Genomic DNA, 123,395 nt, shown 5'->3' with positions numbered 1-123,395 from the left:
AACCACCATTGAACCAGAGGTCAGAAATGATATTTGGGAACTTTATATGCGGATAAGCAGAGCGTGTAAATGTCAGCGTCAAATGTTGTGTTCGCGGCCTGTTGCATCAAATTGTAAGACTGCTGAGGACAAAAATATTACAATAAAATGTAAATGTTCAAGCTAGAGAACTCAGCATGTCCAAACATGCCCAGTGCTGACTTTGTGCGTCACCTTGCCTTATCTCACTCACTCTGACCTCGCAGTGGCAGGGAAGTCCCTGGCGCCTTGCATTTTGAAAATTATCAGCTTTGGTCGATTAATGCAAGTGACAAAGCCATAAATGCATTCCTAAGATAAGAGCCATACACTAGAGAGAGGAATGTCAATATTTAGGTATTGAATTAATCTGCTGGTCAACAGAGAAGTAGCAAGAAAAAACCCAACCTGGAGGGGGCATGGGAACTTGAATCAGACACTAGTCCCTTCTGAGTCTTTGTCCTTGACTTACAGCTGGCTGTGTGTTCTTGCCTCTGTTGAGCTAATAGGATGCCTAGAAATAGTCCTGGCTTTGTGTGGCGACTGTAAACTGAGAAAGTCTTCCACTATTTTCCATCTCCATCCCTCCATTCCCTCAGTGTTTCACAGCGTGTTTTTTCTCTCTCTTACATCCACGATGGAAAAAGAGGAGCAGAGACACACTGTTTAGCTGCTGACTATACTGTTTGGATTTATGCAAATCCACGTCTGAGTGCGTCCGAACTGACTGCTGGAGAAGTTTGGTTTACGCCCCTGTCGTCGCCTGTAATGTGATTATCCTCGCTCTGCGGGGGTTGAATGTGTGGAAGTTTGTGTCTTGTCATTAGGACTGTAAATGACAGGGATGCATGGAGAGACAGAGAAAGAGCAGGGGGGGTAGTGGTGAGGGGTAGGGTGGAGGGGGTTAGCTGGAGATTTGAGCCATACCAGGGCTTTACTGCAGGCCACAATAGCATGTGTGGTGATTGTGTTGAAGGCTTGGCGTCCAGGGCCTGAGCCTCCCCCCGTGGACTGTTGTGTGTGGGGGCCGCGGCTTTCGCTTTCAGAGCTTTTCTCCTCCTTGTGGCTTTTTAGATGTCTTTGTTCTCAGGGTGAAGGTCAATTTGAAAAGAAGTAAGGAAGAAGGAAAACATTACCATGGCACTGTTCATGTATGACCTCTCCCTATACCGCTGCCCCTTCCATTTTTACTTTATTTATTTTTTAGTTTTATGTTCTCCTGGCAGCTCTCAGTGTCATGCACAGATTCGAAAACCGGCAATGCTGAGGAATTTACATCCTCACTAATTTTAGCAATGGGTTCCTGACCAGAAAACACATCCTCCAATTTCTGTCTATATTGGTCTTCCTGCGTCTTTCCGCTGCCGTTTCTCTCACCAGCACTACAGGGCTTTTTGCAGATTATTCTGCTTTCTAAAGTCTCCTCCAAGCACCTCAATTTTCCTATTTTCACTGCATTCTCAACTGAACATTTTATATGTCCTGATCCAAGATTACACTCTGAAAGCTCCTCTCCAGGTTTAATCCGAGTATGAAAACAAACAAAGCTGCTGAAACTAAGTGCTTTAATGTACTTATTTAATGAGACAGCGAGGAGCAAATAATTATTACCAGCATCTAGCATTTTCCCAAACTATGCTGCTGAGATCTGTTTGATGTCAGCCAGGCGACATGAGGGGGAGTGGAGAGCAGAAACACAAGCCGCTGTTGACATAAGCCTTGTCTTTCTGCAGACTCTGTATATTTTGAAACGCCGGGCCTAATTCACTCCATATTCCAGCTAATGGCACTCGCTGATGTCACTCAACACATAAAAATTCTCACAGATCCGTCTTTACAAGGGCCTATAAACATTTCGGTGCTGTTGTTCTAAAGGTGAGGTAGCAGGGTTGAAGGTGCTACATAATGAAAATGGTCCCATATGTATTGAGGGGAAAAATATGCAGAGATTTTTGCCCTTTAGAAGAAATACACATAGTCTTATTTAAAGCTATAGTGCATAGTTTCTGTCTCCCCCTTGAGTAATTCTAAGTAATGACAACAAAACTGTCGGCGCGTCCACATGATACAAGCCTTACGTGATCGCACACCACCCCCACCCCTCCTCCACACAGTTGCTAGTAGCCAAGGAGGACACGGAGGATTAAAAAAAAACATGATGGACTTTCAGAAGAGGTAATTATCTTGTTTTTCTGCGAGCGAAAGTCGCCGGATGACACCAGTTTCTGAACATAGCCATACTGAGAAATACAGAGAGAGTTTTGTGGAGCTGATAGGCTTGATTAGCTTTGTATCAACTCATTTGGCAATGGCTTGAATGTAACGGACGTTCAATAATGTCAAAAAGTTACGCACTTAAGCTTTAAAAGAAATGTATTTTGTGTAACTTTTTTTTAGACATGGTAGTGGTTAATAAGAGCATTTCACAGTGAATTAAAGGAAAAAACCCATTTCTAAACAGCTAATTTGACAGAATCAATACAAATGTATAGTGCAGAATTGTCTGTAAAAAAGATGAGGAACAAATATCCATAAAATAAGAGAAGCTATAAGGTCTAGAATTACTGTAGGTCCATGATGTACATACATGTTACAAAACTTGTGTAGTTTCTGTGATGTTTGTGAATGTTTTTTAGCCTGGATTTCAGTTCACTATCATTGTTTTAAGCTTCTGGAGCCGCATTTGATGGAAGGGGAAACAGCCTGGGTAGACTAGAGTAGGTTGAGTGGCAACCAATCTGATAGGCTGAGACACCTGTCCTTTAAGAAAACATATCCGTAAAACACCAGAGTCAGCTACGGGTCAAGTATTTTTACACGCACAAGGAATTTGACTTGACTTGTTGTCAGTAGTCCTTAATACACCACACACACACACACACACACACACACAGAGCTGAAAACCAATGTACAGGGAGATACAAATATAGACAGCTTAACACAGATAAGCAACCATAAACATATACAGTAGCTATTAAGTTCAGGTACCTAGGTATGAAAATAATGTTATACGACAAGCATACAGTTGCTACAGTATATACAGGCCAGATTGGTACTGTATCGGTACAGGATTGTGGTCTGGTACTGTGCTGTACAAACAGTGCAGAGTGTATGGCAGTGAGAAGAATGTTGAAATAAACAAGTAGGTGTTTGTGTTTGTACCAGCTTCTCAATTGTTAGGATTTGATGCATTTCTTTGTCTTATGTGATAGTAAACTCAATATCTTTGGGTTCTGGGCTGTTCTGGCTGAAGATGTGACCTTGTGCTTTAGGAAACCATGACGGACATGTTTTATTTGACATTTTATAGACCAAATGATAATTTGATCAATTAAAAAAATAATTAGTTTCAGCCCTAGAGTGAAATTTACCATTGTGGCCCTAACTTGTGTGGAAGAAAAAAAACAATTACTGCATTTCAACTGAAAAGATTAAGTTTTTAAAATGGGATTCAATGCAGTCAGAGATCATTTGTCAGTCAGAGTCAGCATCTAGAGGACATCAGTGTTACTGCAACTTACGTCATTTAGCTTTCAACCACTGTGGTGGTTCCTGTACTACATATGGATGTTTTGGTATATGTTTCCTAGAGCGTCATGAAGTTCATGTTTACTTTTTAACTGCATGGGTGATATGCCCTGACCTGTATTATAGGTCCATATATCGGAATTAATGTTGTTTTTTTAAACTTTAGAAGTTAATATGACATTTTAACAGCAACAAAATTCCCATTAAGGAAAAAGAAAAAAGCGCTTTGTCATTATTCTGTTTCTCTTACCCAGCAGGATGCGTATCTCTCTGCGACTTTATGGCTCTCTTTTTGCAGAGCTATTCTTTGTCTCAGCGCCCCCCTCTCTTAATTTCCGCCTGTCTGCATATGTTTTGGAGGCCATTAATCGTCCCCTGCACAACATGCACTCCAGCAGATAATTACGGTCATTAAACCAATTAGGGAGCACATGGTGGGGAGGTTTCAGCCATACCCAGAGGCCTCCCACCCCTGTTCTTCTCTTACCAGGACGGCCAAGGTGGTCCGCTGAAACCCTGGCAAAGCCTTGAATAAAGAAGGGAGTGAAGTACTTCAGCCCAGCTCCGGATTAATGCAATTTCCTGTTGGTGTAGCCTTGAGAGACCTTGCCAACTTCGCTGCAGGCCAAGTAACCAGAACCATTAGCCAGCAAAAGTCCTTCCCATTTTCACATACCCTTTTTTTGCAGGACAAAGCAGCCATTCAGCTTTGTGTCATCAAAATATGTTTTCCTCAAAGCTAAGAGGGCTATTTTGGTGCTTCTGTGGCGAAACACAGAAAATGGGAAAAAGAGATCAGAAGTGGCAGGAAAGGGAGGGAAGAGTGGTCAATCTGCAGACAGTGGTTTTCAACATGCTCAGTCTATCATGTGATTCTAGAGCTAATATTATGGTTTCATTGTGCCTGACACAGAGGGAGTTCTGGCAGAGCAAGGCCCTAACACACAATACACACAACTGGGATTACTTAGTTATTGAGACAAATGGAATTGGGACTTCCAGTCACCGTCCACATGTGCAGGCAAGCCACAGAAAGTCCCTCACACTAACTCAGAAAGTCTCATATGGTTAGTCATGTTGGACAGCAAACTGTCCTCCGTTGTTTGGGGGAGGTGTTTCCCAGCATTCTTCATGTTGTGCTTGGCCTGTCTGTCTCTGAACTCCGCAAAGAAAAGCAAAAGTGAAACCCAGCAAGGAACAAGGAGCTCCATACAGGTTTTCTCTGCTTACTCGTGAATGACATGTAGAAGTGAAATGTAGATCTTGTAATGAATCCAGAATACATCAACAAAGAAAAAACATATCAAATCCTGCTGGTAGAAGATAAGATCGTGACAAGCACATTATGGTCCAAACAGGGCTCCAGCTAACCCTTTTAACCACATGTTAATGATGTGAGCTTTATTTACCGGCACTGGGACATCAGAAGTTAGAAAATGTGGATCAAAGAAAGTGAACAAGGAATGAACACATGAGGAAATGAGGAATTGAGGAACTGATGTAAAAAGGACTTGAATTTGAAAGACGGAATTTGAGGTTTTAGCCGCAGACGCTGCACAGAGGTACTGAGTACATGGATAAACTGTTTTCCATCCATTTGCTGCCATTTTTTTATGCTAAGCTAGGCTAATTGCCCCTCTACTCCCTACTCTACTGCTGCTTTGTACTTAATGCACAGACATGAGAGTGGTATTGATGTTCTCATCTGACTCTTGGAAAGAAAGCCAATAAGTGCATTTCCCAAAAAGTTTAACAATTTCTGTGAAAAAGCTTTGCATTTGTGTGCTTTTTCTTGTGTTTAAGCATTGATACTTTCCATTTGGGTAGCACATTTAAATTTACCTAGAAAATATCAAGATAAATGTACTAGGTTGTTCTGTTGTTGTAACAGAAATGGACCGTATAAGGAACACAATTTAAATAGCTCCAACAGCTTAAATAGCATAAACTGGAAACTAAAATAACTGCTACATACCATTTATCCTCATAAAGTAGTAGTAACAAGTAACTAATCTAAACGTTTCATCAATGAATCAACAGCCAATTGATTCATTGTGCAACATCTCTTTTTACAAAATGACTTTATTCTCAGTATTATATAGAATAGAAAACAATATATTTCCTATATCAGTCAAACAGCACATGAACATGAACAAATCTGCTTTTCTTTATAGACTGACCGTCTTTTTAGATCAATATATACAACATATCTCTCAGTGCCAAATTTATATTTTATTATCCCAAATGTATACACAGTTTTGGTTTTAGTCCATATATCATCAGCCCATTGCTCTTTATTCTGAGCAAACACAACCATAAATGTTGAGCTTTACTCCATACCCATAGTTAAAGAACAATGTGCACACATCTCTCTTGACCAAGAGCCAATCATGTGTTTATCCCATATAAATATTTTTCTTGTCAGCCTGATTTCTTCCATATCAAGTAACAAATTCCATAATATATCTTCCAGCAATCCTCAAATATATGAGAAGCTTGATTTTCTTTAGACCTGACTTGAATTTTAAGATCAGAATTTGACAATTTGAATTTGAGCAACTTGAATATAAGAACATTAGATACATTCTGCTTTCAGTTAACATTAAATGTATTGTAAGATTTAAACTATTGTTTTTTGTCATACCGAGGTGGCCATTTTGGATATAAACAACAGTAGCAGCAATACAAAAGCTCGAAACTCTCTGATCTCAGCTTCCCATTTTATGTCCAAGACTTATGCCATTTGCCAAACAAGCCTTCATCTTAGCCTCATCAGGACTGATTTAGTTGTTGCATGTGATCCTACAACCTCAAGTATAGCTATTGCAGCCTAACCATATTGAGTTGTCATATAAAACTTTTTATACAGCTCCAAATGTGAAATGTGGAGCTGTGTGAATGTGAAGCAGGGCGGGTCTATAAAAAGCATGGTGGTCTGTCAGCTCGGCCTTGTGAACGGCTTAAAATACACCTACAAGGTTTTTTTTTGCCATCATATTTGACTTATATCAGAGTGGGAAATTCCCACATTGACACGTACGACAAAATGAAATTTCCACAGAAACTGGATCATTCGCAATTAGAGAATCAAAGTAATCAAAATTATATTTCATCATAACTTGACAGTATAAACTGAAAACTGTTTCATGTATGATATGCGCATAAATGGCAGAATTTGAGAAACATCCAGTATTGAAAGGCATCCAACTCCCTCTTTGCCTCAAGGGACCACAGAAATGAGTGTTGCTGAATGTCTGTGGCTTCCCAGTGAAGAGCATTGCTGTATCTGTGTGTAAGTGGGCAGTAAACATTCCTTCTGCTCCCTTTGCTCTCTTCAACTACTGGGCAAAAACCCACATTCGCATCTAATGATTCAAGATCCATTTTGTCTGATGGAAGATCTAAACAAACTAGAGCTTCAGCCACACATAAGGGTAATAAGAAAGCCAGTTTTATAGGCAGTAGATCTTAAGAGCTGCACGCCGGGACGCACATCAGCACAACAGCTGTGCTTTCTGCAACACGCATGCAATTATGCAAGGTGAGAGGCGGAAACTTACCATGAGGGAAGACTTTCTACTGCTGGATTGAATTATTGATGGCACACTTTTCTTCTGCACCCTCCTGCTTTGTGCCTTGTTTGGTTTAACAATACCTTTACAAGGATCATTGCTCAGGGCATTGCTTCCCAAGATATACTGCATAAGATGTAATAATACAACTGCTGCACTTTTGCCTTTTCACCACAAGAGGTCAGACTGCTCCTAACCAGCCCTCCACTCTGCCGTGATGAGGCGTACATCTCTATATTTGGGGTTCAGGGAGCTACAGTAAAAGAGTCTTTGACAAGCTAAGCTTTTCTATACGTTTCTTAACCCTCGTGTTGTCTTCCCGTCCACCATTAACTTGTTATCCTTCCGGGTCAAAATTGAAGATTACATTTTCCTTTTCTATGTCATTTTTTTCAAAGCTTTTTCATTCATGGTCAATAAACCCAATTTATGACATTATACCTCATTTTTGACTTAAAAAAAAGAAATGATGAATAATTTTTGACTAAAAGTTAAGATCACATGATATCTCAAAGTTTAGTCAGGATACAGTTTTGAAAACATTTAAAACGTTTTTTTTTCAAATGCTATAAAATTGAATAAAACACCTAAAATTGAATAAAAGTAATCATTAATTTAACCTGTGAAGAACTTGTATGTACATCCATGCATCCATGTTAATTTTAGGCAATTTGGTTGACAGAAACCCATATTTGTGATGTAAAAAAACACAACACAAGGACAACACAAGGGTCAAGGGTTTTTAGGGTCTTCCAGCAGTCACAGGGTGTTCCAGTGGTCCTTAAAGAGGGTCACTTGAGGGTTTTCCAGGTTCAAAAAGTCCCAAGGTCCTTGAAGTTTTAGATTTTTGTCTGTTTTCCAAGGTTCCCTCAGTGGGGATCAAGGGATCTAGGGGACCCCTGTTTGTTTTACATTATATTATATGTCACTTAGCTGATGCTTTTATCCAAAGCGACTTACAATTATATAATTATATATCAGAGGTTGCACACTTCTGGAGCAACTATGGGTTAAGTGTCTTGCTCAGGGACACATTGGTTGTTGTATAGCAGTGTGAATCGAACCCGGATCTCCCAAAGGAATGTGTCACATTCACTGCACCACCACCACCCACATGGAGGGTCCCTTGGGTTTCATCAGTGTGTTTTAGGGTTCCTTGGGGAGATTTCAGGAATTCACGAGTTTAAATAGTACTTGATGAACTTTGGGTTTTTTTAAGGGTTTTCAGTTGTTTTTTTTATAAGGGGTCTCAGGGGTCCATGGGTTTCTTGAGGGAGTTCCATGATTTCCTAATGGTATTTTAAGGTTCATTGAGGCCTTTTTTAGGAGTTCTTGAACAATTGCTTCCATTTCAAAATGTTATCAGCATGCCCTCCAGGGAAACCTTAAAAAACAACCTCCAGAAACCCATGGACCCCTGGAATTCCCTGAAATCCCATGGAAATACATTTCAGCGGTCCTTATTCTAGGCTAATACAATTTGAAGCTCAGGCATATCAGTGAACAAAATCCCCCCATGCAGGTTTCCTTGTGACAAAACTTAAAAAATTAAAGGAATATGTATGATCTGTATTGTCATAGAAATAATATTTATATGATTGTTGTTCTTCTGTTTTTCTTCTGATCAGTTTGAAAATAGTTGCGAGTACCTCATTTAAGGCTTGCTGCACATTTATCGCTAAAGTTTTGTTATTTAATTTTCAAACCTCTGATTGTTGACTCCCCTAACTCCCATCCATTTTGTGGATATAGTGAGAAGTTCTGACATTACTGTAAGAGTAAGCCTATATTCATATATCCCAAGGGCAAAGAAAAGGAAAAGAGGTTATTTTAAAGGGAAAATAAACTTGTATCAACACACAGCTCTTTCTTATTGAGATCTCTATCTTATTGAGATTTCTTTGAATGCTGATGTCGTTTTGCTAACGTTATCAGCACCATCCTTCCCTGCCCATCAAATAATGTTTCTTTGCCTCCTTTTTTCTGGCTAATTCATTTTAGAATAGCTTCTAAAACATGGAATGGCTTGGTTGACATGGCAACAGGTTTTTCCCCATGAAGGAGGCAGGGGCACTGTTGCGGCGGGTGATGTCAGCAAAGCCCTGGTTAGAGTATATCAGCAGTCACACAGGACTGTGTGTGATTGTTTCATGGTGTGTGTGTGTGTGTGTGTGTGTGTGTGTGTGTGTGTGTGTGTGTGTGTGTGTGTGTGTGTGTGTGTGTGTGGTACCCGACGGGCCGGGCCGGGTTCGGACAGATATTTAGAAATTATGGTCGGGTTCGGGCCAGGCTCGGTCACATCAGTGTGATTTGTTGAAAAATGGTGCTGTGGCTCCTTTAAGAGAGCTCATGTGTCTGTGTGTGTATGTGTCTATGTGGAAGCTGGTCAGAAGAGAGATATAGAAAGAGGAGCAGACGTGTAAATGCGACCGGAGCAGAGTTATTCATGTTATAATGGCGGCCTTGGAGGTACCGAGTCTCCCCTGGTTTTCTGATCACGGTCGGAAACGAAGCAAGCAGTGAAGGTTAACACATTGAACATTTTAACAGCTTATTAACGTGCGCTTGTGCGCTGATGCGCTCATCTGTTGACATTTCTGAATGCCTTCCTACAGTTGTTTAATAAAAGCTTTCCACACAAACAAACGTACATGTGTCATTAGTATGAGAAAAAAAATGAGATTACAACGGTGTCGGGCTCGGGTCGGGCTCGGACATAAATCTCTTGATGCCTGTCGGGCTCGGCCGGGCTCGGTCACGGTTCCGTCGGACGCGGGCCAGGTTCGGACAGAAAAATTCGGCCCGATCCAGACTCTAGTATGTGTGTGCATGTGTGTGTGTGTGTGTGTGTGTGTGTGTGTGTGTGTGTGTGTGTGTGTGTGTGTGTGTGTGTGTGTGTGTCTTACTAGATCTTAGTGCTGCATTCAACATTATTGACCATACCATCCTCTTACAGAGGCTGGAATACTTAGTTGGCATTAAAGGAATCGCACTAAGCTGGTTTAAGTCCTATTTATCTGATCAATCTCAATTTGTTAATATTAACGGAGATTCCTCCAGGCACGCCAAAGTTAGCCATGGCGTTCCACAAGGCTTAGTGCTTGGACCAATTCTATTCACCTTATATATGCTTCCTCTAGGCAATATTATTAGGAAACACTCAGTTAACTTTCATTGTTACGCGGATGACACCCAATTATACCTATCAATTAAGCCAGATGAAATGAAACAGTTAGCCAAACTTCAAGCATGCATCAAAGATATAAAATGATGGATGTGCTACAATTTTCTGATGTTAAACTCAGACAAAACTGAAGCTATTGAAGCTATTGTGCTGGGCCCTAAACACCTCTGAACCTCATTATCCAAAGATATAGGTTCCTCTCCTGTGGAACCAGCTCCCAGTCTGGGTTCGGGAAGCAGACACCGTCACCACCTTTAAGAGTAAACTTAAAACTCTCCTCTTCGATAAAGCTTGTAGTTAGGGAGTAAGGAAATGCAGCGTCCGCCTAACCCGGCCCACCTGCTCTTCTCATAGTCATCTGATTCATTCACCATATAATCAATAATATAATAAAAAAGCTTCTCTCTCCTCTCTCTTTCCATTTGTGTGCATCCATATCCCAGAAATGCTTGATACTAACCTAGCTCTGGGGAGCCTTTTCCCCGGAGTCCTTATGTTTTTTTCTTGCCCAGCATGTTTCCTTGGATTAGGGTGGCACCAAGATCATGGTTGCAGCTGTCGTTGTGGTCCTGCTGCACTCCCTGCTATGCTCTGCGGTGCCCTGCAGTGTCCTGCTGCATCCTGCTGCACCCTGCTGCATCCTGCTACGTCCAGCTATGCTCTGCCATGCTATATCCTGCAGTGCCCTGCTATGCCATGAACTACTCGACTACTATTTCTGGTCATTGTTCCATTATCTTTATTGTGACTGTTATTGCCACTGTTCATCACACCCCCAACCAGCATCGTCAGACACCACCTACCAAGAGCCTGGGTCTGGCCGAGGTTTCTTTCTAAAAGGGAGTTTTTCCTCGCCACTGTCACACTGAATGCTTGCTCTTGGGGGAATTACTGGAATTGTTGGGTCTTTGTAAATTAGAGAGTGTGGTCTAGACCTACTCTATCTGTAAAGTGTCTTGAGATAACTCTTGTTATGATTTGTTACTATAAATAGAATTGAATTGAATTGTGTTTGCGTGTGTATAAAGGTGTGGGGTGTTATCGAGTCTATTTGTTGACTTTTATTCAGTGAATACTAGAAATTCAAGATTCAGCTCACAGTTTATGGAGCAGAAACATAATAATAAATTATAATATTCAATCAACATTTATTTATATAGCACTTGATTAATTGATTGATATTATAATCTCGACTAAAATCTATTTGATAAGCAAAATACATTTAAAAAACAAATCACATAATGATCAGATTTTGCTTGTTCATATAATTCATACAGGAAAGCCCATTCTGACATATGAAAACATCTTCTAAAACCTGAAATATATATAAATATTAGGGCTGTCAAACGATTAAAAAATTTTAATCGCGATTAATCGCTGAATGTCTATAGTTAATCGCATATTTTATCACATGATTAAAATTCTATTATTTTGCATTTCAGAACAGTTTTTAAGTACATATTAACAATGGAAAGCAATTGTTACCAGTGTATCTTGATTGGGAATCAAATGAATGCAAAGAAAGTGACTTTATGAACTTGATTTTCAGATTTATAATTATTTATTTACTGTAAACAAAAGAAAAATGTGTGAATCTGTCATTATTGCACAATTCCTCCAAGTACCTAACTAAAAAACTAAAAATCCCTATCCTTACTAGAGTCAATATAGTGTTTAGTAACTCCTAAATAATGTTGATTACTCACTGACGTCCAATGATCACCGGTTAATGAGACAGCGTTTGCAGCACCTTGCAGCAGTTCCAGTGTGGCTGCTTTCTCCCTGTTCTATGTGTATGGTGAAACTGCTGTCTCCCTCGACGCCAATGAGACAGGTCAACCATAGTACGTCTTTAAGACCCGAGTCCTCTACGATGCTGACAGGTCTGCAGTTAGTTGCCACCCGTTTAGCCCGCTAGCAGGTAGCATCACGTTAACTGTACTACTATGCTTAGCTCCGTAGGTGGTAGCTCAAGCTTGACGTGCTTCGGTGATATTTTAATTCGGCTTTACACAACGTGCATATGGCTTTCGACTTGTCTACGAGCCGTCCGGGAGTTTTGGAAAATAAAAAGCTCCATTCAGAGTTATTGCTGCTGTGTTTCTCCATCATGCCTGCAGCCTGCAGTAGAAGGATGTGTTACGAGGAAGTGACAGCTTGATGATAAGTAACGGTGCTGCAAAGGGTCAAAATAGTAGCCTGTTAGGCACAACGCTAAGCCCAGTGAAGTGTAAAATAAATCAATAAATGCCGGCATGAGATTAATGCGATTAGATTTTTTTTATTGCATCGACCCTTAATCGCATCGTGATTAACGCGTTAACGCTGACAGCCCTAATATATATATATACATTTTTTTAAAAGTTAGTTTTTTCATTATTCATTCATTCATTTTTAATTAATCATTGATTTTGAGAAAAACATTTCAATATTTTTTCATGTCAGGTTTCAAAAGACTGTATTGTTTTGCCAACAGTATTAGAACATTTTAAACTGAGTTATTATAACTGAGAAACAAGACCACACTCCTCTCTCCCTCTAATTCAAATCATCTGCGCCTCTCTAATTGACCGACCTGTGAGTCAAATATACAATCACCTGTCAGGACCTATGTATGTGTGTGTCTAACCCTCTCTCACTCCCAAACCCTTTTTGTCTCCTGTCTAGTAGGGCACCACAACAGCTCAGCAGTTAACACCATCCCCTTATAACAAGAAGATACTGGACTTAAACCCTTTTCATCCCTCCCCTCAACCCTAATCATCCCACCGTACATCCTTCCAAATTAAACTACTTTTATACTGAACAATGGTGTGGTTTTGTTAGTGAAACCCTACAAAGCCCTATAAAGATAGGTGATACTGCCCAGTAATACACTGTACATTGGTAGCAACAAGTAGACATTATTGTCTACTGTAAAGCAAGGTTAGAATAGAATACAATTAAAATATCCAAGATATAGCTCCGTCATCAAGCCCTACATTCAAATTGAGATACAGTAGGATGGAGAGGAATAATAAAGTGGGAGGAGAATAGAAGAAAAAATAGAGGGGAGGAGATTCGAAATCGTCAGCAAACAGGCATTCATGCTTTCTCCCCAATTTTCTCTCTCTCTCTCTCTCTCTCTCTCTCTCTCTCTCTCTGTCCCCCCTCCCCACACTTTGTCTGTGGCGCTCTCTCACCTCTCTCCTCGTATACAGAGAAGTCAGACATCAGCCTGCATTTCATCTGGCATCCTCTTTTACTTTCCCCCTGCCTCAGCTCCTCACTTATCTCTGCTCCTCTGCTGACTGATACCTCTTTTTTCCCTTCCTCTTTCCTTTTCTTCCTCCCTTTCACCCACACCTCAACCTCAAGCCACCATGGTGAATAGATAACCGCCACCAAGCCATCCTGACACCATGGGTGCCTGCCTCTGCAAAGGTCACAAAGGTCAGTCCACCTGTTTGTGTCCAGGTCTGTGTGTGTGTGTGTGTGTGTGTGTGTGTGTGTGTGTGTGTGTGTGTGTGTGTGTGTGTGTGTCAGGAAGTGTTGACAGCAGCCAACAAACACTTGAGGGCTGTTGTAGAAAGTTACATCAAGCTTTTGAGGGATAGCTCTGCATGTGAGAATCTAGAAAATAACAGTAAATGAAAGTAACGGGATCGTTGAGGTGTCGACAACCACCTTTTTAGCCTAGCAGAAGTCTCTGCATGTGAATCCATCATAGGAAGGATGAAACTGATGCAGAGGACACATTCTGCATTCTGAAAGCATTCATTTGAAAAACTAGTTTTCATCTGCTATTTCCAAGCTTCACTGGATCTTGAGTGACTCCATGGAGATTGCTTTAGAAATGAGACTTGGGGTGCAGGAGGTTGATGATAGGGATTGTGAGGATCAGCAAACAGTAACTGTGGCTTTAGGACATAACAGCTCCATCCGAAGCTCGTCATCTGTGACTTGAGTTGCAATTTTCTCTCTCATATTTTCTCCCTGTCCCTGTCCCTGCTTGGATTATTTCCAAGCAGGGACAGAGAGAAAGTATGTGGTGTTTGTTGTCTGGATAAAATAATGATGCCTCATCTGGCAGAAGGACCTTTTTTAGGACGAACAAAAGCACTTATTTGTTGTAGCAATAGATCTAATAAAAAAAAGGTGATTTCGGTGTACCAGCTTTCTGTGATACCTCCAGAACAATCTACATGTTATTTTGTTAGTATATGACATTTAACACCATGTCACACACTCACACATTTGCAGCCTGAATCTGTGATGCAGTGTGACAATATTTTGTGAGACAGTCTGCTTTTGTTCAGGAAGGGTCCCTTTTAACAACGTGGAGGGTGATGAGAGCAGCGCTTTCAATCTGGGAAGAAAGAGGGAAGGCAGCTGTGAGGCTACAGACAGACGGCTAAGACAACAACAGGAGTGTGTATCCGTGTTCAAGTCTGTGTGTGTGTGTGTGTGCGTGCGTGCGTGCGTGCGTGCGTGCGTGCGTGCGTATGTGTGCGTGCGTGCGTGCGTGCGTGCATGTGTGCGTGTGTGTGTGATGTAAGTCAGGGTGGGATTTAACCCCACAAAGACAGTGGATTGGTTCTGGGGTCTTGATGGGTTTCTTGACCTGCTAATAGCACTTCATGAGGCCAGAGACCAGATACAGCCCTGTGCACCAGTGTGTGTGTGTGTGTGTGTGTGTGTGTGTGTGTGTGTGTGTGTGTGTGTGTGTGTGTGTGTGTGTGTGTGTGTGTGTGTGTTCTGGCGATCGTGACTTAAGTAAATGGAAGGGGATCACTCCCCTCCTGTTGCTGTCGTGTTTCCATAGTGACAGCCAATTGTCTTGATAACACCTCCCAGGGGAAACCCCAGGCATGTGTTTGTATTCCTGCTGCAAATATGTGTGTGTGTGTGTGTGTGTGTGTGTGTGTGTGTGTGTGTGTGTGTGTGTGTGTGTGTGTGTGTGTGTGTGTGTCCACTGACATTTTAATGATGTTAATTCTCCATCGCTATGTACTCTGCTTAATTTCCTCTCATCATTCATATGATCCTCATCACCAGCAATTTTAAACAGTGTGTGTCGGTGACAAGATAAGTATGCAGAGGGGCTCCAGTTAAATGACTGGATGAGAATTCAACACTCGCTCTCTCTCTCTCTCTCTCTCTCTCTGTCTCTCATCCATTTAGAGCCTCACTTGACCCCTGGCCGATGCGCATCAATGAATACAAACACACACACAAACACACACACATAGAGCATGAATCCAACACCAGTATTTGTGTGTGTGATTCCCGACAGAGCCCCACCATCCCATGACAGTAGCGCAGGACCAGATTGAGGAGGGTCAGCCATCCTCTGTCAAGGTGAGTAAAAGCAGTGTTGGCCTTATAATCAGCCTTTTCTTGTGTCTACCTCTCATATGTAAGCAACAAGTATTGGCTTTTACGTTGTGGGTTCAATAAACAGTTTGCACAGAAACTATTTTCTAGCAAGAAAAAAAGTCCCTATAAAAACTGTTGATGCTGTGTTCTGTGAATTATCCAGAGGCTATTGAGGTAAGAGAATAAATCTCAGAGACAGATATCTTAAACTCTGGGCAAATTATCAGCATTTCTATTACCATTAGCGATAGGCAATAAAAGACATGTTTTTCTATGATTCGGGTGAGCCGACCCTTTAAATGTTTACCAGCACAGTTGTGCTGATTGAATAAGAGTGAAATAAGCAGAATCTTTAATGTTTACACCTGCTTGCTTCAAAATTATCTGTAATTCTTTTAATACATAGAGCCCGGTTCAGATTTATCTTGTAATTTAGCTAATTATTTGCCTATATGTTTATTGCACAGTAAGATAGCTGTTTGGCTGCATTTTATGATTAATATCTCTTTCATTCATAACATGTTAAGTCTGTTTGTCAGCCAGGCTCCATGCAGGCTTCTGGAGTGAAATTACATGATTCATCAGCTAGCTTTCTCTACATTTGTGTTTTAAATATGAACATGCTATTTAAATGTTCACCAGCATTTTACAAATTCTTAAACATTAAAAAAGCATTAAGTCTTGGTATTTTAGGTATAATCTGTGTATTCACAAAAAAGAGTTATTGTTTTGTATTTAACAGGTTGATTTAGCTAACTGTAGCTAGTGTTGCTAGCTAGCTGGACAGATATAGAGGTCAGACGTCACGTTCTGGGTGGTAACCTGGATGCGCGGCCATATTGGAGGCACTCGGTGTAAACAACTGAATGGAGTAATGGAGTATTGTGCACTTTGGATACTTTAATACTTTATGTCTAAACAACAGAAAAGCTCATCAAAACGCGTCCAAGATGCAAAGGCATGGAAGGACTTGGACCACAAAAAAAGGCACGATATTTTGAGAAATTACAGTTTACTGGCGGTGCAGATCCCTACAAGTTGGCTCCTTCTTCTTGGATCCATGGCGACCCGGTGATTCTTCCTTCAGTTGCGTATCCCGATATAGTCAACTACCTGGTTTTCTCGCGGAGCCCATACACAGCGGAAGACCTTAAATCCTACAAAAGTTTGGAGGCTTATAACCAGATGGTGTGTGGATGGGTGAGGGAGACGCAGTACCAAGTCATTAACGACTGTTGTGTTGTGAAGGCCAAAGTAAGTAATGCAATAACGTCTTTAATCAACCTAACCTTAACTGTATGATATCATTGTGATACTCAAGATGTAGCCAAGTGACTCTCAATAGTTGTTTTTTTCAATTCAAAGACCGAACAAGACAGAGTTTTCCCTCGTAGATCCTGGTTGAGCTTTGCCAACAACAAGCGCCTCCTTTCCTCTGATAACTTCTGACATTCCTCTCCCTGGTTTTTAATAACTTTTGGAAGACGATAATATTCTAAATGTTTTTTTTAATTAGTTAATTAACCATTTTCCTTAACGCCGTTCGGGATCTACTTCAGTGCCTGTGCTTTGTTGTGATGCGGAGTACCTCCAACATCGGGTCTGATAACGCGCCGTGAAAACCCTCTATTGGCAGAAGACACTTAAAGGTGTAGTAGGTAAGCCTTATAAAACTAACTTTCTGTCGTATTTGCATAGACTGTATAATATTAAAGGACAAAGCATCCGGTTCGGCAAAGTGCTGCAAATGCGGCAGTGCCTTAAACCTGCATTCTATCTGAATTCCAGCAGGGGGCAACACATGCAGTTGCAAAAGGTGGTCGGTTTCTGTAGAAGTCTATGAGAAAGTGACCCACTTCTCACTTGATTTATTACCTCAGTAAACATTTTCATAATGAGTTTATGGTCTCAATTGCTAGTTTTAAGTCTTCTGCAACACAGAATGATGTTCATTTTTTGAATTATGGTCTTGTTGATTTTAAAATTGGCGATAAAGCAGGGGGTGTTTTAGGGCGTGGCTATGATGTGATTGCCAGTGAAAGTGTGTAACGTAACATAGAGTGTAAGCAGCTCCTCCCTCACTCCTCCCTCGTCTAAAATCTTCACATCTGCAACAAGGATGGCTGCGCCTGTAACGGCAAACTCGATGACTCATAGCAGATTTCCACAAACCAATGGGTGACGTCACACATGCTCTGTCCATTAATATTATACAGTCTATGCATATTTGCTGAAACTGTTTGAGTATAACTTCATGAAGCAGGTAATTAGGTAGTGTGATTTGCAAAAATCCACACCTCCCTGTTCAGATGCACCAATCAGGGCCCCCCCTGGGGTGTCTAACTGCGTGTCAATCACTGCTCATGCACACACATTCATTCTCCCTTGTGGAGGGAGGGGCTTAGGAGACCGTTTTGGGCTTTAGCGGAAAGGGGGCAATTTTTTGGCTAAGTCCTGGATCTTCGCAATCCTACCTACAGCACCTTTAAAGGATAGTGTAGAATGTAGGGGGATCTATTGGCAAAAATGGTATGCAATTTTCATAACTGTTTTCATTAGTGTATAATAACCCGAAACTAAGAATCGTTGGGTTTTTGTTAGCTTACAATTAGTCTCCATTGCCAGACCTTCCTCCATAGCGCTGCGGAGGAGGGTCTGGCTAGTCCACACAGCATTCCGGGATGGGAGAAAAACGTGCTCTGGTATATTGGCATTTCTTTAAACCAATCACAATCATCTTGGCGGCACTAAACGGTGGACGGAGCCACAGAGCCACTGCAAAATAGCCTCAGAAAGGAACTTGTTTTGGTGGAACATGTACGTTCAAAAGTTGTTTGAGTCGTGCAACAGTCAGATTGGACAGAGTTAGCTAGCTGTCTGGATTTACCCTGCAGAGATATGAGGAGTAGTTAACCACAGTCCTAATAAATCGACAGGAGTTTAAAACGTTGTGGATATAGCTTGGAATGAGCCCTTCAAATCTACATAGGGAGCGGGGTCCTCTTCCACGGAGTTTGCCATGTTTCTACAGGAGTCCAGAACGGACAAACAAAACACTGGCTGGAGAGGACCTTTCAACCTTTAGCATTTTTAGGTTACCTGAAGGCCAGCGTAGGTTTTACTACACGCTTGGAAAGGGAGGGGTGAGCAGAGGGGTATTCAGTTGGTTGCAATCTGCAACCTCTCTGCTAGATGCCACTAAATCTGCTGCTCATTTAAATGTATTACTGCCCCTGAAGAATTAAAAAATGTCAGTTTAGAGTTATTACAGACTTTTACTAAAGTAGGAAATGTTTGTGAATGTAGGATTCTCTTTTGCACCCCTAGTTCAGTTGGGTGAATTACATTTACACTCAGGTCCAATATGTAATATATGTACTGTAATAAATCCAAAAATGACCCTAATGCATCATCAGATATTAAGGAAACATGCTAAGTTGAAATACTATCTTTTCTGACAACAATGTGTGTTTAGCGATTGTTGCCTTAATTCTGAGCCAATAAAGTGTGTTCAGTTAGGTGGAGAGGACGACAAGGTAGTGTTATGTTTAGCGGTTTCTACAGTCTGTGAGTTGTGTACAGAGCTCCGCGTTATTACGGGATTTATGACAATATCAATATAGCCAGCATCTAACGTTAGCTACTCCGCTGTGCTGTGAAGTAATGTCTGGCTATGTGAGACAAGCGTCTAGCAACATTGTTGTGGATGCTGCGGTCTCAACCTGGCAACCTCCGTGAACTTCGAGTCAGGGGAGGAGGGGGCGGGGGAGACGACGCTCTCCAGTATTTTGAATTTGCACTGCAGTAACTATTTTAAACACTAGCTGTCAGTAATACATATTGCACCTTTAAATAAGAATTGTAAAACAATTATGAAAAAATAATAAGTTGTTTTGGTTTCTCAGAATGAAGGACCAAGAAATTCAAAAGAATCCTAGGGTTTGCAGTGACCGCACATCTGGCAACAAAGCAGAATGCTTTTGATGTGAAAAACAGAAACAGCTTTTATTTGCCCAAGAGAATGCTTGGTTTTCCCACTTTACACATTTTACAGTCAAGTGACTTTTATGCAGAATTGTATCATCTAGTCTGAGGTGGAACCATGCACTAATGTGTAAGCATGTCACTGTAAACCCAGATTTAGTTGGAATTAAACTTCCTAGTGGTCACTACTTATTCTTTCATGTTTTGTTAAAAACCATATTCATTACTAAATCACATTAGTTGTTTGTAATAATCAGCCTAAGTATGCAGTGCACAGATCATATTAAAGCTGCTCTAAGCGATGTTGGGTGACGTAACTTCTTGTCGTTGTCTAGGACAGCTCTCCTCTAGCTAACTTCCTTCTTTACGCTTCTCTCTCCTCCACTCCCCACACCTCCCTTCATGTGCACGTGCACTCCACTCCCCACACCTCCCTTCATGTGCACATGCACTAACCCCCCAACCCCCACCCACAAATCCTTCTTGTCGGCTGGAACACGTTTGTTATGTTTCGTGGTGCAGGTTGGCGCAGTTTGTTTTTGTTGCCGTTTGTGGAGCCTGGGCTGTCTACAGAGACCACTTTTTTTTTACAGTGTGTTCAGGGGACAGGCAGCTAGCGGATAGTGAGGAGATGTTTGCTGTAAAAAAATGTTTTAGCCTAAAAAACGTGTGACATTGCTTAGAGCACCTTTAAGCAGAGGTAACTGAGGATGTTAAGTTTCTGTACGGGAGGGGTGGGGTCATTTGAACTGTTCTGAGCTGAACCGATGCAAAGGCTCATGGGGGGGAAAAAATATGTTCTGAATGGTTTCTGTCCTAGTTAAAGTGTGTTTTAATAATGCTCTGTAATGTTTTGGTTGTGCATTTATGTTATCTGAGTTTTAGTTGTGTATGGTTGATTTAGTGTTCATGTTTATTTACATTTATTATTGCACCATAACCGAGACCTAGGTGGGGACTGATAGGGTCTGTACAGTGAGAAACTGTTCAGTGACATGTACATAGTTGGAAATCAGCAACCCTGACTCCTGAGTGAGACTTGTTGAGCAAGACAATACTTTTCTGTTTATTGGCAACAAATGTTTTGTTAAAGCTACATTGTGTAAGAATTTCTCCCATCTAGCAGTGAAATTGTATATGACAACAAACTGAATATTACTTTCTAGCCCGTCCCATTCCGTTTCAACTGCTATGGTGGCCGAACCCAAAATTAGCTCTTAGTATCTCCATCGTTTACACGCAGCTGTTCTAACTCCAATATTAACTTTGATCTTGTTGCTTTGCCTGTCGTGTTGTCGTTTTAATTCTCTTTTTCCCTCCCGGCTGGCATTCATCACGGTGCCACTGAGTCTAAAAGTGCGAAAGGCGGAGCTATGTCCCTCTTTGGCTAAGGTATTTTAAAGATGGAGGCACTACATGGCGGCCGTCATTCAAGCGACTCGCCTGTATGTATTCTGTATGATTCTAAATGGCTTACGAGAATACTTTGATTAGATGGTGGAAGTAATTACATATGAATGAGCGCATATTTGTGAAAGAACAAAGGGTTTTTTGCTAAGAATCAACAAAAACAATGACACAATGTAGGTTTAACTTTAGTCTTAAAATCATACTGACATGAAGGAAAATAAAACAGGATTTATATGAACAAATTATTTGTGTAGTAGTGAAGAACCTAATGTTATATATTTGTTATGTTTCTTTACATGTTGAAAGCTATAGTGCGTAGTTTTTGTCTCCCCCATGAGGAATTGTAAGTAATGACAACAAAACAAAGCATGAACATGATACAAGCCTTCCGTGATCGCGCACGGAGGATTAAAAAAACATGATGGACTCTTCAGAAGAGGTCATTATCTTCATTGGATTTTCTGCGCGCAAAAGTCGCCGGACGACACCAGTTTCTGAACATAGCCGTACTGAGAAATACTGAGAGAGTTGTGTGGCGCCGATAGTCTTAATTAGCTTTGTATCAACTCATTTGGCAATGGCTTGAATATAATGGAGGTTGATTAATATAAAAAAGTTACGCACTAAAGCTTTAACTTAACACGCTTATTTTAGACAACATGACTGCAGAAAAAAATTATTTATGTTTACTAATGATTTTTAGTAATGACTTGATTTAGTAATAGACAAAACTTGATTTGTCTACTGCATCAACTTACTGCTCTGTGTGAATACAACTTGAGCTGTTAAGTTTCACCTTGTGTAAAAACAAATTTTGCAAAAAAATTGCAAATTTCTAGTAAAGCCAACTAATTCGGGATAACAGTGTACTTACTCATAATCCAATTTTGCTTGAAACATAGGCATTCAACATTAATTTTAGATCAAGAATACTAAACCAAGCGAGATGTAAGTGCAGTTTCTCTTTCCATATTAATTACAGCTTTTTTTCAGAGATTTTTTGCATCTTTCCATCACATCTTTTATTGATTATGTGTATATTAATCTGTAGTGTAAAGCAATAAACTAAACTAAACAGCTACTTGAGTTTAAAACACCTTCTTTCGATTGAGTGTGAATACTGCAGGATTTTCACAAACGCCGGCTGTTTTTGTCATAATCACCATTTTTATTGTGTATGTGGGTTGAGTTGTCACACACAGGACATGATTGCCAGAGGAGGATGTATGCAAAGAGCTTATGTGTGCATTTGTGTGTATAGTGTATGTTTTTGTGTATGTAAAAGTCATAACTACTCGGTTGAAAACATCATACAAGATGCTTTAAAGGTTTTTATATTACTATACAAATATCCCTCTTCTTGTGCATCATGTTGTGCAGGATGGCCAGAATCCAACCAACGGCAGTGTGGCAGATAAAACCAGTGGCTATGATATAGGCGAGCTTGCCACTTCCTCTTTGATGGGTGAGACAGACACACACACACACACACACACACACACACACACACACACACACACACACAGACAAGATTGGCAAAAACAGCAAGCTACAGTATTAACCATGGGAGGTTAGTAATGTAATTTCCCTCCTCCTTCGTGCCCTTTCTCTCACACATAAGCATGCTGTAATGCCAATATACCCAGACAGACATGAGTAAACAGTCAGGTACAAGCGCACGCACGAACGCATGCATGCACGCACACACACACTTTCCCCAGTGAAAGCTCTTTTATTAGCCCGACAGTATAATTATGAAGGCTGTGAAAACCTCATAAATACATTAGACAGATGCAGACATTTGACAGTTGAGAGGCTGACACCTGCTTTGGGTGACAGAACCGGTCGAGTAAAAAAAAAAAAAAAGCTTTTTGACATTTGCTCAGACTTAATCACTTGTTAGTCATCATTTGTGCCCAAAGACCATATTTAGTATGCTAGCGTGCAAAGCAGCCTAGGGTGAAATTACTCCGAACCATCACTTTAAGACTTGAGACTTGCTTGTTAAACAAGACATGACATGGGAGAAACAAACTACCAAATTAAACAGGAAACTGAAGCAAAAAACAAAATATCAAAGATCAAAATAAACAGGCAAAGCAAACTATACCTTTTGGAATTATCAGCCCGTTTTTTCACGACCGCAGTCTGCAGATTTGATTTGCTTTATTGTTTTTCCACCACAGTTTTGAAATCAACACTTGTGGCTTGCAAACAAGCAAATTACAGTACTTACCATTAGTACCATTAGTAGCTAATGGATCCACGTTTGTATCTCGTAAATTACCCCACTAATAATGCCCAGAATGATCCCAAACTTCTACAGTAGTACAAATAGTTTCTTTACTTATAAAACGAGGCATTAGAAAGTTTGTAACTACACCAGAAGTATTCAACATCTATTCCCGGAAGAGACTACTGGTAAAGAAGAATCAAGAAGCGAGTGAACAGCAGAAGCAGCTACTGCAGTGTGAGGCAATAGGACAAGATGCCACACAGTTGTATATATCCCGGCTGCGGTTTAAAAGTAATAGATGTTGTGCTCTGTGCGTGATCTTGCGGGATCTCGCGCGATAGCGCGGTAGCAGCCGAAAGGAGTTTCCATCAGGCAAGTGTTATTTAAATATACTTCTGGTGTAGTTACAAACTTTCTAATGCCTCGTTTTATAAGTAAAGAAACTATTTGTACTACTGTAGAAGTTTGGTATCATTCGGGCATTATTAGTGGGGTAATTTACGAGATACAAACGTGGATCCATTAGACGTCGTGATAACGCTGACTCGACCAACGTTATAACAATGGAAAAAAGCTTATGGGGGGTTGTTTGGCACGAGGTCAAGGTGCAAAGCAGCCTAGGGTGAAATTACTCCGAACCATCACTTTAAGACTTGAGACTTGCTTGTGACTTGTCCATGTGTGACTTACTTCCATCTCTGGCAGGAAGTAAAACAAGACATGATCATGGGAGAAACAAACTACCAAATTAAACAGGAAACTGAAGCAAAAAACATACACAAGGATGAAAACAGGGTAAAACGCATAACAGAGAACACAAGAGACAGTAAACAACAAGGAAACGGGAATACATTAACACAATAGAACAGGAAAAACTATAACAGAAAAACCACAACCATGACACAATATACTGGTTAAACCGTGCTTCATGTTTTCAACATAGCTCTTATTATGAAGACAGATCACTTCTAAACAAAGTGTTTATGGTGTTGTCATATATAATGAATCAGATGTCTTGACACATTGATAAAAATAAACAGGCAAAGCAAACTATACCTTTTGGAATTATCAGCCCGTTTTTTCACGACCGCAGTCTGCAGATTTGATTTGCTTTATTGTTTTTCCACCACAGTTTTGAAATCAACACTTGTGGCTTGCAAACAAGCAAATTACAGTACTTACCATTAGTACCTCCATTTTACCCTCTTTAGGATTTGATTAACTGTTGTTTTCTAGAATTAGTCCTGTGTTGTGCATATCTTTGATATTCAACAATAATGTATTGGCAGAAAATTCATGATCCCCAGTGGATGAAGCCTAATGACCTTGGTGATCCCCTGACTTTAACTTTAGTGCCACTAGGTAAAATGTTTCAACAGCTGTTGGATAATTGCCATGAAATGTGATCCCGACATTCATGTCCCCATCAGAATGAATTCTAACCACTTTGGTGATACTTTAACTTTTCATCTAGCACCATCATCAGGTCAAAAAATTTAATTTGTTCACTATTTTGGTTTATGTCCAAATGCCTGCAAAACTATTTCCATCAGCCAGAACACGGTAAACAATACTGTCAGGATTCAGAGAAATGGCGGACCCAAAAATTGCAGAGACGACAGGGCAGTGTTCAGTTCGAGAATTTAATAAATAAAAAGGGATACAACAAATAGAGTCCTGAAGTAAGCAGGCAAAAATAGTTCCAAAAAAAGTTGAGGAAATAAAAGACCAGGCATTAAAATGAACTGTCCCCATATTCAGCTGAACCCCTATTTGGACGTTTGTGATGGACAGAACTCCCTTCAGTTTTGGGCCATGAATAAGCACACCCTCCCCTCTTTGTTCAAGGTGGCTGTAAGAGCGAATAAAACTAGGCAGACACATACATACATACACACACAACACAAACTACACTCTCTCTCTCTCTCTCTCTCTCTCTCTCTCTCTCTCTCTCTCTCTCTCTCTCTCTCTCTCACACACACATGCAGACGTAATTATGTGAATAAAGCTAGGCACACATACACACACCACACACTCTGCACTCTCACACACACGCACATGCACATACACACATTCACTCACCAATATTAATAACTTTTCACTCACTCTGTCTCTCAAACATGCACACATTCACAAGTAATAGATGTTGTGCTCTGTGCGTGATCTTGCGGGATCTCGCGCGATAAGCGCGTAGCAGCCGAAAGAAGTTTCCATCCGGCAAGTGTTATTTAAATATACTTCTGGTGTAGTTACAAACTTTCTAATGCCTCGTTTTATAAGTAAAGAAACTATTTGTACTACTGTAGAAGTTTGGTATCATTCCGGGCATTATTAGTGGGGTAATTTACGAGATACAAACGTGGATCCATTAGCGCTGATAGCGCTGACTCGACCAACGTTATAACAATGGAAAAAAGCTTATGGGGGGTTGTTTGGCACGAGGTCAAGGTGCAAAGCAGCCTAGGGTGAAATTACTCCGAACCATCACTTTAAGACTTGAGACTTGCTTGTGACTTGTCCATGTGTGACTTACTTCCATCTCTGGCAGGAAGTAAAACAAGACATGACATGGGAGAAACAAACTACCAAATTAAACAGGAAACTGAAGCAAAAAACATACATAAGGATGAAAACAGGGTAAAACGCAACAGAGAACACAAGAGACAGTAAACAACAAGGAAACGGGGAATACATTAACACAATAGAACAGGAAAAACTATAACAGAAAACCACAACCATGACACAATATACTGGTTAAACCGTGCTTCATGTTTTCAACATAGCTCTTATTATGAAGACAGATCACTTCTAAACAAAGTGTTTATGGTGTTGTCTATATAATGAATCAGATGTCTTGACACATTGATAAAAATAAACAGGCAAAGCAAACTATACCTTTTGGAATTATCAGCCCGTTTTTTCACGACCGCAGTCTGCAGATTTGATTTGCTTTGTTGTTTTTCCACCACAGTTTGAACTCAACACTTGTGGCTTGCAAACAAGCAAATTACAGTACTTATCCATTTTACCCTCTTTAGGATTTGATTAACTGTTGTTTTCTAGAATTAGTCCTGTGTTGTGCATATCTTTGATATTCAACAATAATGTATTGGCAGAAAATTCATGATCCCCAGTGGATGAAGCCTAATGACCTTGGTGATCCCCTGACTTTAACTTTAGTGCCACTAGGTAAAATGTTTCAACAGCTGTTGGATAATTGCCATGAAATGTGATCCCGACATTCATGTCCCCATCAGAATGAATTCTAACCACTTTGGTGATACTTTAACTTTTCATCTAGCACCATCATCAGGTCAAAAAAATTTAATTTGTTCACTATTTTTGGTTTATGTCCAAATGCCTGCAAAACTATTTCCATCAGCCAGAACACGGTAAACAATACTGTCAGGATTCAGAGAAATGGCGGACCCAAAAATTGCAGAGACGACAGGGCAGTGTTCAGTTCGAGAATTTAATAAATAAAAAGGGATACAACAAATAGAGTCCTGAAGTAAGCAGGCAAAAATAGTTCCAAAAAAAGTTGAGGAAATAAAAGACCAGGCATTAAAATGAACTGTCCCCATATTCAGCTGAACCCCTATTTGGACACTTGTGATGGACAGAACTCCCTTCAGTTTTGGGCCATGAATAAGCACACCCTCCCCTCTTTGTTCAAGGTGGCTGTAAGAGCGAATAAAACTAGGCAGACACATACATACATACACACACAACACAAACTACACTCTCTTTCTTTCTCTCTCTCTCTCTCTCTCTCTCTCTCTCTCTCTCTCTCTCTCTCTCACACACACATGCAGACGTAATTATGTGAATAAAGCTAGGCACACATACACACACCACACACTCTGCACTCTCACACACACGCACATGCACATACACACATTCACTCACCAATATTAATAACTTTTCACTCACTCTGTCTCTCAAACATGCACACATTCACTCACAAATACACTGAGAAATATTAAAATATACTATTCATTCCATGTGATAAATACACTCAGTCAATCTCTCCAAATTACGCAAAGGTGGTGGGAATCAGCTACTCTTAAAGAATATGGTTTTGTTTCTTTAACCGAAGGAAAGGTTAAAGGATGTGTTTCTGTCCCATAAAAGTGAGGCATGTTTGAAGAATATTTGACTTAGAAACCATTATACTTGAATTGTTTGAATTAATTTCATGATTTGATGTCATGTTTGAGGCATATTGAACAAATATGTATGTTGATTTATTGTTGGCCTAATATCAGTTTTAGGTTGTGCTTTTATCTGTATAAATTTAAACTGTTCAGATGTATGTGGCTTGGACACAATGTCTTTTGAATATTGAGTAGGAAAAAATGCAAAAAACTCCAGAAGTTCATAACCACTGTCTTTAGCTTGTTTAAAAATGGAAACTTTTGTATGACTTGACTTGTGACTTGCTTGACCTAAGCTATGACTTGACTTGCTTGATTGTCACAAAAAACGACTTGGACTTGCTTGAGACTTGAAGGTTAAAGTGATGGTTCGGAGTAATTTCACCCTAGGCTGCTTTGCACCTTGACCTCGAGCCAAACAACCCCCAATAAGCTTTTTTCCCTTGTTATAACGTTGGTCGAGTTAGCGTTATCAGCTGGTTAGCTTAGTGCAGGCGCTAATGGATCCACGTTTGTATCTCGTAAATTACCCCACTAATAATGCCCAGAATGATCCCAAACTTCTACAGTAGTACAAATAGTTTCTTTACTTATAAAACGAGGCATTAGAAAGTTTGTAACTACACCAGAAGTATACAACATCTATTCCCGGAAGAGACTACTGGTAAAGAAGAATCAAGAAGCGAGTGAACAGCAGAAGCAGCTACTGCAGTGTGAGGCAATAGGACAAGATGCCACACAGTTGTATATATCCCGGCTGCGGTTTAAAAGTAATAGATGTTGTGCTCTGTGCGTGATCTTGCGGGATCTCGCGCGATAGCGCGGTAGCAGCCGAAAGGAGTTTCCATCAGGCAAGTGTTATTTAAATATACTTCTGGTGTAGTTACAAACTTTCTAATGCCTCGTTTTATAAGTAAAGAAACTATTTGTACTACTGTAGAAGTTTGGTATCATTCCGGGCATTATTAGTGGGGTAATTTACGAGATACAAACGTGGATCCATTAGCGCTGATAGCGCTGACTCGACCAACGTTATAACAATGGAAAAAAGCTTATGGGGGGTTGTTTGGCACGAGGTCAAGGTGCAAAGCAGCCTAGGGTGAAATTACTCCGAACCATCACTTTAAGACTTGAGACTTGCTTGTGACTTGTCCATGTGTGACTTACTTCCATCTCTGGCAGGAAGTAAAACAAGACATGACATGGGAGAAACAAACTACCAAATTAAACAGGAAACTGAAGCAAAAAACATACATAAGGATGAAAACAGGGTAAAACGCAACAGAGAACACAAGAGACAGTAAACAACAAGGAAACGGGGAATACATTAACACAATAGAACAGGAAAAACTATAACAGAAAACCACAACCATGACACAATATACTGGTTAAACCGTGCTTCATGTTTTCAACATAGCTCTTATTATGAAGACAGATCACTTCTAAACAAAGTGTTTATGGTGTTGTCTATATAATGAATCAGATGTCTTGACACATTGATAAAAATAAACAGGCAAAGCAAACTATACCTTTTGGAATTATCAGCCCGTTTTTTCACGACCGCAGTCTGCAGATTTGATTTGCTTTGTTGTTTTTCCACCACAGTTTGAACTCAACACTTGTGGCTTGCAAACAAGCAAATTACAGTACTTATCCATTTTACCCTCTTTAGGATTTGATTAACTGTTGTTTTCTAGAATTAGTCCTGTGTTCGCTGGTAAATATCAAAGCTCTGAATGAAGCACCTATAGGTTTTATAACATTCAATGTTTGTTCATCCGCTCTGTTTCCTCACAACATACATGCCTCTTATAATGCAATATATGTCTACTTTTGTAACGGGATTTATTCCTGAGTGACTTCGGTTACTTTGTTAAACATGTAAGCTTGTGTTACTGTAGCAAGACGATAAACAAGACTGAGAAATCCAATCATTTCTTACAGTAACCAAGGAAACTCAGTACTCAATAGCCTTGGGAAGGAACTTGTTTTGGTGGAATATGCTCTTATACTGGTGGTCCCACGCACTCATTTGAAAACTAAAGGTGACCGTTCCTTTGAAGTGGTAGCTCCGACTCTGTGGAACGTCCTTCCTATTACCTTACATTCTGCAGTCTCAGTTGACGCTTTTAGAAAGCAGCTGAAGACACAGTTGTTTAAACTCGCTTTTGTCTCATGTTTGTAATTTTGGGTTTTTAGTCTTTTAATCTTCATTGGTATTGTATTTGTTTTTGCTTGTTTATTTTCTGTTTTGGATCCTACTGTATTTTAACAAATGTTTTTTGTGTGAAGCACTTTGTGACTCTGTCTGTAAATACAATTACATTATTACATTACATAATACAATTATTATTATTATTATTATTATTATTATTATTATTGTTCAAAAGTTGTTTTACTTGTGCAACAGAAAACTCAGATTGAACAGATAGTCTAGCTAGCTGTCTGGATTTACCCTGCAGAGATCTGAGGAGCAGTTAACCATAGTCCTCATAAATCGACCGGAGTTAAGAATGCCAAAACAAAGAAAGTGGAAGGTAACGGACACCCGGCCGAAAACTAGGGACATCCGGAAACGTCGACAACAAGACTTTAACAGTTGTTGATCCATCATGAAAATGTTTTAGTTTTGTTTACACAGACAATCACACATTTTGGCATACAAATCAAATATTCTTTCTCACATGAGAACAGAAAAAAGGCATCCACATTTGACACTTTCATATATAGTTTGTGTTGCATTTTTTAATTCAACAGAAGAACCCTACCAGGTCAGTAGCCCGTAACAGCATAGTGTTTTTAATACTCTTCATTGGCTGCAGCCTGCACTATAGCTACAATTCAACAGAGAAATCTGGCTTGCTGCTGCCCACTGCATTCAGAGGGACACATGATTATTCTCTGGGGTGCGTATGTCAACCTAATATGATTTGGTCCTTTTCCTACTGCAGTGTGGACAGTAAGGCCAAAATATCCCATTTGAAAAACAATAGGATTTTCCTGTGGTGTGCACATAACTTAAATAGATGCAAGCATAGCTTCCTCACCATCGAGCGTCAGCAGAACAGCATCATAACAGAGTCGTCACAGTGTGAACGCAGTGTGAGAGTCTCTATGTGTTGGGATCAAATGAAAATAACACGTTGTGATATTTTTCTCGGGTTTAATTAGCCCAGGATGAATGCCAACTCTCTTAGCTTCCTTCTTTCATTTAACTGTATCCATTTCTCTCTACGCTTGTTACCCTGTCCCTCTCTCTCTCTCTCTCTCTCTCTCTCTCTCTCTCTCTCTCTCTCTCTCTCTCTCTCTCTCTCGGCATTCTTCTGCCTTTTTTCTTAACCTTCTTACCTTAACCTATCCTCCTCGTCTTTTTCCACCTTTGCCTTTTCAAGCTTTCTCTTTTGTCCTTTTACATCTATTAAGTATATATGTTCTGCAATATGACCAAGGTATGCTGTCACTTTCACTTCAACTCTTTATTTCCCTAGAGCTTTATACCCTTGCCTCTTGTGATTAAAATAATTTTTTTTTTTTTTTTTTTTTGGTTTTGCCCAGTGATTCTACAGGCTATGAATAACATAGTGTAGAGATACAGGACAGCACCTCCTACTGCTTGAAAGGAGTCAATTTGGTGCAAGCAACAGAGCTGTAGATTTAATGCTTGGATTTAAGTTAGTCATCATAATGAGGACTTGGGACTTTGACTTCCATTGACTGCTATGACTGGCCTTACTTAAGACTTGACTTGAAACTTGAAAACAATAAGATTTATGTCTTACGTTTTGATCTGGTAAAATCCCAGAATTAAAACAAATGCCCTGATATACTCCAAAAAAGAGACGTACAGTTGGTAAATTGGCTTTTTGGAGTGAATCAACACTGACCGCACAAACAGAGCAGTCAAAATCATGTAGACAACGCAAGGCAAAAATTTGCTTCGCTTTCTGTCTGTACACATCTTTATAATTATATGCACTAAAATGACTTGTTTTCAGTTATGTGTGAAGAAGTGCGAACACAGCGTAGGAATGGAAATGCTACAGTAAACACTGTCGTTTCAAAAGTCAGCATTCAGAGAGCTGATGGACAACTGACTTGCAATTTCCTTAACATAACTTTCCCCCCTAAAGACTTGCTCTGGCATGCAACACATTGTCTTAAAGTTGTTTTGTTTTGTGTTGTGTCGTTGTTAATAAATAGCCATTTTAATTTATGTAAATTGTAAAACAAAAACAAAAAAAGTGTAAATGTATTTTTCATTAAGTTATAATATATATAGATACAAAAAAAGTGCTGTCCGTAAAAAACAAGAAAACATCCAATGCTCTCCAAAATCACCTTGGGTGATGGTACACTGTCATTTTCAGTTTTCTCCAATTCCTTTTCTATGGAGCTGTTCATCAGTAAAGAGTTCCTCTTTCATGCTTCAGGCTATGCAAATCAGGAGTAAATGCTCACCATCAAAGTCTGAAATATGCTAAAAGTGTAGACTTTCTTCTCAAGTATAACCATTTCATGATTCTTCTCACTCTGTCTCTTTTTTACATTTCCACATCCCTTACTGTGGCATTTTTTTTGTCCTGCTCTATCACCCATACACCATTTCATAGCCTATCACTTGTCTCCTTTCCTCTGTTACCACAATTACTGTCTAATTCACTTTATCAAGATGTATCCCTCCTCCTCCTCCCCTTATTTAGGTCTGGTGGCCACAGTAAAGGAGCATATCACCAAGCCGACGGCGATGGCCCAGGGGCGAGTTGCTCACCTGATTGAGTGGAAGGGTTGGGGTGGAGGCAGCCAGGCCAGGGGAAGTGGGGACGGTTGGAGCGGGGCCTGGGGGGGGATGGGGGCCGAGCTTCAGGAGGATGAACAATTCTACTCCCAAATGACGGATGAGATCAAGGAAGCTCGCTTCGCTGCAGGTGAGACAGACGAATGAAATGAATTCAAGAAAAACAAGATGTGCAAGATGCGGTCAGTGGGGATGAAGTGAAGCTCAGATCCCTATGGGCATTGTTTCTGTTTGATTGGCTTTTACAGAGGTAGCGTCTACAAAAATCAATGGCCCTTAAGACGTCCTATGACAGTGACTTAAATCTAGTGCACTTATTCGATTTCCCTTTGTTCCTGACGGACTTGATGAAAACAACTGAGGGTCGACTTCTGAGAAAAGGAACATAAAATGTGTATGTTTCACAGGAGTAGCAGAACAGTTTGCCCTGGCTGAGGCATCAATGCATGTGTGGTCCATGAACGACAGCTCAGAGCAGCCCTCCACCAGTTTACAAGGTACGCCATGTAAAAGGATTACGTGTGTGTCACCGGAGCTTTTGGTCTAAGATTTCTCTTTTATCTTAATGAAATTTGCCCTGCAACATGTGCAGATCTGTTGTGTCTGAATACAAGTAAACCAATGGATTAAAACTACAAGGTAATAAGGCATTTCTGCTGTAATAGCTTCCGTCTGGATTTGGCTGATTATAATCTCAATGTCCTTATTTAAATGATGATGATGGATTTTTGAGAGAAATGAGTCACAACAGAGGACACAATTAATTAGCCTGGTCCTACCAGACTCTCATACATTTCATGTGTCTCTCCATTGACAAGTGTTAACTTCCTTGAAGGCGGGTACTCTGTTGAAGTTTAAAACTATTGGATTTGCCCAGAGCCACTCTGGATCTGCCATAACCAATCGCTAATGTTTGGTCGTGACGTATATCATGCGCAAGTGCAACAAGAGGGGAGACCGACAACAACTATCGGCTTATATTTAGCATTAGCATCCACGGCCGATAATCGGCTCTGTGTGTCAGCGCCCTTAAAGCCCGGACACACAGAGCCGATTGGACAGTCTGACGAGGTCAGTGACTCGAGTTTGTTCGGTGTGTTCCGTGCCGTTCATTTTGGCCGATTTGACATGTCAAAATCTGACAAAAATCTTTAAAACTGACCTTTGCTGATCTGAAATGAAGACAGATTCAGCAACTGCATGGCCTATTTCTTGCTTAAAATGTTTTCAGAAACACGTTTCGGTGAACTATTTTAGTACAATATGAGATCGTATTCTGAACAAGCCACCATGACAGTCTGTCTTTGAATTTCCAGAGAAACAAGATCCACGTGACGCGTTCATCCAATCAGCTGCCGGTTTTCATTTTTGGGTGACAATACAGATTAGCGCCACCTGCTGTTATGGAGACGTATTACGTCTTGTCGCTTTGGTGTGTTCCGAGGCACTTTTTTGACCAATTTGGGGAGACTGATCAGCCCAACTGCCTTTTTTTGCCGACGTTTGGCCGTCGGCTCTGTGTATCTGGGCCTTAACAGAAACATAGTTTTGGCCAATCGGAGGTGGTTGTGACAGACTCATGCCTTCAGTTGAGTCTCTATCTAATCTGTCAGAGGAAGAGCAGTAGTGTGGTTATGAAGTTTGACGTTGTTAGTCCCCAGAGAAGAAGTAGGTAATTTCATGGCGCAGATTAGAACCCAACTTGAAACGTAAGCAACAAAAATTGCTGAATGTTAGAACATTGTGTCATATTGGTTGTAATAACTGTGACTTACAGTGGGGAGAACAAGTATTTGATACACTGCAGATTTGCAGGTTTTCCCACTTACAAAGCATGTAGAAGTCTGTAATTTTTATCATAGGTACACTTCAACTGTGAGAGACGGAATCCAAAACAAAAATCTAGAAAATCACATTGTATGATTTTTAAATAATTAATTTGCATTTTATTGCATGACATAAGTATTTGATCACCTATCAACCAGTAAGAATTCCGGCTCTCACAGACCTGTTTTTCTTTAAGAAGCCCTCCTGTTCTCCTTACCTAATACAGGTAATGAGTACCTGTATTAACTGCACCTGTTTGAACTTGTTACCTGTATAAAAGACACCTGTCCACACGCTCAATCAAACAGACTCCAACCTCTCCACAATGGCCAAGACCAGAGAGCTGTGTAAGGACATCAGGGATACAATTGTAGACCTGCACAATGCTGGGATGGGCTACAGGACAATAGGCAAGCAGCTTGGTGAGAAGGCAACAACTCTTGGCGCAAATATAGAAAATGGAAGAAGTTCAAGATGACGGTCAATCTCCCTCAGTCTGGGGCTCCATGCAAGAGCTCACCTCGTGGGGCATCAATGATCATGAGGAAGGTGAGTGATCAGCCCAGAACTACATGGCAGGACCTGGTCAATGATCTGAAGAGAGCTGGGACCACAGTCTCAAAGAAAACCATTTGTAACATACTACGCATGGACACACTACATGGATTAAAATCCTGCAGCGCACGCAAGGTCCCCCTGCTCAAGCCACCGCATGTCCAGGCCCGTCTGAAGTTTGCCAATGACCATCTGGATGATCCAGAGGAGGAATGGTAGAAGGTCATGTGGTCTGATGAGACAAAAATAGAGCGTTTTGGTCTAAACTCCACTCGCCGTGTTTGGAGGAAGAAGAAGGATGAGTACAACCCCAAGAACACCATCCCAACCGTGAAGCATGGAGGTGGACACATCATTCTTTGGGGATGCTTTTCAGCAAAGGGGACAGGACGACTGCACCGTATTGAGGGGAGGATGGATGGGGCCATGTATCGCGAGATCTTCGCCAACAACCTCCTTCCCTCAGTAAGAGCATGGAAGATGGGTCGTGGCTGGGTCTTCCAAAACACACAGCCAGGGCAACTAAGGAGTGACTCCGTAAGAAGCATCTCAAGGTCCTGGAGTGGCCTAGCCAGTCTCCAGACCTGAACCCAATAGAAAATCTTTGGAGGGAGCTGACAGTCCGTATTGCTCAGCAACAGCCCCGAAACCTGAAGGATCTGGAGAAGGTCTGTATGGAGGAGTGGGCCAAAATCCCTGCTGCAGTGTGTGCAAACCTGGTCAAGAACTACAGGAAACGTATGATCTCTGTAATTGCAAACAAATTTTCTGTACCAAATATTAAGTTCTGCTTTTCTGATGTATCAAATACTTATGTCATGCAATAAAATGCAAATTAATTACTTAAAAATCATACAATGTGATTTTCTGGATTTTTGTTTTAGATTCCATCACTCACAGTTGAAGAGTACCTATGATAAAAATTACAGACTTCTACATGCTTTGTAAGTGGGAAAACCTGCAAAATCAGCAGTGTATCAAATACTTGTTCTCCCCACTGTATAAAGTGTCAGGTTTAGTTCCATCATAGTATTAATAGTGTCAAAAAACATTAGCTGACGTTGTTGTTCAGTAGCTAGCTCAGAGATTATTGGCTAATGAAATTACTGATTTAGCAGGGGGGTTAACACTTTTGCAAGGCACTGTATCCGTGTCACATTCTCATTAGGGGCTGAGGCCCCTAAAGATCCTAGAATCACCACTGGTTCAAATCATGTTTTTAGCAAGTAGCAACCATTTGACTGATACTGTTATTATCCCTCCTCAGCAGCACAAAGCCATTTCTTGTCCCAGTTCCTGCTGGACGGTGGAAGCGTCAGTGTTCCTCAGCACCTGTACAGCATCCACGCCCAGACGTATGGCAACAACAGGGCGGCCAACCTGGTCCTTCCGCCAATGGTCGACTGCATTTCCTCGACGTCCAACACCCAGCAGGACAGAGATCGTCCCATCGAGGACAGAAGCACTGCGACTGCAGAGGCTGCTGTCCGACACGTAGACAGCAGCTCACTATCCGAGGATGACGTTTTTTATAACTAGGTTCAACAGGAAAACAAGCAGACAATGTTGATGGCAATCTCTAAAATGAGCCTCACTGAGGGGACTTGACTCTCAGCCACCAGCAGTGACTGATACAAAAAAATTGCAAGAGGCAATTCCTCAAATGGCTGGGAGGGTTTCAGCGCCTGAATGGTCTTCAGATACAAAGACTCTAAATTGTATTTTCTCCCCTGTAGAGGAGTATACTTTTGTGAATGTACATAGTTTCACTGTTACATTTTTATTTTGTAATCAGTGTACAATAAACACTTTCATATTATAGGTAGAACTGAACTGTGAAGAGTCAAACAACAACTGGTGTAAATACCTTGTTATTAAACATGAAGTTTAATATATGTGCTGTACAAGACTGTACAATTCAGTTGTTGATCCCTTTTCCCTTCACATTGATGATTGAACAACTAAATTAATTAAGTTAAGGGTCAATGAATTGAAGTCCAGCCTACAGCAGTCTGAGTAGAGCAAATATGAGAGAAATATCAAATGTGTTTTTTCACCTGAATCTAAACCTAAATCTATTCTGTTGTTAAGAAAGCAGACACACAATTATACGTCTGAGTCCCAGCTATGGTTAGCTATTATTCACACTTGTTAGTCTGAGAGCGACGGGTGAAGAGAAAAGACGAGTGAAGAAAAACAGAAAGGGAGAAGAACACAGAACCTGTCAGCGTGCTTGTGGTGGGTGTGTGTTTGCACATGTATGTCAGCATGCCTGTGTGTTTGAGAGTGTGAGATGGTTGGAGAATGGAGGTGTTAGTTTTACTTGCCATGGTGTTTCTTTTAGCACAGTTTAAACTAAATGAAGCTACGCTGTGTGGTGCGTCGTGGCTGCTTTCCCTTTTGTTATCTCAGTCACAAAAACGGAACAAAAGGCTATGCACGGCTAGGTGATCACATCCATCATGAAAGAACAATTCTGAAGCAGAACAGGCGACTGATTTGAGGCCTAGTTAGTTCCACAATGCAAAAACAACGGCTTGCTCTGCGAAAGAAATGTGACAGTATCGAGTTGGACAGTTTCACTCTGACAATCTGCAAGTTATTGCAGTGTTGAATCTTGTTGTACAGACAGAATGATTATTTTATTAAAATCAATATAATGTCTGAATCACCAGGAAACAGGGACTGGAGCTGCTTTTCAGATACTATTAGATTAGAGTCCTGTTGCATGTGGAATCTTAAGCAATATGTTTCTTATTTAGTTGACTTTAAATGTCCTTAGAAAATGAGTTGCGCAAATTTAGCATAAGTCCTCTTGCATAATAATTGCATTGCATATGCAATCTTGCATAAAAATCTCCCTGAATCCTTAAGTGTGATGTATTACTTTTAATAATTGCAGTTTATTAAAACTTTTCAGAAGTGTGACGTAGTGATGTCACCGTGGTCCATCATCTTAATAATGACTTTGGTGAGTGTAATCTTATCATAACGGATCGAAATGATGACCAAAACAATGAAAACAAGACCCTTTAAAATCTGCCTCATACTGCAGAATCATATGATGGCAGACATTAACTTTTCATTGATAGACTTTAAGACAAAGAAAAAACCTATATGGATACTTAACATCTGTCATATCTTATTTATTTGTTGCTCTGGACTTTTTACCTTCATATATTTTCTTTTGGCAGGTTCATGTAGCAACACAAGTTATTGATTTTGTAAAACATTTTATTTTGATTTGATTTGCTGATGTTTGTATGCTAGTATTCAAAAATGTCCTGAGTTTTAATTATCACACCAGAAAAGCACTAACAACAACACTAATTTGGAGTGTGTTCAAGATTTGATGAAGCTTAGCAGGAACCTCGTTACCAAGGCAACTCTTGATGAAAATGAGAAATCACTCAATATTTTTACATCAAAGCCTCTGTGAGAAGATTTGTTATTGATATTATTATTATTATACATTTTCTTTCTTTTTCAGGGTGAATGTTGGTGCACGCTATGTGTTGCTATCAGGGAGGCGCAGAGGCATGCATTGCTGTATGCCACAGTGAACTTTATGATTCTACCACGGGGGGGGGAGGTGCTAAAGTAAGACATTTTAAAATGCAAAATAGCCGCTTTAACTTGGGACTCCACACTTTTAGGGAGAAATCATAGAAAAAATAAAGTTGAGTGAGCCACCTGCATCATTACAAGATGTTGATAATTACATGTTGTCAAACCAGGCAATATCACCCATATTGGTGGCTATGTGATGGTTTACTTATCCCAAGGACGTTTCAAACCGAAGGCTGCATGAAAGTTAACAAAGTCAATCTCAAACTTTTAAAAAGACATCAGCAGGGTTACATTGTGTTAATTGGTGTACAAACAGTTTTACAGGCTTTTGTTTTCATCCCCACATATTATTCTGGGTAGACACACAATTAATATTGCCATATCACAAAGTGTGGATCCGTGAATGAGATAGTGTGCGATCTCCTCAGTGGACGAGATCCTGTTAAATACAATACAAGGCAAAACAATAAGCTCTGATAAATGTTATTATAGGAGCCTCACGCTGATGACAGTTTTGTATGTGTGCAAAAACTGTTAAGCTCGGGTAATGAAGAAGTGGTATCATTATCAGAGCCTGGCTTGCGTTGCAGCTAATCAGACAGAGATGGATTTGTGTTTGCTTAAAAAAAAGGTCAAGGGATGAGCTTATTTCCTGTGTGTCACTGCTCAGATTTCTTTGGCCAAGTCTTCCAATATTCTCTTCATCTGGAGGAGAAAATAGAGGAAGAAAAAGGGAGGGAGGGAAGAGACAGCTTTGAATCCATAAGTAGTCATTTGCCTCCAACACCCTGCATATTGTTATCAAATCCATACAGGGACATGGTCTTGTTTGCTAAGTGCATACACACGAGACATAGGCCCACAGAGGAACATAACAGAATCAAGCTGTGTGTGTCATTAAGAAAATGTTGAGTATTATATTTTATATTATTTTGAGTGGTGGTGAATGTGAATACACATATTTCAAGCAAACACTCATTACCTGTGGCCATGTGATGACCCCGACCAGTCTTCCCCTGTCTGCGACAAGCAAGGTCTGAGCTCCAATCAGACTCAGGAAACTGTAGGCCTGTGAGGAAGCAAAGGAAACTGGATTTGAAATAACTGATTCATAAAAATAATGGCCACCATTTTGAGAAATATGCTTATTCACTTTCTCTCTTGGACAAGAAGATTGATACCAATGTCCTGGCAAATGTAAGGCCAATATTCACCCTCATTTAGATCTGCTTTTGGTCTCTACCAACTCCTGAGGGAAATATCTGACTCAAACTGCTAAATTTTCCACTATGTTCACCATAGTCACTATCTCTGAGTAGATAGTGCACAGTTGGTTTTTAGAGCTTTTTTAAAAAGAAAATAATGCTATAAGAGCATTGTCAGTGAACCAAAACAGTAAAGTTATAAGCCGGCAGCTAAACGATGAACTAAAACTCATTAAAAAGCAGAGGGGAGCTGCAGAGTTTGTTGATTAGTCTCTGTAGGTTCCTCATTATGAATGACCCCTTTCATATTGTTATATTATATATTCCTATTCCCAGGGTGTGATTTCTGAAAAAAAGCAGAGGGGGGGGCGGGGTGATCTTGCACAACAAAACAAAACATGCAAGAATTAAATCCCCCTTCCAATACCATGGATATAGTGCCACTTGCGACCAGCCATGCCACTTATTTATGAACTTCAATATCGAATGGAAAAAAATCTCAAAATGAAATAGCACAATGTGGTGTCAACATAAAACACAGCGTGTTCAAGCCGGAGAGTGGCATTCACTTTGCGACGAAAACAAAATACTTTCACCCAGGAAACTCTTGTTCGTTCCTCTGCAGTGTTTTAACCACGATCTTTTTCCGTAACTTAACTTTTGGTGCCTAAACGTAACTGTCATCGCCACATGACGCTCCCCTTTTCTGGCTAAACTCCACTACTATTGCCCCTGAAAGGCCCGTCATCTGGCGGTGCCTGTACCTGGCTCACAGTCACTTTTTGTCGGCTAAACAACTCCCGCTGGTAGCCGGCCTCCCGGAGCTCTGTAGCGGCTAAATGCAACCAGCAACTTGCGCCCGGATTTTATCGTTCTATGGCACTATGTATTCACGTTACAGCGCATTACTTAATTTAAAATACTTCTATTTTAGATATATAATAGCCCACGGTCTATTGGTGAAGTAGCATTGATCACTTTGAGGAGGGGATACATTTTGTCCCCACCGGGGATAAAAATAATTCAGCAGAGGCAGGGATATGTAGAACAAAAAGGGGGAAATCCCACACATCACCCCCGACAAATCACACCCTGCCTATTCCCATGAAATTATGCCACCTTATGGAGTGAGGATGTGGTTAGCCTAGCTTAGCATAGAACTGGAAACATGGAAAAACATATAGCTTGGCTCCGTAAAAATTAAAGCTCACTAATTAATAGGCCTACATTGTACAGAAACTAACAAACAACAATTTGCTGTTTTATTACGAGTTATAAAACCATTTTGTGACCAACAACAATTTATCCTATTTTCTTACATTTCTGTATGTGTCCGGATAAATACACTTGACACAAAGTGTTAATTTCTCAGCTTTAGAGGTGCTGCTAAGTGTAGTTTTGAACTTTGGAGAGAACCAAGCTAGCTCCCCTGCCAAGGAAACGCAGATGCATTAGCTGTAAGCTATAATCTGATGCAGTGCCTCAAATGGTGACATTTATGTTTAAGCTGTACATGGTCCCTTTTAAACAAATAAATAAAATGAAATGCCATTATTTATGCTAAGCTACAGTAAGATAACTGCATCTAGCTCTAAAAGAGTTTTTCCAAATTCATCTATACTATTTTCTCAAAGTCTCCCTACCTCCTGAACGGTGTTGTGAGGTGATAACATGACAGAGGTTGGGTGAATGCAGCAGACCTCATCCAGATGTTTCTCCAGAGTCTGCACAGAACAGCACAAGAATATTCAGCTTTGTATGCATATACTGTCAGATGCATGCTTGTCATGCAGTAGCATTAAGTAGTATTTGAGTTATGATTTACAGTTCTATTACTTGAAAACTGTCATACTTTCTCTTGTTTTGGACATTTCTACAATGTTTTTTGTAAAACCATTTAAGCAGCTCTATTTGCTATCACTACATAGTGCTTTAAAATGGATGCCTGTCATAAAATGAGCTTTTACGTCAGCCAACAGTCCTGTCTGTACACCCTGCTCCCATCCTCTTTTCTGCAGCTGTTTTACATTCAGTCAATGCCAAATGGATTGTAAAGACATGCCCTGCCTTTTAAACAGCTTCAGACAGTTCCCTCCTCTACTTTCCTCTGAACCTTGCAACTGTCTGACTACAGCCAGCCTTTTACCTCAGTCTTACAGTGACGCAGGAACATCAGCAGCTCTGATCGGAGAACAACGCCCAGTATAATCTGCGACTCTTCAACAGAAGAAAGGAGTGGAAATCAATTTTCTCTGCCACAGTCGGTGCAACAGTTTAGAGTGTGTGCAGCTCTCTAGTGGGCTGTGAGTCCTCTGTCGCAAACATTCATCCATGTGATTGCGGCTCGGCTGGCCAATTGACTATTTTCTCACAATTGTTAGCTCTTTATCGAGGAACTTTCGCACTGCTGAATTGCAGCTTTTGAAAGGGTTACAATTTTCTATCATTACTCTCATAATTTTCAGGAACTCTATGTGGTGTCATAACTATGGGTTTCTCCAGCATGTATCTGACATTTTCTTAAGATCCTGATGACTTTGTGCCGATATTCTATATCTTCAAAATGTATTTTATTTTTTGTGGGAAGATTTAGACAAAATATGACTTCCTTAGCAAGAAGACTGGGGTAAAAATCTTTGTCTGCGCACCATGTGAATCCACCACAGGTATTTGTGTGGCAGTACTGGTGTTGACAGCATGCTGCATTTCCACTGGACCAGCTGCTTTCTTAAGCTGCACCGATAACGCTCCCAAAACCTGTCCGACGGGGGTGGAGGGAAGCCTGCAAAAGAGATCAAGCACGTCACACCTGGAACAAAAGCAGCTGTGGTTAAATGAAATAATACATTTCTATGGAGGTAATGCCTTTTAAAAACTATTCTCACGTTGTAAAGATTTACAAAATCAACGTAATTCTGGGTCGTTATGAGCTGCTTGCACAATGGACCTATAAGGTCGTTTTCTGGCAAAAATGCTCACAAGTCTCTGAGCTTGAGTCCAAGTCAAGTCTCAAGTCTCTCGTGGTTATAATGAGTGTTGGATCACCTGCTGTGTTCCATCCAGGCTGCTCAGAACACTGCATAGATATATACAAGGAATTTAAAGCATGTAATATGTTATTATGACTCATGTATCTATTATCATACAGTATTAGCTTTGATTAGTTGTTTGGTGTATAATTAGTGTAAACAGGCTATTGCAATATGACAAAAAAAGAAACAGGAATGCTTTACTTTCAAGTTAATAACTGTATTTTTCCTTGTAACTTCAACATACAGTACAGACCAAATATTGAGGTACTCAGGGTATCAGGAAAATATTGCTAAAATTAATAACTAACCTATTTTTCACTTACAGAGCACAATTATGTAATGTGCACTGCGTCTACAACTAATAGGCTAGTTTGAGATGAACTGCGCCTCGCCTGTAAAGTGGATGAGAGCAGGTGGCAGCAGCCGGGGGCGGTGACAAAAAGCTGCGGTCAAGTCGGACAGTTTCCAGCCGTTTCCAGCAGCCTTCGGTCTGAACAGGAAGTTACAGAAACACTCACATCCTGTTAGGTCCGATTCCAATTTAATAAAATGTTATCAGACCCATCTATCAGCTTGTACACAGTCTCAAGTTGATTTTATTAAGACAGATTAGCTGTTAAAATGCTCTACATGCAATCTGTTGCTGAAGGTAATAAACAACAGACTGTAGATGATAGGTAATCTGAACGGATTTATTCTCTCTGACTTCTAAACGTCACTATCAGCCAAACAACATGTGTTCTGTACAGAATAAACCTTTAAATCAGACAAATATCAATTAAAATCCCTCCAATTCAAAAACAATAAAAGGTTTATATAAAACGTCATCATGTGAGTCGTTTCTGAATCAATCAGCTGTTAGATCAGCTGAAAGCCAGGCGTCCCCCCCAAATGTTTGGCAAACAAACAAACGCTCATTAATTTTTTCATAACATCAATCGAACGACAGTCGGAGTTAACCTCCGTAGGTCGTAGCTAAAGCAAGAAGAAAGCTAACATTAGATGGCCAATGCTGAGCTAAACATGTTTGCTACTTATCAGAATACGTTTTCAGGTGGCTGATTAAATCAGACGTGGTTGAGCCAGAATCCTTTATCTTGCTACCACATATGTAGCATTCAGCGATTCTTTTGTTTGGGCCTTGTTATCTGAAGTTTTTAAAGCCAAAGCTTATGATGAATGGCACAGCAAATGCCTGTGCGGTCACATGTTTGTTGTCCTCTCTCATGTGTGGCCGCGCGCAGCAGATATGTTACGTATTACGTGTTACGTAGGTGGATTATAGGTTACACTGTAATGCAGGGATGGGAATAACTTTCAGCTCATCAGACGTTTCCTAAAAATAAAGATTGTTCACGAGTCCCGCATCTCGAGTCTGAGTCGAGTCTGAAGTCTTTTGAGGACAAATCTCAAGTCAAGTCTGAAGTCACTGTGTTGGCGACTTTAGTGTGACTCAAGTCCGAGTCTGAAACTAGAGTCCCCATCTCTGTTTTCTGGGTGAGGACGGTCTGGAAAAAGTGTAGGTTTTTCACATATTGGGGAACGGTGTGAGAGAGCCATGTGGAGGCAATCCCAGTCTGCTGTTTTTTTTCAGTATTTTAAGTACAGCACCTTTAATCAGTGCTTTCAATTGGTATTTACTCATAGCAGAATGCCTGGTGAGGAAAACTGACAATTCAAAATGACCTCCCTTTGATACCTCATCGGTGACACCTGTAGATTATTAACAACTGGTATGTTGAGAGATAGTGGCGGATCATTTCATTGTGGCCTACAGTAGGCTACAAAGACTACATCAATAAACAAAACAAAACTGCTGGCAGATGTAGGCTACTGTCTGGAAAAAAGTGGATTTCTCCCAGAGCATAATGCATGAAAGAAGCTTTACCTTGAGAAGGACACACAGTTTTCAATGCATGTCCTCAATGCTATTTTTTCTGCAATAAATATAAATTGAGAATAGCAGATATGTGGGTGGTTGATGGGGCTCTTGATCAATACCAGTGACTCAGCCATGACTTGGCCTGCTTCTAAGCTGGTAAAAATCCATTCTTCCAACTGCCGCGATGCTGTGAGTGAGCATCAGATAGCACAAGACATTTCAGCATAGAAGGTTAAACAGTCATTAGCTTGCTTTTTCTATTACAGTTGGGTAACTGCGACCCAGTTAGAGGGATTAAGAACAATGTCAAGTTTAGCCTGGGTTGTTGGAGGAAAGCACATGTGCTTCAGACTGATCTTATGGATCATCTGTCATTAGACTGTACTTTAAATTGAATTTATATAGTTAATATTGTAGTTAGAATGATAAAATACCAATGTTTAGTCCTGGTAAGTAATCTTTAGCATGTTAGCATGCGTACATTATGTTCTCTCAGGGCACAGTTTTTGAGTTGTATAATAAATTGAAGTGTTGGACAATTGGACATTAAGACAAACAAATCAAAATAAAATTGATTGATTTTGTTTGAAAAGCTGACCACAGACATCCCAAAACGTGGTGTATTTCTTTATTCAGGCTGACACTTTGTTTTAACTTACCGGGGGTACACCTTCATCAGGGAGGGCAGATGTGGGAGCCTCTTGCTGATGGAGATTGCGTCATAGAAAGATGGGCGGTCCCCAGAGCGAGACACAGCGTTGGCCAGCAGAGTGGCGAGGAGGATGGGTACAGCGTGGCTGAACTGGCCAGTTAACTCTATAGCCATTAGAGCTGGGGACAACGTGTGTGTCACTGCCCCGCAGAAGGCTGCTGCACCTACAAGGCACAAACCATATTAGGCTACTACTTAAGGTACCGATGATGTTGTAAACTACGGTTAGTACTTAGGTTACTTTGATCCCTTTATCAGTATTTTAACATGGTATACAATATAGTACGAGCCAGGCACCTCTAACATGATGCAGTTTGAACTATTACAGTTGATCAACATTAGTCTGGTTGTCAGTGGGAAACTCTGAACCCAAGTAAAATCTAATGCAACATTTTAGCAGATTTGGCCAAATTTAAGTTAAGATAATGTTTTATAAGGTTTTTACATCCTAATATGAAACACTGAATACTTGCAATTTTCTGGAATATATTAATTGAAATGTACAATTGAAATGTGTTAATCAAATTTACAGATTTGTATTACTGATATTGGTATAAAATATTAGCTCTTGGCAGAGTTGATGTAAAAATAGAGTGGCTTACAAACATTTACAAAAAATAAAATATATCTAATATAATATAAAAGAATAGGTTAAGTTAGATGGAAGAGGGATATATACACAGCAGATATACACGTCATGTCATCACTGTGTCAACAACAAAGTGCTATTGATGAATGTTTTCTACCTGCAAGTGCGTAGCCCCCAGGATTTACAGGATTTATAGAAGCCCACTGATGGCCAGAAGTCAGTCCAGCTACTCCTTCTCCAAGCAACCGGCCCAAAGCTGCCCCTGGAGAACAGACATTTGCAGCGAGAAAAAACTTGTGCCATTCAAGTATTCTGCAAAACAACCATGTCCCTTCACTCACCATAGATAAACACTGGCATGACGTATCCAGCTGGCAGAGGCAGAGTGCAGGCGAGGACCAACATCCACATCTCAGAACCAACAACAGAGACACAGACTGTCAAATCTGTCCTCGCCATCTGTACAGCCACAACAGCTCTACCAGCACTAGCAGATGAGTCACTGTCAACCTGTGTGCACGGATATGTTTGCAGTGCTCTCCAAACAGTTTTGCACAAATAAACTGAATCATATCCATTTACATCTCACATCTGCGTGTGGTAATGGGGGGGAAACTGTGTGGATCCCACTGAGGTATAAGAAACAGTTCTCAATGCAGAAATGTCCACATACATACCATGTTTTTTCTGCAACAGTGAGGTAGGTTCCCTTCCAGTTGGGGTAAAAATGAGAATAATAGATAGGTGGTTGATGGGGTTCTTGGTCAATACAAGTGACTCTGCATTACTTTGCTGGCTGCTGATATTTCTAGTTGCCCTCTGCAGTGTTGCTATGGGTGAACATCAGATATCAGAATACATTATAGCCTGAAAGAGCAAACAGCCTTTAGCTTGCTTACTCTACTGTGAAAATGTCAATTACTGTCTGTCAATTATGGGTCACTGTGACGTGACCCAAGGGAATAAGGCGGGGGTGGCTGAGCTGGGTGCCTTGTTACGATTTCCTGTAGTTATTAGTGTAGGTAGACAGAGACAAAAGACTCCTAAATTGGCTTTTCCATTGTGTGTACCTTCATGAGCAGAAAGACAACCAAAGAAAGGTAGAAAGGACTTCCTGATGAGCTCCACTCCAACAAAGGCTCGCTCCCCAGTTGAACAGAGGCATTGTGGGATTGAGAGCTCCACTGCCTGTTATCTAATAAGGAGGTCAGGAGCTGCTTCATGGTGTACTGTGAAAGAGATTGCTCCTATTCAGATTACTGTTTTTTTTATTATTATTATTATCTTTCTTATTGTCAACAACGAATGAAAAGACGTTATTATTCTCTCGAAACTTTTTGACTTCCTACAATATGGTACTCAGCCCTGATCCCTAATCCTCTAATTATTCATTTTTGATTATGATTTGTATTGGTTTCTTTACATTAGTAATGTTTGTAAACATAGGCGTAAAACATTTGAATGATGATCAGCTGAGAAACACACATCTCCTATATACAGTATAGTTTGGCTTCAAGTCATCCATTATGTGTACATCCATGTATAAGTTATGGACTGTGCTTCAACATTTAGTTTATTCTTACCTGAGAAACCATATATTGACCAACAGAGTGAGGGAATGTCACACATGCCAGGAAGAAGGCCACCATGCCAGAGTATAGACCCTTCCTGCAGAGAGGTATTCACATATACAGGCATTACACTGTAGTTATAATGTTGCTTTCAATTTAGTAATTTAGTTAGTCATTACTTATGAAATTTAAGTTGAAGTTTTAATCGTCTGACTGCTATCTGTGACCTTAAAGGTTTATAGTGTTTTACACTACTTAGATCTGGAGTATAGATAAGATCACTCAGGATTTTTAAACCATCTCAATGTGGCTTGAAAGGCCATGCGCAGTCATTTATCATCAAGTATCATAACATTATTTATATAGTAGCATAACATCAGTTTGGTGAAATGGATTCAGGGGGTAACAGAGTCTGATTTGTTCTTGTATGATGTGAATTAGCGTTAAAGAAACAAACATAATTTTTCTGGAACATTGGCCCATCAATCTGCTTCAATTGATACTCCACCCCAAAGAATATCTCATGAGTCTGTCTTACGCAGCAGATGACTCATCACTGAATCACAATCTGGCTTTCACATTGTAAAGAGCTCTCACTCTGTCGTCAGCATTTTGATGAAGATCGGGTTTGTTTTGGTGAATTGCAGGATCCACCGGTGACAGAAGAGGTAGCAGCAGCACACAGTTCCACACAGCAGCCTATTTCCAGACAGAAAGCAGACTCAGTCCACAGTGGGAGACAAGAGGCTTATTTAAACACAGGCTGCAATAGATTATCGGAAGTCAGACTTGGAGAAGTGATGAGGAGGAGGAGGAGGCCAGGAAATTATCGGTATGAGAAAAAAAACTCTGATTAGAATAGGACGAAAATGAAGAACTGGTCAAGACTTTTCATTGTGACTTACTGTATATAAATATGGATACTAAATATCAGACACAGACATATAGAGGACTTGTTTAACTATGCAGATACTGTCAAAAATAAACTCACCCCAGGAAAGCAAACAGTAGAATCTCCAGCGGGTAGAAAGGTAAAGCATTGGGGAAATTAGTTTTGAACAATGCCTGAGTAGTCTCTGTGAACACAAGACAAATTGAAGTGATCGCTCCAATTTCTCCCACAGCCCTTCAAAATCTAATCTTCCCTCACTCGATTGAACTGAAATTCACTGTCTGTCATCTTAAAGGTCTAATATGTAATACATTTAATAAATCCAAAAATGACCCCAATGCGTCATCAGATATTAAGGAAGCATGCTAAGCTGAAATACTATCTTAGCAGTCAGACCAAAAGTAAACCAAAGAATGTGGACAGTGGTGTTATACATACTTTTGGCCATATAGATGGTGCTAAATACACACTTCAATAAAAACATCTTGGCTCTTAGGTGATATTATTGAGTTTGTCGCCCCTTTTCCTCAGGTCCAGGTGGCAGTGACTCTTAAGTGAACCTTCTCCTTGTTGTCCATGAGTTGAACTCCATTACCTGTATCTCCACTCCACACTGAGAACAGGCGAAAGGTCAATGCCCCACAGGCGGCTGAGAGGAAACATGGGCAATAATGCCTCACGGTGAAGTGAGAACACATCAATTCCACACTGAACAACACACCTACAAGAGCAGAGAAGTGAGAGGAAGCTACTTTAGACTATTCTAAAAACAGCAGTAAGTTATCTCAGCTACATGAGCAGTGAGAAATGATCCTCTCTCCTGCATGTGTGGCAAAAATCATGTTAAAAGGAAATGTAAAAAATGTATATATATATTTCAAGTGTTAAAAACAGTCTAATGTTTTATGTTAATTATGATAGTGACATTTTGAATGTATCTTACAATGTGAATTTGAAGCTGAGGTGCTGAACCCCTAACAAGGCTACCACAAATGGAGTAAGCAGTGAGCTGAGAAGCTTTAAATATCAGGCAGAGGTGATCAAAGGAGGAAGAGGTGAGAGAAAATGATGAACATATGATGGAGGAGCAGAGGTGTGTGGGAGGATAAAAGAAAGAGAAAATATGTGAAGCTAACAAGTGTGAGAAGGACAGATATAGCGCAAGCAGATACATAAACCTTCTGCAGCAGAATGTTACTGTGTCTGTTTATGTATATATCTAGCAGAATTTCTGCTGAACCTTTACTGGCTCTCTCACCGGTGATGGGAGCTCCGAAGCAGCTGGCTACACCAACTGCAGCAGCTACAACCAGCATTTCTCCAGCAGCTTTTTCCTAAAAAAGAAAGATGCTGTAATGCACTCTCTCTTTTGAGACCGGAAAGTAACAATAACATGTATTTTTATTCATATTTTTCCACACCTTTTTAATTAACTTTGCCAACATTTACAGAAGCCAGTTTCAGTGGCACGTCCACATGCTTAATTTTTGAAATACTTTACTGTGGTTTACCTTCTCATTGGCTTGTATGAGATTGCAGAGGTTGCTCAGGTAGGCTCCAACCATGGTGGAAAGATGCACAAATGGACCCTGATGTTAAGAGGCAAATATAGAGAACAATGCTCATAACAAAGACAACGCAGTTTTGAAGAATAACTACATATTTTGTATGACAAACAGGTAAACTGAGACGTCTCTCACCACTTTGCCCAGGTAAACAGTGCTGCCTGCTGACAGTGTACAGATAAGGCCCAAATACTTGGTAAACAAATTAGTGAGAGACAAATATTGAGGCATTTCAATCCCGGCCAGCATAGTTCTCAGCTCTGGTATCCCCGAGCCTGAGGAGAAATGAAGTAACAGTATTTTTGAAAGTCCCAGAATTACTAAAGCAATCAAGAAGTTTTAAAAAAGCTTTTCTTAGTGAATGCACAGGAATGTTTTCACAATGATTAAATAGAGGGTAAGGGGGGGTAGCAAGGACAATGGGTTTTAAAGGACGATCAGCACAAAACAAATAAAAATGAAGAATAATTTAGTTTGTGATTAGTAAAGTTATGTTGTCACTACACACCATGTTTTTTAGTCTTCAAAATGCTCTTTTGGGGAACTTGGTCACATAAATCAAGCACATTTTCCCTTTTAGGGTTCGTCACAAAGCTTTACTCCTTAACAATAACAGAGCAATATCTGACATATACTGATACCTTTGGGGCAAAGGACATAAACATGAACATGAAGCCGATTGGGACAGGAGGGGTAATGTCCTGTTACAGACAGGGTGTTGGGGCAGAAAGGGTATGTCATACACCATGCACCAAGATTTGAAAAACCAGCATAGATATCTGCTTTCTGGAAATGCATCATGCTTTAAATATTTGCTGTGAGACAGATAAAATCATATTTGACTTTTCTCTCCTTTTCTTCTCTGACTTTTTTCTCTCCTTTTACTCACTGGATTTGAAAGATACTATCACACTTATTAGCAAACAGTTGCCTATTTACACATTCAGCAGATACAAAGCAACATAAGCATTAATTTGGAGCCATGTTTGCATCCACCTGACAAAGGTGAGACCAATATTCACTCTGTTTTTTGTGCTGATTTTGATCTCCACCAACTCCTCTTTAGCAGCTAGCTTATCGCTAACTGTATAGTCTTGTTCAACGGATGTACATTGCTGGGATAAAGCCTGACACCATCCCCTCTCGCTATCTCCGCTATAGGACATAGCACCACCCAGGACTGTTGGGATTGGTTTAAAGAAATACAAACAAGCCAGAGCATTTTCCCCCTATCCCAGAATAGATAGATGGCCAGACCATAATCCAGCACTGACACAGTGCTGTGGACATAGGTCTGGCAAAGTGAGACTACTAACTGTATATCTGTTGATTTGACAGACCTGTGGAGAAGGGACAGATGTTGTGGGAGAATGATGATGAGACAGCACAAATGCATGCTGGGTAAAGAGTCCAGCAGAAGAACTGCAGCAGACTGTTTCCCTCCAGCTGCATATAAAGCCATTGGTGAGCTACAAGGGAAGTGAAAAAAAAAAATTAATGTGTGTGTGTGTGTGTGTGTGTGTGTGTGTGTGTGTGTGTGTGTGTGTGTGTGTGTGTGTGTGTGTGTGTGTGTGTGTGCGTTCGTGTGTGCGTGTGTGTACCTCTCAGCAGCTTTGTCACGCTTAGATCCATTAGAAAGCTAAGGATGGCAGTCAAAATTCCTAGAGCAGCGTAGCAATACCACTCCATTCCACACACTGTTCCCAAACAGCACCTCAGCTTCAACAGCCACTCTAAGGACACAAACACGTGGGTTAGCCTTCGTAAAGTTGTATTTGTGTCTTGTAAGGCCAGAAATAATATTATTTATATATATATATATATCATAATCCTAAAAGTATTCTAGGACAATGATTGTGCTGTCTTTGAACTCAACAATAATCTTTGGCTTCTCACATTAAGGTCAGACAGCTTCCGTTCATGTTTGATATCACATGCAGATTGGCTACGATATACGATAGCTACTCTCTGACGTATTGATCGGGTCAGTATTGATCCCATTCAAATGATTTTCCACTTCAGTCTGACCTTTGGCAGTTGCGCGGGACCGTCGGCATGGTGTCCACGGATCACCAAGGAGCAGACTCGTATTATGGGATGCTGCTGATTGATTTTCTTGGTCCCAGTTGTTGATCTCGCTTAATGTTTTACTCCCAGGAGCCTCATCCAGGCTCTTCATTCTGTCTTGAAGTGTAATTGTTAAAACAGTCTCAATCAAACACTGAGGCTCAATGGTGACAAAAAACACAACAGAAGACAAATCGAAGACACATCAAAAACAGATCGACTTACCTGGTTGCAATAGTAAGTGTTATATCTGTGCGGACGGTTATATGTGTGGGTGTAGTGCAGGTGTGCTGGTACCACCACTGACCTCTGTTAAGCTATTAGCATAGAAGTGATGGAGCAGTCATGGTTGACAGGGTAGCTAATATTAACTCTTTGGAGGAACAAGTGCCCTTCATCGGTCTTGATAGCAAAAATGCAGTGCGAGAGTCCAAGTCCAATATTTACTCTTTTTTAGCTTACTTTTTGGTCTCTACCAACTTGTTTTTTTTTCTTTTTTTGTGTGGTTATATTGTCATATCATCATATTGATGCATGGTACAGTATGTGTAGTATTTGTTAAATAAAAAAAATAAAAAATTCTGCCGCTTTTTATGACATTTTTGTTACTTTTTCCAAGTTTTTTTTCCCTTTTCCCGATGTCACTTTTCTTCTGCGTTTTTTTTTTTTACATTTTTGTTGTTTTTATCCCCCAATGTTTTTTAAGCATTTTCCGTCATTTTTGTCACTTTTTTCAACATTCTTTTATCAATTTTTTCAAATGCTATAAAAAAACACCCAAATTCAAAGAAAGTAGTGAACGGATCATTTATTTTACTTGTAAAGAGCATCATATGGAACCATCCACGTTATTTTTTTGGACATTTTGGTTGATAAAAACCCAAATTTCTGATATAGAAACTTCTAGAAAATGGGTCAAATTTGACCCGAGGACAACAGGAGGGTTTAAAGCTCTTTTGCTGTTAAATGCTCAGAGAAATGTTGAGAAGCTAATCCCTAACAGCTGCCTGCTGCAGCTGAAAACATAACCAAAACAGTAAAGTTGTGGGCCGACAGCTTAATACTAGGCTGAAACTCATTATGAAGCTCTGTATGTTTGCCAGCTAGTCTAGTTTTCATCTTAAGTGCTTTTGTTAGCATGTTGCTAACTTGTGTGATACAACGGGAACACTGCTCCATAGCACCTCTAGTGTTCAAAAACTTTTAATTATTTCTAATGATTTTGTTTAATTTTTAAGTACAAGGTGAAATCAAAGTTGTATTATGATTATCTGTCCTCCATTATTACCATGATAGCACTATTCAGTGTGATCGACATTTTACAGCTCAGATGGATATGAACAGATGCCATTGCTATGACCTTCCTTGTGTCAGTGATTGGCTTCAAAGACTCATTTGAAAAGCCTGCAGGGATCAGAAAAGTCTTTCAACATGAAAAGAATAATCATGAATGCTGTAAATATCCGACACTTTGTAGGAAATCATGGTTTCCAGCAGACTGCTCAAGGTCAAGGTAATCATTGTTCAGATCCTCGAACACACACACACACACACACACACACACACACACACACACACACACACACACACACACACACACACACATGGTGCGTAGCACTATCTTTGTGGGGACCCGTCATTGACATAATGCATTCCCTAGCCCCTTACCCTAACTTTAACCATCACAACTAAATGCCTAACCTTAACCCTTACCCTAACCCTAACCATAACCTAATTCTAACCCTAATCCTAAAACCAAGTCTTAACCCTTAAATAGCCCTTTAAAGTTGTGGGGTCCAGCATTTTGGCCCCACAAAGCTGTCCCGACTCCACAAGTATACTGTATGCCCGGTTTTTGGACCCCACAAATATAGTTAAACAAGAACACTCTCTCACACACACACACACAGACTTCAAATTAGTCTCTTTAGTTCATGTTTATTTTCCTCAGTTCCACCTCCCCTTGAGGCTTTCAATAAACACTTGTGTTATTATTTAGATTTGAAATCTGCATGCTGTGAACGTCCGTCACACTCTCACACATACAGACGCATATACACCATTGAAATGTACGCACATACAGACTGCTTTTCTCTGTATAAAAACTTGTTTCCATGGGAACGGCACACCCAGGCGACCACAGAGCCAGACAGGAGGTTACCTTACTTAATTCTCATAAATAATCATTATTGACAAACTAGGACATTTCTCCTCAGGAAAATAAGAAAAAAGGGATGTAACACAGTTCCAACATCTGAAAATGAATATATTTACAAATAAATATTTCTGTAAGCAAAAAGCCACAAGTTACATGTCCTTTTTTTTTATTCAAAGGAAATACAAAATGAAAAATTCTGAAATACAAAACTAAATAGGTGATCAGCTGAGATTTTAAAGTGTTCTCAGAAGTTTTTCATGAACAGCTGTATAACTACATATGCATACAAAGCTGACCATACGTGAGATGACCTTCTAGCTCAGCCACTGTGTGTCTATCACTGGGACTCGTCGCTCCATCTGCAACATTATGCAACATGCAGCAGCTGAGGCAGACACAACCCAAACACAGGCGCATGTGTGTGTGTGTGTGTGTGTGTGTGTGTGTGTGTGTGTGTGTGTGTGTGTGTGTGTGTGTGTGTGTGTTTCAGTGCTCTTTGGTGGCAGATAGGAATGCACGCACAAACATACATATAGAGGTGACTCATGTCACTGGTGAGACAACGTGGATTACTGACATCAGAGAGATCACATTCTTCCTCTCACTCTCTGTTGTTATTCTTGTTTGTCAATTGCATAATTTCTGTTTCTAGCCGGCTCCCTGAATGATTATAAGCCATATTTTATCATTATTATGCATTTGACTCCATCCAAACTTAATCACATGGTAAACATTATGTATCCCACTTTTAACCTCACAAGTGTTTTATCTTCATTCATTGACACTGACCTACATATTTGAATGCCTTAAGGCAGGGATCACACTGGATGCCTAAATAGACCATTCATTTCTTTGAAGTTGTTAAGATGCTATGATCTGCTGAGCTTTCCAATACACACCTCATATTTGTTATCATCGAGAGCTTCCTCGCTTCCCAACAACCAAACTGAAATTAAGAGAGGGCTGTGTATATTCTGCCATAATAAAAAAAGACAGCCATATGAAATGTTTTTAACTTTTTGAAAACTGAGATACGTACCAGCTAAGATTAGTTCAACCTTAAATAAAATGACAAAAATGTATTGAAAAATGAATATGACCAACATCACTGACATTTCCTAACACATTTTGCAGACTACCACTTTGGTCTTGATGACAACTCCATCAGAGGTGCAAAACACCATCTAATTTTGAATAAAAGGCCAGTATGAACCAACAATATTACTGCTGTTACTATGGAGGGGTAGAGGCTCTGTGCTCCCTGGCAGGGAGTAGGTTAGTTGCTGGGCTGGATTTAGACCTTCAGCAGGGGCTCTGAGCTCTATACTGATAAGACTGGGAGAACATATCACTGTGTGGTGTCATTTGTAATGTCTGGTAACCTTTCAAACGTGGCCTTAAACAGCGGACTGCCTTGAATTTCATTTTCAAGATGATTGTGATTGCAGTTGTAATGATGAGTGACGATATATGTGTCATACACAGGTCATATATATATTATAGGCAACCCACTCTTGACTGAAAAGCAGAAGTCAAATATGTAATGTCAATGAGCACATTAATGGATTTTAATAGATTAGCTGTCAGCAGCAAAGAGGAGAGCAGTGAGTTTCCTTATCATGATGGCCTGTGCTCTCCACGCAGGTATTAATAGCCACAAAGCAATGTCACTACTAAGTCCCCTGCTGCCGCTGACAGCTTTGTTTTCAAGCACATTCTTTCCATCTTTGTTTTGTTCCTAACTTATACTCTGAAATAAGAGGCAAGGCTCCTTTTTCACTTTTTAATTGACTTTCCTCTCTCCACCCAGCTCAGTGGCAAAACAGCATTTTCCAGCGTATCATTTGGTGTAAATGTGCTCGGAGGTTTAACATTTGAGAGATTAACTCATTAAACAGACGACAAAAATCTCTCTAATGAGATGCTGTGAAAACGCTGATGTCATTTAATGGCAGAACCATGTGAGGATCCAATGTCAGGACAAAGGCATAGCACTTAATGTTAAGAAAACGGCACAGACAGAATTAAAGAGAAGAGAGGGAAGCTATTTTAGGCATGGTGTCTCTGAAAGGACAACTGTTGCTCTTAACCTCATAGCCTTCAATGCCCAGACCTTTTCCAACAACAGACCCCTCTCTCCATCGCTCTGTGCATCTCATGATAAATATAGAACACTATTACCCTTTCCCAATGAGCTGTGACACATGTGCGCACCTCCCAATCACGCATTGGACCACACACTATATAAGGGCCAAGGGTGGGTGGCTTCAGGAAAGTGGGAAAATAAAGGACTTTACCTAACACAGACAAGAAAAACACAAGATAGGAAGAACAGAAAGCAGACAGAGGAGCTGTGTGTAACATTTTTTACATTTAAGCGTCTGAAAGACTCCCATAAGAATCCACTCTCTCCGCCTCCCTCTTCCCTCCCTTTACTCTTCCTCCTCTGCCTTACCCAGCACTCTCAGCCATCCATGAGTGTGACCAACTCCTCTGCCTATCGATCGGAGCGTAGTTTCCACCAGACCTCATCCTCATCCTCTGGTAACCCATACATGGAGAAGAGCCGGGGACTGTTTGCTGAGGACTTTGGCTCCTTCATGAGGCCTGGGAGCGACGCCTTGGGGTTTTCCAGTAAGTTGGAAGCAGGTTCTGGTCTCTGTTACTCCTTTTGTATACAAAAGTGGTATGAAAATAATAGCAACAGCAGGTTGAAGAGACAGCTTTGACTGTAAAGTAGATCTATGTCTGTGCTTGGAAGTTATTTGTTCAAAGTGTGGTGTTTTTTTCTCCATAAAGTGGTGATAAAATATGTCCATGGTGGAAGTTCAGAGGAGGGAGAAAGAAACAGGCAGGACAGAGTTAAAAAGGCAAAGGGACTCTAGTGTGGTTGATGTGTGTGGAAAAATATATTTCTAAGTAAGATTGTAGCCATGGTTTGATGGAATAACTTTAGTGTAAAAAAATAAATAAAAGAAATTGAAAAGAAAAGAAAACAGATGCACACAAGGGAACATACTCTAAGTTTAGGCTGTATTTCTGTAGAAATGGAGGCATTAATCGGCTTTCTCTTCCAGGTTTTTCAGGCATTTGTGTGTTTAAATTTCACATTATAAGGTCAGGTGACATTTCACTTTACAGTGCCTGTGGTTCATCTTCTAGCTCAATAATGTGTGAACTGCTCTGTATCAGCTCACTGCTGGCGCACACAGACGTGTGAATGTGTGACATCTAAACTTTAAATGGACTCGGAGTCCATGTGGCCCATGTATGAGGGACAGAGTTGAATTGTTTTGGAACCATTGTTGGTATCCCATAACAGCGCACAGGAGCCTAATGGGTGGATGCAGCTAAAGGGAAAGCCAGGCACACACCCAAATACACACACACACACACACACACACACACACACACACACACAAGCAAGCTGGGGAATGCTGGACTGGCCGCCAGCAGTGTGACTTCACACACTGAGTATCTTGAATGACGCCTGCATAAGGAATGACCAGATGGTTGCCTGGTGACCAGTGTACACACCAAATACAGTGCTTACACACACAGTTGGAATGATGTCACACTGTCAAACTAACCTGCATGGGAAGTCAGAGCTAATATCTCACGCACACTCATGTCCAGTCTGTGTGTGAGGTCATGTGTCACCAAAAAGTTCTTCACTGAGCTCAGAATCTCAGGGGACAGACTGTAACTGACCAGCATCAGACTGCATGACTATCATATGTTTCTCTACTCTATCCTGTTACTGCCATAAACCTTTTCCATACAGGTAATCAATATCTTAAAAAACAACAACAATGGAACAAATGACTAGGTGTAACGTGAAGGGTGTCCCTCATAGTCACAACCCCACAGAATAGTATCAACCGACTCTTCAGTTCCGCTCAGCTACACAGCGCTTTTTCCTTTCCCCCAAATTCTGCTCTCATCTACTCCATCTTTCAGCAGCAGCAACAGCAGCAGCAGACAGCTGTTTTTAGTGAAATGGCTCTGATAAATCTGTTATCTAACTGCCCACCGCAAAACAGCAGACAGACAGTTAGCAACTGGCTGGGAAAGAATAAAAATTCTTGGTAGTTGCTAAAAAAACATCTGCTGAAATCAAACCATTGCTCTGATCTGAACTGTGACTTTTCAATTACTCTCTGTAGAACTTTATACAATAACAATATACAGCCAAGTATGCTGGCTCCCACCTATGGTATAACCACAGAGAGCCTCATCATACAATTTTTAATTTGGTTTCACCACCAAGAATATTACATTCATAATTGTCATAGCCATTTACTTCAGCAAATTCCAAAGATCTTGCAATAAATAGCCTGTTAGTACCATGGTCATCATGTCATGCATTTGACTTTTTTTCTAATCAAAGCTGGTCAATTTATAAAAGACATTTGTTTAAGTCCAAATCTGTCAAAGTCTAAAACGACACTTCCACAATTCCATGAATTTGATGGGAAACCAAATAAATAATATAAATCAATTTCAGAACTGCTGTGATGCAAAAAAAGAATGGCCAAATAATTAATGTGACACATTTAAGGTCAAATAATATGTAGAAAGCTACACAATTACCACTTCTGTGCCTTTATTTTAAGAATATAAAGTACTCAAATGTCATTGTCAAATACAATAGTATTTACATACTCATCCTTTCAGTGATGTGAAAACTAACAAAGCAAGCACCAAGACCCTGAAACTGAAGCAGCTTAATGGAATTCAGCCAGCATTCATTTTCCTACTGTGTCTATTCTATTGTTCCTGCCTTTAAAAAAAATTCACAGACTTTTTAAAAGGTATGTGTTTTAAAATTATGTTCCCAGGATATATACAGATCCGGGCTAGCTTTGCCTCTAAAAAAAAACTTGTAATCTCAGAAGAAAATAGTTGAATAGCCTGAATAATGTTGTATTCTAAGTTGTTGGCATGTAACACCGAAATGACAATAACTGAAAATCTTTCAATAACATGATGTAGTCTTTTAAATCAATGAGAGCCTATAACATGTCTGTTACCGATTCCTATATCGTTATTATCACACACCCACAATTATCAGACCATGTGATTACCCTCTTTAGCATGTAGCGTAAATGAGAATACAGTGAAAACGATTTGTCAAAGAGGCAAGTACAGATTTACTTCTATTTCCTCCTGTGGTTTAAGATCCTTTCTCATCTTGTGGCCTTAGGTGGTTCTGGAAATATCAAGACTCTTGGGGATTCGTACCAGTTCACGGTTGACGTGCGAGACTTCTCCCCTGAAGATGTCATCGTCACCACATCCAACAACCAGATTGAAGTTCGTGCAGAAAAGGTGGGCGGCCTTCTTTTTTTATATTGAATAGTATACATAGTCTTTAAAACAATGTTAGTGTTCCAATGATATTACTACAATCATATTAAACTGGGGTCTGTGGACTAGACAAATCACTTATAAAAGCATTTATCTACAGTCACAATACATTAAGTAATCGCTAACATTCTGTCTTTGGCAGTTGGCCCAGGATGGTTCAGTGATGAACACTTTTACACACAAGTGTCAACTACCTGACGATGTGGACCCCACCTCAGTGACATCGTCACTGGGTGCCGAAGGGACCCTAACGGTCAGGGCACGGCGACACCCGGCCAAACACGAGCTCGTACAGACCTTCCGCACCGAGATCAAGATCTAGAGAGGGATCGGCTTTCTCATCACAAACCTCTCACTTTTGTTTTTATGCTACTTCCTCATTTCCTGTCTTCACTTAAACCATTCTACTTTTAAAAAAAAAAATGCCACGTCCATCCTCCACAACTGCAACAATGCCTGTTGCTGCTCATTTATATTCTGAGTTAGTTCACCACGTACACAGCAGCAATAGGTCATACCTGCACATAACATATTGAAACACAGGGGTTGGACATGTACGGCATTTTCACACACACACACACACACACACACACACACACACACACACACACACACACACACACACACACACACACACACACACGCAACAATTAACTGATCAGTTCATATTTCACTCCTGAAGACTCACCTCTGAAATTGATAGTTGCCATGTTACAGTAATAATAATTTATTGTATATTATTATTTGTGTGAATAAAATGATCCTGCTTTGACAATAAACATTGGACAATGTATAAGCCTTTTGATTGACGTATGGCAAGTTGTTTTTATTAAAGGTATGGCCTGGAGTTGGGGAAGATGATATTTTATTAAACTCTTCGGCCTATTTAAAAAGCTGATTTCTACATTTATATATAATAGCCTATATATAAATGTTATGTTTTTTTAGGCAAACAAATGATAATGGCTTCAGCATTTCTCCCTTTGACTTTTGTTGCTGCCACTATGGAGAAGGCTTTGAAACCCGATTTAGGTAGCACTTCATTTTGGAAAATAAAACAGAAAAAACAGAGTGTAACTGAAAGTGTAATTACGGTAACATTAAAACGTAATAAAAAATAAATAAATAAGCAAAAAAAAGTAATTTTGGAAATTCTCTTTTTGGTTTCTGCACTACATTTTGGTGGTGGAGGGTGTGTTGGGGGATAGCCAAACCTCAGTATTACAGTAAATCCTGGCTAAGACGCTGTCCAAGATGTAGTTTTTTAGAACCTCACCAGAATTGAACTGTCCGCCCCTGTCTTTATTCAATATGCTAATTCATTAATAACCCATACAGTGTATCCACATAATGATAAAAAAATAGGACAAATGTAGGCCTTAAGATGTGGTAAGCAGTGAACACCACAAGGCAAACCACTCAATATGAAAAATCTATACGAAACCAAGCTTAGGATAGAAGGTGCTTCTGTTCAGTCTTTTATTTGTGTTTATGAGGCATCTGTTGTGCTTACATGAAAAAAGAATTTCAAAGATTCTATTCAAACAAAAATAATTTAGAAGCCTTTGGTATGTGGCTGTTATTTACTCTATGTTTGAGCCAGGCTGAGGGCCTGAGGCCTTTGCATTTTGGCATGCTTCTCTGTGTGGAAGACAACATTACATAGCCTAATTTATAATGTTGTAGGCTACTGTAAGTGGCCTTGAAATGAATGCTTTTTGTTCCCTTGAAGAGTGCTTTGGAAGTAGGCTATTATTATAATACAGTTTGATACTACTCAGTAGCCTAGTATAGTAGCCTACACTATGATTTTGAATTTAAAATAAAAAAGCAAGGTTTTTGGTAGGTTTACTTTTCAGTAGCTCATTGGCTCCAACTTGAAATGTGTTTAATAACATCTAAAGTGTTGGTGGTTGTGGTGTGTGTCACCCATGGATGTATACAAAAAACAGAATAACTTAATGATATTGCGCCACCCCGTGGTCATCATCAGCACAGCACGTGTTCACACTGCGCGTGCTCCTGTGATACATCCGGCCGGTCCCTATCAATCGATCAGAGAGAGGAAGATGGCGGTGGATGGAGTTATGGTCAACGGGGCAGGATCGATCACCGAAAAACTCGATTGGGTTGTTTTTTCCTAACAGAGTCAAACACTCCATATCACCGCCTTAGCAAACATTTGAACTCAGAGCGAAAAAGCTACAACAAGAAGGTAATTCGGGAGTTTGTTTTTATTATAACTGCGCTTGAATTGAGCGATATGAGCAAGCTAGCTGAGGAAACAACAAGGGATGAAGACAGGCCCGACTCATCGGTCCGCCATCTTGTCCCTTCACTACATGCTTGTCAAGGCACGCTAAATTAATCCCTGATAACAAAGCTACAAGGATGAAGGAATTGTAATCGATGTATTGCACTGTCAAACCAAGCTGTCAAAACTTAGAAAATCTTCATTTCCAGTCACAAAACAGCTTTACTGTTGTTTTCCCGGTATTTTGAGTCTAGTGAGAGTTAGTTCATGGCCGACATCAGTTGAAGCTAGCTAAATGCTGGAGTCGTTCTGGCTTTTTTTTTTGTGGCTACTTGTGGTTTGGTTAACTTTAGCTAACGTTACATTTCATGCTTGCAACCTATGCGTATATAAGCTAGCTAACGTTATATTTTGAATGATTGTTTTTTTTCGTTGTTAACACAGTTTAAAAATCGTATCTCTGTTTCGAGTATATACCTTTTCTGTAGAAGATATTACTAGCTACATCCATTAGTGCAGAGACCACTGCCGTTCAGTAGCGTTACAGCACTAATCAGAAACACTTTCTACAAGATAAAGTATTTGTTTGAATTGTGTATCACCGCAAAGGCAGAGTTAACGTTACCTCAATACAAATTTAAGAATGGTTTCCATTGATGTGTGTATTGATATAACCCAATCGACCTAACCGTTTTGCGCTGTTCGTTACATGTAAATAGGAGTGAGTTGCAGGATGAAGTTACACGTTTTCCTAAAACTTTTGTGATCAGATACAGTATATGACAGTTTGAAATGGGACTACTGTTTGGAGCATCTACATGTCATTGTGCTCATTTTACAACAAAGATAGTATTACATTACGTCGAAATAATGAACGTAGATAAGCATTTATCCATCCTGAGTGACTACAGATATATAACTGTATTAAGGTTAGAGTTCATTCATTCATTCAAACCTTGATTTAAGCCTGAGAAATCATTGAGGTTTCCCTCATTGGCAATGATGTCATTAAACCGAGAAATACACAAAGTTAAACAAATCAAAATAGGGCAACACTCAGTGAAAACCATTGCACACTGAGGCAAAGTGGTTTGAGATCATTGTCTTTAATATTCCGGGGGAAGTGAGATCTTGAGAATGTGTTGCAGATAAGTTGCTTTTTGAAGGCTAATAGTCTGTATTTTGTTTATCATTACACTCTCATATCTTAACCACTGAAATGGTTGCTCTATTCATCTGAATTATTAATCAAAACCAATTGCTTTACTATGCTGAGGGAGGATACATAGTCATATCAGAGGTGAACAACGCTGATTGATTGGTAGTGTCTAATTAAAGGCCAATAAATGTCAGTGTAAAGACAAGCTGGTCAAGCCGACTATCAGCCTTTTGAGCCTTTCCTAATGTAGCCAACCACATATGACTTCTTGCCTGTCAGCGGTCCGCAGAGCCCGTGCCTGCCCGCCAGCCTCTTCCACCGTCCCCAAGCCATTGGGACGATGGAGTTCCCGTGGCACAGTGGGAAGGTTCTGGAGCAGCTTAACTGCCAGCGCAAGCAGGGCCTGCTGTGTGACTGCACCTTTGTTGTGGACGGGGTGGACTTCAAGGCCCACAAAGCTGTGCTGGCCGCCTGCAGTGTCTACTTCCGCACCCTCTTCCTGGACCAGAAAGATGTGGTGCATCTTGACATCAGCAATGCAGCAGGTGGGTTCCCATCCGTATACCTTTACATAATAAAACCTTTTCTGATTCAGATTCTGATCAGCCTGTGTATTTCTGCATACTTTATCACATTATGTGTTTGATTTATTTTGTAATTTTTATTATCCCGTGCTCTGCCTTTGCATACCGTCACAGTGCTTTACTTAAATAATAGTACTTAACATGTACCCCACCAACGCTGCTGTTTAACCAGACCTGTTGTATTGTTGATTATCGTTGCAGGTTTGGGTCAGGTCCTGGAGTTTATGTACACTGCCAAGCTGACTTTAAGTCCACAGAATGTAGAAGATGTGCTGGCTGTTGCTAACTTTCTACAGATGCAAGAAATTGTAAACGCCTGCTCTGCGTACCAGTCAATGGCAAATCCAGCTCCATCCCTCATAACACTGGATTTTGCTGTTGGTAAGTCCAATTTTCACAAAGCTTTGGCAGCTTTTTCAATATAGGGCTGCAGTCAATACTAAATATAAGTAGTTTTTTGTAATGAATGCATTAAACATTACATTTTCATGTCCGAACCTTTAAAGTAATAATAATTGTCCTCAACTTCATCATTGCGCCCTCAAAGTGCTGAACCAGGTCAATCATTTGTTGCTGGTGTAGAAAGGGGCGGATGGGGTTAACAAGGTACATTTTCTGTGTTGAATGAATTTAAAAAATCAAATGTGTTTAACCTTAACTGTCACTTCCCATGGCATGAGGTTTCTTAATGTTTATATTATTTGGAACAAGGTATTCCCACTCTATCCATAGTTGGTAGCAGATAGCATTCTTCACCTGCGTTTTAAAGAAATAAGAAGTCAGAGCTTTAAATTTTAAAATGTCGTTCAGGCATTCATATTAATTAACTGTTGTTATATCGAGTTGATATTAAAGGAGAATTCCGGTCAATTTCAACACGTAGCTCTGTTGTTCGTCTACAAACTACAACACTAGTAAGTAGTACAAAAATATTTTCAAAAATAGGCATATGCTTATTTTTTAAAAGTAAGTGCTGTAGTACAACTAGCAGGAGACAAGTTATAAGTGAGGTAAGTTTGGAGACACTACCTTATTTAATCATTCAATTAATAAATATTTTTGTATCTCTTTTCGGTGTTGTACTTTGTAGACGGTCCCTAAGCACTGGTCTTGCCGTCTGAACACCGGAACTAAACAGAGCTGAATTAGCACAAATTTTATGCATTTCTTTCACATCTGCTGCAGTCAGATTCACTGTGTTCACTCGGGAGGAATCACTTCACATAGGTAGGCACTTGTAATGACATTTTGAACATGTTAAGAGGCTAAAAGCACGTTCAAAACTTGCCTGGTTTCAGCCTCCTGGGTGCAAACTGTAGCAGGAGGATAACACGGTGTAGGCAACACTGATTGTTTTCGTTTTTCTCGCTACTGACAGGACTCCAAATTTACAAACAACAGAGCTATGTGTTGAAATCGACCGGAATTCTCCTTTAACCTTTTTATTAAAATTCCCATCTGGTAAAATATTTCTCTGATATGATGATTGCGATACAATTTCATGTATTCCACATTTTGTGCAAAATATATTGGTCTCTGGTTACTCATTGTTGTTTATACTAAGCTATTAACCTAATCTGATTCAAATTTAACATTTTGATTCCATTCCACTTTGCAGTCCAAGTATGAAATATGGAGCCTTACTGTATATACAGTAATCGCCCACCATCTTGTATTAAAAAGGAAACCTCTCAATTTTTTCTTCACTTACAAACCAGAAGAAAAACAAGGTGAAGTAGAGCAGAGAGAGGAACTGGAGAGCGATCTGGCAGAAGTGGCATCTCAAGCAGAGGAGAGTCCTAGTATCCCCACAGAAGATAAAGAGCCCCCACAAAATCAGGAAACTGTAAAGGAAGACATCTCCACTGAAACGCATCAGACTGTTTCCAAGCCCAGCCCCACCAGAACCCACTCAGGCCGAGGACGACACCCCAAAACCGCCCCTATTTCTGCTCAAAAGAAGATACCTGTAAAGAAAGAGGAAGAAAGTGCTGCACAAGATGCACCTGGATTTCAGGATGACCCCTCTGATGCTGACTACGCGCCCAGTAAGTACATATTTATAGAATGTCATCTAATCTGTCCATTGGGGGAGTTTAAGGTCCACATGATGCATTGAAGCGTCTTTAGCAAGTGTTGCTCTTTCTTATTTGACTAATAAACTGAGATATTTTCCCTTTGTTTACAGAATCACAGTTGAAATCCGCTGGCACCTCATCCTACATGAGCTCTCGAGGGAGAAGAATCCGAAAACCTCCTCGACGAAACTTCCCACCTGGTGAGCAGGCTGCGCTGGTTTACTCTGCTACAGTATATCAACCCAAACGTCTTCCCGTTCTTCCAAGCTTTTCACTGGTTATGGAACTTGTTGAGTATCATCATACAGAAACATATTCCAGACAGAAAAAGTCAGGGAAATTGACACATTTGAAAAAGGTTTCAATAGAACTAGTGTTCTAGTGTTTCTTTAGTTTTAGTCTTACATTCAATTCCAGGTATCGTGACGGTTAAAAAAAAAAAAAAAAAAAGGCTTTCTGAAACCCACAGAAACTTTGCTATTATACCAATTACCATTTCCAGTCAAGGCTTCAGACAGTATGTCATTTTCAGGCGTTCCCTATTATCGTCCTTGTAGACAATTACTCAGAGGAAGAAGGCACATCAAAGAAAAAATCTGAGAAGAAGGTGGCGGAGCCGGCAGAAGAGGCCGGAGAACAGCAGGACGACTGTGCTGGCGACGGGGAAGCTGATGATGAAGAGGGGTCTGGAGAAGAAGACGATGAGGTTAGCGAGCAGGTTGATGGAGTCGATTCGGGCAGCGACAGAGATGGGAGACAAACTCAGTCAGCGTCTATGAGCAGCCGATCGGAGTCAAAGCCTTACAGCTCCGTGACACACAAATGTGAGGTGAGAAATATCAGTCCTGGTGCAGGAGGAAAGGAACTGTAGTCATTTACAATTTGTAACTTCTTTACCTTGGTGTTTCCATTTTGTCAGACTTAATGCTTTGTTTAGCTTGTGCACATACGTTAATATCATCAAATAACGTTTAATTTACGGGATTGTTCCGGTGCCGCCGGATGTCCCTCATTTTTGGCCGGATGTCCGTCACCTTCATCTTTCTTTGTGTTGGCATTCTAAACTCCGGTCGATTTCTGAGGACTATGGTTAACTGCTCCTCAGATCTCTGCAGGGTAAATCCAGACAGCTAGCTAGACTATCTGTCCAATCTGAGTTTTCTGTTGCACGACTAAAACAACCTTTGAACGTACACGTTTCACCAAAACAAGTTCCTCTCCGAGGCTATTTTGCAGAGGCACTGTTGCTCTGTCTGGCCGCCCAAGACGATTGTGATTGGTTTAAAGAAATGCCAATAAACCAGAGCACGTTTTTCTCCCATCCTGGAATGCTGTGTGGACTAGCCAGACCCTCCTCCGCAGCGCTCAGGAAATAGGTCTGGCAATGCGAGACTATTTCTACTGTGACAATGATGAGCAGTGCTATTCCACAGCTTGTGGCACAAAGTTGCTAGAAACAAATCACAATCGTCATGGGGGCCGCTAAGCGCCGGACGGAACCCTGGTGCCGCTGCAAAATAGCCTCGGGAAGGAACTTGTTTTGGTGGAACGTGTTCGTTCAAAAGTTGTTTTAGTCATGCAACAGAAAACTCAGATTGGACAGAGAGTCTAGCTAGCTGTCTGGATTTACCCTGCAGAGATCTGAGGAGCAGTTAACCATAGTCCTCAGAAATCCACCGGAGTTTAAACTTCCAACACAAAAGGAAGCATAAAGTAACAGACATCTGGCCGAAAAGGAGGATATCCGGCGGCAACGGAGCAATCCCGGATGTGAAACGTCGTGAATATAGACTACAGTAGAAACAAACAGCCACAGGGGCATTAGAGCTTATATATCCCCACCAAACTTGGAAATGTTGTTGATGCTGGGAGCTTTTATGCAAATCTCAATGTCAGAAGCAAATGTTGGTTACATTTGCATACAAAGATTTGCATTGAAAGGTTTTGTCAGCTCACTCTTCATGACATATTTTTTTTTCTTTCCAGGACTGTGGGAAGAAATTCACCCACACTGGTAATTTCAAGAGACACATGCGTATTCACACAGGAGAGAAGCCGTTCAGCTGTCGGGATTGCAACAAGGCTTTTTCTGACCCTGCAGCGTGTAAAGCCCATGAGAAAACACACAGGTGAATTACTTATTTATTTTCAGCGAGACATTTAGTTTACTGACACCCGCCTATTGAGCTCTGTCCACTTTGTGTCTTTAATTCTGCTACTGTCACCTCCTAGCCCTCTGAAGCCGTACTGCTGCTCGACTTGTGGAAAGAGCTACCGCCAGATCAGCCTGCTCAACCTGCACCGCAAACGCCACACGGGCGAAGCGCGGTACAGCTGCGAAGTGTGCGGCAAGCTCTTCACCACGTCCGGCAATCTGAAGCGCCACCAGCTGGTGCACAGCGGCGAAAAGCCGTACCACTGCGACTTCTGCGAGAAGGCCTTCTCTGACCCCACCGCCAAGATGCGACATCTGGAGACTCACGACACGGAGAAGGGCAACAAGTGTGCGTACTGCGACAAACGCTTCAACCAGGTAACAACATGTTCGTGAAGGCTTTTCTATAAGCAACTGTACAACAAACATTCATGCTGTGATTGCAGATTTATTTTTCTGACAAATGTTATAATATCTTCAACTGTAGAAAACCTGAGTTTGGTAGCCACATGTTACTATTATTACCAGTGATGTGGTACTGAGCATATGATATTGAGTCTCTTAAAGAGGCAGTAGGTAAAACTAAACTAACTTTCTGTCATATTTGCTGAAACTGACCCTACGTTCCAGTAGAACTATATGAAGCTGGTAATTAAAAAATAAAAATCTTCACAATCCTACCTACTGCACCTTTTAACTCTTTACCTAATTTTATGTTTTTTTTAGCCGGGAAATCTGAAGGCCCACCTAAAGATCCATATCACAGACGGGCCTCTCAAGTGCAAGGAATGTGGCAAACAGTTTACTACCTCAGGTAAGAAGATAGTATTTTACCATATTTTTCTTGAATTTTATTTACTTCTGTTCTACAGAAGTTATACAGTTATCCAGAACTGAAGAAGTATCTGACTGAGAACCTTCACAGACTTCTGTTATACAGTGATCTTAACTTGTTAGAAATGTACTGAGGTGGGCGCCTGGATAGCTCAGTTGGTAGAGCAGGCGCCCATATGTAGAGGTTTACTCCTCGACGCAACGGGCCCGGGTTTGACTCCGACCTGCGGTCCTTTGCTGCATGTCGTTCCCCCTCTCTCTCCCCCCTTTCATTTCTTCAGCTGTCCTGTCAATAAAGGCCTAAAAATGCCCCAAAAATAATCTTAAAAAGAAATGTGCTGAGGTCGACAACAAATTCTACCCAATCTCTGTATAATGTGATGATCTGCTGTTTTTCTCTTTTTTATGATTGTAAATTGTGGCTCTTTGGGTTTTGGACTTATATGCCACAGGTGAATTGATGATGTAAATAAGCGTTGCCACCCCACGGTTGTCACATGATTTCAGTTAAAGTTAGTAAGAAGCTACCGGTGGTGTTAACAGAGCTATAGTTAACTGGTCATTAGGGGTGGTACGGTTCATGAAAAAACATCCGAACTGCTCGGTCCGCTTGTCTCAGTTCGGAGCGTGTGTGTGCCGCACGGTTCGATGCATGTGCAATGTAGCCTCGTGCCCGTCAGGTGCCCGTATGTGACCTCAGACAGTGTGTTTCCCTTTCGCGCGAAAGAAGAGGTGTGGACAAGTTACCAACAAAACGTACAGCTAAAGACCGTGCAAAACATTTCAGATCGTCCTGCCAACCTGTATACATTTTAACATCAATGTACCGTAACGTTTTTTCACTCTGAAGTCGCTGAAGCGGCTGCAGTCTAGATCCTGTCGGGTCTCTGCAGCGGGCAGGGCTGCTCAGTTCTCCCCGCGACTGACGCACGCGCACGCACGCACACACAAACACACACGGTGGATGCAGGAAAAAATGGAGATGAGACGTATACAGGAGGACCTGACAGCTACGCTCGTTATTGTAAGTGCAATGATAAGTCCAATAAGTACTTTATCAAACCGTCTGACTGTGTGTCCCAGCCCAGGCCAGGCCAGGATAGGAAATTAACTAACAATGTAAACTGTTTTTGTTTAGCGTATTCTAACTTATTCAAAAGACGGAGCTTTAAGAGTTCCTCTCTTTTTCTTTTAAAGGATACATTTTTGTAAGAGCTACACTGAAGTTGGCAGTTTGATAAATGCAAGTTATTTCAATTGATATTCTGTAATATTTCAATCTTCATGTGCTAAAAAGGCACATAAGTTCCTGTAGATGGCGATACACATTCTCCTCTTTTTGCCAAATAAATGAAAAGCATGTTGAAATCATCAATGTCTTCCCTCTTGCTGTATCAAAATCTCACCTAGCTTTCCTCAGAGATGGTCCCAATAATGTGCTTAAAGTCACGTCAAATTCAGTTTGTGCATGATTACAAGATATAACTATATACTTATTTAATACTGTATCCTACATTGTGGATAATTAAGCTATATAGGCCTATCATATGCTGAAGTGACCCTAAAACCGTGATACAAACCGAACCTTGGGTTTTGTGAATCGTACCACCCCTACTGGTCATACAAACTCCCCTGGAACACACAGACAGAGCTTCAACTTTCCTTGAAATATTTGTAAATGACTGTATAATCACCTCCTGATATTGACTTTTTCAGGTATGCATTGGCAGTAGTGTTTTTTTCACCATTTCATCTGGCGCTAACACAATCCCAGCTGCTTTCAGTTTGTCTGCACATTATCTAAAGGAAGTTGACTTGTCATTGTCTTTGCTTTGAGGCATTTGGCCTAACCTTTTCTTGATGGTATCTGTTTTTTAGGAAATCTGAAGAGACACCTGCGAGTCCACAGTGGGGAGAAACCGTACACCTGTATGCACTGCCAGAGAGCTTTCAGTGACCCTGGAGCTCTGCAGCGGCATGAACGCATCCACACAGGTACATTCAGGCAGACTTTGGAATGTGAAAGCATCCATCTGAAACCCCACAAAAATATTATCTCCATCCCTTCATGGTGAGACTGTAAATCATGTTCTACAGGAGAGAAGCCCTGTGTCTGCCCTATCTGTGGCAAGGCCTTCACCCAGGCCAGCTCACTCATCGCTCACGTCCGCCAGCACACCGGAGAGAAGCCCTACGTGTGTGATCGCTGTGGCAAAAGGTCAGCAAGCAGATAAATCAGTGCTGTTACAGAAGGCTCACTTTTCAAATTCACTCGTACCTGGGGAATATTACCTGAGATTATCCAACAAGGAGACTGGGAAATATGCGAAAAGATAGCAGAGAACATTAACTATTGGTTTTAAGTTTTATTTTGCATAGGGAATAGTGGGAATCACAGATGACATGTATGGCCTCGCAGGTGTTTTGTTCAGTCTACCATCAAAAATAATAATAATATGCTACCATGAATTCTTAACAAATACTGCAGCTAAAAGTAAGTGAGGAAATATGTTATTTTTCTTTTGTAATTTATGTGAACCAGCCCTTTAAATATACCAGGGTATATGAAGGACGCAAGATGAGGGATACATGTTGTGTCTCTCTCTGGACAGGTTCGTGCAGTCCAGTCAACTGGCCAATCACATCCGGCATCACGACAATGTCCGGCCGCACAAGTGTCAGATGTGCAACAAGGCATTTGTCAATGTAGGAGACCTGTCGAAGCACATTATCATTCACACAGGTGAGGACAACATTAATGGGACTCATGGGTAATGGAGGAAATAGAGAGACAGCCATGCTCTCTGTCTCTCTGTTACTTGTTCTCCACATCGAGCAGAACTCGACAGCTTTCGCCCTCAAATCTTCAGTTGTTTTCTTTTCTCCGTCTTGCTCTCTCAGGGGAGAAACCTTTCCTGTGTGATAAATGCGGCCGAGGGTTCAACAGGGTGGATAACCTGCGCTCGCACGTCAAAACCGTCCACCACGGCAAGGCCGGCATGAAGCGGCTGGTGTTAGCCGAGGGCAACAGAGACGAGGGGGCTGATGGGTGCGCAGGGGCATCCACCTCTGATAGCGAGTTTAACATAGTTACCGTCACCACAGAGGACATCGTCACCCTGGCAACCGAGGCCTTGGCAGCCAGTGCTGTAGCTCAGCTGACAGGTCAGAAAGCGTCTTCCAGGCCGAGTTCAGTGATTTTTGGGGGGAACTATCAACATCATGGGCTTCGACCTGTGACAAATGCTGCAGATAGCACCCTGAACTTCTGTGCAGTGGACAGCGATGAGTGGTTGTTTACTTTGTGTCTTGTGTCTGTTTACAGTAGTTCCAGTGGCTACTTCAGTGTCTGCAGATGAGACGGAGGCTTTGAAAGCGGAAATCACCAAGGCAGTAGAGAAAGTGCAAGAAGCAGGTAAGACTATACAGTATACACTATACAGTATGCACTCAAACATCTGTATTTGATTAATATCATAGCTTTAAAATAAAATAAAAAAACATAGAGAGAGCACAATGGAACAATGGGGTCAGGAATGGCACTTTGAACATAACAGAATATCAGACATGGGTTGGGAGAAAAGAGAACAAAACTAATATTAGCATTAAATGCATTATTTTGAGTTAAATATTTAGAAAAAAATAATAATAATAATTAAAGGCTAAGGTGTGGTGAGGGTTTGGGTTGCGGAAGGTTTAGGATGCCACCATGAAATTGAATTCATTGCTGAGCCTGTTTGCTGCAACAGCACAGCAGATTTGGGCAGAACTGGTCTGGTGGTTGAGTTATCATGATATTCAGCATCAACTGTCAACACATTTAACAGAAGCAGCTTAAAGACAAATGTTTTTCTCATATTTCCTATTGAAGACACGAGAATTGCTATCATTGGTCTAATTCCCTAAAATGTTCCTTTTTACCATTAAAACATTTGCAGAACCTTTGCATATGCACATTTTTAATCAGTGAATGCTACAAAAAATGCTGCCAAAATCCAAAGCAGACAAATGTTTGAACTGACCCATGAAGCTTCATAGACTTGCTAAATGATATAATTAGGTAATTAATTCTCAACTCAACTATACATTGAAATTGAATTAATGCCAGTACCAAATTCATTGATGAGCAAAATAATGTTCTAAGTGACTGTTGTGTGGATTTGTGGTTGCACTACTGCATGACAACGTGATAACAAGTTTGATAAAAAAACAGAAAGATAAAAGTGACATGATGTTGAAAAAACAACCTGACCACAAGCTGTTCTGAAGCTTTCTATGATACACCATGGTTTTCATCAGCCGATAAGAGTTCCAGCCAAATTTCCACTTTCTCTGAAGATTTGAAGGACTTCTCGGCCATGCTGCCACTCAAAAGCTGAGGTTCAAAGTTGAATCTTGACCTTGGAAACAGCAGTTGTGAAAACAATTTTGTCACTACCGTATTTTGTGAGTGACTTTTTCAAGTCAGCTGTATGAACACCATCTATTCACTTTTGAATGGTACTGCTAATGCTAATGTAGTAATGCTACTACGGCACCAGCAGCAGGTAACGGCCTACCGTTAGCTAGTAGCTGGATTAAACACGGTTAAAATGCTGACAGCTAAACGGTGTAAAAGTTTGTCTGTATTTCACTGGAGAGGAACGTATGACAGAATGTATGACAGTGTGCAGCAGCTGTTGTCGAAAAAACAACACAGATGTTGCGTTCACTTCAAACTCGCCTTGCCAGCCTCGTGGTGCATTCAAAGTTATTGTAAAATACCCTTTTCCCATCCAGTGGTTGTTTTTGTGAGGAATTTACTGGTGAAATAAGTTATTGTTATAAGTTATTGTTATTACATTTTTAGTAAGTCTTTTTAATTACTCCCTGTGGCCTTAGCAATAAACAAACCGTTCTGTAATGTCGCAGACAAAATTCACCTTTTTCAGCCCTTCTGAGTTTGCAGGTATGTAATATAGTAAATTGGCTAAAATGTGCAAAAAAACAAATGATATTTAAAGAATTGTATGACCTTAAATCTAAAAAAAATCTGAAGGGAAAAATCGGTGTGATCATTTTGAACTGTGCAGTTGCGCTGATGACTTACTAAATGTTGTCAAATGTAAGTTTGATGTTATATACTGCTGTGTTTAGTTTCATTCTAAGCCAGTTAATCTCTAACATGAAGGGGAAGACGGTTTGAGGAATTTGAATCGCTTACTTTGTTTGTCGACTCTTCTTCTGTTCCCAGATCCCAACACCCAGATCTTGTACGCTTGTGATTCATGTGGCGATAAATTCTTGGACGCCAGCTCCCTCGCCCAGCACGTACGCATCCACACAGCTCAGGCCTTGGTCATGTTTCAGGCAGATTCCGACTTCTACCAATACACCACAGCCACCGCCGCTGAGGGGGATTCTGCCTCGACATGGCAACCCACATCTGGACAAGTCATCCAGGAAGGAGAGCTGATGTTCCGTGCTCAGGATGGACAGGGAGAGGCAGAGGGAGGGATGGTGGTGGAGACACAAGACGAAGAAGAAGAAGAAGAAGAAGAAGGGACAGGAGGGGTGATCCATGAGGAGGGGAGGGAGGATGAAGAGGTGGAAGCCCACACGGAGCTCCACACAGAAGGAAACGATGAAGCTGCAGCAGAGGTAGAGGAGGAAATAGAAGAGGAGATGGAATGTGAGAGTCCGGCGTAGTGGGGCAGATTTGTGACGAATGTATGAAATATTATAAACAGAAATCTAATTTATACATGAAAAGAAAATATAAGAAATGAAGGCAGTTGCTGAGACCTCAGATATTCAACATGCCATGATGGTAAACCATTAATCTATACATGATTCATAACATACAAATACTTTATAAACAATTATATTTTAGAATTTATGGTAAAAAAATCATGTATTTTGCAGTCGGAAAAGAGGTGAGATCCTAGTGAGATCCAATTATTTGGTAGATATTGTTGAGAATTCTTCCAGAGGTAGTTATACCACTTTGTATAGTTTGTTTATTTTATAAGACTGAAATGCAGAATGAGGCCGTGTTTTTTGTGTTTAGATCACAATTCTGTCTTACCCTTATTTACTTAAAGAAAGACCTCCATGTTATTTTTCCATTTCACTCAGATGAGATATGTAGATTTTCCTTAAATAGTCAAACTGTTTTTTATTGTACTTAGTTGTAAGTATTTTCATGAAAACCACATTATACAGAGATTATATACATTAACGTGTGGGGGTACTAAAGATTTATTTGGGGGGGGATTCTTAATTCCAGAAGTGGGATGTCATGAACTGGGAAACAATGTAAATGCTGTGCATGTATACTATTTGTATATTTGTTAGGCGTCCTCTAAAAAAAGTCTAAAAAATACCTCTGATAAAACATAAAAAGAAATGTGTGTGGTGATGACAACCTGGTCAGCAATTCTCAGTTTCACATTGATATCAAGACTTTTTTTTCTGGTATTGCAGTAAGCTGGTCACATTGGTATGAAGACGGTTTCCTGTCACCAATGGTTTTATTTCATTATTTTGTCTGTTTATATTAACACATGCAAGATGCCCTGTTAGACATCAGTAACATTGCTTAGACTCACTGAAAGTCATCATCTCATCAATAAAGAATCATCACACACCTGAGCAGCCTTGTGTTGTTTTTTTTTATAAAAAATGTGTTGTTTTACTTGCTTCCTTTAAGCTTACATTGCTCACAGAATATCATCAAAATGTGTGTTTCAGATATTTGAAGTAATAACATGTATAAATTCAATAAGGAAAATAAGTAATTTGAATTGTTTAAATTATTAGCAAACACACTGCATCTCTTAAGAGAACCATCCATGAAACGTGGACATCTTAAGTCATTAATGCACTGCTCCTCAACTCGTGATAAAATCATGGAATTATTGATCTTAGTTATGATTATTCAATAAATATGGTAGAATTTCTGTCCCGAGACTTGGCTTCCGTGATTGTCAGTCTTATACTAGAGCTTTCATCCCATTGGCGGAGTGGCAGTCAGGTCGACGCGTTCCTCTCTGCGATTGGCTGGAATTTGGGGTCAAAGTTAAGTCGACTCCTAACGCTGACGTCGACTTCTGCAGCAAAATGGCGTCGTTGACAGCAGTCATGCACAAGAACCGGTCCGGTTCATTACCCTCATCCAAAAAACAGACCGGAATGATGACCCAAAGGAGGTTCAGACTTTTGGACAACAATGTCCTTTTATTCCTTTCATTAGCCTCCATGTTGCATTGTGCTTTGGCTGACGGCAAAACGCTCGTTCTACTGGACAACCTCAACATCAGAGACACACATTCAATCTTCTTCCGCAGTTTGGCAGGTCAGTACGAAATTCGTGCTTTTTTCATCCATAAATACTCTCCTCTATACTGTTGTAGACCCCCCCCTTGTATGGCTAACATGTCTTTGCAGGGAATATAACGTTAGAGCCTTTAGGACTTGAGCGTCATGCAGCACAGCAAGGCTTCTAACTTTAGCTTAACTTAATTAGCTCTATTATGTGCGCTGTGTCTCGTCAAACTTCATTCAAGGCGATGGCAGTTTAATGTATTTTAACTAATTCATAGTAGTATACGTGCTTGGTAATGTTAACTTACACTGCATTGGATAGACACCGGGCCACTCTTCATTTCGGCGTACGTAGTACACCAAATGGATAATATAATTATTTAATACAATCTTTATATTGTATCAGTTTAGCCGGTCATCAACCATATATTCAGTTATGTCTGATGCAATTGATCGAGGGCGAGGCTACATTAGAATACATTCATATACAAAAGATTGGTAACAGGATGAAATAATTAATGATTTGCATGCTAATATACTTTAAATGGGCTTGCCAATTTATCTTCAGCTATTTCCCTTGACTTGCAAGCAGGTGCATTATATAGTGGGGAAAACTCACTTTCCCATTTGGGCAGTAGAATTTACCATTTGTAAGCCAGGAGTTTCAACTGTACATAGGAAGTCAATCAGAACATATAGATGATTTTGTAAATACTAGAGATGCACCGATTACAATTTTCTAGGCCAATTCCGATTTCCGATTTTTCTTTGAGTTAGGCCAGCCGATACGGATTTTAGCCGATTCCGATTCAATTTTTTCTAACTTCTTTACAGCACACACATTTATTTTCTATCTTTTCTTTAATAGAACATTTTGCACAGAACATAGAACATTTTTTGAACAGATAATGGATCACTATAAAATAGAACTATATAAATTACTCCTGGTGTGGGAAATTCACACACATCTAAAGTGCAATGTTAGAACCATTTCCTTCTTTTCACATCCAATATCCAACTAAAAAAATTTGATTTTGGTGTCGTCCCTCCACGCCCTACTTTTTTTTGCAGGTGTTGCATATTGCAAACTTGTTATCTTCTGCACACACGCTGAAGAATTTCCAAACAGCCGACATGTTGCAGGTTAATTCACGAGGTTCCCTACCTGTGCGAGAAATAGTGCGGACACGCGCTTCACACCGCGAGCGGGTACGCGCGACACATGGCGGAAAAGTTGAGAGAAAGGAAAAAGAGACTGTGCTGTTGCGTCCGTGTGTGCGTGCGTCCTTGAAAACTGTAACACGTATAACTTATGTTGTCAGTTAATTGTAGCATTGACCGGCATGAAATCGGCATATGTCAGACTGACCTGCCGGTCGCTGGTCATGGCCGAGCACGTGAAAACCGGCCAATTACGGTCACCGGCCGGTCTATCGGTGCATCTCTAGTAGTTTTTTCATAAGCCTAGTGGTTTCACTTGATAATAAGCACTGACAGGAGGTATTGCACATCTTTATTATCTATGACGTCATCACATATAACACGGGAGTTATAATGTAGAGGTCTCCGGACCTTTGGAAATACATGCAATGCAAAATGTTACTGCAAAAATGCAACAAGCATGTCAATGTTCCAGTGATAACGTATCTCTTGTTATCTCTTGTTTTCAGATCGTGGCTTTGACATCGCATTCAAGACAGCTGATGATCCCTCTCTATCTCTGATCAAATATGGCCAGTTCCTGTATGACCATTTAATCATCTTCTCACCATCAGTTGAGGGTAAACTTCACACTCCTAATTCAAAATCAAGTTAACAGTTTTATGGCTTGTGTACGCCTTGTTGAAACAATCATTTAAATTCATTTCTTTTTGGTCATTGGCAGACTTTGGAGGAAATATAAATGTGGAGACTATTACATCCTTTATTGATGGTGGAGGCAACGTCCTGGTTGCTGCCAGTTCCGATATTGGTCAGTTGATTTCCAACAGCTTTTCTTTAATATTCTATACAATTCCATAATATTGCATATATTAATGCTCTTCTCCTTCTTACACAGGTGACCCACTGAGGGAGCTGGGCAGTGAGTGTGGCATCGAGTTTGATGAAGAAAAGACTGCTGTCATTGACCATCACAACTTTGACGTGTCTGACCCTGGAGAGGTAAACAGAATTCTGTTCAGACAGCAGGCACATCCACTTTGTTTCTCTGATCCAGTCTTTAAAACTGATACTCCATAGCCACTTTCCGACCCAAGTAGTTACAGGAACGTAGTTATAGGAAAAGTCCACTTCTAAACAGATCTACTAACTACTCTCCCCCAAAACTGTTTTTTCCGTTTGCATTCCCACTGGCCAAGTGGCCATAGTGACTGGTAGGAGGGGTAAGGGAGTGATGCAAGCACGGCAACTGTCTTTATTGCGTTAAAATTAGAAAACAAATACACCAAAAAAAGTATGAACTAAATACTAAATCTAATGTATATAGCATATTTGTCATAATTTTAACAATTCACAGTGTGTGTGTGTGACGGCCAGCGAGCCGTAGGACACGCTTGTGGAGTTTAACTCCGAAAAGACAGTTAACCACAGGTTCCCGTTAATCTTATGATGGACATGTGTTGTGATATTTCAACAAACTAACCGTCAGCGGCGAAATAAAAGCCTCTTATTTACGAGAGCGGTCTGAGAGACCTCCAGCTCACAGCGAGGTGTCTGAGCAAGACTGGCCGAGCGACGAGCTAGAGGCCGGGGCAGGCGCCTGCTGGCTGTCGCCTCACTTGATGGAGCTTCTCAACTCCGAAAACTTTGAAGCAAATTGTCAATTCGGCATCAATTTTCGCAAGACTGCCTATATTCGAAATCTAAACAGTTAATTTCTCGCCTAAAACGTTGTCAGAAGTGAAATGATGATGAATAAGATGCCGAAAATTGTTAAAATTGTCCCGTTGTTGGTCTGTCTGTACCGGAAACCCGACCCTCGTTCACCTAGGTTCATATGCTGAAAAGGGAAAAGAGAAAAGACCGTGCCCTGAAGAAGGAGTTGAAAGAGTTACAGGAACTGCGGCCAGAGGGACTTAAAAATCCCCAAATTGGTCCAGTCGGAACACGAGAAAAAAAGGGTTCTAGGAATTTTATGTTCTAGGAACTGCAAAAATCCCTCCGGTCGGAGAGCGGCTCATGTTATTTACAAATGGTCCTTCTTGTCTCCAGCACACCCTGATTGTTGCTGATCCAGAGAACCTGATGAAAGCTCCAACTATTGTCGGCAAACCCACCAATAAACCTGTTTTATTCAAGGGTGTTGGGTAAGCACACCTGATTTATTTTTCATTTTTACATTTTAAAATTTACATTTTAAAAACCAAGTATAAAAAGTATTACTGCACTTCTCCACTCTACCATTTAGTATGTTGACACAACTGATATTCCGAAGCAGCGGCAAAGACATTCACTCACTGCTGTTTACAAATGTTAAATCAATACTATATCAATTAAGTAAATCAAATACTTTACTTTGTTCAGTGCATTACTCACAAATGCAAGCCGTATAAATAATAACATAATAATAATAATAATAATATAAAGTCTGACTAACATGCAATGCCCCCCTCCACTCTTGCAGCATGGTGGCAGACCCAGAGAATCCTCTTGTCTTGGATATTCTCACCGGCTCATCTACTTCCTACTCGTTTTTCCCTGACCGACCCGTCTCTCAGGTGAGAATACTTAACATAAAAAGTATGTCTGATTATTAATTTATAATGAGGTTGATTCATAATGATCCTCCTATGTCCTGAATGTGATTAGAAGCAGCTTATTTGCTCAAGTTCTGCCATGCCTCCACATGATAGACAGGTGGGAATTTAACTACTGGAGACCCTAATGGCGATGCGGTTGGGTTTTGCTCATCTATGACTTGGAGATGCAAGTGTTTTTGTGGAGAATCAGAAGCCATAGATAGCCTTATGTCCTCTGGGTTAGAAATGAACTACACAAGATTTAATGTCTTTTTTTTTCTTCTGACTAATAATATATATTTTTTACCTCTCCAGTACCCCCATGCTGTTGGCAAGAACACCCTGCTTATCGCCGGCCTTCAGGCCAGAAACAATGCCAGAGTGGTTTTCAGCGGCTCCCTGGAGTTCTTCAGCGATGCCTTCTTCAACTCTGCTGTGCAGAAGGCCACGCCTGGCTCCCAGAGGTAGTCTTCACTGTTCATCACATCCTTCTTCTCATGAATGCTATTACAGCATTAGTCATTAGTGACATTCTGGTCACTCTTCATTTTTGTTTTGCCATGTGAATGGTGACGTTAAAATACTACTCCACCATGTATGATGCAGGCGTTTGTAATTCCTTACAGAGTCTTGAGATGCTTACAGTTCAGTGTCTTAAAAGACCCTTTGATTCAGTGGGTACAGTTTGTCATATTTGCTAAAACTCTCACTATATCTGACAGTAGCACAGGAGACAGATTATTTGTTAAAAAAAAAAAATTCCATTAATGCTCCTAATGGCATTTGCAAGATTCCACTGTGCCTAAAGATAAACGGCCAATCAGAGCTGAGGAGACTTTAACGCAGTGTCCATCACTGCTCGTGAATTGCGATCAAGCTGTCAAACTATAGCCTGGTCCTACCAGACTCTCGTGTCACTCAGTGTGACAAGTGTTAACTTCCTTGAAGGCGGGTACTCTGTTGAAGTTTAAACCTATTGGATCTGCCCAGAGCCACTCTGGATCTGCCATAACCAATCGCTTACGTTTGGTCGTGACATCGGCTTAGCATCGCTAGCGTTCGCCTTAGCCAACTCCTTCACCACTAACGGAGCGATCTGGAAAATCAAACTTTTCCCGAACCCCATGGTGAGGAGGGCCACAACATCATGGCCACCAACAAAACTCAGCAAAAATTGTTCTTGCTCGGACTTTTAACTTGTGGATATTTGGCAGCGTTGCCACACCGGACCGAATGGGTTCGCTCGCATCTTTCTCCGCCGCCATTACAGAACTACAACTCAAACTAGCGCACGACCTCAACGTCATCATTCACAGCCACTCCCTCTGTTCGCTGATTGGACCGCCAAAGATTTGGCCGGAGAAAACCCAAGAATATACCGCAAACCCAGACAGAGTACTGAAGGAAAATGAAAATTGAGCGGAAGTACGTAGGAGGGCGGAGCCAGGCTAGTCAAACTAGGCAGCGCTCATCAAATATGAATCAAGATTCTCTTACTGCATTGCCCATTTCTTAAAAACACATTTTAGTGTACTGTTCAGCTGTAAAACGAGAACGTTTGTGAACAAGTCGAGCTAAAACCAAACGCAGCCCACCGATCAGAGCAAACTTTTAATTTTACAGCAAAGCATTTCACTAAAATATGTTTCTGAACACATTTGAGGCAAGAAATAGGCAATGCAGTAACGGAATCTTGATTCATATTTGAGCAGCCCTGCCTAGTTTGACAGTTTGATCAGAGTTCAAGGGAGCAGTCATTGACACTGCGGTATGCCATTAGGAGCATCAGGAGGAGGCAGAGGAAACGTGATTTTTTTTTTAAATTTTTACAGCTTATCTGATTCATGTAGTACTGTCAGGATTTAGTGAGTTTCAACAAATATGACAGTTTTTTTTTTTTTAATAAGTTACCAACTGTAGCTTTAAGTCTGCAGCTCTGTGCATTGAAAAACACTTTTCTCTTGTGAAAAATGGCTTTGGTTGTGCATGTTTTAATGTTTTCAAGTTAATTTGTAAATGAAAAGTAGTCTTACATGGTCTTTGAATAAGTATTAGGTTGTGTTACATTTAAGACCTGTGTAGTTAACATATGACTGTAATGACCAGTCATGGTTGGTATGGGGAATTTGGCCAGTTTTTCTTTTTTTTTTTTTTTTTTCAAAGGTCAACTCTTGAGATTTTTGAGTTGGCTTCTGAGTTATTTTTTGCTAATTAGCAGTATTTCAAAATTTTTTGACATTTTCATGTTCAAACAGAACCTGCCGATACAAAAACCTGCTCACTCCAAATAAGTAGTGTGTAAATCCTCCTACTGACAAATAAATATTATATTTTGTAATGAAACAAACTGCGTCCCATCAGAGGTGGTCAAAGAACACCTTTTTATTTTCATAAAAAAAAAAAAAAAATCTTTATTGTCCAGTTAGGAATCCCCTGTGTTTGAAGCACACTTCTTCTTGTCGTGGTCTTTGTTAGGTATGAGCAGACGGGGAACATGGAGCTGGCCGAGGCTCTGTCTCGCTGGGTGTTCAAGGAGGCCGGAGTCCTCAGGGTGGGAGCCGTTACCCATCATCCCGTTGGAGAGATCACTCCCCCTGCGGCATACACAATCACTGACCTTGTGGTGGGTTTAAAATTTCCAGGGACTTATGTGAACAACCATCACCCTGAAGATGTTTGTCTTGGCCTGAATTAAGGGCTCTGTATTTTTCTGTGTATATCTCAATCCGTGTCAAACTTTCCCCTAACAGGAGTACAGTATTGTCATTGAGATGTTGACCGAGGGTCGCTGGGTTCCGTTCGACGGAGACGATATACAGCTTGAGTTTGTGAGGATCGATCCCTTTGTCAGGACTTACCTCAAGAAAAAGGGTACGTTGCTGTGCTCATTGAACATATACAGTACTTATGAAATGATTTTTAATTCATGCTTAAAGGTTAAATGCATTGCACCATGTGGTGTGAGGTTTCAACTGTATGCACCTTCGCAGTTACAAACTGTGTCCACTATTAATCCTGTGTTGTCTTTCTTCTAGGAGATAAGTATAGCGTCCAATTCAAGCTGCCTGATGTGTACGGAGTCTTCCAGTTCAAGGTGGACTACAACCGACTGGGATACACACATCTCTACTCCTCCACCCAGGCAAGTTAATCGGAAGGTTTACTTCACTTGGGCATACCCAAATCAAAATACTGGTGGAGATCTCCATGCATGGAAAGTGGGAAATGGCCAGCAATACTAGAGATTGAATCATTTATAGTTCATTCGTCTTTGTTAATTGATGGAAAGAGATGAACAACATATTGTTCGCAATGTCTAATGAGGTATACCAGGGAATTACCCGTAGGACAATCTCCCAAAACCTTGGTGTATAATAAGTTTACTTTCTGAGTACTGTGGCTTGGAAGTGGTTCCTCTTATTTATAATGCATGTAACAACGATGCTCTAATGAATGGCGGCCTAACTTCTACCATTTGGTTTCTTCATCACAGGTATCAGTGCGCCCCCTGCAGCACACTCAGTACGAGCGCTTCATCCCCTCAGCTTTCCCATACTATGCCAGCGTCTTCTCCATGATGGCAGGACTCTTTGTCTTCAGCATAGTCTTCTTGCACATGAAAGAGAAGGAGAAGTCAGACTAATGCAGAGAGACAACGGGGAAGGGATAACACGATTATAGAGTTAAACTTGTGTGAAGAGTTGAATTTGAATGTCTTTTGATGGCTTGAATCTTCACGCAGGGACTTGGACTGCAGTCCTCCGTAAAAATACAGTTTCTGTTCAGTTATTTGGTTACTTAACTAATCCGGGGCTGGAGGCCAAAAGGGGTGACTGTAATGCAGTGGTTGGGGGTTTGATTATAGGAATTTTTTTTTTTTTTTTTACTCTGAAATTACTCAAAACCCTGTAAATGTCCTGAAGTCAGTCAGCGTTTGTATAAAGTTACTTTACATTTGATAAAGTTATCTCCTAAGTAGAGCACTTGCCTTGGAACATAAAAGAAATCCATATTAAAATTTGACCCACATGTTCTCAATTTAGGAAGGTTTATTGTGGTAACTAAATGCACTGATTATACCAACTGTTAATTTGTTTTTGATAAGTGTTTCCAAAAAAGTTGGAGTCATCTTAAACAATAAAATATTGACATTCCACTCGATAGAACGTCCTGTTCATTCTGTGGCATGGCATAATTGTACTCGGTGATTTCCACAATGTATTGAAATCTGTCTTCCTGGACCTTTTACTTAATAATGCTACACGCTGTGACAAACACATTGGTTGTAGTGATGTAACGTTACTGTCCTAGGTAACGACATTGGTTTAGAGAGTCTACATGCCAAACTCCGTTTAAAAATACGACCATTTAAATTTGCAGCTGCTTTGCAAAAATGGGGGGGGGGGGGACGTACATATACGACATGATTTACATAAGACCTTTCAGTTGCCATAAGCCATATCCACCTTGAGTAAAGGTCCAACTTCTGTTAACGTTGCTTTAGCGTCCTCCACATGATGAATGAGGACGGGGTGAACCAGAGCCCTTGAAGAGGGTTGCCGTCAAGGGCTCTGGGGTATATGTATATATTCAAAACGCAATTTATTATTTACGAGTAAGTTTCTGGAGTCGCATGGAGTCATGCACGCGCGCCGAATTGACGAGTTGATGCTAATGATTCACAATCAAATTATATTTTATGATGCATTGTATGTTTTCACAAAGCTGAGCAAATACAACTTTTAATAGTCATACTTTTTGAACTCCGTTCAGTCTAATAGTCCTCCCACGCGAGGCTAGTGGTGACGTAATCCACTGACTACAGTTACTGGTCCGTAGCACAATAAGTACCTTAGCATTCGTTTCTTTAGTGTTATTAGCTAACTTATATCGGCAAGACGGCAAGTACGCGAAAGGGTAACTTAATGTAGTTTACAATAGCCAACCACAGTGATGAAACGGAGAGTGTGATAACCACAATTGCTGCTTAAAGTTATCCATGGTTGGACTTAAAACTTGCTAGCCACCCCTACCCTAAGTCTAGCGTTAAAAAAAGTCAAGTGGCTAACGTTACAGCTATAAGGCGAAGCTAGGCAAACATTACTTGGCTGACCGGTTCCGTTGACAGAGGTTGACTTATCGCGCTGCTTGCTTGGCATTAACATGGTGGTTGTGAACTAGCGGTGCCGTCGGTTGAATGTGTACAATTGACAAACAAAGCTGTATCTTTAGTCTGGCAGCCGACTGCCTTGGACGGCAAGATAATGTTAGCTAGCTAGCTAAAGCGGGCGTTAGCTTTAGCAAAACAAGAGGTCTGCTTTGGGAGTCAGCTGACAGCCTGCTGTAAGCTGCCAACAGACCAGTGATGGATCAACTCAAAGTAAAGGATCGCATATTGGAAAACATCTCCCTGTCTGTCAAGAAGGTAAGCGCTGTCCAGTTGGTCAGACCACTTAAACATGGTCACAAAATGGAAGGTTTTTCACATGAGATACTGTAGCTAGCGTTAGGTCATCTTTGTCTGCCAAAGAGAGCAACTTTCAAGTCGGTGGGACATTACCAGCTCGCTGTCACGGGAGGGCCTTTCCCTTACTGATATAATCAAATAACATATAGACTATTCCCTACGATTTCTTAATTCACATGTTTTACGGTTGTTATGTTGTTCTAGTGTGTCTTTTTGATCACAGTGACCAATAGTGGCATCAAGCCACTGTGTTTGCTAACTGCGGCATGTGTTGTAAACACAACGGCAACAATATCCGGGACAACATTTTTGCAAAATAATGGTTAGCCAGTAGGTCTTTGCTCCTATGAAATATTTTAGATATTTTTCCAGCAATGCCTGGACACCCTGACATAACCTGACAGACGGCATTGCATATTCTTCCTACTCTCCCTACATGCTTTTTACATTCACTTTCCAAAACTATGTGCATTTGCGTTTTTATTTAGCATGCGCTTTCTCATCTGTCTGTCTCAGTAATTTCCCATTACTAGTCCACCAGTGTTTAAAGCAGTGCACCCAGTGGGTCTTACTTCCTTAATTCACATTTGTCTAATACTTTTTAGTCCAATTGCCCTGTTTCATCAACTTCTTTTATTGTAAAGACTGCAAAAGGACTGTGAAAGTGTTTATTAAATGGTATGCCTGAAGCTTTTAAGAAAGTGTACAGTGTTAGCCTCAAACAAACATTGCTTAGTCATGTGAAGTCACAGGATACAAGTTCTTATGGGATGTCGATTAGGGTGAAATAGTGCACATACATATTGACACTGTACACACACTCTTTGGGTCACAATCCTCAAAGCTACTCCGACCTATACTTGGTTCATGCCTCAGGGTTTCAATACTGTAGGTCACAGCAGGACGGTGGACCACAATAAAAGACATTTAGCATCATCTGCATGAACAAGCGATACAGTAGAACTGCCTGCATCTAACATTGTGCTTTGTATATGTCAGTAGAAATGTAGAATTATTTATTGATTTGTACATATCCTTTACAACGATATCCTATGACTGGCAACCCACAAACATCAGCAGGCATGTGGTATTTTCTCTGGTGATGCTCAGTTAGACCTGTGCTGCAGCCAGCTCACTCACTGCTTGTTTCATGGGTTATTTACCTTCAGTCTGGTCTTCAGCAGTAAAATCGCCATACAAGGATTAACCTGCACACTGGAATCACTGCAGTAAAACACATACTTAGTTGGATTTATGTCAAGAACATTTCACTGCTTGGTACTAAATTCCTTGGTTACTATGACTGCATGTTGCTCTGTCCTAATCCTTGGATCATGTAGAAAAAGGGCTACAATTCTTACAGTGTTCACCCAATATTGATGTGAACACCATTGAGCACACTTAATGCAGTGTCTACTCACATTGTAGTTACTGTTCTATTTCAAATCAAGTGTGAGAGTACAGAGCCAAAACAATTAAATTACTTGATTATCAGGTTAGAAATTAATTACAGCCAAAACAGAACTTATTTCTCTTGTTTGCATTAATGCAATTTCTTTATTCAGTAATCGCCAGTTTACCAGTAACCCTAACGTCCTTGGAGAACGATTCAACATGCCAAATTGGCTGAACAATCATTGATAATAAGGGCCAAATATAATCAGTTCTTAAAACTGGAGTTGGGGTTAAAATGCTATTCTTCCCAGCAAAACAAACAGCAGAGAAACAATGTCTCTTTACAGTTGCAGAGTTACTTTGCGGCCTGTGAAGATGAGACTCCAGCCATCCGAAATCATGACCGGGTCCTTCAGCGCCTCTGTGAACATCTTGACCATGCTCTGCTGTATGGGTAAGAGGCTTACTGCAAGCAAATTGCACACTGACTGGAAAGTTGCACCAAGCATATAATGATCCGATTTGTTTTATTTGTCATGCAAAAATCCTGTTGTAAATCCTATTTTATTTTCTGCATATACAGTACAACCCCATGTCCCTCCATGTTAACTGTCACCATTTTTACAGCTTTTAAACCCACGCTACAATACTACTATAATTGATCTTGGTGTGGATACAGTATATTTACTGTTACATTTCTGTGAAAATGTAATTTGTATGCCTATAGTCTACTCCCCTTGCCACTTTTGGCATCATGCATGTGCTATTATTGACTGTTTTCTACATTACAGCCTGCAGGACATCTCCTCAGGCTACTGGGTCCTGGTCCTTCACTTCACCAGGAGAGAGGCTGTCCGTCAGATAGATGAGCTTCAGCACATAGCAACCAACCTCGGTCGAAGTGAGACATCTCTCTCAATCAGTCGAATACACTAACACGTACAGTACTTGGGGTGATTGATTATTCAATGAGTTATATGTATGGAAAAGAACTCTTCTCTTTTCTGTGTAGGCCGTGCATGGTTATACCTGGCATTGAGCGAGAGCTCTTTAGAGAGCTATCTACGCCTTTTCCAGGAGAACCAAGCGTTACTGCAGAAGTATTATTTCAAGTAAGTCATCCAGTAACCCTGATCTTGATTACCTAAAGAAAAGGAATTCTGAATTCACAAATTGATACTATTAAACAAGTGGACATTATATTGTATTTCAGGAATTACTTTCTGTGGTTGTTACAAATTGTGTAAATTGATATGCTCATGTAATTTTGTAGTAAACGTCGTTCACTCACATGAAGCTATCTGATTTTATTCTCTGCTAGGAATGCACTGGTCTGCAGTCATGACCACCTCACACTCTTCCTCACGCTGGTGTCCGGCCTGGAGTTCATTCGCTTTGATCTGGAGCTGGTTAGCATATATTTCATGACAATATCAATAGAAATGCAGCTCCTAGCAGAATGTATGTAATGTTTCTGTTGGGTCCTGCTGGTTCAGGATGTGCCCTATCTGGATGTGGCCCCCTACATGCCAGAATACTACAAACCCCAGAACCTGCTGGACTTTGAGGAAAGGCTGCCCAGCTCAGACAGCTTGTCCCTGCACTCTTTCACCTCCCTCACCTCCACCAACCTGGAGTGGGATGACAGTGCCATAGCTCCCTCCAGTGAAGGTAAGCAGTAGGGATGTGCCGATCAACTTTTTTTGGCCCCCATGCCAATCTGAGTTCTTTAATGTTGGATATTTGCAGATACAGAGTCCGATCCGATACTTATATTTACCTGAATGTTGATTCAGTATTTATCTGACACATCGCAACAACCACGCCTTTTAAAATTTGGCCCACCTTTTTTTTCACAAGACTCTTGATCCAAATACTGAAGGTTCTGATCCAGAACTATAAAGCTAATACGTACAAAATTATTGATATGATATGAATAATAAAAGTTCAACTGGGAGAGTGACTCAGGAATTGACGTGACATAATCAGCCAGAGAGAAGACGCATCACTCTGTTGGAGTTGTCGGGACTACAGAAACACTGAGTCCACTCGCAGTTGTATTGTGGTGGTACAGAATGGCGTTACCTCTACTTTTACAATCACCGGCTTACAGAGAGCGCACACACCAGACAACAGCCAAGTTTCACTTTGGCCTGTCATCAAGTTACTCAAGGAATTAACGTTTAAATAGCGACAGCTGATATGACCTGCCGTCAGTGACATATAGCATTTTAACTGGCATGGCACTAGCTAAACCGTGAAGCTGCTAGTTGAGTGTTTTGTACACTGCTCTTTGCTAGTTAATGTTAGTATTTTGTCAACCTGGGTGTCAATCAACTGTGCGATCGAATCATTTTTCAGATTCACATTCTAATTTTCACTTGCATATGCAGCAGAATGTCCGCAGTGTAGAACCGGCTGTGATAAAGGAAAGCAGCAGACAAAACACAGCAGAGTTCAGTAGAGAAAGGATCCGATTTTAGCCCTTACTGATCCATTAAGATATGCCTGGATTGGCCTTGATACCGATCCACAGGATCAGCTTGGGACATCTCTAGTAAGCAGCACTGCTTCACTTTCTCACCAGTGATTGTCTAATTTTAGAAGATGGACACACAGTTAGATTAACTGGTTTGATAATCATTTGGACCCATACTGGCTTGTAATTCTGAATCGTTATGGCCAGTTAGTAATTGCTCCCCTTTGAATTAGCCCCGTCAAATATCTAGTGTCAGTTCTATGTGCTGCTGTGTCTCTGTGTGCCTCTGTGACACCTTATGGACTAATTGGGATGTGACTCTCTTGCTCAACGGCAGCCTTTATTTTTGGGTTTATGATTCGATCAGGCCCGTCTGGAGTGTAAATACAAACTCGTATGCTTTGGCACAAATTCATACAGTAATGTCCATCTAATAGCATGGTAAAGCAGAAGTTGGATTGATCCTTGCAGACTCGTGACTCACGTATACCAAAGTGCATTTTATCAAATGGATCACTTGGCATGCAGAAGCTCATGGTTACAGAATGTTCTCATTCGGGTGATGGCAGTGCTTACTGAATGCTTTCCCTATCACTCTCCACACAGTACTGAGTCAGTTTTAGTTCCCACTTTGTCTATTTTCCACCATTGATTCTGTTATTTCATAAACCAAATGTCATGTTATTTCTCTGTTTCTGTGCCATTGAATCAATCTCATCTCTCCTGTCTCCACTTCATCTTTCTCTAATGTTGAACGTTATCCTTCCTTTTTTTAGATTATGATTTCGGTGACATCTTCCCCGTGTTGCAGTCATTGCCAAGTGCAGACTGGGAAGGTGGGACATTGGTCATCCCCTCCCTTTCCAGCCCTTTCATCCCTCCCTCCTTTATGGCATGGCCATCCCGCAGTTTGTGCTTAATGCATGTTGGGTACTCCAGCTAGTAATTAGACATGTTTAATATGTAAAGTACAGCTAGCCGGTGCAAACAACTGCTGTTCTAAGGACATGAAATTAAGCATGATCAAAGGGACATGGGTTAAAGTACTTCTATTTTTGGGATTGAGTTCAGTTGGAAGGGATGTGGGTTTGGGTGTAAAGTTGGGTGGCACATTTTTCTGCCAATAAAAGTTATGAAAGCCAATAGCTTAATTTTTTTCTCATACCATCAAACCTCTAGATTTATCCTCTTCTAAACTTACCCAAACATGAGAGGTTGATATAACTGAAAGCCACATTAGTATTTTAATTTACAGTAAAATGTGACAGCATATTTTTAGTAAAGCTGTTTTTTATTGATCATTTTATGAGTTGAATTTACAAACAAGTGAATGCAACAAAAAAGGTGTCATCATACATAATAAGTTGACTGGTAAGTTTGGGAAGAAGTTCTTCAGTGTTGGGTGGGTACATGGAACTGTTTTCTGTCAAGTGCTGCATGTGTTGCTCATCTGGGGAACGATCCTAATGCTCACTCTGCCTTATTATTTACCACAGCAAGATACATGTCTGGTGTACTGCCTAGTACTCACCTCCTCCAGTCTGTCTCCATTACACTGTCTTATCTGTTTGTCTGGTGTACTGTTTTTGTAATGTCTTCTCTTCCTGTGTGATATGTGGCACTGGCCTAGGTTCAGCTCAACTGTAGTGTGAGGTAACACTCAAAAATAGTTGCTTAAGGTCATAGACTGCAAATTCCTTTGTATGACATCAGCACCTGCTTGCAGTAAGCTTGTCATTTTTTTTAATTACATTTTGATGAACACATAAATGAATTAGTGGAAACCGCTTGGTCAGTCCACTCATGATCACTCAAAACTACTGATTCCTGCAAATTATATTATTTAAATATTTGTATGACCCATCTCTAGCTACAGAAGTAATGCTTGACCTCGGCCTGTGCCACTGCAAAGAAAGCTGCCCTGCCGTGTACCTACTTGATGTGATACACATTGTGTGTTGTGCCTCTCTGACCCTGCCAAAGAACTACAGGACACTGCTGCCCCTAACATTTGTTTTTGTGCGATGCTGATGAAGAAATACACAAAGCTTTTGTGAAATTGTCTCGTTGGTCAACTTTCCATTGGTGATAAAAAACAAAAAAATGAACAGAATAGAAACAACTCTACTCTAAATTACCTTCTATGTTAAAACTTTTTGAATTCTAAGTTTATTGTTCAAGTTTCTGACGAGACAGTGCCAAAAAATCGGTGTATTTTTTTATATATATATATATATATATATATATATATATATATATATATATATATGGGTGACTGCTACTTAACTGTGTTACTTGTCATGTTAGAGGGGGACCTGACCGACCAGGCCAGCTGCCCGCGATCCAGTGGCTCTGATCCCCAGACAGTCATCAGCGACACAGTGGTCCTTTCTGCTGGCACTGTCAAGGTGAAGGCAGCAGCTTATCTTGCTCCACATAGCCCCACGTACAGACACAACCCCTTCAACGAGGACTCGGACACTAACACCACCAACACCTCAGCCGACGGCACGCCAGTTCATGTGGCCAGCCGCTACTACAGCACCACCGCTGGAGATGACACAGAGAGCACCAGCAATGAGCTGGAGGTCATCAGGTACAGTAGCTACAGCTTTAGTTTCTGGCTCAAGGGCTCATATTCTATCAGAACAGCACATCTAATTGTATTAAAACAGAGAGGAACCACAGCTAACCACTCTGGTCTTCCAGGATGGCCAGACGAAGGAAACCAGCCAAGAAGCGCCGAGGGAAGGGCTCCACAGATTCTATCGGCAGCATCCATAACTCTGTCTCCTCTGAGCACTTGGAAACGGACAACAGCCTCTTGGCCTCGGAGGATGTAAATTCATTAAACGGCACTGTGTTCCAGCTGGATGCTGAGGCAGCGTTGAGGAGAAGCAGGGTGGGATCAGAGGTTGTGGAGGAAGGCGATGAGGACGGAGTAGAAGGCCTCCTACGGCTCCCAGAGATGACGGACACCTCCATGGACACCGTGGGCCAACCCCTCCGTGATGTGATGGACCGGCTCAACGGGTCTTTAGATAGGGAGGAGGCCTGGGAGCACCGAGAGGAGAAAAGCAGCGAAGTCTGTGACCAGAGACCCGAGCCCCCTGCACAGCAGCCCTTTCGAGAGGATTCAGAGGGCGAGCCACCTGACCCAGCTACAGGAGAGACGTCTCTCTCCCGTCTGGCCACAAGCCACAACTTCCTGCAAGCCTGTCCTGCGCCTACAGACTTATGCTGCTTTACCCCCAACAGTCCAGACTCTACTCCCAATGGTGGTGGCCACTATGACTCTCCAGAGCATAGCCAGTCGCAGACTCTTTCAGGTGGCCTTGAAGATGAAGGAGAGGCAAAAGCGTCAGCAGGACAGGAGCCCGACATGAAGACCGCGGAGCAAGGCCCTGAAGAAGGAGAGGAAACCGACAAAAAAACATTTACTGAGGAAGCAGAGAGTTCTCATCCTGCAGAGTTTAAGTAAGGAATTTCTACAAAATAAGTTGGTTGTTGTTGTAATGTTGTTTAAAGGGTGTCTAATGTTCTTCATTGTTCATATTTCAGGGTGGACAACAATCACTTGCTTCTTCTCATGATTCATGTATTCAGAGAGAGTGAGGAGCAGCTCTTCAAGGTGAAGACAGAGAGACTCATTGTTTTTTATTCATTTTGAAAGAAGTTACTTGCTTTGGAGAAAATGTGAATGTATTTATATGTAATGGCTTAAATGTAACATTAACAATTGAATGATAAAATATCATCAGATAAGTAAGGCAGCACAGTGATGCCATGGTCTTTTACCAGGACTGTCTTTAATTTTTTTGCAAAGTGATCATCTATCACACACCTTTTTAAGCAAGTTTTAGTATTGACTCATACTTGTTTTGAGATGGAAGAAGTGGTTTGGAGACGGTTTAGTGGAAGTGTTGCAAGTATCAGTTTGTCAATTGCTTTTTAACTTTTTTCTCAGGCTGTAGTAATATGTTTAACATGAAACATCCCCAAAATCGCCACTGCCAAACCTACCATACTCTAACAGTAATTGTATCATCATAAAATACACTTCGTCAACAGAAACAAAATAAAACTATCAAAGGTCGTCTTGGTTCGTCTTCCCAATGTTCCAACCATCATGACTCTGGTTTGGTTGAAGAAAAAAACTTAATTCACCCATTTACATGTGAAAATAAGCTGGCTCTATACACGCTAAAAGTATTGTTTATTTAAACTGAGTCTGGTTCTATACACGCTAAAAGTATTGTTTATTTAAACTGAGTCTGGTGTGTTTGGCAATAGCAAATTTAGAGCTGTTTCTGGTTAAACAAAAATGATCTTACTCTTTAACAAAAAGGTCTATCTCAGAAGGGATCCTTTCCATAATGATGTCAGACAGTTAGAATGACAATCTGAGCCTGTCAGTGGCAAAAACAGCATTTTTAGTAGACGAAATTGGCGATGCACATTTGCCCTATAATTACATTGCAGCCTGGTTCGCAGCTGCTGGTTACAGCGTTCTCCCACAATACTGGAGCAATTTCAAAGATTTTTGTTCACATTAGTCACTTAAACACCAATGCATGGGGAAATAGGGAAAAGGTTAAAAAAAAAAAAAAAAAACACTATGAAAACTTGTAGCTGATGATGGACTTTCATAACTTATCTGCTATACTTGTAGCAACACTGTGCCACAGTCTGCAATCCAGTTGCCAGAAGCGTCACTAGTGAACAGAAAAGTTTGAGACTGATGAATATGGAGGTTGCCAACACTTGACAGAATTTATCTTTGTGTTTAGATGGCCAGAATGAGCACAGGCCATATGGAGGGGGACCTGCAGCCCCTTTACCTGCTGCTGACTGACTGTTACATCTACCTTCTTAGGAAGGGTAAGTGGCTAAAAACCTAATGTATTGGCTTTATTAGCAGTACAAATCATAAGTCGGGACATACTGATATTTGTACGGGAGTCAAAATATTTGTTTTACACATGGGAAACGGCATCTGAATTTGTAAGAATATGTAACCAATGTTGTCCACCTGTACTAGTAACCATGAGAGTATATTTTTCTGAAACATCCATTGTAATGGTCCCATAAGATCTGCACAGTGTTGTAGGAAGTGGGGAACACATTTAAATAAGGTTCTTCTGTAGGCCGAAAATACTTCACATTAACATGTGCTCACTGCAGTTCTTGGTTGTACTTTTTTTCTCCACAGGTGCAGCAGAGAAGCCCTACACAGTAGAAGATGCTGTTTCTTATAATGAGCTGGACTATCTTTCGGTAGGTGTCCTGCACAACAGGGTTTGCCATTTTCTCTCATTTGTCTGTGACTTGGGCTGCCGTTACACACACACACACACACACACACACACACACACATATACATACATACTAGGGGTGTGACGAGACACCTAGCTCACGAGACGAGACACGAGATTGGGTTCACGAGATCGAGACGAGATTCTGACATTATTTTATTATTAGTCCTTTATTCAATCGAAAGTCACAAAATGAAAACTTTAAGGTTTTGCCATAAACTCAAATGACTGGCTTCTCTCCTGTGTAACTAACAGTTACACTGTTACTTATTCTATATGTTTGGTGGAGAGAGAGTCTCTTCACTCAGAGAACCAAGGTTACAACATAACTAAGTGTTTTCTGGCAGTAGTTGAGACCGTTGAGACCAAATGTTTTGTACTTGAATTTGTCATTGTACAGTAGACAGAGAGAAATACAGCTTATTTGATTATTGTTTCACATTGATTACGTTCTAAAGCACAAATAAATTACCATCAAACACTCAACAGATGATTTTTGTGACGACAGATGCTTTTTTCTCCTCTACATTTTTTTAATTACAGAACTAAACAAGGAAGTCGGCTACTCTAGTATTGATTTATGACCATTATAGGATGAAGGGAGAACATTTCTCTTGGTTTAATATCATTAAAAGTAAAGTCAGGTTTTGCTGTCTGCTTCACGACTCATTTTAACAGAGAAAGAGAGTGGTCTGCGCCACAGTGAACTGTAGTCGCGTGTGTGTCTCGGCCGAGAGAGAGAGAGAGAGAGAGAGAGAGAGAGAGAGAGAGCACTCTCTAACGTTCTAACAATGGGTTTTACAGGCAGCTTTTTTCTTCTGCTATCGCTCTGCAAAAGTAAACTCGGAGTCAACTTTGGAGAACGACCGGGGGATTTTCTATGCTAATTTCAAGGCTGCTGCTCTGCACTTGTGTACTGATATCTCTAATACATACATACATATGTGTTTCTACAAACTAGTGTCTTCTTATGGTCATTTAAGTTCCCTGATGTTACAAAACATGTATGAGTCAATAGCGTTATATGTTTTTGTTGTGCAGTGCTCCATTGGCCCCAACTGTCACGTCATGGCTAAATCTGCAGTTTACATGGTCCTCAATAGGGGCTTTCCGACCGGAGGGATTTTTGCAGTTCTTGGAACTAAACGTTCCTAGAACACTTTTTTTGTTGTGTTCCGACAGGAAAAATGTGGGGATTTTTAAGTTCCTCTGGCCGCAGCAGCGTGCTTTTTTAGCTCCTACTTCAGAGCAGGGTCTTTTCCCTTTTCCTAGGTGTACTTGATTGGTCGAACTTATAAGTCACGCCCACTGCCAACTCGGAACTTGCAGACAGAGCAACAACCAACAACGGGACATTTTTAACAATTTTCACCATCTTATTCATCATTAAATTCACTTCTGACAACGTTTTAGGCGAGAAATTAACTGTTTAGATTTCGAATATTGATGCCGAATTGACAATTTGCTTCAAAGTTTTCGGAGTTGAGAAGCTCCATCAAGTGAGGCGACAGCCAGCAGGCGCCTGCCCCGGCCTCGTCGCTCGTCGCTCGGCCAGTCTTGCTCAGACACCTCGCTGTGAGCTGGAGGTCTCTCAGACCGCTCTCGTAAATAAGAGGCTTTTATTTTGCCGTTGACGGTTCGTTTGTTTAAATATCACAACACTTGTCCATCATAAGATTAACGGGAACCTGTGGTTAACTGTCTTTTCGGAGTTAAACTCCACAAGCGTGTCCTGCGGCTCGCCGGCCGTCACACACACACACACACGTCCACAGCGCAGCAGGCAGAGGCGGGGTCTGTGTTGAGCAAAACATTACGTGAATTACTACGAGAATGGACGGAATGCTGCTTTGTTGTTGTTGTGGCGCTAAGGTCTAGTGACGATGCTATAAAGACCGTTGCCGTGCTTGCGTCACTCCCTTACCCCTCCTACCAGTCCCTATGGCCACTTGGCCAGTGGGAATGCAAACGGAAAAAAAGATTTTGGGGGAGAGTAGTTCTTAGAACTGCTTAGAAGTGTACTTTTCCTCTAAAAAGTACAAGTACTATCCGGTCGGAAAGCACCTAATGTGATCCATCTAGAGTTAATTACAAGACGAACCATGTAGACTCCAGCATGATGTGACAGCTGGGGTAGTGGAGCACAAATGATATATTAGTTGTAATGCTGTTTTCCTTTAGGTGGGCCTTGACCAACAGACCGTGATGGTGGTTTGCACTAACAGACGAAGAAAATTCCTGTTAGACACAGCTGATGCCTCTCTGACGCTGTGAGTCTGTCTGTCTGCCTGATGTTTCTTGGTACTCTGACTCCATACACTGTCTTTGCGAGCTACAGTGCTAAGCATAAGTGAATACACCCATGCTAAAATTGACTAAAAAGAGGAATAAAAAATCCTCTTTTGGAAATTGATCTTAATGCCTTTATTAAAAAAAAATGAGGAAAAATCCAACCTTTAAGTGCTTAGCACTGTATGTGCAGCCGTTCTTGTGTCTCCGTGCAAAGAGCCAGCATGCACACCTTCACATGCGTATATACCTGTGCTCTTATGTGACAGGTCTCTCCTCTGACCTTTTCCACTCCATCCTTCTTCACTTAACAGGTGGTTCTTGTCTGTTCTCAAGTCAGCCATGGTGAAGGGTTGCCGTGAGCCTCCTTACCCCTCTGTGCTGACTGATGCTACCATGGAAAAACTGTCTCTCTCTAAGTTTGTTTCCCAGGAATCTCACTGTGAGGTACACTTCCGATATACTGTATTGGCTCTTCATTACAGGTCTGGTCTTTACAGAGAAAAAGCTGACCTACATGTAACTAATCAACCAATTATCATAAGACAAATTACAAAATCTTAACCAGGACCAGTTTATTTTACTGGCTCAGCGTATTCCTGCCTTCGACTGTACTAGGCACTTAAGTAAAAGAACAGATACTTTTTGGAAAATCTGTGACACAAATCCTTGCTAGTGTGTCTCAAACCGTAACACATACAAATGCACAGCATTTTATTTTCTAGATGCAGTTGAGATCCAAGGCAAGTCAAAATATATTTAATTGTATTTGTATACATATATGAATTGCATAATAATGCAGTGCAAAATATCAAACATGATGGTCACTGAGAGAAATACTTCACTTAAGTCTCTGTAAGGCAATTTTCATATTGCATACGAATCAAATTATAATATGAACTAATTTTTACTTGTAATAATCTTAGTAATAATTCTAGAAATGTTTGGGAGTTCCTTCTCATAAGGTCCTTTTTTACCACTCCTATTCTTGACTGACTTTCAAAGCAGTGGTAAACTAATACTTTCCTGTTTTTCTAGGTATATGAAGTATCTATCCAACTGTATTCACTAGTCCACTGGGAGGATCCTATGGACATGACTTTGTCACCCCAGGGTGGCCCACTGAACTCTGCACTACATTCCAGCACCAAGGAGGGGAGTCTGCAGTACCGGGCAGGAAACACCTACCTGGGCAAAGAGCTGTGGAAAAGTTGCTACCTCGTCCTTAGGTATGTGCAGGTCGTGCACATCAGTCCCCCTTTCAGCTGGTATCTATCTATCTATGGTTTGTTGAGATATACGTTGGCTGGCTTCCATACTTGATACCTTACATCTGACATTAACCTTCCCACTTTGTGTCATAACAAGGTGGTAATGCTATTTCCTTCACAAATGATAAGCATTCATGTCACTTCTGATTGTAATATTCATCGCGTTTAAGACATTTAAAAAAAACTGTAATCCTGAAAACTGTATGTTGAGTGCCAAAATACCATACCATAATCCCCAATACTCACTTCCCATTTTGGCACTTCTGCTTTGGTGAAAATTGCTAACATATTGGAAGTGATATTTCCTTTGACTCTCTGCTATTGCCAGACGTACTGAGAGCTCGAGCTCTTGTTTAGTGCAGTCAAGCAGATTTCCTGCCAATCTGTCAGAGGTACAAAATGTATAATACAAAACACAGAGTGGAGTGGAGGCTGACTATTTTTTTTGGCAATCGTCTTGCCTATTGCAGTTATAGTAACAGTAATATCTTAAAATTAATGTGTCAATGATTTCTTTTTGTAGCGCCTTTTTAAGAAACAAAGCTAAGAACCTAAAAAAGCCATTGGTGGCCCTTAGAGGCCCAACCAGACCAAAAAGGTTTGAAACAGTTGTGTGACAGACATTGGCATCATTACAGACCAACGCATTCTGTAAAGCTTAGAATGTATATGTATATATATTATATGAAAACCTATTCTATTTCTGTAATAAAATGTCAAGCTTCTGATTAGGTAAATATAAATAGTTGTCCTCTTTTCTTGCAGCAAGGGAATTCTGTACCTGTATGCAGAAAGAACTGATGTGACACCTCTGCTGTCGGTCACTATGGGGTAAGCTTCAACTAGCTGAGAGATCGTCCTTTTTCACACATAACGATGACTCTGTTCTATTCAAGTTTCCTAGTAATCCGTGACAGTGAGCCAACATGCAAAAATACCGGGACCCTAAAACTGAAGCAGCGAAATTGAATTCAGCCATCATTCATTTTAAAATGAATGTGCATTTTCTACTGTGACGTTTCAAAATGTCTTCTGTGAAAAAAAGCCCACAAGAAAATGGTGTTTACTTTGTGCCCAACAGAGGAGAGCACTGTGGAGGCTGCCGTCGCTCAAACAGCACAGAGCGTCCCCACGCCTTCCAAGTCATCCTGACCGAGCGACCGCCATTAGAGCTCAGCGCCAACAATGAGCAGGACATGGCCGACTGGATGCTGCTGCTCTGCCAATCCGTCTCCAAAGGGGTAAGGAATCGTATTGTGCATTAGAGTCCGAATCGGGCCAAATTTTTTTGTCCGACAGAGCCGTGACCGAACCCGGCCCGAGCCCGACAGGCATTAAGATATTTGTGTCCGAGCCCAACACAGTTAAAATCAGATTTTTTTTCTAATGACACATATACGTTTGTTTGTGTGGAAAGCCCGCTTTTATTAAGCAACTGTAGGAAGGCATTCGGAAATGTCAACAGATGAGCGCATCAGCGCACACGGGGCAACAAGCGCACGTTAATAAGCTGTTTAATTTAAAATGTTCAATGTGTTAACCTTTCCTGATTGCTTTGTTTCCGACCGTGGTCGGAAAACCAGGGGAGAGTCGTTACCTCCAGGGCCGACGTTATAAAATGAATAACGTCGAGGTTAAAATCCCATTTCTGGTGAGCAAATGAATGAACTTGGCTTTCAGTCTGGGGTTCATCTCGGACACCGCACACACTGTGTACAAAACATAAACTTATTCCACCAACTCTGCTCGGTCGCATCTACACATCTGCTTCATCTGTCTTCTGCCCACTTTACACACGCACTGAGCTCTCTTAAAGGAGCCGCAGCACCATTTTGCAACAAATGCCATATCGCGCTGATGTGACCGAGCCCGACCCGAACCCAGCCATAATTTCTAAATATCTGTCCGAACCCGACCCAGGTCCGTCTGGACCCGTCGGGCTCGGTTTGGGTATCCATGCCTTATTGTGCATACACCATGTGTTTAGCAAACATATTTTACATCTCTAACATTGCATGTATAACATGCTGAATTAGCACAAACGGAGCACTTTTATAACGCAACAAACTCATTGTGATATCCCACACATTGTTGCGTTTAATTTGATTTTAAGTGGGGTAACTCACCAGTCAGGTTGGATTGGCTTTCTTCATAGCTACCAACCAGAAGTGACCGTGCATAAACACTAACATGTAACATATAATCCCTGTAGACTTGCACTGTGCCGGCTGTACAGGCTATTTTCCTCCCTAATAAAAGTTCACTAGGACTTTGTTACTACAGCTGCTGATACTCATAATGTGCAAGAGGCAGGTTTTTGCTTGAATAAGTTATCTTATGCAAGGTGTGGCCCCACTCCATGTATCTCATGTTGCCTGGTAATAACAGACAGAAAGCTGCTCAGACCAGCTTCTTCCGTTCACCAGGCAGCTTGACTTTGAGTTTGTAAACAGGACTGAATATGATTTAACACATATTTAGTACATTGAGGTAGTTGAATGGGGGGGGAAATACAAGTACCCTTTACCAGCAGCTTCCCAATGTTTTCCCAAAAAAAAAATCAATGTCAAGAAAGCCATATATGCAGTTGCTTGTTTACGATGTAGAAAAGTTCACACTCCTTGCCTTGCACACACAGAAGTAATTCTCTCTGATTGCACAAGTCACACAATATGGATTAATGTAAGCCCTGTCTATATGCACAAAGTATAATTAAATTACAGCCGGCTTACCTGCAGGTCATCCCTCAAGGTGTGGCCCCCACTCCATGTATCCCGTGTTGCCTGGTGATGACAGACAGGAAGCTGCTTACTTGCCATCAGGACTGTCAGACCAGCTTCTTCCGCTCACTGGGCAGCGCCGATATCTGTGATATCACTTTTGTCAGCGTGGAGGCCGACAAGGAGTACTGTGTCATTGTGAGTGGCCATCGGTTTAACTCCTCTTGGTGTTAATCCTATACATGGTTTTGTATTAGACTTTGACTAATTACTGAATGTATTCATGTGTAATGTATTAACTATGAAATTAAGTAGAGATGCACCGATTGACCGGCTGGTGACCGGAATTGGCCGGTTTTCATGTGATCGGCCATGACCGGGGACCGGCCGGTCAGTCTGACATATGCCGAATTTATGCCGGTCAAATGCTGTAAATAAATAACATTGTGAAGGCTACCATACACAATGCATAGGAATTTTATATATATATATATATATATATACTATCAAATAATAACAATAAACCCACTATTAATTACATTATCTTAATGCAGTGTAAATACTGTAGCATGTAAATAATGCACATAAAATACAAACGTGAGCAAGGGCGTTCAACAATCGCCATTATATCAAATCAACAGCCACGTGCAACCTAGCTAGCAGGTGAAGAACACAAACAACGAAATCACCAGCTAACAATGAACTGACAACATAAGTTATACGACTTACAGTCGTCACACGCGATCTCTACTGGCTAGACAGCGAGTCTCTGTTTTTCTTTCTCTCACTTCTCCTCTATGTGAAAAGAAGGAAATGGTTCTTCCATGACATTACACTTTAGATATGTGTGAATTTCCCTCACCAGGAGTAATTTATATAGTTCTATTTTATAGCGATCGATTATCTGTTCAAAAAATGTTCTATGCAAAACATAAAATGATCTATTAAAGAAAAGATAGAAAATAAATATTTGTGTGTGCTGTAAAGTGGTTAGAAGAAATGGAATCGGCTAAAATTGGTATCGGCAGTTCAAACTCAATGAAAAATCGGAAATCGGAATCTGCCTAGAAAATTGTAATCGGTGCATCTCTAATATTAAGCAATTTTACAAAGTTCCCCTGAGTTTTCAGGAATGTGCGTTTGCTCAGGGTATGCATGCTTATTAACATTAAAAAATGTTTACAAATGTTTGTAATGTTTTGCAGGTTGAGATATGGCTGAACTAATGAAATGAATGATTCCCATTACTTAATGTAAATATGTAAAAGTATTTCCAGTCTAAAAAGGGACACTGATTAGCATACAAGACACATCATACATCATGCTGCAGTTTTTCTGTATGCCAAGCAAACTGTACTAACTTACTTGGGTATATATATATAGTACATACACACAGTAGTAGTAGTATACCAGTAGTACTGGTATAATTCTCTTACCTTCCCCCTCTGTAGGAGTTTGCAGCAGATCGGACCCAGTTCCTTCCTCCGTGGGTGTTGTACTTCAGCGGCTGTGAAGAGAGAGATCGACTGCTGGAGGTGTTAGACAACACATGGAAGGCCATTTTTCAGGTGGGAAGATACACTGTCCTTATCAGTGGTTTAAGGGGGGGGGGAAATGTGATAGTTCTATTATTGGCTTTCCCAAAAATTCAAGATCTTAAATCCAACAACTACTGCCACTGGCTGTCTATGTGGTTGAACCCTCATGTATGTCCTCACTATACACAGGTTGACCTTCCCCACAAAGAAGTGTTGGATCCGTCTGTGCAAAAGCGTTGTGGTGAGGCCCTCGCCCTGATGAATAGTGCCTGGCAGAGGGCAGACAGTCTGGCCCGAGGCAGAGCCCAGCGTGAACCCTGGTGCTGACAGACACACACATGCACGCATACACTTAACCTGTGTGTAGCCACTGAGAAAAACTGATCAGTCTGATATAGTGCCAGGATAGATGGATACAGTCTGTGTCACTGTAAACTAAGTTCTAAGCTGAAAATCGGACGTGGTTATTGGTCGTCCCACTGCTGCGTGAGCTTGTGATGCACCTGTAAATCACTGATGACATGTTTCTATCAGAGAAACTTCCTGCAGAAGTAGCAATGCATATTGCACATCGCAGTGATGCAACCGCAAGACAATCTCACTTAAAATTAAATGAAGAATTTTAACAGAACGATACAACAGATTTTATTTAATCCAAATGATACATTGCAATTATTCATTTTATTAGAGGTTTTTAAGAAATAGCAGCAATGCAGAACAAATACACCGAATCAAGGAAAGGTTTGGGATCATGTGTAATATTTTGTACTCCATATGGAAACGGCTAAATTGAGTTTGAGAATTTTGTCTGCACAAAGTAAATGTCTAAAGTCAAGCCTTGACTTTGAGATGTAAACAGGACTGGAAATGATTTAACACTTATTTAGTGCATTGAGGTAGCTGAGTAGGGAGGAAGATAAGGATCAATTACTAGCAGCTTCCCAACGTTTTCTTTAAAAAAAAAAAATCAATGTCAAGAAAGCCATAAACCGTATGCAGTTGATGCTTGTTTTTGACGTAGAAAAGGTCACACTCCTTGCCTTGCACACACAGAAGTAACGCTATCTGATCGCGCAAGTCACACAACTGTGTGGAGATAAAAGTCCGTCCTTGCTTAACAGTCACAAGATGTTCTACTTAATCCAAACTATCGTACAATTATAGAGCAAATGTACAGAACTGTGCAGCATCAACGCATTATCAGTCACCAATGGTTGTGTATGTGTCTGATATTCAGTTTTGGTTTGTCAAATTAACTTGAGAGAATGAATGGCATATGATAGCAAACGATATGAAGATTTGGCTATTGTCTGAGATCTTGCTATACCTATTTAAACGTTGTCACTCGGATAAAAAAAAAACTATCAGGAAATTTGCATTTATCTCCACTCTGTAGAGATGAGTGGAGGCTTCCATGCAGACTTGCACATTGTTTTTGCTGTTAGTGTTTTTTTAATGGTATCAGTTGTGGTTTTGCATTAATATCATAACATGTATTTCCATTGTAAGAAAGTGGGAACAATTGTTACTAAATTCAATTGAGTGGTGGCATTTTTTTTGTTGGTATTGACTTGTGTCTGCATTAGCAAACATATTAGTGCGGCACATAACATTTAGTGTAGGCAAGTATCGAGTAGAATTACAGTCTGTGTGAAGAATCCGTTTCCGAATGAGAGCTACAAGTTACCCTGGCTTATCATTTTTATTTTGCACCAGTGGTTGGAGGCATCATACTGTACTGTATGATCTGGCCACTCTACTAAATTAGAACACCCCTTATTGCACTAGTCTTTAAGTAGTGTAAGACCATGTTTGAGGTTAATAGAATCCATAAATAGCCTTTTAACTTAGATCAAGTTTAGCATATGTTCTTAGCAGATGAGTGCTTTTAGTCTGTAATATCATCCAATATTAAAGCTTTACTTAGAGAAAGAATAAGAAGTAGAAGACATTGCCAGACCTATCTCCAAAGCGCTGTGTGAGTATGGTCTGGATAGTGAAAAAAACGCTCTGCCTTGTTTGTATTTCTTTAAAACAATCACAACCATCCCCGGGCAACGCTAAGCCCTGATAGCATAGCTAGCGAAAGGGGAGGGACATCCAGCGCTTCTCTCACGCGCCAAATGTCAGCCTTTATCCCAGAAAATGTTCATCCGTCGAGCCACACCAGAAGACCCTAAACCAAACTCTTCCCATACAAATTATAGTCAGTAGATAATAGTGCATGTGTTACAATCTGTCCTTAACATTAACACTGATTAGAGTACTGCTGCTCTGTCAATGACAGTGTGTAACTCTTCTCATTACAAGGCTGAGATCAGTGTAAGATTTGTTTTGCAATGACAATGTTGCCTTTTTGACAAAATTGATTGAAATGGATAGTTCATTTAAAATAAAAAAGAAGCACTATTTTTCCTTTTTGTGGTTGCCTTACACTGTACTTAAACAATCATTGTATGGTTATGTTGTGGTTATGGTTTCTTTTGAAAGACAAGTTGTAATGTGTGCTGTATGTTGGGCTGGGTATCCAACCATGATACTCTCAAAGTACAGACATAACGCTGTCTGTTAGATATTGCCTGATTTTTGCTGTTAAAAATCAGACAGGTTGTGTAAAAAAAAAAAAATGATTTATTAAATTAAAAGATTATATTCAGCAAAGTATGGTACTTTAAAAATACAGTTTTGGTATTTTTTTTCCGCAAACTTATTAGGAGTATTGAAAAGGCACCAGTATCAAAAACCTTGAGATGATACCCAGCCCTATACATATGTCACTTATGTGTGTTCAGTTACATTGTGTTACTTTAATTCCAGCATTAATCAGTGCTTTAAGTCTTTCTAAGTGCCACTTGGTCTCATTCATCTTCTGCTCATTAACAAAAAAAAATCTAATCTCAGGTGAAAAAGGTTGGAAATGTCACATCCAATACCTTAAGACTCACCGTTCGTTTGTCGAAATTAATATTTTTTTAAATCCCTTTTTTTCTGTTTTGGTTCGATGCAGAATATGCGCACGCTGACGAGGCTGCAAAGTAATATTGCATGTTGGAAAAGCTTTTATGTAAAAGTCCTTTTAATGGTTTGGTGAGGATAGGATTGGTATTAAGTAATCATGTAGTTAGAATAGTCTCCCCCAGTGGATTACCTAAGGTCTTTTTTGACCAGAGCGAGTACACTTCCAAAAGTTGGACTTACTTGAAATGTTTGTTGGATTATCAATAAAGAATTAACTGCATAAAGTTGTGGCTTATAAAGTGTATATTAAGAAAAAGTTAGTCTTTTTGAGCAGTGTTTTGAATGTGGGACATTGCTGACCAATGATGGATGACGTCTAATTGATGCATTGTGAAAAAACGCTTTTTGATTTTGTTCATAAATGTAAACTGCATGTAATATTTGTATGTTGTTTAGCGGTTTTAATTGAATTGTAAATAGAGCACTAATTAAATATCACATACTGTACACTTACATATAAAGACATGCATGTCCAGAAGGTTTTATACTGTTCATAATGGCAATGAATGTACAAATAAACCTTTGTGATTGGACGGTATAGCTGAATAAACTGAAAGGAAACCTTGGCTCCTGTGGTAATACATGTTCTATATGTACCAGTATCTCTGCCTTTAATATCTGTATTTCTGTTATAGGTCAAACCAGTGAAAGGCTGTGTGTTCAAAACAAAAGGGCAATCATGTTAGAGCAGGAGCAGAATATTAACAGGTAAGAGAGCAGTTGTGTGTTAGGTAAACTCCTATAAGTGTAGTCTCCTCTGCATACTGCTCTTGCTGTAGTGTAGAGCATGTCAAAGGATGGTTGTCAGCACAAAGACTGCAAACAAAAAAACATAATACTGATGTCTGTGGAAGTTAATTTGTTGTTAATTAGTGCCCATGACTCAGTAATTATCTCAAAACTCCCCACACACAATTTTAAACCAATATCACTGGTAGACAATTAAGATAGAGATTGGAGAGCCTTGTTTTTAACCCCCAAAAAATCAAAATGACATATTGTTACATAAGTGTTGTCTATTTATTCATACTGCGCTCTTTCAGAGATAGAGTCCTGCAGTGTTTCTGTAATAACGGAACCAATTTGATCCACCATCTTGCTGCTACTGTTTACTTCAGTTGTGCATTGTGCAACGCCCTCCTTTAACTACACATCCTTGATTAGAATGATCGCATTTAAAACCAAGGTTCAAGAACCAGAGCTAATTTGGTGGAAAATAGGCACCAGTCACCAGTAGAGGTCCTCTTTAAACCTGTTTTAAACAAGCATTGGGTCTATCTATGATACTGTACACATCATGTAGGTAAGGAGTAACTTAAAAACTTAACTGTTCTAATTGTGGTGAAGCTAAATGAGATATGTGTCTTCTTTCGGTCTCATATAGTTTTGAGTTTTGGAGCACTACAAATACTACAGAGGTTAAAATGTAACTAATGGAAACCACTTCTAACATTTAATGAGAACTTTAAAAAAAATGTTGAGTTCACTTTATGGCCAGTACAACTAAAGATGTTCAGGAACAGCTGTTATGAGTCCATGAAAAGAAGACCATATCCAACACAGCATAGACAGATAATGTTCACAGTCTCTGTATTATTGATTATATTTTTGTAGTTGCTAGGGCAACATGTTAACTGCTGGTCTTGTTCAGATACATTTTTATTATTTTAGCACCACAATGTCACCTTGGGTGTACTTGTGCTGTTACCATGGTTTCAACGAGCTATTATCTCTTCCCCCTGTCTGTATTGTTTTCTCTGTGCACAACCGAGATCAATCAGGATCAAGGATTATGCGAAAGTGTGTTTTGACTCCTTATTTCAAGGAGAGCTGCAATAATGGCTAATGGTTGACAGAGAGCTTCTTTAAAAAGGAAGGTGAGGGAAAGCCACGTTGATCCACTGCAGGAATGGAAGTTTAGGAAGAGGAAAACATAGCAGGGAGCATAAGCAGACTGTCAAAGAAACAGTTTACAGACTGGAAGAGAAGGATGTAGAATAGAGTAGAGTGATGTCACCGCCCCCGTTTCAAATTGATATCAATGACGCAGTACAGAAAACAGAGCTAGGGGTGCCAGGCCTTCTCTAGTGTCGGTAAGAACGACATGTAGTGATCTTATCTTCAATGGAAAGTGTATTCACAAAATGACTCAGCAAGGGGTAGAAAAATCAAGATAAACACTGTCAGATTGATTAGTAAAATAGCGTGGGTTGTGTCCTTTTGGGAGGTTCGAAGGAAATTAAATAAAAAATGAAGACAGTTTCAGCTGGCCGAACTTCTCCAAGGCAATTTAACCAAAGCTAATGTTGGTTGCAATTAAAAGCATTCTGATGATTCAGCTATTCCTAAAGCTTTGGCCAGGGAAAAAAAAAAAAAAGAAAGCATTTGACATTATTAGAGCTCCATTGTAAGTGTCAATAAAGAAACACCAGTGCTTGTCTGATAACTGCAAAATCATATTGTGTTTATTACACGGGTATCTGTGATCCAAGACGACGGTGCAGGAATTGATGCTTTATTAGAAAAAAATAATATTTTGCTCATCTCTAAAGTACATATTAAAGGACTGCTTTAGCAAGTTAGGTTGGGGACTCTTGAGAGAAAGAAAGACGAGCTCCAAAACACTAGATCCTACCCTTCCAATAACTCAACTCATCAGGGCATCTTTCATTAGACCCTTCCTGCCAACACTTTCAAACTCTATACCCCCAATCTATACCCTGATGACATCTTCATGTGTAAAATAGTTAGAGTGCCCCTTTAACTGTGTTTTCCTTTAAGAAATTGTATGAGTAGATTTTAAATACATTTTAATTAACCAGACAGCACACTATGTATCCACCCATTAAATGGCACTGGTGTTTAAACCATGCTGTGCTTTCCCTTATTTTTTTCTGCTCTACAGATTTTCACTTTCTAATGAAATTTTTATACCTCACTCTCTGTTACCCCTACACTGTCATGCATCCTCTCCCTTTTCCTCTTCCTCTTTATGATATCTTCATACTCTTCTTAAATCGAGCTCTGTTTTGACCGCAGCAATGCAGTACACTGAAAAGAAGGTGTGTTGGAGAAAAACAATTATGTCGCCTATAGTGCTGATCCATGTGGAGGTTTTCAAATTACAGGATCTTTGAATATTGGCCAGCAGCATTTGAGGTTGCGCACAGCCTTAGTTTGTGATCCTGTACACATGGAAATAAAGCTATTGAGCTTCTCTTCTAGCGCCGCTAATAATTTATGTTAATCGTGTCAACATTTAAAAAAAAAAGAAAGAAAGAAATTAAATGGAATGTGCGAGACAGCTTGTATGGATCCAGTAATACTCATTAACATCAAAGAGGAGACTGTCCCCACACGTTACATCCTGCATAATCAGCGTGTTAGAGAGAGCTATGACTTTATTCTCCAATTCTATGCCGCTGACTGACTATTGCATTATTCACGAAGTGAGCAAGCGTGCTATTCTGATGTACATTACCTCTGCTGAAATGCAGTGAAGTGTCAGCTGCTGTCTGCATGCTAGGTCCATTACGGTATTCCGCAGCTATCTAGCAGTGGAGCAGAGGAGCTTGACGGATGCAGAGATAGAGAAGAGGGGTGAGTACAAGGGATGCACAGATTGCTGCGAGTCCAGGCTTTAGCAGCAGCCTCATTTTCAAGGTACGGTATTGACCATTCTTTTCTCTTTTTAGTGTCTTTCTTTAAAGGCTGTCTAGTTGGTTATCTGTGAATTAGTTCAGTAATAAGCACATTTCTTCCACAGTACAATTTCATGTGAATGCTCAGTATATGTGTACAGCTACAGGACCTTTTGCCATCCTCCTCCTCGTCATGTTGAGGAAGGGATCAGAGCTGCTGAAGGGAGACAGAGAGGTCCTCCTGGATCTGAATGAGGGAGAAGCACAAACCACAGACAGCTATGGGAGTCTGCAGAACGGGAGCTTCATCCCGCCGAGATACGTAAGCACTACTTTTTTTTTCCTATAATGCTGCAGTATGTTGTCCTTTTTATATAGAAATCACATAGTCATCTAAAAAATAACTGCACATTCACACAGCGGCCATAACCCTGCTGCTTTGTTCATCCCTTCACACCTCACTGACTTCTCTTCTCTTATCTGATATCCACAGTAGTACAATGTGGTGCGATGAGGCACTGAACAGCACTGGGAAAATCAAAAATGTCTTGTTGTGAAACATGACTTTACTGCACTGAAAGATTGTTCTCAAGCATATTGTAAAAAACTCAGTAATCATTTTCCATCTCATCTTTCTGGACTCATTATTGCGAAGTGGAAGCTTTTATGATGCTAAGTAATGGCACAGGATCTTATGGGTTAAACCTCATCAAGAGCAAATTAACTGTCCATATACAGAACAAAGAATTTACATGCAGGAAAGTGAGTAGGAAATGTTTTCGCCAGCAGCTTTCACTTGTTTTTCTTTAACATTTTTTGATAATAACTCAATGTTTGAATGCTTTTAGCTTTCAGCCGCAGCTGCTGATGAAGATATGGATGGTGATGATCCCATGTATGTTTACTGTAACACAAGAAGTAACCAGCCAGTTCCACAGCTGGGGAATTACTTCAGAGATGGAAGAACCAAAATCGGTAGGTAGCATCTGCAGCTTGCATTGAATTGAGGTGTCACAAGCTCACTGATGGATGACCGAGTCGGTCCTTCATTTATGCTTTTTTATGGCTGGTCTGGGTTTAGACTTTGTACTCGTATGGGAGATCCGCTCGCGGAGGAAACGTCGAGGGAAGGGGAAGAGCGAGGTGACAGGTGAGGAGGTGGAAGCAGCGCCCACTGAGGAGAACAGCAGGTCTGAACGACGGAAGGCACAGCTGGCACTGTGGCGGGAGAAGTTTGTTCAGAATCTGGAGAGTGCTGGATTGCTCATGGAAAAGGTAGATCAGATTATTCATTTTATTTAAACGGTGTACATCTACTCGTTATTTTTGTTGACTTATTTTTCTTACTTAGTTCTCTATGTTGCCTCACTTCTCTTTAGGAGGAAACAGCGAATGAAAAGAAAACAATACATTTTCTAAAACTTAGCGCTCCTTGGGACGTGTTGGTGTATTACGCTGAGGAACTCTGTCTCAGAGCTCCATTGCAGGTTAGTGCAGCTCTTTATAATCAAGTAAGTTTGATATGAAGTTATAATGCTTAAGATTTTTATGAATGGCACCGTCAGTCTAGCCTGACAAGCCAGACCCACATCAAGATTGTTGACCCTGGCTGCAAATTACATTTGCTGCCGCTAGGGTGCGTCTAGATTTCTAGGCTACCGTCAGTCTACAGTACAAGATGAATTGGCATAGAATTTTGTACAGAACTGTATGGTTCTCAGACAGTGTATCCTACTGACTTTAGTGATCCCTTTGACGTTGCATTACTGAGGGAGAAGCTGCTGAAGGTGTGTTTGCTTTCGGACATTTCTAACAAAACTCTGGGACCTTTATCAGTAAATGTACCAGTCAGCACAGGTGTCACCAAATTAACTGAAATTGTAAGGATTGCAACTTTATAAAGAGAAGGAAGATAAAATGTTCTTTATGCTGAATGAATGTGTGTTTGGTTTCCAGGCACAGCAAAATCTGGACTTAAACACATCTGCCCGGGTACTGAAAAAACTATGCATACCTAACATAATGACGGACTTGGTGCCAAACAGGCCGCTGGACTATTACACATGTGCCTTTCGCAAGTCTAAGATGAGCAGGTGAGTTAGCGATGATAAATATTAGGATCGGTTAACATTGTTTCACAGTATATAAAAGTGTATTTTGGCTGAATGAATGTCTCTCTTCTACAGGTTCCTTGGCTATGATGACCATGAAACCTACTTCACTAATACACAGAGACACCGTGTTGTGAGTAACAGGAATTCCTCTACAGTGTATGTACTCAGTTAAAGTATTCCCTTATAGAGTGAGAGTTTGTGTATTATTTCAGGTGTATGAGATTCTTGCCAAGACAGTGTACGGCAAAAGGAAGAGGGCTGAAGTTGGTGTGGACCGACTGGTTAATGAAGGGGTGTACAAAGCAGCTTTCCCCCTGCACGAGGTCAGATGCTATTTATCTGCCTTTTAATCTGATGTAACGCTTGTGCTGTTTTCCCTCTGTAATCAACATGTCAGTTTTTTTCTCCACAGGGCCCTTTTCGGCTTCCAAAGTATGAGATTCGTCCTGACGAACTGAACCAGAGGCAGATTCTTTACCACTACTGGGCCCGCTGGTGCAAATGGTACAAGTACCAACCACTGGACCACATCAGGGAGTACTTTGGAGAGAAGATTGCACTCTACTTTGCCTGGCTGGGTAAATATAAATTCGTATCTAGACCCATAGGTTCAATTAGTATTATTACTATTATTTGTTGTGGGGGGGAGGGGGAGTAGATAGATAACAGGTAGAAGTATGACTGATTTTAATTGTGGTTATTTGGCATGAGAAGTAAAATAAAATCCATTATGAGAAAGAGTCTAGCATACACAACATCGCAACAGAAAGTGTAAGGGAAAGCTTACGACAATAAATCTGTTATCCTCAGCATTAGACGTACTGTACGTCTTCTGCGACGCCAACCTGACTTAACCAACCTCTTAATCAATGACATTCCAGCATCAAACAGCAGTGTGATTGCACATCCCTGGCCTGCATCAGCCGAGACCTGCAGCCTAATGGACCTTTATGTCTCGGCAGGTTTCTACACAGCCTGGCTGTTGCCGGCGGCAGTGGTTGGAACCCTGGTCTTTGTGTCTGGAGTCATGTCCATGGGTACCAACACACCAGCGTGAGTCCACACACTACACAGAAAATACATGTTTAATTGCTTGACACAAAACAAATGACAGACATGAGATTCTTTAAGGGATACCGGAATCCCCCATATATTGAAAGCTTGAAATCTTCCTCCCAAATTATGTAAATCAAGCACAGTTTAAGAAACAAATATACCAAAGCATCAAAGCACAGTGTGTTCTGCATGAAAACAAACCCTATAATTATTCCGTCCACATGGGCATTGTCTGTGCCCAATATCTTCTGTATTATTTATCACCACTGTGGGCTGTACTCTACTTTCAAAGCATTGTGGAATCACTTCTCTTTCAGAGTAGTATACCTTAGAGTGTTTGTAGCCTAATATTACCGTGTGTTTACCGTTCTCTTTTTATGGCAGGATATTCATCCTGCTATAAAGTAAAAAGGGAGGTTAGAGAGAATGGAAGACGAGTCAATCGCTCAGGAAAGGAAACAACCAAATGTCTCAGATTAATGAGGTTATTGAGTTCACACTATAGATTAAAGCTATTGATAAGTGGAGAATGGATGGAGAGCAGTCTGCAGCAACAAACCTCTAGCCATTTTATGTGATAATGGACAATTAGTGCAGAATTATCCCCCCATTACATAAATAAGGAAGATAGATTTCTCTCGTGGGTCCGTGCTTTATTTGTGCAGCATGTGTAGTCATGGTTTCAGTAACTCAACTGAGCAACTGTAATAAATGAAAGTGCAGTAGCTCTACTCGCTGGCAGCAAGCTGAGAGACTGATTTCAGCACTTTCCATCTGTTCTATTTTCTCACTCAGTCAATATACACCGAGTTTGTGTGAATACAAAATACATTACAGTTAATTCACCAAATCTCTCAGCTCTCACATGGATAACTATAAGTATAGTTTCTGTCAATTTTGCTGGGCCACCTGATATATCAAAATCTGAAAAGCAGTCCTGGTTTGAAAGCTTTAAAACATGTTTCCTCACTTGTAACTAATCTGTGTCTATGTGTCTGTCAACAGTAAGGACATCTGTAACAGCGGAGCTAGTTATCTGATGTGTCCTCTCTGTAATACATGCAAGGCCTGGAACATGTCTGATATCTGCACAATGGCCAAGGTAATGAGCTTTAAAAACATTTCACTTTCCCAGTTTTTTTTTGTTATCATAATGCAAAAAGACTTAACGTTGATTTACATTCTGCATTGCAGTTGGGCTACTTATTTGACCACCCAGGTACAGTCCTCTTCAGTGTGTTCATGTCCTTCTGGGCCGTAACCTTCCTGGAGTACTGGAAGCGCAAGATGGCCACCCTGGCCCATCACTGGGACTGCATGGACTACCATGAAGAAGAGGTCTCACAATCCTTCCTTTTTTGCTTGCTTTCAGTATGAGTTTGACCAATCTGGTCTCATACATTTAATGGTTCTTAGTAGTGATGGTCAAATGAAGCTTCGTGAACCGTTTTCTTTATTTTCTGAGCTCACTAGATGGCGCTCTCTGTTCAGAGAAATAGGTTAAAGGAATGGTAATTCAGTGTGTTTTCAAGCCTTTGTTGAAGAGAGAGCCCCATCTAGTGGGCTCAGAAAAAAGAGAAAATGGTTCACGAAGCTTCATTTGGCCATCACTAGTTCTTAGGTATGTCATGAATAAGGGGCTAGCAATCCCAACAGAGTCCAACTGCACCCTTAAGTTAATGGGAAGAGAGCGGGGTCTCCCAGGCATGAGGTATATCACTTCCTTTTGCAACCTTTTTACTTTATTTAACAAAATGTAACAACATCCTCAGAGTTCTTCCACACAGGAATTTGTATAGCTTTAACACAATGCGGGTAAGGGCCAATCTTAACAGCTAGCTTAATATTATTCCTTGCAGTGTGTTGTATTAAAGACAGACTAACTTAGCTAAATAAACACAAGGATAAAATATACATATCACAACATATCCTTGACCCAGATAGACAGCGGTAAGGTTGAAAATCGCCGAATTGTCCCTTTAAGTCTTTTCCCTTTTACCATTTTTTACGCAGAAGTTAGAATAACTAATAATAAAGGCCTTTTATAATTATTGTTTGTTTTTGTCTTTTTCGATGTGCATTTATTTTCTCCTTTGTCTTGCTTGTCTGGTGAAGACTCCATGTCACACTGAATGTATGCCCTTAGTCTTTTAATGATAGTGCTTGTGTATACTTGCAGGTATTATGAATCAGTGTTCTTGATGTGTGTGTAAAATAATTGATAGAGATATACAAATTGTGTATAGATTACACTGACGTGATTATTTCCTATAATATTCTGCCTGGAGAAGGCCACTTTTCAAGCCCCTGGAGGGTTTTAGGCAATTCTCCTTCACATTTACCTTGCAAGTTATATATTATGTCCTTTTAATTTTTAATGTGTAAATAAAGAAAAAAGAAAAAATATTGTTATCCTGAGCAAATAACACAGCAAAAGAAGTAAACAAAAATTCTGTCATCTTAAGGAAGTTCACCTCTAGAGAACCTACTCTCTACTCATTGGGTCCCTAGACCTGAGGTCTGCAGCTGGACCGTTCTCAGCGAACCAGCAAAAAGTGTGTCCATTGATACTGATGTCATCAGTGTGTTCCCTCAGGAGCGTCCTCGTCCAGAGTTTGCAGCCATGGCCCCGACTATGGAGCCAAACCCAGTGACTGGGGTGAAAGAGCCCTACTTTCCCGAGAAGACCAGGTTTACCCGCATGTTCACTGGCTCCATGGTCATCATTATGATGGTGAGACCCTGTTTACAAGTGTTTTAAAGGCAGATGTGCTGTCTTTTAATTTAAGTGTTTCCCCCAGTGTATTGCAAGCCTGAGTTGCCCCCCACCAGGCCTAAGCCACTGGGAATTGCTTTTTAATGTATTTTAAGATGTTTGTTTTTTAAAACTACAGTTTTTTTACAGCTCGGTTGGAAACTTATCATCATATGTCATATTTTTAAATGTCTAGTTAGCTTTTAGCACTGACTTAATGTCGGGCCATATGAAATCTGTCTTTTAGCTTTTTTAAATTCTCAATTTTGCGATTCCGTCCATGATTCTGTTATCACAGAAACTATTGGGCTCTACATTAATGCTGCCATCAGTCTGTAACTGGCCCCAGCCGGGCCCTTGTCAAAAAAAATTGCTGCCAGGCTAAAGAACGTTTCTGGGGGAAACCCTGGCTATTAGCATTATTTTAAATGAAGTATCTGGGGTAACAAAACATTCTTTCTTGTGTAATATCTTGGTTTGCAGGTATCAATTATTATGTACGAGTCTCAGATTGGCCAGTCAACGTCACAGACTTCTTATCTGATGAATACAGTGCAGTTTGTTTGATTATTGTGATTAACTACTTTACTTGTTTTCTATAGAAATAATTAAATATCATCAAATTTATGTACAAATGTATAAAGGTATCATTGTTTTCATATTCTTCCACTCATTGTCATTATACTTAGTTTCAGTGAAGAGTCTCAGTGTATTTTGACTTTGACTTTTGTGATTATGAGAAAGAGATTAAGAGAAAGAGAGGTGGGGTTCACACCTGTGTGCTATTCCACCGAATCCTGCAGTGGTAACTGAACCTTTCTCTAATAATAAATCCAGGTCATTTGCCCACAGGGCTGGATATGATCTGATAATCTCATCTGTTCACCATATGCTCAGTTTCAGGACTAACTTGTTCTTGGATAGGGATTTGAGGATCAGTTTACACTTCCCCTGACAATGATGATGGAGGTGAAAAATTGAAAAGGCTACCATGGCACCAGGTCTGTAAAGGCAGCTGCATAAGATATGACCACTTTCTGTTATCTGAAAACAAACCAAGAAGAGTGACTAAGAATTAAGCCTATCCAGTTTGTAGTTTTGGAAGAAAAAAACTATGGGAAGTGGTGTAGATGATCATTACTGCATTTGGCTGTGATGATGTGCCACATAATATGTAGCAGCGAGGGCGGGGAAACCTGCATAAATGGAGTGCGCCTCCTAAACCTCACAAAGAACAACTTCACAGAGATGTTCACAAGTTCAGAATATTTCTCTGCTATTTTTCTTCAAAAAATCCACCAGCTGTAATGTTTTTGACCCCCATTAACTGTCTGTGCCATCCCTCTCAGCTGTGTGTGGTAATGATCTTCCTGGTGACGGTGGTCATGTGCCGCGGTATCATCAGCTTGATGATGTTTCGTACTGGGAGCCCCATCCTGCGTACAGAGGTATATCAGAGCTATTTTGAACATTTTACATTTTATTTAGAAGCAGTGTATTGACTACTACATGCATACGCTACAGGTGTACATCAGCTCCTTCAACATCTCTGTACCCTCCACAAGTGTGTGTGTGTGTGTGTGTGTGTGTGTGTGTGTGTGTGTGTGTGCGTGCATACTTTATATTCATACATGTGTGTGATCTACTCCTCAGGCCGGGACCATAGCCAACATCTCCAGCAGTATTGTGAGTCTGGGCCTTATCTTGTTGATGGGGCAGGTCTACACTGCATTAGCTGAGCAGCTCACTAAATGGGGTAAGAATCAATACTGCTCTTTAACACCTTAAACCTCAATGCTGTATATTGATGTCAGCCTCTCACTGGATCTCCACTAACTAAAAGATGAGACTCCTCAAAAAAGCAGATGACGTCTTGAATTTGATCCCAGCATCTGGAGTAAAAATAGGCCTTCAGTGAGGGCAACAAAAATACATTGCAGAGTGCAACACGTGACACACCAGAGTGTCTCTCTTGCTCAGTAATGGCTATCTGATACAGTTTAGACTACTCAGAGTTGTTGTGTCCATTTCACTTCATTTGCTGCTTTAGAGGATAATTCCAGCTCATTTCCTGGATCCTTTTCAAATAAAAAAAAAATGGGATTAGACAATTATTTAATAATTGTTACAGGCCTCCCCTAGCCTAGAAATCTAGACGCACCCTAGCGGCAGCAAATGTAATTTGCAGCCAGGGTCAGTCTAGCAACTCTCCGTTGGCTTGCGAACTGGAAAAACCAAATTCTGGTCAGGCCAATCACATCGTGTATAGAGTTGGTGGGCGGGCTTAACATAAGGATGGCAGAGTTGTGACGGTTCCGCATGAATTCCCTGCTACTTGAAAAAAAAGAAGATGGCTGTTGCTGCTGGCGAACAGCGGCCTTTCGAATCGGTTTTGGCTGCGACTCTGGAAGACTTGGAGTTAAGCACTGAAGTCATTCTTAAAAAAGGAAGATGTGTTCGGAGTTTTGTCGACCGGATACGGCAAAAGTTTAATCTATCAACTAGCGTTGCTCTGGTTGGCTTGTGTGCAGAGGGAATTTGAAAAACAACCGTTTATCCCGCCCCTTGAGCCCTGCCAATGGTGAGTTCCTAGACCCAACATCTTGATGTGGGTCTGGCTTGTCTGGCTAGGCCTCCCCTCTTATAAGATAAACTTATCTGAAGGAGAGAACAAAGGCGACAGTGAACAGTGAAATTATTACTCTAATTTGACTTCAATGTCTTTAACACTGAGTGTCCATGTTTTCTCTTTGGCAGAGATGCACAGAACACAAACCCAGTATGACAACGCCTTCATCTTCAAGGTGTTCATCTTCCAGTTTGTCAACTTCTACTCATCCCCCTTCTACGTGGCTTTTTTTAAAGGAAGGTAAGACACGAGTCAATCTCAGCAGACACACAGAACTGATTGAGAAATGTTGAACATTCTGTGCCAAATAAGATTTACACTGTCTTAATTTACCCTTTTAAACTTACTTCTCTGTGTGTGTAGGTTTGTGGGTTACCCCACCAACTATGGGACCTTGTTTGGGATGAGAAATGAAGATGTGAGTCTATACTTTACCAATACGATGTCAAAGGGAGGAAATATTCCAGATCCCTGCTGTTGTATTTTTATCTAAGCATGTAAGAAATGTGATCCTCCATTGTGTCATATCTCTGTTTCTGTGTGTCTTCACACTCTATTGCAGTGTGGTCCCGGAGGTTGCCTTATTGAACTGGCTGAGCAACTCTTCATCATCATGGTGGGAAAGCAACTCATCAACAACATTCAGGAGTTCATTATCCCGTATGTTTTCTGTCTAGTAAACTGATATACCAGTCTGGATTTTTTGAGAGCTCAGACAGAATTTAATAGAACAGAATACATTAGAATTAGCATAATACGGGCATGTGATAAAAGACTGCATAGAATCCATAGTTACTTTTTTTTTTTAACCTGCATGACGTTGTCATTGTTTTTTGAGAAGTTGCATCAGACGGTTCTGTAGCCTGATTGCAGCTCTGTTTGTTTGGCACAGTAAAGCTCATTGCTGTACCTCTGCAGCACTGGCACTTGCTCCTTGGTGGTAGTGTATACAATGTGCATGTGCACCTTATCAGCAAAAGCATATGCATTGTGCGTGATCATGAACTGTTATATGAATATGTGCACTTACAACAAGCACAAAGACAAAAGTGCATACTTGCATGTATGTGTATTTGCATCACTGTGTGTGTGTGTGTGTGTGTGTGTGTGTGTGTGTGTGTGTGTGTGTGTGTGTGTGTGTGCGGCAGATAAGAAAACAGGGCAGAATCAGGTTTCAGAGGGCTTTGGTAATCAAAAATCATATGGTAGCCTTTAAAGAAAAATGAAAGATGCCGTTCCTTAAATATAATCTTGAATTGAAATAAATGTCTGTTAAGTCACCAGCTATCGTTGAATAAGTTAACACAATGGTGATTGAACCTATGGTTATGGCTGGGTGTATGTGCCAACATCCTAGGAAAAATCACATCTCCCAGCAGTGGTTGGTCCACCAGAGAGAGTAGGCGGAGCTAATGCAACGGACTCGCTCTTCGGCTCACTTGTGTGTGTGAATCGGTGTACAGTTTTTTTTCCCATCGCTGCTAGCTTTGCGAGTAAACACTTACTATGGCCGAAAACAGAGAAATGAGCGATGACTACAGACGATGAAACTTCAAAAACAAGTAAAAGTGAGATCACACCTTTAATCAGCACACCTGTTCCAGTCGTATATTCTTGCTCATATTTGAGTGAAACCTGCCCAGCAGTTCATCAACACTGAAATTAAGTTATCCATATAATATATACAGTATGAATTATAGCTTGTATTCAGGGTGTAAATGTCTACAAACGAGTCAAGAAATAATGAAAACTATGTAAACAAAAGTGAAAGGCAGTATTAAAATAGAATCAGATAAAACCATGACCTCCCAGTGTTGAATAAAAAAAGTTCTATATTAATGTTATTGTCATGTTTATTTCATATATATAAGCTACAGTATGTCTCTCTGCACTGACAGTAAAGTGAAGGCTTGGCGCCAGAAGAGAACTTTGGCCAAGGTGCTGGGTGATAAGGCATCCCATGAGCCTCAGCGCTGGGAAGAAGACTACCAGCTGGTGGAGTGTGAAGGCCTGTTCGAAGAGTACCTGGAGATGGGCAAGTATTCGCTACTGTATCTTAAGTACATGATGTCATTGCCATTCAAATGTCTATAACAATATTATACACAGTATGATGAACATCACTCCTGTAAGAAAGTGTCTGTTATGTTTATATATGCTTTGTTCTCCAGTGCTTCAGTTTGGGTTCATCACCATCTTTGTGGCAGCGTTCCCCCTCGCTCCACTCTTCGCTCTTCTCAACAACTGGGTGGAAATCCGTCTGGACGCCCACAAGTTTGCGTGCGAGTACCGCCGGCCCGTAGCAGAGCGTGCCCAGAACATCGGAGTCTGGTTCAACATACTGGAAGCCCTGTCACACCTGTCCGTCATCGCCAATGTGAGTCCATTCGATATGATATCCACACCAGACTGGATGCTAATCTCTTTTCTACAACATTATTTTTTTCTTTTTGCCCTCTGTAGGCTTTCCTTATAGCCTTTACATCAGATTTTCTACCTCGTCTGCTCTACCAGTACAAGTTTGATTATGATCTCAAAGGATACGTCAACTTCACCTTGGCTTACGCCCCACTTAACTACACTGAGTACCCCATGTGCAGGTACACTATATGCTGATTATCTAAATGCATGCAATCTTAAAATGGGGGAAACACTCTTTGGTTGGAAATTCCATATTTTGCCTCTCATATATACATTTGTTTCATGTTTTTATGTCTTTTTTGCAAGATCCTTGTTTCAAAACAAAAGCAAGTGTCAAAAACAAGTTTAAAAAATGTCAAAGTTTTGGTTTCAATCATGATGATTTCAGTTCAGAGACTTGACCCACAGAGGGCAGTATAACTGATGTTCAGTTTGTTGTCATGTGCTGCTGCTGCTGCATTCACACCATCACACAGCATATTCTGCAGTAACTCTGCGTTTTATTTATTTTAGATATAAAGCGTACAGAGACAGCGATGGAAACTACTCACTTTTCTACTGGGAGCTTCTTGCCGTCAGACTTGGTTTTATCATTGCTTTCGAGGTATGAAGGCAGCTGCTTTGTCTCTCTATTTGCTCTTTTGTTTACTTCTGCCTGTTTCAGTGATTTGAATGCCAACATTTTGATTCATTTTTATCTTTTACCCACATCGCTATCCCCAGTTGTGCCTCTGTTCCCAGGTGCATACTTGAACTACTGGCAATTTAGCCCTTTCTCAGTGTATATTATAGTATTTCCATCTTATGTAATGCTTACCAATATCAGTAGTTATTTTGTAGCTCATTTTACCATGTCTCCTTTCTTTGACACTTCCTCACTTTTTCTGTCTTTGCCTTCTTTTCCAACATTCCATTACTTTTTTCAGCATCTACCTTAGGCCCCCTCTCTCTTTCAAAGTTTTTATTTATTCAGTTGCATCCATTTCAGCCCTGTCTTCCTTCATTTAGAAGTCAGCCACAGATTAATACACATTTGGTGCGCTAGTGAGTGTTTATGACAACAGGACAACGTATGTGGGATTGGCTTATAATTAACTAAAGTGGCAGTGCTCAAAGTAATAAAGAAACATGTCACCCAGTGCAACAGTGTGGCTAATTATGTGCTGCTCATACCTTTGTAGTAGTTTTGGACAACAATGGAGATCTGTGGAATGAAGAATTACTATATATGAGTCTTTGGCAACACAGACACCACTTGTTATTTGGATCAGTTCATTGTTGGTTATGGTCTTTTAATGGGAATCGTTGACAGTAAGAAAAATAACCTAACCTTATTACTGTGCAATTCCGTTGTGATCACTGAACAAATGTGTCAGATTAAAGTACTGGGAAAAGAAAAAGAGTAATCAGGAGAGTCATAGATGGAGCAGGGTTTTTAGCTGTCATGGACTATTGGAAATTTTGGAGTATTGGTTGGTATTCCAGATAGGGAAAGTTTGAAATGAATAAAATCTCTCAGGGGAGGATGAGGGATCACTTGTAAAGTCATGGGACATCTTATAAGGGCGGAGGAGAGAATTCTTAGGGTGGAGTAGAGAGAGAAAATAATTCTGTAGTGTAACATTTGTTGCTCAGCCACATCTGGTGGTCTTCATCAGTGGATGCAGTTCGCTCAGTTGTAGATATAATTTACCTGAGATAAGTTTATTCGCTAATAGAGGCGAGAAGTGGCTAAAAGCTCCAGAGGAAATTCACTAAGTGGTCTAAGTGAAGAATATTTTGTCGAAATACTGATTTCAACACAAAATGTTGCTTTCCACATCTTTACATGTGATTTCTAACTAGTTGTGTACTCAGAGTTCAAACTTCAGATTTTGTGACAGGAGAGGCCGTTTATTTCAGTCTAATGAGGAGCTGAAATGTCTCGCTGTTTGCTCGTCTTCCCTCCTGCAGCATGTGGTGTTCTTTGTGCTGCGAGCCATCGACTGGATCGTGCCGGATGTCCCAGAATCCCTGGAGCTTAAGATCAAGAGGGAGCGCTACTTAGCCAAGCAGGCTCTGGCTGAAAACCAAGAGGCTCTGTTGGTGAGTCGAGGCCGAGGGGCCACCCCTGCCACTCCAGGCACCTCCAGCCCAGGTCAGTAGAACATGGGACACACACACACGATGCAGTGCAACACAAACTCATTCATAAAACCTGACACTAGTTCTGTAGGTAAATGTTTAGGCGTGAGCAAGTCTAGACTCTTAGGGTTCTATATCATGGGTCCTCTAATGTCATGGAAGCATTAGGTTGTATTTGATAAGTATTACTTATCTGATTAAGTTATCCTCTAACTTTTATAATGTCTAGATCATTCAAAGGGTCAATTCACCCAAATCACACTAAAACGTATCTTCTCATTTGGCCCTGTTTTTATCTAGTTGCACTGACTTTTTTTAGATTTCAGATATCTGCCTCTCAAATATCTGCTGCTATTCAAATACAACAAAGATGACAAGATTTTTGTTTGTGTTGTTTCTTACCAGAAACAATTTCCTTGTTATTGTCGATAATACAGGCATCTGACCTACATATCACAATTATATTGTTAATGTTTGATGTTCTGCAGTATGTTGTTGTCCCATTTGGATCCACACAGGTGATCAATGAAACAATGCACCAGCGGAGGTTATAGGTTACATACAGTGGTGAACCTGTCACTGTTGACTCTCATAAATAAATTCCAGAGTTGCAAGGCTTTTAAAAGCTCACCCTTCCCTGCACACACCTCCACAGAGCATTTGCAAAATACCTGCAGCTGGATTGGCTGGATTATAAACGGGCTACAACAGTGCACGCAACATAATCATTAAAGGTAATCTGTGTGGGACCTGAGCCAAATATGTCAGTGTCAGATGAACGTCTTTACATCCAAAGATCGTGTGGGCTGTTGGACTAGTTAGGGGCCCAAGCCCGAGGGGGCATGGGAACCGCGTTGCCTTGCATACGCGGTTCCCATGCCCCCTCGGGCTCCAGTGGAGCTGTGGAACCCTATTGTTTTTCTACTGATTCTTCTCCATTATTTTTCTTCTCCGCCTAAAACTCTCTTACTACTCTTAAACTACTCTTAGACTACAGTCTAAACCGTACATGGTGGGGGGTTGCCATTTTCAGGACTGGTCTGAAACTCCGCAAGGACCTCAGGCGCAAAAATTGACCCACTTCCACTACTAGGTGGCGCTAGAGCAGAAAAAAACGCGTTTGGCCCTATAACTCCCACACCGTACACCGGACACTTAAAAACCATATATCCACGCGTTCCTTGGATCCAACTGAATCACGTGATATAGGCCACGCCCATTTCCGCCTAGACTTTTATGCGTGAAAAATCGTGATTTATCAAAAACCCACTTTTTCGATCTCCTCCTAGACCGTGCGACCGATCTGCACGAAACTTGGACCGTAGCATCTCCAGACCGACCTGACAAAAAGTTAATAAAAAGAATATTTATAGGATAAAAATTGTGCATATTACACACAAACAAATTTGTCTAGCTAACTATGAAAACACCAACTTTGCCATATCTCGGCCAAAATAAATGCTATCAACGCCAAACTTCAGATTCTTCTTTGCCATGACCCTCTGGAGGTCCCCCACGCGTTATACGAAAATTGGTCACTAGGGGACGCTACAAGTACAAGAAGTTTATATCTTATGAACAGCTCATCCGATTTTTACAAAATTTGATGGGTACTATCTAGGGCCACTCCTGAGGCCAACCCTCGAGTGGGATACTGAGGGGTCAAAGTGGGCGTGGCCTATGGGACCCAAGTCTAGATTCACCACTTACACTAATGTGAACAACTTTAAACTTACAGTGTAGATGGACAATGGGCCCTGGACCACACCTACCAAAAATTACACATGTGGACCACTAGGTGGCGCTATAATGTTTTT

At 40.6% G+C, this 123,395-nt stretch overlaps 7 protein-coding genes across 13 annotated transcripts in view; 6 read left to right on the top strand and 1 right to left on the bottom strand.

The window, feature by feature from the left end:
- Positions 1 to 16,495: 16,495 nt before the first annotated feature.
- fam131c (family with sequence similarity 131 member C) lies at positions 16,496 to 36,466 on the top strand. The gene is made up of 5 exons (XM_078253922.1): positions 16,496 to 16,914; positions 22,435 to 22,519; positions 32,148 to 32,372; positions 32,650 to 32,739; positions 35,892 to 36,466. Exons 1-5 carry the CDS (start codon positions 16,621 to 16,623, stop codon positions 36,161 to 36,163), a joined length of 966 nt encoding a protein of 321 aa, XP_078110048.1. The 5' UTR covers positions 16,496 to 16,620; the 3' UTR covers positions 36,164 to 36,466.
- A 1,678-nt stretch (positions 36,467 to 38,144) lies between these two features.
- Positions 38,145 to 51,821, bottom strand: clcnk (chloride channel K). The gene is made up of 19 exons (XM_078253845.1): positions 51,671 to 51,821; positions 51,244 to 51,375; positions 50,983 to 51,111; positions 49,778 to 49,917; positions 49,589 to 49,666; positions 49,336 to 49,411; positions 48,673 to 48,798; positions 48,177 to 48,261; positions 47,783 to 47,884; positions 47,198 to 47,282; positions 46,685 to 46,843; positions 45,956 to 46,025; positions 45,772 to 45,876; positions 44,973 to 45,189; positions 42,048 to 42,181; positions 41,546 to 41,616; positions 41,043 to 41,123; positions 39,177 to 39,263; positions 38,145 to 38,899 (listed from the first exon to the last, which is right to left on the bottom strand). The coding sequence occupies exons 1-19, from the start codon at positions 51,819 to 51,821 to the stop codon at positions 38,861 to 38,863; spliced, it is 2,067 nt and encodes a 688-aa protein (XP_078109971.1). The 3' UTR covers positions 38,145 to 38,860.
- A 4,338-nt stretch (positions 51,822 to 56,159) lies between these two features.
- On the top strand, positions 56,160 to 60,061 carry hspb7 (heat shock protein family, member 7 (cardiovascular)). Its single transcript, XM_078253921.1, has 3 exons — positions 56,160 to 56,501; positions 59,074 to 59,198; positions 59,380 to 60,061. The coding sequence occupies exons 1-3, from the start codon at positions 56,342 to 56,344 to the stop codon at positions 59,557 to 59,559; spliced, it is 465 nt and encodes a 154-aa protein (XP_078110047.1). The 5' UTR covers positions 56,160 to 56,341; the 3' UTR covers positions 59,560 to 60,061.
- A 1,298-nt stretch (positions 60,062 to 61,359) lies between these two features.
- Positions 61,360 to 74,934, top strand: zbtb17 (zinc finger and BTB domain containing 17). 2 transcript variants are annotated; one of them, XM_078254494.1, is made up of 15 exons: positions 61,360 to 61,452; positions 62,930 to 63,195; positions 63,436 to 63,615; positions 64,956 to 65,282; positions 65,423 to 65,512; positions 65,870 to 66,141; positions 67,299 to 67,441; positions 67,545 to 67,845; positions 68,194 to 68,281; positions 70,180 to 70,296; positions 70,399 to 70,519; positions 70,914 to 71,044; positions 71,203 to 71,466; positions 71,627 to 71,716; positions 73,535 to 74,934. In XM_078254494.1, exons 2-15 carry the CDS (start codon positions 62,991 to 62,993, stop codon positions 73,987 to 73,989), a joined length of 2,784 nt encoding a protein of 927 aa, XP_078110620.1. In that variant the 5' UTR covers positions 61,360 to 61,452; positions 62,930 to 62,990; the 3' UTR covers positions 73,990 to 74,934. The 2 variants fall into 2 exon arrangements, with proteins under 2 accessions (XP_078110620.1, XP_078110619.1); XM_078254493.1 differs by having other exon boundaries at positions 64,953 to 65,282.
- Positions 74,935 to 75,380: 446 nt separating this feature from the next.
- ddost (dolichyl-diphosphooligosaccharide--protein glycosyltransferase subunit (non-catalytic)) lies at positions 75,381 to 83,502 on the top strand. The gene is made up of 11 exons (XM_078254492.1): positions 75,381 to 75,637; positions 77,277 to 77,387; positions 77,492 to 77,578; positions 77,666 to 77,769; positions 78,820 to 78,914; positions 79,232 to 79,325; positions 79,662 to 79,810; positions 81,822 to 81,969; positions 82,097 to 82,217; positions 82,382 to 82,488; positions 82,840 to 83,502. The coding sequence occupies exons 1-11, from the start codon at positions 75,403 to 75,405 to the stop codon at positions 82,987 to 82,989; spliced, it is 1,401 nt and encodes a 466-aa protein (XP_078110618.1). The 5' UTR covers positions 75,381 to 75,402; the 3' UTR covers positions 82,990 to 83,502.
- Positions 83,503 to 83,821: 319 nt separating this feature from the next.
- Positions 83,822 to 105,404, top strand: plekhm2 (pleckstrin homology domain containing, family M (with RUN domain) member 2). 6 transcript variants are annotated; one of them, XM_078254486.1, is made up of 20 exons: positions 83,822 to 84,771; positions 86,556 to 86,662; positions 87,000 to 87,109; positions 87,221 to 87,320; positions 87,530 to 87,617; positions 87,705 to 87,879; positions 89,464 to 89,523; positions 90,995 to 91,283; positions 91,397 to 92,164; positions 92,249 to 92,318; positions 93,478 to 93,568; positions 93,900 to 93,964; positions 96,184 to 96,272; positions 96,606 to 96,738; positions 97,330 to 97,559; positions 98,328 to 98,393; positions 98,644 to 98,803; positions 100,286 to 100,480; positions 101,734 to 101,850; positions 102,010 to 105,404. In XM_078254486.1, the coding sequence occupies exons 1-20, from the start codon at positions 84,712 to 84,714 to the stop codon at positions 102,145 to 102,147; spliced, it is 3,111 nt and encodes a 1,036-aa protein (XP_078110612.1). In that variant the 5' UTR covers positions 83,822 to 84,711; the 3' UTR covers positions 102,148 to 105,404. The 6 variants fall into 6 exon arrangements, with proteins under 6 accessions (XP_078110612.1, XP_078110616.1, XP_078110613.1 ...); XM_078254487.1 differs by having other exon boundaries at positions 83,823 to 84,771; positions 100,301 to 100,480; XM_078254488.1 differs by having other exon boundaries at positions 83,824 to 84,771; positions 97,330 to 97,520.
- A 3,268-nt stretch (positions 105,405 to 108,672) lies between these two features.
- ano11 (anoctamin 11) overlaps positions 108,673 to 123,395 on the top strand; it is a 19,513-nt gene continuing 4,790 nt past the window's right edge. The window contains exons 1-22 of the mRNA XM_078254485.1: positions 108,673 to 108,801; positions 109,328 to 109,454; positions 109,561 to 109,754; positions 109,859 to 109,966; positions 110,436 to 110,572; positions 110,666 to 110,723; positions 110,806 to 110,916; positions 111,006 to 111,171; positions 111,556 to 111,646; positions 112,655 to 112,751; positions 112,844 to 112,987; positions 114,246 to 114,383; positions 115,754 to 115,852; positions 116,058 to 116,160; positions 117,162 to 117,273; positions 117,397 to 117,451; positions 117,596 to 117,693; positions 118,932 to 119,068; positions 119,205 to 119,410; positions 119,497 to 119,633; positions 119,968 to 120,058; positions 121,408 to 121,591. Of these exons, the coding sequence (XP_078110611.1) occupies positions 108,673 to 108,801; positions 109,328 to 109,454; positions 109,561 to 109,754; positions 109,859 to 109,966; positions 110,436 to 110,572; positions 110,666 to 110,723; positions 110,806 to 110,916; positions 111,006 to 111,171; positions 111,556 to 111,646; positions 112,655 to 112,751; positions 112,844 to 112,987; positions 114,246 to 114,383; positions 115,754 to 115,852; positions 116,058 to 116,160; positions 117,162 to 117,273; positions 117,397 to 117,451; positions 117,596 to 117,693; positions 118,932 to 119,068; positions 119,205 to 119,410; positions 119,497 to 119,633; positions 119,968 to 120,058; positions 121,408 to 121,591 (2,722 nt within the window). The remainder of the gene's footprint in view (positions 108,802 to 109,327; positions 109,455 to 109,560; positions 109,755 to 109,858; positions 109,967 to 110,435; positions 110,573 to 110,665; positions 110,724 to 110,805; positions 110,917 to 111,005; positions 111,172 to 111,555; positions 111,647 to 112,654; positions 112,752 to 112,843; positions 112,988 to 114,245; positions 114,384 to 115,753; positions 115,853 to 116,057; positions 116,161 to 117,161; positions 117,274 to 117,396; positions 117,452 to 117,595; positions 117,694 to 118,931; positions 119,069 to 119,204; positions 119,411 to 119,496; positions 119,634 to 119,967; positions 120,059 to 121,407; positions 121,592 to 123,395) is intronic.

This window comes from Sander vitreus, chromosome 7 (assembly GCF_031162955.1).
Source record: "Sander vitreus isolate 19-12246 chromosome 7, sanVit1, whole genome shotgun sequence".
NCBI lineage: Eukaryota > Metazoa > Chordata > Actinopteri > Perciformes > Percidae > Sander > Sander vitreus.
The sequence above is the reverse complement of the archived record's forward strand: the minus strand, read 5'-3'. Positions and strand labels throughout refer to the sequence as shown.

Bases quoted from the DNA above. Each gene is read 5' to 3' on its own strand.
- fam131c (XM_078253922.1), top strand. From the start codon at position 16,621: ATGGAAGGACTTGGACCACAAAAAAAGGCACGATATTTTGAGAAATTA. The intron at 22,520-32,147 runs GTGAGACAGACA...CCCCTTATTTAG, and splicing joins TGCCACTTCCTCTTTGATGG to GTCTGGTGGCCACAGTAAAG. The intron at 32,740-35,891 runs GTACGCCATGTA...ATCCCTCCTCAG, and splicing joins GCCCTCCACCAGTTTACAAG to CAGCACAAAGCCATTTCTTG.
- clcnk (XM_078253845.1), bottom strand. From the start codon at position 51,821: ATGAAGAGCCTGGATGAGGCTCCTGGGAGTAAAACATTAAGCGAGATC. The intron at 47,283-47,782 runs GTGAGAGCTCTT...ACCTCTCTGCAG, and splicing joins ATCAAAATGCTGACGACAGA to GAAGGGTCTATACTCTGGCA. The intron at 45,190-45,771 runs GTAGAAAACATT...TGTGCCTTGTAG, and splicing joins TGGGGGCTACGCACTTGCAG to GTGCAGCAGCCTTCTGCGGG.
- hspb7 (XM_078253921.1), top strand. From the start codon at position 56,342: ATGAGTGTGACCAACTCCTCTGCCTATCGATCGGAGCGTAGTTTCCAC. The intron at 56,502-59,073 runs GTAAGTTGGAAG...TTGTGGCCTTAG, and splicing joins CGACGCCTTGGGGTTTTCCA to GTGGTTCTGGAAATATCAAG. The intron at 59,199-59,379 runs GTGGGCGGCCTT...TGTCTTTGGCAG, and splicing joins TTGAAGTTCGTGCAGAAAAG to TTGGCCCAGGATGGTTCAGT.
- zbtb17 (XM_078254493.1), top strand. From the start codon at position 62,991: ATGGAGTTCCCGTGGCACAGTGGGAAGGTTCTGGAGCAGCTTAACTGC. The intron at 63,196-63,435 runs GTGGGTTCCCAT...TTATCGTTGCAG, and splicing joins TGACATCAGCAATGCAGCAG to GTTTGGGTCAGGTCCTGGAG. The intron at 67,442-67,544 runs GTGAATTACTTA...GTCACCTCCTAG, and splicing joins GCCCATGAGAAAACACACAG to CCCTCTGAAGCCGTACTGCT.
- ddost (XM_078254492.1), top strand. From the start codon at position 75,403: ATGGCGTCGTTGACAGCAGTCATGCACAAGAACCGGTCCGGTTCATTA. The intron at 77,388-77,491 runs GTAAACTTCACA...GGTCATTGGCAG, and splicing joins CTTCTCACCATCAGTTGAGG to ACTTTGGAGGAAATATAAAT. The intron at 79,326-79,661 runs GTGAGAATACTT...TTACCTCTCCAG, and splicing joins CTGACCGACCCGTCTCTCAG to TACCCCCATGCTGTTGGCAA.
- plekhm2 (XM_078254486.1), top strand. From the start codon at position 84,712: ATGGATCAACTCAAAGTAAAGGATCGCATATTGGAAAACATCTCCCTG. The intron at 87,618-87,704 runs GTTAGCATATAT...CTGCTGGTTCAG, and splicing joins TTCGCTTTGATCTGGAGCTG to GATGTGCCCTATCTGGATGT. The intron at 91,284-91,396 runs GTACAGTAGCTA...CTGGTCTTCCAG, and splicing joins AATGAGCTGGAGGTCATCAG to GATGGCCAGACGAAGGAAAC.